We start from the raw sequence: 144,179 nt of genomic DNA, 5'->3' as shown, positions 1-144,179 counted from the left end.
CACAACAACTGAAATCCCTCGCATGGCTGTTGTAACCAAACAATTTTCCACAAGTCTTTGCGTTTTTTGACATGCCGCACTGCATGCTGGGTACCCAAGGGTGCTGACGCTGATTATCTAGCTGTGCTCCGACTGCGTGATATGAGTATTAGTTTTTGGTCAGCTTTGGGACAAAGGTTAAGAAACAGTTGACATTTCAAGGTGAAATTGCATGAAATTGCTCATGGTATTTCATAATGATGTCTGCCTGTTTAACTAAACAAGTAATCAAAATTATGACAGGCCAAAAGACTGTGCCTGGATTTGAACCTGTGACCTTGTAGGACACCGTTTCAACCCATTGAGCTACCCTCAAGGATGAGAATAAGTGGTCAGTTACTGTACAAAAAAAGGAAGCCGTTTCTCCTGTAGCACGGATTGTTCGATTCGGCCAAAGTTTAAACGGCTGTAATTCAATGATCTTTTGACATATCAAGGTGAAATTGCGAATGGTACTTCAGAACGATGTCATCCTGTTTAACTAAACAGATATTCAAATTTAAGACATGCTCAAACACTGTGGCTGGATTCGAACATACGACCTTATACTTTGAAGGTCACCGTCCCAGCCCATTGAGCTATTCTCAGTGTTGAATATTGTCATGTTCAGTTACTGTATGAAAAAGTAAGCTTTTTCTCCTTTGGTAAACGTTGTTAGATTCAGCCAAGGTTGAAACAGCTCTAATTCAATCATATTTTGACTTACCAAGGTGAAATTGTTAATGGTACTTCAGAGTGATGTCACCCTGAACCCTATTAGGTTTGAAAAACCATCATTCAAAATGACATTTGATTTAGTGACACAAACATATTGCAATGTGGACATTTACATAAGTACACCCCTTTCAGCCATTTTGTATTTGATTCAACTGTCTTAAGTAATATTTTTAGATACATCAATGATACATATCTGTTCAAAATTCCAAGTCAATTGGAACTTTGATTCAAGAGAATAGGAATTTTGAAGGTTTTCCCAAATTATCACTGTACAGGAAATACATCATGGTGGACCTTATGGGTCCTTGAGGCTTTTTTGTTCCCCATGAGAAATGACGCATGTTCACCAAGTTTCAGAAGAATTGGAGCAATGGGGTGGAAATGACATAACTTTGAAAATCGGACTTTAGGGCGTGGCCTGTGGCGCCCCCTACAGTCGAAAGTGTCCCATATTTGGTGTGGGGGTACCCACTCGGATGTAGTATCAATGTGCCAAATTAGAAAATTTATGACCAGGGACTTTTTGAGATATTGGGGCGCAAGGAGAAGAAAAATAATAATAAATATAGCTGCAAGCAGCGATGCGGGTTCCTCCGCAAAATGGCAAAATATTATAAACATGTAATGTATAATTAATCTATGGCATTGCATACCATATCATTGTTGTTGAAACGTTTTCCATATGCATATATAATTATAATATTTTGAAGACTGATCAAATTATTTCAAAGATTATAAATGTGACCATTCATTAAATCTAAGGTGGAATGAAACCACCGCGCTAGTGGTTGTTTTGATTTCATTCTGCGAGTTTAGAAGTACAACAAGTGAGAAAATGACTGTGGTAATTGTTAAACAATGTCAATGCTGTTGCTGTATTTGGCTGTTCATTGAGATTGGGGAACAAAAAGTTGTCCACAATCAAGATATGTAAATTTCCTATAAAAACAAGACATGGGGATGACCTGGTTTAGCCTGGCTGCCAGCCCAACTTCTCCCCGCCCACAAAAGAATTTGGTCGGGTAGTTGGGTCTGGAGGGTCTCGTATTGGGAACAACTACATAAAACCAGGATCTGGACGGACCAATGAAATGGCCAGGGCAGGCTTTATACGATGATGGACAGATGATCAACAGTAACGTAATCAACAACGTCACGAAAGAGTCCTTGGGTTGAATTCGTTTTCAACAAACAACATATTACGTTGCTCTGATTGGTTGTAGGTCTATCCAATTGAGTGAAGAGGCATTTGTTTTACGAGTTCGGTTGAAACAGGCCCCGTAGTCACAGCCCAACGGAGAGTTTTCAGACTCATATTCTGACTAGAATTATGAGTATGACAACGTCAGGCTAGACCTGGTTGCTGCTGTAAACAATATATTACTCATAGTGCTTAGATTAGGTTGTTTGGGGTGCCATAACTCAACATAAGTCATGGAAGAGATTTTCAAATCATGCCGAGCATCAGTGGCTGTGTGTCCTAGCTTAGGTCACTGAAATAATTTGCGCAACAGGCAAGGGGTCCACCTCAATAATCAATATACTTCATTAGAGCTAACTCAGTTGTGAATCTAACACTACCATGTGTAGCTAGCTACTGTGGTGAACCTGGCTTGTGTTGCAGTGGTTTACACAGTCTCGCTAAACAGATGTGTTGTGATGGGCTCAAATAAACACGCATTGCTATGTTTTACAACCGGAGGATTTATCGGGAGACTAGAAACCGTTTGGTCAGAATAAAAAATTAAAAACTATGCCTCTGACTGGTATTGAACCTTGATTACCAGCACAACATCTCAGCCAATTGAGCCATTCCCAGGCATGGAATACACAAAGTTCAATAACTGGATAATTAAAAAAAGCTGTTTCTCCAATGGCGAGCATTGTCAGATTTGGTCCAAGTTCAAACAGCTGTAATTCAGTCATATTTTGACATATCAAGGTGAAACTTTGCATGGTACTTCAGAGGAATGTCACCTTAAAGCTTATTAGGTTTGAACCATCCTTCAAAAATACATTTGATTTAGTGACACAAACATATTGAGGCAATGAGGACATTTACATAAATACACCCATTTCAGCCACCCATTTCACTTGATTCAATTGCCTTAAGTAACGTTTTTAAATACGTCAATGATACATATCTGTACCAAATTTCAAGTCAATTTCACCTTTGGTTCAAGAGAAGAGGAATTTTGAAGGTTTTCCCAAATTATCACAGTACAGGAAAATCCATCATGGCGGACCTTATGGGTCCTTGAGGCTTTTTTGTTCCTCATGAAAAATGAGGCATGCACGCCAAGTTTCAGAAGAATTGGAGCAATGGGGTGGAAATACCATCACTTTGAAAATCGGACTTTTGGGGGCGTGGCCTGTGGCGCCCCTTATGGTCCGATGTGGCCCATATTTAGTGTGGGGGTACCCACTTGGATGTAGTATCAATGTGCCAAATTAGAAAATTTATGACCAGGGACTTTTTGAGATATTGGGGCGCAAGGAGAAGAAAAATAATAATAAGAAGAATACCAATAATAACAATAGGTTCCCTCCTACCGGAGGAACCTAATAAGAATACCAACAATAACAATAGGTTCCCTCCTACCGGAGGAACCTAATAATAAGAATACCAACAATAACAATAGGTTCCCTCCTACCGGAGGAACCTAATAATAAGAATACCAACAATAACAATAGGTTCCCTACTACCGGAGGAACCTAATAATAAGAATACCAACAATAACAATAGGTTCCCTCCTACCGGAGGAACCTAATAATAAATATAGCTGCAGGCAGCAATGGCGGGTTCCTCCTCAGCATTGCAAACCATTACAAAATTGACATGACACAGACATGTATTTCATACACAAACACAACATTTCAAGACAATTGGATCAATGGCTGATTTGAAGTCATTTTTTGAAATTCTTCACAAATTGTCACTGTAGAGAAATATCCATGCTGCCGACATTATGGGTTCTTGAGACTTCTTTGTTCCCCATTGGCAATAAGGCATGCATACCAACTTTTAGACATTTTGGACTGACAGGGTTAAAATGCCACCCTTTTGAAAGTGACAACTTTGAAGCGTGTTCTGTCAGGCCACCAGAAGGCCTCCTCTGGTCAGGCCCATCATGCAGAGATCCATTCTTTAAAAGCTTTGATTACAACAATAACTTTATGAAAGTCAGAATACACTTTAGTAAAGGACATGTGTAGTTTATGTACTACTACTGCTTGCTCTGCCCACACACTTTCCCCATCCATGCTGTTTCCCTCTTTCCCAGTGCAGGTGGTGCGGTGGCCGCATGAGGTTTAGGTGTAGTCCAAAAGTTGCCTCCCACAATCAAAACATATTAACCGCAACATTGTTTTCAAACTTTCTCAAAGATGGCTTGAAAACCACAGATATTGACTCTCTTCTTGAGTAGATCTCTTTCCAGAATCTCAGTCAATCCAGAATCAAGATTAGCCTCATAGGCAATTGGTCTGGTCTAGGGCACAGCCCACGTTCAGCTCCTTGCAAGTATAGCCTGTGATAGTAAAATGGCCGACTCTCTGTTCCCATTAAACTACACAGCATGCACACTCAAGGTGACCAACAAGATTGGTTCGGGAATCGAACTGGCAACGTTCTGATTACAAGCCCGCTTCCCTAACCGCTCAGCCACCTGACTCCCAGTTAGAGGAAAGTGTTCCTCGCAGGAAAATTAGAGATAGGTTAAACCCAATTGAATTCTACATTTACATTTAGTCATTTAGCAGACACTCTTATCCAGAGCGACTTACAGCAAGTACAGGTACGTTCCCCCGAGGCAAGTAGGGTGAAGTGCCTTGCCCAAGGACACAACGTCAGTTGGCATGACCGGGAATCGAACTGGCAACCTTCGGATTACTAGCCCGATTCCCTCACCGCTCAGCCACCTGACTCCCTTCTAATCCTATGACAACAGCGAGTTTTCACAGCAGTACAGATTTACAAAGGAGTCTGTCATATACCTGAATGGGAAGGTTGGACCAGCAATCAAGCATGGAAGTGAGAGGAATTTTGCTGTGCCACTGCTTCTCCAGCTCCTAGTAGCTTTGCGATTTTATGCTACAGGGTGTTTTCAGATGGTTGATGAGGATCTTTTCGGAGTTCATAAATCCACAGTCTGCAGAATTGTCAGCAGAGTGTCCAAGGCAATTGCAAGTTTAAAGGCTCAGTACATTCACTTTGAACCAAGGAGAGAGACAACAGCTGGATTTTATGGGAGAGCAGGTTTTCCAGGAGGAATTGGGACTATCGACTGCACCCACATTCCCATTACCAACCCAGGTGGTGGGAATGGGGAACTGTTTCGGAATCGAAAGGGCTACTGCTCAATTAATGTCCAAGTTGTGTGTGATGACCAGGCCCAGATCACACACGTTGTTGCAAGATGGCCAGGATCCACACATGACAGACGAATCTTTGACAACGGTCAACTTTGTGCACTGCTGGAGAGGGGAGATCCGTGGACACCTAGTGGGGGACAATGGCTATGCATTTCGCCCATACCTGATGACTCCACTTTTGAACCCTCAGACCCAGGCAGAAAGAAACTACAACTACTCTCACATTCAAACAAGAGGGGTAATAGAGAGAGTGTTTGGGGTGTGGAAGCGGAGATTTCCATGTATACAGTTGGGACTCCGCACAAAATTGGACACTACCCTGACCATCATTGTTGCAGTAGCTGTTTTGTACAACTTTGGGAAGAGAGTAGGAGATGATCTACCCGAGGAGGATGAGCACCCACTTGAGGATGATATGGAAGATGCTCAAGTGCAGAATGCTGCAAATAAATACATTACACAATTTCAGTTTCAGAATTCATTCAAAAATCTTTCTATTTCTTGTGACTGGCTTAGATCCAGTAGCCTCTGCTTCAACAGGACATCTTTTTTAATTTTTGCATTTTATATGTCGAGCATGCATCTCTCCTTCTCTACTGTGAGAAGCTCCTGGTGAGAGCTAAGCTTAGGGTGCTTAGCAGGGGGCTTCACAGGTGATGCTGCTGCTTCGATGTTTCCATGAGGCTCCACTTGCTCCAGTACGATGATAGTGTCAGCTAGACAAAACAAAAAAACATAAAAAACATTAGGAGGCTACCTACAACTATGCACAATGCACTTTACTCTTGAGGTCTCTGACGTCCAATGACATAGGAAATAACTAATTTAATAAATTACCATAGGCTACTAAAGAGAACATGGAACTGTTATTTCTTTAGTATGATGTGCTATTCAATTAGAAAATTATTAACATCTGAGGTGTATGTACAGTAATACATAGGCTCTAACAAATGCTTTGGAGGCAAAATTATAGCCTATTTTCGTCATTTTTGTCACGTTATTGCTGCAACCAACGGCGTTGGAGTTCGTAGTTACTTGCTTACTTACTTATCATATCAATGATCTTCTTTGACAGAGGATCCGTAGCATTGATTGGTGGTCCTCCGCCGGTTTGAAATTGGCTACGCCTCTCTTCCGCCGCATCTTTTTTGGCTTTAGTCTTGAGGTTTTTCCAGCAGGCTTTAAGTTGCGCCCTGTCCCTCGTCTCTTTAATACCGGTAGAGCCATTGAAGCACTCAGCTAACCGGACCCAGTTCCGCTCCTTCTTTTCTAGAGTACTGCTGTCAGTCCTCTTGTCCTAAATTATTACCCCAAACTCCTCCATCAATTCAGTCAGCAACATCTTTTCAAATGTTGAAAAGTTTGACCCTCTTTGACGTGCCATAGCTAGCTAGCTGGCTATTTGTAACGTAGTTTATTATAGCCGCTGTAGTGGTAGCCTAGGCTATAAACGGTAACTAACGGTATCAGTAACGGCATTTATTCAAAAAGCTGCTATAGGAAAAAGAGCGCATGCATTCATTTAGGGCTATTTAGTTCCGTAGGCTATTTGTTAAACATACGTTGTGAATTTGTTTACATTTCGTCGGAATCCATCATGGCGGACATTGAACATAAACTAATCCTGTTTTAACCCTTGTTTAAACTAGTTTAACTAATCCAAGGTTAAAATTAAGATGTGCAACACATCTCTGATTAATTATAAACCAGTTTAAACATAGATTTACTAACCCTAGATTAACTCTAAACCACGATTAATTTAATCCATGTTGGTGCAACCCAGCCCCAGAGGTTTAAAAGGTTACCTTTGCCTAAACTGACATGCACCAACTCAGAGAACTGAGTTTCAACAGCCATTTACACATTTAGTCTCTATTTGTTACTCTACTCTTAAGGCATGTTTAACTTAATGTCTGCACCTCTCTGTCACCAACTGTCTCTGGAGTGGGGGCTGGGGGCTTCACAGGGTGTCTACAGGTATTAACAAGTTAAATGTAAGACCTTTTAATACCACTTCCAAATGAAATTAAAGACCAAACTTACGATGGAAATACAAGTTTAAGAACATTGACTAAATGTGTCTAATGTGGAAGGATAACACAAAAATGTAATTGCTGTCCTAAATTATACTTATTATTACACTAGGGTGGAAATGGTGGAGCAGAAACTAACAATTCCATGAATCCCATGGAAACAAAGGCAAATGTGTGAGATGTACTGATGTGGAGCACAAATGATCCAAGAAGCAGTACTTCTCGAGTGGTTTTTATTCAGATGAATAATCATTGGATTCAGGTCAAAAGTCTATCACTTGAACTAGTTTCATCACTTAAGACACAAAGTCGGCAGATTGGCATACTGGCACATGGAAAGGATTAAACATTTAGACTTTCATCAAAGTAATGCTGGCTTGTCCTTTTTCATCAATGTCCTCAAAAAAGCAGGCTGCAGAGCTACTGTGTCTGTGGGGTGACTGTCTCTGGAGGGCTGGCAGGCAGGGCCTGCAGGCAGGCAGGCAGGCCAGCTGGATGAAGCTGTCCTGGGGTCAGGGCTGAAGAGAAGCTGTCCAGCTAGAGAGGGGTAGTCCAGCAAGGGGTCTGTGTGGATCTCACCATCCTCGAGTCTGTTGCATCCTCTGTTGAACTCTGTTGAGCAGGCCTCTGCATGACCCTCCAGACCTGTCAAAGTGAAGAAAGGGTCCATGTCAGTTGTGAAAAATGAAGCTTTTCCCATCTACACTTGATACAGACTTCAGTTTTGACTGTGAAATGCTATGTCATTACTTGAACTTGAATCCAAATGTGTTGACCTCATGGAGACCCATGCAGTCATGTGTAATGCATTATTTTAGCGTTAGCGATAAATTCGATTTGCTTTATATCAATCATTTTTAGAGGTATGAAGTTGCCTTTGCACATGGTAACATGTTGTAGTGTCTTCCACGTGACATACCAAGTTTGGTGTTGATATCTCAAAGATTTGCTTAGATTTGACCAAACGTCCTGTTTGGTTGCTTTGTTGCAGATTTTGATTGGCTCTACCGGACAAACGGTTTTGAAAATCAGAAATCCCTACGATAACTTTTGTGAGGCTCAGTCTGGACATCATCTATGGGAATTTTGAAGATAATTCGACCAAAAATGTAGGAGGAGTAGCGAAAAAACGTGTTTCCTTAATCTTTATTGTACAGAAAAATCCAATATGGCGGCCGTTATAGCTTCCAGAGGCTTTTTTGTTCCTCATTAGAAATAAGGCATATGTAATGTATTTCAGAATTTTGGGATTTATGGCCTGCAAATGGCATCAATTTGAAAATTGACATATTGGGGCGTGGCCTGTAGCGCCACCTATTGTCTCACATGGCCCATGTTTGGTATGGTAGTTAGTAATGGTCTGCAGTTTCAACATGCCAAATTTCACAACTTTTTACGGTACTGGTCTAGGGGCTGCCATTGACTCCCATGGGTAAAACATAATAATAATAATAATACCACCAATAACAATAGGTTTCCTCCTACCGGAGGAACCCTAATAATACTAACAATAACAATAGGTGCCTCGCAGCTTCGCTGCTTGGCCCCTAACTAGAGAGGGTACAATTTCTGGGGAAATTGTAGGGTGTGCTTGCTTGCGTCGGTTGCACAGGGGTCCGTTTTTGAATGACATTTTTACAACTGATATTTCTGTATATGTTATATAAAAATGCATACTTATTATTTATAAAGATTACATAGATTTAAAAGCATATTTTTTTTGCTGCTCATTTACAACTGAAAATACGAGTGAAGTGTAGAATGAAATAGATGTCTTCTCATTTCCCCTGCAAGAGGCAGCCTCATCGTTGAATCAAAACGAATAAATTTGGCAGACCGGTGTAAAAATTGACCTAATCTCTATGACTTAAACGTCCTTTTAAGTTTTTCCCTTCTCGTGATATTTTCAAGCATTTAGCCTACTCATATTGCATTCATTCATGAATAAAGAACCCCCTTTGAAGATTATTCTATGACGTTACCGGCAGTAGAAGATTGAATCGCGATTCAAACAGTACCATCTGCTAACTGAAAATATGCCCCCCAAAACGTAAATAAGCTTGACATTTATTTAGTGGAAAATCGCTCATTCATAAAAAGCTCACTGGTAGCGACCATTGTCAGTAACAACGCAAAATGCGATATAGCCCTGTGTGGAGAAGCTGCCCCGGTAAATTGTACTACTACGGTACAGTACTAGACTACTGCTGTGTTCGTCTTGGTAGCGATTGCGTTGGTTGAATTGGATTTAACGTTCCGTTGTACGGTTTAGGCTGAAATTAATTATTTTCATGAACAGATTGACAATGTTTAGGCTGTGGCAATGAAGTTCAGGTTAGTAGTTAGATAGACTTTTGATTTAAGTAAGGAGAGTGCCGAACATGTTCTGTCGCTGTTTGACTTCCTAAACAGCTGTGTAGTGTAGATGTTTTTGTAGTGTGTCTCGCGTAAGCTACAGCGTTGCAGTGAGCTACACTGGTTTGAAACCACAGGTAATGGTAATTTCACCAACAAATCGTTTACTAATGTCAGAATAAATCCTACAACGAAAATGTATATGTGAGGAATGTTTATTTTAACGATTGAAAACAGATAAAGTTACATTATAGACCACTGTAGTATGTGTTGCCCGGGCAACACAGGCTAATGTCATGATGCTAATACTTCAGTGAAATAGTAGACTACTGTTTCCAAAAGTAGATGTACTTCCTTAATAATATCAGCTTATATTGTACATTACACATCACAATTGTGTGTCATATCACAAAGTAAAATGAGTAAATAGTTATCACCCTGGCCTCTTTTCTTGTGGCGTTTCTGCAGCTGCCTTGCAGTAAAGCTATAGTTAGCCTAGCTATCCCCCAAGTTAACAGATGCGAAACGAATGTTCTGCCAAAGGTAGTCACGCGTGTTTTTGTGACGTTAGTGACGCAGTGACGTTAGTAACGTCAGTGACTGTGGCTAGCAAATTAGCCACCGTTAGCTTCACTTTTCGCCACAAAAACTTAACTTAAGCCTAAACCATGCAACGGAACGTAAATTCCAATAGTAGCAACTCAATCGCTACCAAGACGAAACTTTTGACACCTACGTTGTCTATGTAGGCCAAATATTGACTGAGTTTTAGGGGGGCAAAAAGAAAAAAAAAACAAAGGTTGTGCCCTTGCCGAAGGCAAATATAACTGCAAGCAGCAATGGCGGATTCCTCCAAACATTGCAAACCACTGAAAAATGTATATTCTTTACAAATTGTCACTGTAAAATTCCATGCTGCAGACTTACCAATGGGATACCAAATCTGAAGTGCAATACCATCAAGATCCACAAGGGCTTTTATTTCAAGCCAAGGAGTGAAGGGAGGGGGCTTGGTGAGCCTACCCATTCCAGAAAGCCTTGTATCTTTGTGTATCAGGGCGTGGCCTGTAGCGTCACTTATGGGTGATATTGGGCCATTTGTGGTGTGTTAATTACTCTTGGCCTATACTATCAATGTTTCAGGATTTTGAGAACTTTTTACCATTGCATACAAAATCGGAAATGCAATACCACCAAGATCCACATGGGCCTTTGCTAAAGACCAAGCAATGAGTGGGGGCTTGGTCAGCCCACAATTGCCTGAAATGTTGTGTATGCGTCTCGCCAAGCTTGCGCGTGTGTCAAGGGAAAGGCTGAGTGTGTGAGAATGTGGAGCGCGCGCGCTGAGGGTCAGGGGAGACATTTCATTGGACATTTCCTTAACAATTAGCCAAGCATGCATTTTTCAAATATTCACCAAAATTCAACTTTTTATGTTACAGTCAACTTTTTCTGAGATTTGTGTACTAAACATTCTCAAGAGTGTTCATGAACTTGATTGAATCAGAGTTTTTTGACTGGCGGATGTGTAAAGCATTATTTTAGCTTTAGAAATAATTTAGATTTCCTTTATTTCAATCATTTTTTAATCATGGGAACATGATGTAGTGTCTTTCACGTGACACACCAAGTTTGGTGTTGATATTTCAAAGATTTGCTGAGATTTGATCCAACTTCCTGTTTGGTTGCTTTGTTGCAGAATTCAGTGAAGGTTGCTCTGACGATGATACCTGCCAATTCTGGGGAAGTTTGGACAAAAATTGTAGGAGAAGTAGCGAAACAACGTGTTTCCTAAATCTTTATTGTACAAAAAAATCCAATATGGCGGCCGTTATAGGTTATTGAGGGTTTTTTGTTCCTCATGAGAAATAAGGCATATCTAATGAATTTCAGAATTTTGGGACAAATGGGATGCGAATGGCATCACTTTGTAAATGGACAATTGGGGCTTGGCCGTAGCGCCACCTATGGATAATGGTGCGTCATTTGTGGTGTGGTAGTTACTCCTGGCCTATACTATCAATGTTTCAGGATTTTGAGAACTTTTTCTAAAATGCATTACCATCAAGATCCACAAGGGCCTTCACTTCAAGCCAAGGAATGAGTGGGGGCTTGGTCAGCCCACAATTGCCTGAAATGTTGTGTATGCGTCTCGCCAAGCCCGCGCGTGTGTCAAGGGAAAGGCTGAGTGTGTGAGAATGTGGAGCACACGCTCGCTGAAGAGCAGGGGAGACATTTCATTGGAAATTTCGTTAGCAATTAGCCAAGCATTCAATTTTCAAATATTCACCACAAATCGACTTTTCATGTTACAGTCAACTTTTCCTCAGATTTGTGTACTTAACATCCTCAAGAGTCTTCATATGAACTTGTGATTGAATCAAAGTATCAGTTTTTGACCGGCGGATGTGTAAAGCATTATTTTAGCGTTAGCGATAAATTCGATTTGCTTTATATCAACCATTTTTGGAGATATGAAATAGCCTTTGCACATTGTAACATGTTGTAGTGTCTTCCTTGTGACATACCAAGTTATGTGTTGATATCTCAAAGATTTGCTGAGATTTGACCAAACGTCCTGTTTGATTGCTTTGTTGCCGATTTTGATTGGCTGTACCTCCTTACGGAGGAATCCTACTAATAAAACTAACAATAACAATAGGTTTCCTCCTTACGGAGGAATCCTAATAAAACTAACAATAACAATAGGTTTCCTCCTTACGGAGGAATCCTAATAATAATACCACCAATAACAATAGGTTTCCTCCTACCGGAGGAACCCTAATAATACCACCAATAACAATAGGTTTCCTCCTACCGGAGGAACCCTAAATATAGCTGCAAGCAGCGATGCGGGTTCCTCCGCAAAATGGCAAAATATTATAAACATGTACACTGCAGAAGATCGAGAGTTGGACAACAAGGGAGCAAAACTACCTCTTGTTTGGCCAACAACAGGCTGAATGGGGATTTGAACTCATGAGCATACGGTTACAAGTCAGTCTCTCTATCCTCTCTGCTACACACCACCTGTTGAGATTGTATGAATAGAAAGGGCAGAGTATTAGCTTTGGTCAGCTTTTGGACAAAGGTTAAGAAATGGTTGACATTTCAAGGTGAAATTGCATGAAATTGTGCATGGTATTTCAGAATGATGTCATCCTGTTTAACTAAACAGATAATCAAAATTATGACAGGCCAAAAGATAATGGCTAGATTCGAACCGACAACCTTATACTTTGAAGGTCACCGTCCCAGCCCATTGAGCTATTCTCAGTGTTGAATATTATCATGTTCAGTTACTCTATGACAAAGTAATCTGTTTCTCCTGTGGTAAGCGTTGTTAGATTCAGCCAAGGTTGAAACAGCTTTAATTCAATCATATTTTGACATACCAAGGTGAAATTGTTTGTGGTACTTCAGAAAGACGTCATCCTGTTGAACTAAACAGATGATCAAAATTATGACAGGCCAAAAGACTAAGGCTGGATTCCAACCTTTGACCTTATACTTTCCAGGTCACCATCCCAGCCCATTGAACTATTCTCAGTGTTGAATATTGTCATGTTCAGTTACTGTATAAAAAAGTAAGCTGTTTCTCCTGTGGTGAGCGTTGTTAGATTCAAGTTGAAACTGCTTGAACATTTCCTATAAAAACGGGACAACGGGATGACTGGGTTGCTGCTGTAAAGAATAACTTTCTCATCGTTTTTTTAAACAGGTTGTTTGGAGTGCCATAACTTGTCATGGAAGGGAATTTTAAATCATGCCTAGCATCAGTGGGAATGTGTCCTGGTTTAGGTTACTGAAATGAATTTGTGCAACAGGCAAGGGATCCACCTGAACAATCAATTTACTTCATTAGAGATAACCATTAGAGTTATCTCTACCATGCTAAGACTACAAGTAGCTAGCTACTGTGGTGAACCTGGCTTGTTTTGCAGTGGTTTACAGTCTCGCTAAACAGATGATCAGAGTGTTGTGATGGGCTTAAATAAACAAGCATTGCTATGTTTTTACAACCGGAGGATTGATCGAAAGACTAGAAACCGTTTTGTCAGAATAAAAAATTAAAAACTATGCCTCTGACTGGTTTTGAACGCTTTGCTTACCAGCACAACATCTCAGCCAATTGATCCATTCCCAGACATGGATGGCACAAAACTGGATAATAAAAAAAGCTGTTTCTCCAATGGCGAGCATTGTCAGATTTGGTCCAAGTTCAAACAGCTGTAATTCAGTCATATTTCGACATATCAAAGTGAAACTTTGCATGGTACTTCAGGGGCATCTCACCTTAAAGCATATTAAGTTTGAACCATCCTTCAAAAATACATTTGATTTAGTGACACAAACATAGAGGCAATGTGTACATTTACATAAATACACCCCTTTCAGCCATTTTGTATTTGATTCAATCTCAAGTCAATTAGAGCTTTGGTTCAAGAGAAGAGGAATTTTTAAGGTTTTCCAAAATTATCACTGTACAGGAAAATCCATCATGGCGGCCCTTATGGGTCCTTGAGGCTTTTTTGTACCTCATGAAAAATGAGGCATGCACACCAAGATTCAGGAGAATTGGAGCAATGGGGTGGGAATGCCATCACTTTGAAAATTGGACTTTTGGGCGTGGCCTGTGGCGCCCCCTATGGTCTGATGTGGCCCATATTTGGTGTGGGGGTACCCACTTGGATGTAGTATCAATGTGCCAAATTAAAAAAATTATAACCAGGGACTTTTTGAGATATTGAGGCGCAAGGAGAAGAAAAATAATAATAATAATAAGAATACCAACAATAACAATAGGTTCTCTCCTACCGGAGGAACCCTAATAATAATAAAACTAACGAATACAATAGGTTCCCTCCTATCGGAGGAACCCTAATTATTTAGCAATGCTTGAGAGCTGAAAACATACTTTTTAAAGTTGGAGGACCTTCCCACTGTCTATGGTAGGTTGTGTGAATGCAGTCAAGATGGTGACACTGCCCAGACTTCTATCCTTTTTTCAAAACCTTGGATCCAGTTGTATTGCCATTTGTTTGGGGCTATAAAGGGCACCATATTTCTAAACTACATGTATGGAGGTCCCAATGAAGGTCTCTGGGCGGATTAGGCTTGCCAAACTTTCAGCATTATTATTGGGGTGCAAACTGCAGAGCCTTAAAATATTGGAAAAAATCCCACCCGATGGGGCCTGAAGGTTAGCCTGGCTCTGCCCTCCTACGTACTTCCGCTCAATTTTGATTTAGCTTCTGTACTAGGTCTGGCCATGAGGTAAGTAAGTCAGATGTCTCAGGTTAATTTTCTACCGGCCAATCAGCGAACAGAGGGAGTGGCTGAGAACAATGACGTTGATGTTATGCGCTAGTTTGTGTTGTAGTTTACATTTAGTCATTTAGCAGACGCTCTTATACAGAGCGTCTAGTTCCGTAATGGCGGCGTCTAGTTCCGTAATGGCGGCGGAGAAAGATGCGAGCGAAGCCATTTGGTCCGTTGTGGCAACGCTGCTGAATATCTATAAGCTAAAGCCAGAGCAAGAACAAGTTTTGCTGAGTTTTGTTGGTGGCCATGATGTTGTGGCCCTCCTCCCCACGGGGTTTGGGAACAATTTGATTTTCCAGCTACGGCAGCTAGCTCTGTTAAAGAAGTGGTGAAGGAATTTGTGAAAGCTAGCGATTGGTTATGGCAGATCAGAGTGGCTCTGGGCAGATCCAATAGTTTTAAACTTCAACAGAGTACCCACCTACAAGGAAGTCAACACTTGTCAATGGAGCGAGGCCAGACCCTCTGTACAAATGAAATGTACGAGAGTACCACTCTCTCTGCTTTTTGCAGCGCCTGTGCCACCTACAAACTTAATACAAAGCAGCTCTCTTAAAATATGGAGTCAGGTCAGGAAAGCATTCAAGTTGCAATCTACCGCATTATCCTCTCCTATCTCTTACGCCTTTAAGCCATCACTTCAGGACTCCACATTCTCAGTCTGGTCCAGTAAAGGAATGGTCTCTATGAGAGACTTGTATGTGAATGGTAAATTTGTCACATTTTCTCATCTGACAGAGACATTTGACCATGGGCGTCGCCACAATATAACCAGGGGGGGTCACGTCCCCCCCACTTAAAAAAAAGGTCGTTTGGACCCCCCCACATTTGCTATCAAAATATTAGTGCATGACGACAGGTCTACTAATCCAGCGTTCTTTCCATTGCTTCACAATCAAATCCGTTCCACTTTAACAGTAGGGGAAATACCCATAGCAATAGAAATCCATTCCGCGTTTTCCTGGTTCCTACACAAACAGACTCATCAGGCACGCAGATTCATATACTCTTTGATCGAAGCAGCTAGCACTCCAGAACATATCAATTAGCACTAACCTGCTCCAGAGCAGGCTAACGTAAGTGTAGCTGGATAAGCTTGCCACACCCCCAGAAAATAACATGGCAGCTCCCTTTTTGAGAGACCCAGTTGACCAAGGAGCTATAATTTAGTTCGATTAGCTTTCCATACCAATAGAGTTCTTCGCGATTGCCAAGATCCTTTATTTCATACGGATGAGTTCTTGTTTGAGCGATATCGATTCAGCCGACATGGACTCATTTATTTGCAAGACCTTCTCGGGCCGTACATTGCAAATATCACACGCCGCAGCAAGCTTTATGCTTTATTATGAGCTTATGCTGCTGTATGTGAATATGTTTTACGAAATGTCTTATCTGTTGTGCCTGTGCTTTTTATATGTTTCACTGTGGGAGAGTGGGAAACGTCATATCGATTCCTTTTTATGTCTTGACATGTGAATAATTGACAATAAAGCTACTTGAAACTTTAACTGTGCTTCAGACTGCATAGCCTTTGCGTCAGGTAGGCTATAGGCTACATGTTTATACAGTATAGGCGATGCAGAAAACATTGGCAAAGCCGCAGCATGCGTTGCTGTAAGAAAAGTGTACTTGGCGCTTAACCAGCTGATGAATCAATTCATCGTATTCCCTGGCCATGTCCCAGTCAATGACATCAAAGAGGGATTTACACATATGCCTACATGCATATACACATATATAGTACATGATATAAGCGCAGTAGCTTACATATATCCTCAGGGTGCTTTGGCCACTGAAGGGAAAATTTGGGCAACCCTGACTTACTTTTCTCTTCCGACAAAAAAACTTTTGTCGGCAACTCAAGTGAATGTGCATCAGGGCTGAGAGACGAGCATGTTACAGACGAGATCTGTACTTGGTTTTTATTATGTTTAGATGTGAGAAACCCCTCTCACAAGCTGCACTGCTTAAAGGCAGTGTAAGAGACAGCTTAACCACCTTGTTGATGTTGGAGTAAGCATCTGGGTTACTTGTATTTACTATTTAGACCAAGTCATACACAGAAGAGGACCCCAGGCGTTTTCCTGCCTGCTTTAAGCGCATCCATTCTGTCACAGTGGTGTCTTTGTCAAGTTGCAAGATGGCCTCATATTTCTTGAGAATGCTGCAAACTGTTGTGTTTCCAAAACTGTGGAGGTCTTGCATTTCCCGAGGCCATGTTGAGGGATCAAATACTAAGAAATGATCACATGACTTGAGGGAGTTATATCTGACTTCAAACTCTTCAATTAACCCCCTGAGTAAGTTTGTCTTGTCTCTGTCAGCATTCGCATTAGAAACAGTGTGTGCCCTGTGGCCTTCCCCATCAAGCAGAAGTGTAAACTGTCCAATGGCCACCATGAGTTCGTCCTTACATTCTCCAATGGTCAGCTTTTCCTTCTGAAACCTAATGGATGTGGTCTTCAAAATGTTGCCAATGTCAAGCATGTTTGACAGAAAGCACTGAAAACGCTCTGTGCAGATATGCTGCAAGTCACTGTTATCACTTGTAGCCAGTTGCATTTTAATGGCTGGCAATAGTCTTGATATTTTTAGCAGTGTTTCATGCCTCCATGCAGACCATCTTATGTTATGAAACTTTCCCAGTTTCACAAAGGAGATCCCATTTTCTTCACACAGCTTCTTCAGTGCAGCAGTTTTTTTTGCTCCACCTTTCTGTAAATAAAACTGCAGCAGCTTGACCACAGAGCCATTAAATGTCTCACAGTAAGGAACGTTGCGATCAGCTGATTTTGCGCAATTCTCCAGTGTGTGTGCGGTGCACAGAATGTGCACAAGGGAGTCTCCAACCGCAGCAAGTCGCCGGAGTTTTGGCAAAACGCCGTTGTAGATTCCGACGTTGACAGCAGCCCCGTCTGTGCATACAGCGACCAACTTTTTTGTCCAGTCATCTAGGCCTGTGTCATGGAAAAGTCTCACAAGTCCGTCTGTTATGGCCTGCGCGGTTCGGTCAGCACCCAATTCAATCAGTCCAATAAAGTCCGAGGTAAACTCTCCGTTGCTGGACACAGAAACGATGTAAACGATTTCCTGTTCAGTTTTTGTGATGTCCTCAGATCCATCAAAAAGCAGCCCCCAAAATTCAGCAGACTGCAACTTGGCTCGTAACTCCCCGTTAATGGTGTGAGCGATGCTCTGCATGATCCGTGTGCCACCTTCGCGTGAATGATATGCACCTCCGACATTTACTCCTAGCCGCTTCAGTAAAGGAATATCTTCAGAATAGGAAGACATGGGGCGTGCGTGTTTTGCTTTATGGAAGGCGAGGAGAAAAATATTAGACAGAGCTTGTCGCTGTTCTTCATTCAGCTTGTCTCGCCATCTGGCAAGTGGGCGACTGGAGATTTCTTCTCGGCTCGCTTGTTTATTAGCAATGGCTTGTGCCACGTTCATGTGCTCTTTGCTCTTATCGTGTTTCTCAAATAAAGGATGGTTGAAATTCTTTGAGCCTTTAAAAAACGCACCTGTTTTGTCAGCTAGTTGTGGATTTGATCGGCAAATCTTGCACCACATTTCAGTGCGCTCATCATTAGCATCAAGCCACTGCACATCTTGGAGCCACTTTTCCGAAAAAAGTCTTTTCTTCGGCTCTGGCTCCAGTTGGCGTTTCTTAGTAGGTGGTGAAACACCGAAGAAGCTACTTAATGTTTGTTGTTTTTTGGACATTTCTGACAGTAGTTGTCGACAAGCAATATGTCATGTGTAAGTTTAGTTGACAAGATCGAGATCGAGTAGGCCTACGCAAAGGCGCGTAGTAATACAAGTGGCATTACGCATTCCTGATTTGTGTCGCGCATGCGTACCTGCGTACCAGTTATGTGCACCCCTGCTTATGAGACATTCTCCGACTATAATAGCATTAAGTCACAAAGATCCTTCTGCAAACATTATGATTATAGCTAGTGAAGGATTCAAAATCTTTGTGTCTATTCCAATATGTAATGATGGTATTCTATGACACAAATCTGTGTTCTAGAAAGAGTGGTCTGGAGTCGCAGAGGTCCGATAATATCAGCTTTAATGCAGCAAGTACAGAGCTCTGGGGTTGTCTACGTTTCCCTACCCGCAACAGAGTTTGGGCTGGTTCACGAAGTCCAACTGGCTATCTGTCCCTCCCCAGCATATATTTATAGAGTGCAATTAAAACAGAAAGATGAAAAGAGGGTTGAGCTTGTTCTCTCTTGCATCAGGGAGTTGTTCTTGCCTACGCGTCCCACCTGCTCGGGTGCCATCTCCACCCGGTTTCAAGGTTGTTTCTGAAAATGAAGAGATAGAGAAACAAAGAACAGCCTGCTTCCCACACCCAGTGTGAGACCCAATGTTTAAGCCTTAGCACACTTCTAAGTTCATAAGACAGAACTTTAATAAGCACAATGCATAACTTTACTAAGCACAATATATTCTTCAGAATCAGAATCAGAATCAGAAAGGGATTTATTCGCCATGAAAGTTTGCACAGACAAGGAATTTGCTTTGGCAGGAAGGTGCATACAATAAACATATACCTAAAATTTAAATATGTGGACTAACTATACTAAGGGTACATAAACTCTTTACTAGCCTAGCTAGCTATTTACGTACAACTAGCACTAGGCAATACCATACTTTATTTACCCATTACAAGTGGAACAGCATTTGTTGATTTCTTAATCTAGGTCTGAAATATGTTGTGCTTTTGGCCGTGTTCAGACCTAGGCGTCTGTTTCTTGTAGAATGCGATGACAAGGATGCTTTTTTCCAAGTAACTAGTCTAGCTCTACAAAAAAAAATACCATATATCATCTTAAAGCTTATACCCTCAGGATGTTATCTAATCTGAGACAAGAGACACGTCCTTCTCTCCATATTCGTATGCTGCCCATGCATAATAAATTGGGTATTGGTAAATAGAGTATATATGGCTGATACCTTTTTGGGCTGTGCCATTTAGGTAAACTGATTCAAGCCCCTAAACCATGTATTTTCTGAAAGCATCTCAGAAATCTTCATATGAACAATCTACATTGAGCTTATTTCAATTATCAATATGAAAGAATGCTTAATGCATACATGTCTCCTGATATAGGTGGTTGAGATTGAGAGTGAGGCAGAGGCAGGGGCAGTGGAGACAGCTCTGTTGCTGAGGTTAGTGCTGAAAGGTGACAGGCAGTTAAGGAAGATGTCCCATTGCTTATTGGGAAGTTTAGTTTTCAAAATCCCCGTTAATGGTGTGAGCGATGCTCTGCATGATCCGTGTGCCACCTTCGCGTGAATGATATGCACCTCCGACATTTACTCCTAGCCGCTTCAGTAAAGGAATATCTTCAGAATAGGAAGACATGGGGCGTGCGTGTTTTGCTTTATGGAAGGCGAGGAGAAAAATATTAGACAGAGCTTGTCGCTGTTCTTCATTCAGCTTGTCTCGCCATCTGGCAAGTGGGCGACTGGAGATTTCTTCTCGGCTCGCTTGTTTATTAGCAATGGCTTGTGCCACGTTCATGTGCTCTTTGCTCTTATCGTGTTTCTCAAATAAAGGATGGTTGAAATTCTTTGAGCCTTTAAAAAACGCACCTGTTTTGTCAGCTAGTTGTGGATTTGATCGGCAAATCTTGCACCACATTTCAGTGCGCTCATCATTAGCATCAAGCCACTGCACATCTTGGAGCCACTTTTCCGAAAAAAGTCTTTTCTTCGGCTCTGGCTCCAGTTGGCGTTTCTTAGTAGGTGGTGAAACACCGAAGAAGCTACTTAATGTTTGTTGTTTTTTGGACATTTCTGACAGTAGTTGTCGACAAGCAATATGTCATGTGTAAGTTTAGTTGACAAGATCGAGATCGAGTAGGCCTACGCAAAGGCGCGTAGTAATACAAGTGGCATTACGCATTCCTGATTTGTGTCGCGCATGCGTACCTGCGTACCAGTTATGTGCACCCCTGCTTATGAGACATTCTCCGACTATAATAGCATTAAGTCACAAAGATCCTTCTGCAAACATTATGATTATAGCTAGTGAAGGATTCAAAATCTTTGTGTCTATTCCAATATGTAATGATGGTATTCTATGACACAAATCTGTGTTCTAGAAAGAGTGGTCTGGAGTCGCAGAGGTCCGATAATATCAGCTTTAATGCAGCAAGTACAGAGCTCTGGGGTTGTCTACGTTTCCCTACCCGCAACAGAGTTTGGGCTGGTTCACGAAGTCCAACTGGCTATCTGTCCCTCCCCAGCATATATTTATAGAGTGCAATTAAAACAGAAAGATGAAAAGAGGGTTGAGCTTGTTCTCTCTTGCATCAGGGAGTTGTTCTTGCCTACGCGTCCCACCTGCTCGGGTGCCATCTCCACCCGGTTTCAAGGTTGTTTCTGAAAATGAAGAGATAGAGAAACAAAGAACAGCCTGCTTCCCACACCCAGTGTGAGACCCAATGTTTAAGCCTTAGCACACTTCTAAGTTCATAAGACAGAACTTTAATAAGCACAATGCATAACTTTACTAAGCACAATATATTCTTCAGAATCAGAATCAGAATCAGAAAGGGATTTATTCGCCATGAAAGTTTGCACAGACAAGGAATTTGCTTTGGCAGGAAGGTGCATACAATAAACATATACCTAAAATTTAAATATGTGGACTAACTATACTAAGGGTACATAAACTCTTTACTAGCCTAGCTAGCTATTTACGTACAACTAGCACTAGGCAATACCATACTTTATTTACCCATTACAAGTGGAACAGCATTTGTTGATTTCTTAATCTAGGTCTGAAATATGTTGTGCTTTTGGCCGTGTTCAGACCTAGGCGTCTGTTTCTTGTAGAATGCGATGACAAGGATGCTTTTTTCCAAGTAACTAGTCTAGCTCTACAAAAAAAAATACCATATATCATCTTAAAGCTTATACCCTCAGGATGTTATCTAATCTGAGACAAGAGACACGTCCTTCTCTCCATATTCGTATGCTGCCCATGCATAATAAATTGGGTATTGGTAAATAGAGTATATATGGCTGATACCTTTTTGGGCTGTGCCATTTAGGTAAACTGATTCAAGCCCCTAAACCATGTATTTTCTGAAAGCATCTCAGAAATCTTCATATGAACAATCTACATTGAGCTTATTTCAATTATCAATATGAAAGAATGCTTAATGCATACATGTCTCCTGATATAGGTGGTTGAGATTGAGAGTGAGGCAGAGGCAGGGGCAGTGGAGACAGCTCTGTTGCTGAGGTTAGTGCTGAAAGGTGACAGGCAGTTAAGGAAGATGTCCCATTGCTTATTGGGAAGTTTAGTTTTCAAAATCTTTTAATGTCCAGTCCCTCAGTATATGTCTAACAACTATTGCACTATAAGGAATAATCTAGCATGCCTTAAGTTTACTGTGAAATTATGAAAATTAATAATGAAATGCATAGCCAATTTAATTCATTCCATCCATTTTCATTTCTAGGAACAAGAGACATTAGATAGGAGAGAGGGAAATATCACTCTCACTGTGAATGGGTCACAGTGAGAGTGACCCATTCTGTTGGAGATGCAAGAGAGGGGGATGTTGAGGGAGACGAGGGTGAGAGGAGCCAGTCTGAGAGAGACGAGGGTGAGAGGAGCCAGTCTGAGAGAGACGAGGGTGAGAGGAGCCAGTCTGAGAGAGACGAGGGTGAGAGGAGCCAGTCTGAGAGAGACGAGGGTGAGAGGAGCCAGTCTGAGAGAGATGACGGAGAGGATGTGTACCACAAGCCAAATCAGCCTGACCCAAGAGTCATTCCCCCCCAGCATCTGCTGAACAAGACTCTTACCTTTCAGGAAAAATGGTTTAAGGACTTTCCTTGGGTTCATTATGTGCCAAATGCAGGGGCGGTGTTTTGTTTCTATTGTAGAGAGGCATTCAAACGGCAGGTAAGCCCTCTTGCTAAATGCACTGATGTAGCCTTTGTGGTTTCTGGTTTTAAAAACTGGAAAAAAGCCATTGAGAAATTTCGAGCACATGAAAACAGTCACACACACAAAGTTTCTATCACAACACACACACACTTTCACAGAAGCATTGAAACGCAGTTATCATCAGTTAAGATGCAGCAGCAAAGAGAGGCCAGATCATGCTTGCTGAAAATCATTAAATCAGTCAGTTTCCTTGCTCGTCAGGGTCTAGCATTACGTGGACATGAGAGTGATGGTGGAAACGTGGTTCAGCTACTAAAGCTTAGAGCAGAGGATGATGAGGTGCTGAAGCGTTGGCTCAGTAAGCCCTGCAACCATTACACAAGCCCAGAAGTGCAGAACGAGATTGTAAATATTATGGGCAACTCCGTTGTGCGTAAAATGTCAAAGGAAATACACGAGGTGTCCCCACTCATGTACTCCATCATAATTGATGGGGTACAAGATTTGTCTGGGAGTGAACAAGAGGCCATATGCCTATGTTATGTAGATCATGATTTGCTACCTCATGAAGACTTTGTGGGCCTTTATCAAGTCTCCTCAACAACAGGGAAAGAGTTGGCTCGGATGGCAACTGATGTCCTCCTTCGATTGAACCTGCCCTTATCGTGCCTTCGCGGGCAGAGCTATGATGGGGCAGCAAATATGGCAGGTGGAGCTAAAGGCGTTCAGGCAGTCATAAAAGAAACAGCCTCTTGCTCTTTACGTTCATTGTGGTCCTCATTGCATTAATCTGGTGACTCAGATAGTCTGTAGCACAAGCACTATTGTGTCTGATGCGCTGGATTTAGTCCACAAACTTGGCACTCTGTACCATCTATCTGGAAAATATAAGACAATCTTTAAGGAGGTTGCCCAGTCAGAAGCAGGGAGTTTCAGAACTCTGAGACCCCTCTGCCCCACACGATGGCTCATGAGGGTGGTAGCCATCCAGGCAGTTGTAGATCAGTATGAAAACATTTAGGTCAGTCTTGAGGAAATGGCAGCTGGTTCCTCCGACACTTGCATAACTGCAAGAGGGCTTCTGGAGAGGTTTCAGAAGGGGCAGATTTTGCTTAGCCTTGTTATGGCCCTTGAAGTTCTTCAAGAACTTGAATGTCTCAACCGCTCCCTTCAGAGCAAGACAGTGAGTGTCTCAGGGATGCTGGCTGCGGTTGATTGTGTGAAAAACACAATTTGAGTAAAGAGATCTGATGAAACATTTCATCATATATATACCAGAGCGTGTGATATGATCCAGGAGTTGGACATTGAGGCTATCCAGACTCCTCGCATCCGGAGACCCCCAAAGCGCTTTGCAGGAAATGCACCTGCATTTAGACCTACTTCCCCTGAGAAGTTCTACAGAATAGAATTCTTCAAAATGGTGGATGCAGTTGAGGTCCAGTTGACGAAGCGCTTTGACCAGAGCAGCTTCCGTACACTAAATGAACTGGAAAAGGTTTTAATCACTGGAAAGGTGGAGGATGTTGTCAGTTCTTACCCAGAACTAGACCGGTATTCATTAGAGGTACAGCTGGCAATGTTTAACCCTTGTGTTACCTTCGGGTCATTCTGACCCATCAGTCATTGTGACCCACTGTCGTATTGCGACAACTTTACCGCATACAAAAACAAAGTGAAGCATTTTCTTTTAACCGTCGAGCTGTCTCAGACCCCCCACATTGCGAAGGTTAAAAGAAAATGCTATTTATTTGATTTTGTATTGGGTAAATACAACGATGGTTCGTTGTGAACCTTTGGGTCATGTGACCCGAAGGCAGCACAAGGGTTAAACTACAGTATCCCTGCAACACAGTAAGTGAAGTAGTAGATACCCTGAGAGCTATGCTGCCAGAGGTCCGTGGTTTATTCACACAAGTAGAAGTGTTAGTTAGGCTTCTTCTTGTTGTGCCATGTTCCTCAGCAGAAGCAGAAAGAAGTTTAAGTGCCTTGAGAAGGCTTAAGACGTGGCTCCGCTCTTCCATGACTCAACAGCGTTTGAACAATGTGGCTGTTTGCCACATCCACCAAGAAAAACTTGATCAAGTTGACATACGGGAGATTTGCCAGTCTTTTGTGTCTGCAAATGACAAAAGAGGTGCCACTTTCGGAGCCTTTGTATGATCTCAGCTAAATACTTTTGTTCTAATTATAAAAATCCAGCTGTAAGCATAATACAGAGAATAGGGTGTGGTAGAAGATATGTAAACAGAAAAACACTCACACAAACACCATCTTTTCACTCTGTGCCTCTCTATATCTCTCTAACACAAACACTATGCTCTATCTCACTCTCTAACAAAACACACACACACTATGTTCTCCCTACCTCTCTCTAACACACACACTATGCTCTCTATCTCACTCTCTCAAACACACACACACACTATGCTCTCTCTATCTCACTCTCAAAAACACACACACATTATGTTCTCCCTACCTCTCCCTCAGACACACACACACAGGCACACCATCCTCTCTCATGTGGTTGAAAATGGTTGGACAGAAAACTCATCAATAAATGTATAATGTGTATATCCTCCTTTTTTTTTGGGCTCTCGACGAAGGCGGTCGCATTTTTCTCTCCTCCCTGACCTTCCCTGCTTGGCTGTGTCTTGTGTCTTGTCTTGTCTCAAGATACTCTCTCATCATCACTCTCCGAAACTAGAAGCATGGAATTAATTAGCTGGTCTCTCAATGCTATTGACACCATCTTCTCGAAGAGAAGCTCGGGTTCGGGGGAACCCAACCGTCCGGACGGGACGTTCGCAGCTGGCTACACGATGGACGCGTGGGAGAATTGGCGTGTCGTGTGTCTAGCGGCGCTTTCCGTGGAGGACGTTGAAGACATCTTCATATTCGGAACCATGATTACAGGCTTTCTGCTGTTTGGAATAGGCGCTGGCTTTGTATATCGGAAAATTAAGGAAACGGCTGCAGCCATCAAAAGCCCCGTTAGGCTGCCCAATATGATTGATGCGGTGGGCAGAGTTGTTGGAGCTCAGACTGTGAACTTACAACGCAGCATTGATTACAACAGGGATAAGTTTGCGGCTCTGCAAAGGAAGATGAAGGACATGGAGACCTTCCTGAAGGGTGGACGTGAAAATTGAGTTGCGGCTACTCGTCAAAACAACTACCCCAATCTTATCCACTTTCGGCCCCGTAACCAACACAGGCCGTCGCTGGAAAACAACTCCCCTGGAGAGCACTGAAGCGAGACTATCTTGCTCGTCCCTTACCCCCCCCCCCCCCCTCGCCCCACCGACATCTGTGGCTTGGTCTCTGCCCGGGTCATGACCAAGGATGTCTCCTGGCCAACACAATCTGCATAGGGAGAATCGGACTGATTGTGGCCTAGGTCGAGGGCGCCAACCCAGACCTACTCACACATTAACTTTCACCTACTACAGATATCACCACCCCCCACCCCCATCCAACGCCTTCGCCTGCTTGTTTCCCCAGGGTGGCTGGCGGGTCTGTGTCCAGCGCCTACCATGGCTGCAGGTCCAGATGCTGCTTGTCTACCCCCCCCCACTCCCCGTTGCAAGTCACGTGTTTTTGTAAATGTTGTTGTGCTTATGTGCTGAGGTTTTTGTCTGTTCCCACACTGTACTCCTCTAGGAGCATTGTCTGGGTGTTGCCTTTTTCTCTCCTCCTCTCTCCTCATGTTATGCTCGTCCTGTCTACCCCATTGTCATGTTTGTGTATTAGAAACTGCAAGTGGCAGCTCGGATCTAAGATGGATTCGAGAGACCGCAGATAGTGCGGCTAGTTTGGTTTGTTAAACGTTTTAGATCAACACTTTTTTTTGATTTTATGTAAAGCACTTTGAGCTGCAATTCTTGTATGAAAAGTGCTATATAACTAAAGTCTTACTTACTTACTTACTTACTTACTCCTTTTAAGTCTTTTGCGCTCATTAAATGGAGAATAAAGTGCCAAAGTTGTCAGTGTCAGTCCTCTGTGTATTACACCAAAACATTATCCTGGCTATCACCAGACCAAGCTCAATCTTATTTAAGATTGCAGATCAAATGGGTTTACCCAGTCTACCAGAACATAATAGTAGCCAGTAATTGCAGACCATGCCGACTCCAAGGAAAAACAATGAAATAGATATTTTTTTATTAAAAAAAAAGAAGGTAAATACACCAGAATGCGGGAAATTGCATCTACATCTTTAAAAAAAAATTCTGGGGGAGAAACCCCCAGACTCGGCAAAATGTGTGTCCCCCACTTTCAAAATGCTGCTGACGCCCATGCATTTGACCTTTCAATATCAATTTCACTTAGATATTTACATTTAGCAGACACTCTTATCCAGAGCGACTTACAGTAAGTACAGGGACAATCCGCCCGAGGAAAGTAGTGTGAAGTCTCTTGCCCAAGGACACAACATCATTAGGCACGGCGGGGGATCGACCTTCTGATTAATAGCCCGATTCCCTAACCGCTCAGCCATCTGACCCCCTATATTTACAGCTGAGAAATTATGCATCCATCTCGCACTTTGATCTACTCACGGACATAAATGTAATATATCAACTACTTTCTGCCTCTTCCAATGCCCCTAATTAGATTTTCCATGTCCCATGTCTTTACTAGTCATCTTGAAGGGGTTATTGACTGTTTTTTGGGGGTATTTCACACTGTTCTTTAAGGTCTCCGAATAGGGTATGTAACATTGGTTGGGCTGAAAATGGCCCGGAAAAAACACTAGGTTTTCTCCTTTTATGATATGCTCATGAATAATGAGCATATCATATGAATGATATAGATGAGCTGCGCGCTGATTGGTTGGTTTACAACTAGTGAAGCTGAGCAAAGACGCAACACGGCCACTCACTGAAACAAGAAGGTGGAGACTTGAAATAATAACGTACAAATAAATCTATTGTGTTTACACAACACTGTTTTCAACAGATAGACTAAATAACATTTGAAATTATTGGGTGTGCTCAAGCCTTCGGCGAGAGCACAACCTTTGTTCTCTCACATATATATTATTATTATTATTTTTATTATTCTTTTTGCCCCCCTAAAACTCAGTCAATATTTGGCCTACATAGACAACGTAGGTGTCAAAAGTTTCGTCTTGGTAGCGATTGAGTTGCTTCTATTGGAATTTACGTTCCGTTGCATGGTTTAAGCTTATGTTAAGTTTTTGTGGCGAAAAGTGAAGCTAACGGTGGCTAATTTGCTAGCCACAGTCACTGACGTTACTAACGTCCCTGCGTCACTAACGTCACGAAAACACGCGTGACTACCTTTGCCAGAACATTCGTTTAGCATCTGTTAACTTGGGGGATAACTAGGCTAACTATAGCTTTACTGCAAGGCAGCTGCAGAAACGCCACAAGAAAAGAGGCCAGGGTGATAACTATTTACTCATTTTACTTTGTGATATGACACACAATTGTGATGTGTAATGTACAATATAAGCTGATATTATTAAGGAAGTACATCTACTTTCGGAAACAGTAGTCTACTATTTCACTGAAGTATTAGCATCATGACATTAGCCTGTGTTGCCCGGGCAACACATACTACAGTGGTCTATGATGTAGCGTTATCTGTTTTCAATCGTTAAAATAAACATTCCTCACATATACATTTTCGTTGTAGGATTTATTCTGACATTAGAAAATGATTTGTTGGTGAAATTACCATTACCTGTGGTTTCAAACCAGTGTAGCTCACTGCAACGCTGTAGCTTACGCAAGACACACTACTGTACAAAAACATCTACACTAAACAGCTGTTTAGGAAGTCAAACGGCGACAGAACGTTGTTCGGTACTCCCCTTACTCAAATCAAAAGTCTATCTAACTACTAACCTGAACTTCATTGCCACAGCCTAAACGTTGTCAATCTGTTCATGAAAATAATTAATTTCAGCTTAAACCGTACAACGGAACGTTAAATCCAATTCAACCAACGCAATCGCTACCAAGACGAACACAGCAGTAGTCTAGTACTGTACTGTAGTAGTACAATTTACCGGGGCAGCTTCTCCACACAGGGCTATATCGCATTTTGCGTTGTTACTGACAATGATCGCTACCACTGAGCTTTTTATGAATGAGCGATTTTCCACTAAATAAATGTCAAGCTTATTTACGTTTTGGGGGGCATATTTTCAGTTAGCAGATGGTACTGTTTGAATCGCGATTCCATCTTCTACTGCCGGGTAACGTCGTAGAATAATCTTCAAAGGGGGTTCTTTATTAATGAATGAATGCAATGAGTAGGCTAAATGCCTGAAAATATCATGAGAAGGGAAAAACTTAAAATGACGTTTAAGTCATAGAGATTAGGTAAATTTTTACACCGGTCTGCCCAATTTATTCGTTTTGTTTCAACGATGAGGCTGCCTCTTGCAGGGGAAATGAGAAGACATCTATTTCATTCTACACTTCACTCGTATTTTCAGTTGTAAATGAGCAGCAAAAAAAAAATGCTTTTAAATCTATGTCATCTTTATAAATAATAAGTATGCATTTTTATATAAAATATACAGAAATATCAGTTGTAAAAATGTCATTCAAAAACGGACCCCTGTGCAACCGACGCAAGCACACCCTACAATTTCCCCAGAAATTGTACCCTCTCTAGTTACATTAGTTGTTTCCACTTCTGTTGTCGAAGCAAACAGGATCGACTTAGGTGGGTAACGTTAGCACTACAGCTTAGCAAACAATATCGTGATTCAACTCAGCTTCAGTTAGCTCTAGCTATCTTGCAGAAAAATATATCTGGACAAACATGCATCTTGAATTGGAGATTTACATGACAACACAGGTTATTTATTTGAATGAAACACAGTCAGGAACATGAAATAATGTTAGCCCCGTTGCCAATAAACTAAATCATCACACATTCTACCGATGCTAAATACAGGCAGGATACGTTAGCATTGCTAATAACTGTTAGCGACAACATCATACTACAGCTTGCGGTTGGGATGAACATAAGGTCTGAACAGCACCTCTTTTCAGCAACAGCTTCATAGCAAATCCTGCTTTACATTGTCCCAGGTTTTCAAAACTGTCCTCTGTGAAATAGTTCGAGCAAATGTGTAATTGAGGGTCAAACTGCACAGGGATCTTCTCATAGACATACATCACAGCCCGTCGAGTGTTTGGTTCCTTAGGAACCTGGAACACTGCATTTACCACCGTAGTCCATTTTTAATATGCTAGAAAAACGTTCTTCTTTGTAATTCTGTGGAAGTACACAGAGCAGCGCGCAACAAATTTTGGGGCGTGACCAAGGTAGGCCTACAGACCAGAGCCAAAAAAGGTGAAGCCACCGAACTGACTTCAGTCACTTTTTCAAAACCTACCGTTTTACAGGTACATTTTTTAATTGTGAGATTTGCATAGGAAAGATGTGTCAATGGAGGTTCACTGTATGTCCATTTTACCCACTGAACTGTCGTTATTCAACTGTGACAAGGTAAATTCGGTTCTGCAATCAATGACCCCTTTAACATATCTACGATTCCTGGGAAAAGGATTTATGTATTCAGACAACCAACGAGGACTGAATAGAGTTTATTAAGGTCATAAATACATGTTCTATTAACTCAAGGCCTATCTAAATTATCCGAGTATAATTATCATAGCTATATAGTTGTTAACAGTAGTCTAAAATTGCAAAACAAACCTAAATCCATAGGCTACATCTATATCCTCCATTTTCCCGACACAACCATGTTAAAAAGTTAGGCTACTGGGTAATGTATTGATTAATAGTAGGCTATTTATTTAAAACAATGTCAAAAAAGTAAATTTACATGTGTTTAGAGGGTGTCTGTTTTTTAATCAACGAAGTGAAGGTCTAAAAAAGGACCTCGACCTATGTAGCCTATCGTTCACGTCAATCATGGCATGTCGTTTCATTTTGATGAATCGGTGGATGAGGGAGATGTCATAGTACAAGTCTTAAAGGGAACGTTCGTTCTGGAAGAAGTCACGTGGCCGTGTGCATTGCTTTTGCAGTGGTGGATTGTATGATCCATGTTTTACCTCTCGGGCTGCTTAAGAATAGGGTGCACGCGTAATTAGCTTGACTACTTAAATCTGACTTGAATTAGTAGGACTGCGTGAGCTGAAATTGGCCTTTATGGAACCGCTTTAGCCCCGCTTGAATTGTTAAGCTAATTCAAGTCTGGTTTGGGACTTTAAGTCCAATTTATTTGAGCGGCCTTTATGGAACAGGCCCCAGACGCTACACGTACTTTGATTTTGGATACACACACTTCAGCACACATCTCTAGCAGACACAGACATTTTGATACATCCATTTCCTGGCAGGCTCATACCCTTTTTGTTTTGATCCATGTCGGTCTTTTTGGTCCATATGGGTATGTCCGTCTTTGTGTAGTGTGTCTTCGGTCCGTTGTTTTGTTACCTTGTTTGTTTGACTGTTTGGTCTGTTTGGCCGTTGTGTATACTATTTGTTTCCTCGTTTGTCCCAGGGAAAAGTTGAAAGCAACCCGGGAGTGTTTAGGCTAGGGGCCCCGGGACTTACATCACTGGTAGCTAACCCCTGTACTTATTTTAGGTAGTGAGCCTAGCAGGTACTGCAGGCTAGAAAGCTTAGGGGTCTTTTGAATCTTTAATTTCTTTGCTTTGGTTCTGCCTAGCCCCTTTTCCCATTTACCGTGTTTTGGTTTGTAATAAACCTAGTTCTGAACGGTACCCCCTTGTTTGTCTGCTTGGTCTCCCGCACCACCTCAACCACTATGTAGAGTGCCAACGTGTGGCGGCGCGTTACGGTGTCCTCCGTCAGAAGGGGAGTGCGTAACAGATGGGGGCTCGTCCGGGATCGTTTGATCCCTTACCCGCCACTCTAGGCGCTTGAGGTGTGGTTGTTTGTGGGTGTGCATTGCGGGATTCAGTTTCGGATTGTGTTTGTTGTTTGTGTGGGCGTAGTGCCGTGTTGGGTATGGCGGCTTCAGCCTTGTCCCGTTTCCTAGAGGCACCCGCTATTAACCCTTGTGCTGCCTTCGGGTCACATGACCCTAAGATTCATAACGAACCATCGTTGTGTTTACCTAATTTTACCCAATACAAAAAAATAAAAAGTATTTTAACCTTCTCAATGTGGGGGGTCTGAGACAGCCCAACGGTTAAAAGAAAATGCTTCACTTTGTTTTTGTATGCAATAAAGTTGTCGCAATACGACGGTGGGTCACAATGACTGATGCGTCAGAATGACCCGAAGATAACACAAGGGTTAAAGATTTGGTGGGGTTTCGGAAGGCGGAGTTACAGGCGATAGCTGTACACTTCCAGATCCCTGTTTCCAAACAAGCCCTTAGAACTGAGCTGTTACAAAAGGTCAGGGATGGTTTAGTGGACAGGGGAGTGATGTCCATAACAGAGGAGTAAGTAGGGGCTTCAGGAGGGGGGACAGGTGGACCACCTTCTGCATCGTCTGAGGACGGCAAAGAGAAAGGGGCTCCTCGTACTCCCTTCACTTTGCCCCGGTTCGACCCGTTGTCTTCTGAAGGCACGGCTAGGCTCAAGGTGAGGCTGGCCCGGCTGGAGATGAAGCTAAAAGAAAAAGAGAGCATTCGACAGAGAGAGTTAGAAATTAGGAGACTGGAGATAGATAAGGAGATAAGAATCCGACAACTGGAGATAGAGGCTGGCTCCCGTGTGACTCCGCCTCCTACCCAGCCTGAGGCTCGCTTTGAAGTGAGTAGGCATATTGCTGTAGTTCCTCCATTTAGGGAGTCGGAAGTCGATTCTTATTTCTCGGCTTTTGAGCGTGGCCACCGTGCTGCACTGGCCACCCGAAGTTTGGCCGCTTCTCTTACAGTGCAAATTGTCCGGGAAAGCCCAGGAAGTTGTTGCTGCTCTTTCCCTGGAAGACAGTCTACAATATGAGGTGGTTAAAGCCGCGGTTCTTAGAGCGTATGAGTTGGTTCCCGAAGCTTATAGGCAGCGCTTTAGGAACCACAAGAAGGCCGTGACTAAAACTTTTGTTGAGTTTGCATGAGACAAGGAGTCTCTGTTTGATTGCTGGTGTTCGGCCAGCAATGCTAAGGATTACGCAGGTATCCGTGAGTTAATGTTGTTAGAGGATTTTAGGAATACCCTCCCCGATTGTATTGTGGTCCATTTTCACGAACAGAAGGTGGCCACGTTGGCACAGGCCGCAGTGTTAGCAGACGAGTACACGTTGACACATAAGAGTGTATTCCCTGCACCCTGTTTTGAGAGTAGACAGAGTGTTTTCCCTGCACACCGTTTTGAGGGTAGACAGTTTGTGCCGTCAGTGCCTCGTCCGGCTCGCCCTTCCTCCAGCGGACCATCTCCTACGAAGGAGGTACGCGAGTGTTTCTATTGCCACCAGTATGGTCATCTGATCGCAAAGTGTCCGGTTTTGAGAAACAAAGACCGACATCCCATGCCTCTCGTCAGTAAGCCAAAAGGGGTTAACTTGGTTTGTTATGGTAAACCATTTACACCCCGTTTCTGTTAACTGGCTTGGTCTCCCTGACGGGGACACAAGCTGGTCACCGGCCCATACAGATCCTAAGAGACACTGGTGCGGCGCAATCAGTTATACTTACAGATCCGCTGCCTTGGTCTGCAGAGACGTATTGTGGTTCACATGTTATGCTGCAGGGTATTTAAATGGGGACAAAGTCGGTGCCCTTGCATTGGGTCCATTTGACGTCTGACTTGTGTCAGGGTGTTTCCGTGTTGGAGTCATGGACAGTCTGCCTGTAAGAGGGGTCGCGCTGCTGTTGGGAAATGACATAGCAGGTGGTGGAGTGACACCAGTATTAGAAGTGTTAGACAAACCAACCCCTGAGGCAGAAAAGGAGGACCTGTCGAAGACGTTTCCATATGTTTTCTCGGCTTGTGTGGTTACCCGAGCTCAGTCCCGAAGGCTCGGTGATGTAGTGAATCTGGCCGAGACCATTTTGGCCGAGATGTCGTAAAGGGTGAGGAGCCATGTGTCCTCCCTGAGTCGGCTGGTTTAAACCCGGCTGACCGAAGAGGGGACGCAGTAAGCCAGCCCAAGTTAGATGCGTTTCTTGTGTCGATCACCCCTGAGACAGTGATTGAACAGCAGAAAGACGATGTGACTCTTTGTAAATGCTTTGCTTCTGTTGTGTTGCTGGAAGAAGCGAGAGATGAGGAAACAGCCTACTTCTTGGAGAAGGGGGTTCTTATGAGAAGGTGTGCAGCACATACGCCAGACAGAGCTTGGAGCGCAGTATACCAGGTAGTAGTCCCTACACCGCTTCGGCAGCAGGTGTTGTCCCTGGCCCATGATCAGGATTGGTCAGGCCACCTAGGGATAACGAAAACGTATGATCGTCTCCTTCGGCATTTCTTTTGGCCGGGGATGAAATCCGACGTAGCTAAATATTGCAAAACCTGTCATACATGTCAGTTGATGGGGAAGCCTAACCAGACTATACCTTGGGCTCCTCTCCACCCCATACCTGTGATCGGGGAGCCATTTGAAAGAGTAATAGTAGATTGTGTCGGCCCATTGCCCAGAACTAGAGCTGGTAATCAGTTTTTATTAACTGTGATGTACAGTGCTACTAGATATCCAGAGGCTATTCCTCTTTGAAAGATCAATGCCAGGGCTGTAGTCAAAGCATTGATCAAGTTCTTTTCTACCTTTGGTCTACCCAAAGTGTTGCAAACAGACCAGGGAACAAACGTCCTATCTCAGTTCTTTGCAAAAGTGTTACAGACGTTGTCCATAACCCACAACATATCAAGTGCGTACCACCCGGAGAGCCAAGGTGCCTTGGAGCACTGGCACCAGACCCTCAAAGCGATGCTGCGCAAATATTGTGCGGATGCCCAGAAAGACTGGGACGAGGGTGTGCCACTAGTGCTGTTCGCCATACGCGAGACAGTGCAAGAATCCTTAGGGTTCAGTCCAGCAGAGCTTGTGTTTGGACACACGGTTCGTGGACCCTTGAAAGTCCTGAAGGAACAAATACTGGCTCCTAACACAGTAGGCTCTGCTAACAGAAGCATGGTAAACTACGTCAGCCAAATGCGTGACAGGCTGCATGATGCATGTGCGGTAGCCAAAGAGGCCCTGTCTGCCTCACAACAAAGAATGAAACACCGTTATGACATAAAAAGCGGCCGTGACTTGAATCTAGGGGATCAGGTCTTAGTCCTTTTGCCGATCCCTGGCTCTTCTCTGTCGGCACGTTTTTCTGGTCCCTACGTAATCGAGAGAAAGATTGGTGAGACAGACAATGTCGTTAAGACCCCAGACCGGAGACGTTCATCCCACGTTTGCCATGTGAACATGTTCAATACCTACCATGTTAGAGAGTCCCCTTTTAGAACCTCAGGTATGTCGGCCCACCCAGCTGTCGTGCCTATGGCTCACGTAGGGATTAATACAGAGCCTATAGCAGAGGATGAGCAGGAGGATGGGTTGGTGGTGCGTAACACTCTCCAGCAATGTGAACGTTTGTGTAACTCCCAGATGTTAAGGGCTCTCCACTCCCAGTTGGGGCATTTGGAGGTGGAGCAAACAAAGGACCTTATGGGTTTAATCACTGGTTTTCCCAGCCTGTTTGGGGATGTCCCTAACTGTACATCTGTTTTGGAGCATGACGTAAATGTGGGGAACGCTGCTCCGATCAAACGGCATCCCTACCGAGTGAACGCTGTGAAGAGAGCCACAATGAAAAATTAAGTTGGTTACCTGCTAGAACATCAGATGGCAAAACCTAGCATCAGTCCCTGGAGCTCCCCTTGTATTTTGATACCCAAACCTGACGGTTCCTTCAGGTTCTGTACGGATTATCATCGGGTAAATGCAGTCACAGTGCCCGACTCGTTTCCACTACCACGTATTGACCACTGCGTCAACACGATAGGTGCTGCAGCGTACGTCAGTAAACTTGACTACCCAACTGTACTGCGTACTTAGACGACTTAGTCATCCATTCCGCCGCGTGGTCTGACCATATCTCCACCTTAACAGACGTGTTTCAGAGATTGGAGAAAGCATCCTTGACCCTCAACTTGGCTAAATGTGACTTTGGCAGGGCTACAGTCACCTACTTAGGCAAAGAGGTTGGACGTGGACAGGTGCGGCCCGTGGCTGCCAAAGTGGAGGCTATCGTTGACTTTCTTGCCCCTATGACCCGTCGCCAACTACGCAGGTTTCTGGGGATGGTAGGTTACTACTGTACGTTTTGTCGTAACTTTTCCACTGTGGTAGCCGCTCTAACCAATCTGCTTAGCCCCAAGACACATTTTCAGTGGTCTCCCTGTTGTCTTTTTTTTTTTTTTTTTTAAGTGCGTAACACTTCATTACTCCAGGACTAAGCTTAATAAATTGTACCCCTCCTTTCCCCCACTGTTCATAACAAACATGATGTGTCTTGTTGTTGTGACATGAGAGCCTCACTACCCGTTTTAGTCATCTGCAGACATCTGTTTACCATGCTGCCATGGTAACACAAGCCAGGTCCTTTTCTGAGCGGTTCATGGACAGAACCTCCACTAACATAGCTGTGGTGTGTCATCCTAGGCTCTGACTGTCTGTAAACACTTTGATGCATGGGACAGAAGAAGGAGGAAGGATGAAGGGGGGTGGGGGACGTTCTGAGAAAGATGTGGTTACTTGAGAGAGGGGGGAAAGGTGGATGGGAAGAGAGAGCAAACAAAAGAGAGAGAGAGACTCATGTTTGAGTATTGCTAAAGAGTGCTCCTATTTATAGGGAAGGAATGTACACAGAGGCCTCTTGGAAAGAGATCATAACAACAACACCCTGTAACACGTCTACAAACACACAGCCCTGAATTCATCGACATAAAGCACCGACACCAAAGAGTGAAGGGTGAATTATGAATTATGCTGATTGCTGAGCCAAGAGACACCTTTGGAGCCATTGATAGCAGAAAGAAAAGGTAAGAAATACCATGCACTTCTGTATAGACGTACAGTATTTCTAATGATTTATTTGGTCTAATTGTTTCTTTAAAAAGCAAAATACATACATAATGTACATAATGTTCCGAAGACGAAGCTAGAAATGATCAATATTTGAAGCAGAGACAACTTCTGATCTCTTGAGTTAAAGAGACAACTGATGTTTTGTCGCTGTCATTGATGAAGAAGAAGATTCCTACATTCATCAAAAAAATGTGGCACACACAGAGACACATGCAGGGAGTGGCAACATGGAGCTGTACCTAATTCAGTTATTGTTACCACAACATCCTACTGTATGACTTTTTTTAATTACATTTTGTTAACGTAGCAGATGATTTATCCAGAGTGACGTACAAACAGTCAGTTATCTCAGACATGAACACTATTATTGGTTTGCCAACCAATCCATCTGACAACCATGATTTGATGTGTGCATCAAATCAGTGCATTGTCCAGTATGTGCTTTGTAAAATAAAAAAAGTACTGTTTTCTACTGTCTGTCACTTGAAGCAGGCTGCATTAGTTCCACTGTGTGTTGAAGACCAGGCTATACCCTACTAGCTTAGTTTATGCTTCTGCGGGTCTGGATTCTTAATGTCATGTGCGGAGCTCTGCATTTTTGAAACTTGAACTTGAAACTTTTTAGTTGTGCAGCCTTGTTGTGTAGATAGACAGAATATTTTTTGCACTAGGTGGTGCTGTTGAGCAAAATGGTGGTTTGCTTTGCAAACCTTTGGGGGTTTTGCCAGAAATCCCTACTCTGTGTAACCCCTCCCTCCGCCATCCAACCAATCATTGGGTGTGCTTTGCCTTCGGCAAGGGCACAACCTTTTGTTCTCTGTCATATATATAACTAGAGAGGGTACAATTTCTGGGGAAATTGTAGGGTGTGCTTGCTTGCGTCGTTTGCACAGGGGTCCGTTTTTACATTTTACAACTGATATTTCTGTATATTTTATATAAAAATGCATAGGGCCTACTTATTATTTATAAAGTTTACATAGATTTAAAAGCATATTTTTTTGCTGCTCATTTACAACTCAAAATACGAGTGAAGTGTAGAATGAAATATGATGTTTTCTTATTTCCCCTGCAAGAGGCAGCCTCATAGCTGAATCAAAACGAATAAATTTGGCAGACCGGTGTAAAAATTGACCTAATCTCTATGACAATGCAACGCAAAATGCGATATAGCGCTGTGTGGAGAAGCTGCCCCAGTAAATTGTACTACTAGGCCGCAAGGTGAACCACGAAAAGTCTTTTAGAAAATGATTCCCGCTCCACAGTCTGGAATCTACACAATCTTTAGCTCATAGAAAAGAACGAGTCGTGCTAAGCTACCCAAAAAAAGTTTGTCGCTGAAATTCCAGTCAATTATCGTTGCGTCTATGTTTTATGCAGAACTAGTTTCTTCAGAACGTAATAGGATTTTGGTGGCACGGTTCGACACGTGATCGTTCTACACCAATAAGGTAGCTGCTTTTTGTCAACATGGATGGATATGTTTGGCAAATAGAGGATGGGACCTTGCACGTAACAGAAATTCGGCCCCTGACAGTGTTTTGCATGTGATACACTGCGGCTGCAAAAGTGCCTGTGAGACAGGCAGATGTTCATGTTTTTCTGCAGGACTGTGTTGCACCGACTTATGTCGTTGTTGTAATTGTGCCAACACAAAAGAAACTGAGGAACTGGAAGACAACTGTCCTGACACTGACAGTGAGGACTGAGTGTCCTTAATCTGTTATTCCTTATTCTGTTTTGTACAGTTTTATATATCATATTTCATATTATTCATTACGATTGTTTTTATGGTTGATCAGTGTTTTCATTTGTGGAAGAATGAATGAATGAATGTTACAACAACGACATAAGTCTGTCTGTTTGTCTGTCCCCCCCCCCAGGTTAATGTAATAGCCTAGTTTAATAACTAATGTAATATTGCACATATTTTCGTACTATTTCCCCTAAAGCAATAAGTTTAGGCTACTTAGAGACCTTCCACTCATAAGTGTTCTAAATGGCATAAATGCTGCCAATTGACGTTTGACGTTGGCATGTACACTGTCTGCTTCATTTGAGCTTGATAGGCTAAGCATTCTGTAGCAAATAATAACAATAAACCCACAATTTATTAATTAAAACTACTGCATAGTTGCACCGAAAATACAAACGTATGCAAAGGCAGCAATCGCTATCGAATCAACAGACGTGCAATTTAGCTAGTAGGGGAATAATACAAACAACGAAGATCACCAGTTAACTTAATTTAAATTAGCAAGACTAATACAATAACAGGCTTAAATTAACTGACAAGTTAGCTATACGACTTCTCAAAGACGCGCAACTGTGGTGTGAAGCGCGTATCCATGCTATTCTCCGACATGCACTCTAACAATCACATAGACGTCCTAAAATTTTGTACAGCCCTATTTCTGATACCATGGTGGCAGAAATTTTGTCGTGGCGGGCCGCCACGGCAAAATAAACATAGAGGAAACAAATGTGCAAGGTCCCATCCTCTGTTTGACAACCATATCCATCCATGTTGACAAAAAGCAGCTACCTTATTGGTGTAGAAGGATCACGTGAACCGTGCCACAAAAATCCTATTACGCTCTGAAGAAACTAGTTCTGCATAAAACATAGACGCATCGACAATTGACTGGAATTTCAGCGACAAACATTTTTTTGGTAGCTTAGCAGGACTCGTTCTTTTTTATGAGCTAAAGATTGTGTAGATGCCAAACTGTGGAGCAGGTTGAAACGATAACAGGGTTCACCTTACAGCCTATACTACAGTACTAGACTACTGCTGTTTTCGTCTTGGTAGCGATTGCGTTGGTTGAATTCGATGTAACGTTCCGTTGTACGGTTTAGGCAGAAATTAATTATTTTCATGAACAGATTGACAAAGTTTAGGCTGTGGCAATGAAGTTCAGGTTAGTAGTCAGATAGTTTCACCTATTGAAAGACTTTTGATTTAAGGAAGGGGAGTGCCGAACATGTTCTGTTGCCGTTTGACTTCCTAAACAGCTGTGTAGGTGTTTTTGTAGTGTGTCTCGCGTAGGCTACAGCGTTGCAGTGAGCAACACTGGTTTGAAACCACAGGTAATGATAATTTCACCAACAAATCGTTTACTTGTAATGTAATGTCATAATAAATCCTACAACGAAAATGTATTTGTGAGGAATGTTTATTTTAACGATTGAAAACAGATGCATCATAGACCACTGTAGTATGTGTTGCCCGGGCAACAGAGGCTAATGTCATGCTAATGCTTCAGTGAAATAGTAGACTACCGTTTCCGAAAGTAGATGTGGGCTTACTTCCTTAATAATATCAGCTAATATTGTACATTACATTTCACAATTGTGTTTCACATCACAAAGTAAAATGAGTAAATAGTTATCACCCTGGCCTCTTTGCTTGTGGCGTTTCTGCAGCTGCCTTGCAGTAAAGCTATAGTTAGCCTAGCTATCCATAGATATATATATCTATGTAGCTATCCCCCAAGTTAACAGATGCAAAACGAATGTTCTGCTACAGGTAGTCACGCATGTTTTCGTGACGTAGTGACGTTAGTAACGTCAGTGACTGTGGCTAGCAAATTAGCCACCGTTAGCTTCACTTTTTGCCACAAAAACTTAACTTGAGCCTAAACCATGCAACGGAACGTAAATAAAAATACAAGCAACTCAATCGCTACCAAGACGAAACTTTTGACACCTAGGTTGTCTATGTAGGCCAAATATTGACGAAGATTTAGGGGGGCAAAAAGAAATAATAACTAGAGAGGGTACAATTTCTGGGGAAATTGTAGGGTGTGCTTGCTTGCGTCGGTTGCACAGGGGTCCGTTTTACAACTGATATTTCTGTGTATTTTATATAAAAATGCATACTTATTATTTATAAAGATTACATAGATTTAAAAGCATCTTTTTTTTGCTGCTCATTTACAACTCAAAATATGAGTGAAGTGTAGAATGAAATAGATATCTTCTCATTTCCCCTGCAAGAGGCAGCCTCATAGCTGAATCAAAACGAATAAATTTGGCAGACCGTTGTAAAAATTGACCTAATCTCTATGACTTAAACGTCCTTTTAAGTTTTTCCCTTCTCGTGATATTTTCAGGCATTTAGCCTACTCATATTGCATTCATTCATTAATAAAGAACCCCCTTTGAAGATTATTCTACGACGTTACCGGCAGTAGAAGATGGAATCGCGATTCAAACAGTACCATCTGCTAACTGAAAATATGCCCCCAAAAACGTAAATAAGCTTGACATTTATTTAGTGGAAAATCGCTCATTCATAAAAAGCTCACTGGTAGCGATCATTGTCAGTAACAACGCAAAATGCGATATAGCCCTGTGTGGAGAAGCTGCCCCGGTAAATTGTACTACTACAGTATAGTACTAGACTACTGCTGTGTTTGTCTTGGTAGTTGTACGGTTTAGGCTGAAATGTATTATTTTCATGAACAGATTGACAAAGTTTAGGCTGTGGCAATGAAGTTCAGGTTAGTAGTCAGATAGTTTCACCTATTGAAAGACTTTTGATTTAAGTAAGGGGAGTGCCGAACATGTTCTGTCGCCGTTTGACTTCCTAAACAGCTGTGTAGCTAGATGTTTTTGTAGTGTGTCTTTCGTAGGCTACAGCGTTGCAGTGAGCAACACTGGTTTGAAACCACAGGTAATGATAATTTCACCAACAAATCGTTTACTTGTAATGTAATGTCATAAATCCTACAACGAAAATGTATTTGTGAGGAATGTTCATTTTAACGATTGAAAACAGATGCATCATAGACCACTGTAGTATTTGTCACCTGGGCAACAGAGGCTAATGTCATGATGCTAATGATTCAGTGAAATAGTATACTACCGTTTCCGAAAGTAGATGTGGGCTTACTTCCTTAATAATATCAGCTAATATTGTACATTACATTTCACAATTGTGTTTCACATCACAAAGTGAAATGAGTAAATAGTTATCACCCTGGCCTCTTTGCTTGTGGCATTTCTGCAGCTGCCTTGCAGTAAAGCTATAGTTAGCCTAGCTATCCCCCAAGTTAACAGATGCAAAACGAATGTTCTGCTACAGGTAGTCACGCGTGTTTTAGTGACGTAGTGACGTTAGTAACGTCAGTGACTGTGGCTAGCAAATTAGCCACCATTAGCCACAAAAACTTAACTTGAGCCTAAACCATGCAACGGAGGGTAAATACAAATACATTACATTACATTTACATTTAGTCATTTAGCAGACGCTCTCATCCAGAGCGACTTACAGTAAGTACAGGGACATTCCCCCGAAGCAAGTAGGGTGAAGTGCCTTGCCCAAGGACACAACGTTATTTTGCACGGCCGGGAATCGAACTGGCAACCTTCAGATTACTAGCCTGATTCCCTAACTGCTCAGCCACCTGACTCCCAATACAAGCAACTCAATCGCTACCAATACGAAACTTTTGACACCTAGATTGTCTATGTAGTCCAAATATTGACTGAGACTTAGGGGGGCAAAAATAAATAATAATAATATATATATATGTGAGAGAACAAAGGTTGCGCCCTTGCCGAAGGCAAAGCACACCCAATAATAATATATATGTGAGAGAACAAAGGTTGTGCCCTTGCCGAAGGCAAACACACCCAATTAATATTATTATTGTTTCTCTTCACACCCCTAAGCCTTCGTCAATATTTGGACTACGCAGGGTTTAAGTAGAAATTAAGTTTTTGTGGCGAAAAGTAAAGCTAACGGTGGCTAACTTGCTAGCCACAGTCATTAGTTTAGCAGCTTGTTAACTTCTGGGAGATAGCTAGGCTAACTGCTTTACTGCAAGGCAGCTGCAGAAACGCAACAAGCAAAGAGGCCAGGGTGATAACTACTAGTATTTACTTATTTTACTTTGTGATATGAAACACAATTGTGAAGTATAATGTACAATATAAGCTGTTATACCATGGTCTGGGTGAATACTCGATTCTGATTGGCAGCAGGGCTGTCCATTATCGGGTGATAACGGACACCTACTATGTAATTGCAGCAAAATTGTATTTTCACCGTTCTAATTTTTTCCGCTGGTTACATAGTATGAGCCTGTACAAAGTGTCTGAATTAAGTAACCATAACAGCAGGGACCGAGTCAAAGCCTCCATTTACAATTTTGAAAGACTTTAAGAGGCTAACTTGTATTTACAACAATGAGTGACTTCAATATTTATTTTGTGTATGTGAATTTTTTTGTTGTTGAAAAATGTTACTTTTCTGAATGTAGTGTGTCAGTGTCACGTAACCGCTCATCTCACATCCCATTCGCTATTCACCTCGATAGTCAATCTACTGCAGACAGGCTCTGCGGTTGACATATGCTGGTGCACGTAGCCTATCCTGTATGGCTCTCTGCAGTGTCCGTGGACCCTACACAGACGCGTTTGACATTGTAGTATAAATTAAGCTTAGGAAGTACAATGTGATGGTACATGAATAGCAGGTCATGTGTGCCTACTCAGTAATGATCCATTAAATATGCAGTTGTCTCCAGGGTAATCAAAAGCCAGGGTTGAAGGTAGCACAGTTGGATGGTGGCATGAAACATCTGCTACTGTCAAGGAGGAAATTACTATCCCTGCGCTTAGCTGAAACTGAACAGGGATGTGTCCACTCAGATAAGCTACAATATACAGCTTCATCAGGAGCACCACCGAAAATACGTTTGATACATCTTATAATGCCCTGTGTTCTTCTGTCTATAGCATCATGGAGTTCCCAGTTCAGGAAGTCTTCCATTATAAGGACCAGGACCATTTCCCTCAGCTGCTCTTGCAGCTCAACAGTTTGAGACAGGAGAGGGTCTTCATTGACTTGCTCCTTTGTTCTGACAACCAGGAGATCCCCTGCCACCGCAACATACTAGTCTCAAGCAGTCCATACTTCAAGGCCATGTTCTGCAACAACTTCAGAGAGACCCAACAGAATAGAATCAACTTGAAGGGGGTCTCTGCCACCATCCTAAGCTCCATGGTGGACTATGTCTACACGGGCCAAATCACTATCACCATGGAGAACGTGCTGCCTTTGATGCAGTCAGCATCCATGCTGCAGTACGGCCACCTGTTTGAGGCCTGCTCCGTGTTCCTCCAGGGCCAGCTGAGCCCAGACAATTGCCTGAGCATGGTGCGTCTGTCTAAGATCCTCGATTGCACCAGCCTGAGGGAGAAGGCCAGGGAGATGGCCATGAGGAGCTTCTCTGATGTGGTGGAGTCGGAGGACCTGCGCGAGCTCTCGCTGCCGGAGCTGATGGGCTACCTGGAGGACGACGGCCTCTGTGCCGAGGAGGAGCAGGTGTTCGAGACACTCCTGGCTTGGATCCACCACGACCCCTTCTCACGACACGGAGCCATTCACGACCTCTTCAAGAAGGTGATGTATTGCTTCTCGTGTGTTGCAACCAGCAACTGCAAATTGGTTGACAACTGAGGCGTTAATTACTAACACGACTGATCTGATATCCAGGTTCGTCTTCGCTACATCCACCCCACTTACCTGTTCCAGTTCATCGCCAGCGACCCTCTCATTCAGTCCTCCAGCTTATGCACTGAGGTCATCGAGTCCGTCCGCCGCCTTCTGTTCTCCGTCAGCTCCCTGGTTGCTGGCGACCTGAATGCCCTGTGGGGAGCTCCACGTCGTTACGCCTGCTGTGAGACGCTGGTCCTGGTGGGAGGAAGGAAGAACAACGAGCAGACTTCCAGGGAAGCCATTCTCTATGACGAGCATACTCAGCAATGGCAGTGGCTGGCTAAGCTGCCTGTCCGCCTCTACAAGGCCTCCTATGTCAGCATCCATAGCATTTTATATGTGCTGGGAGGCCTGACCATAAACACACAACCCATCAAGGTCTGCACAACCGTATACACGCTCTCCCTCAAGACCAACTACTGGAGAGAGGCTGAGCCCTTGCTGGAGCCACGTTTCGCCCACCAGAGTGTTTCCTACCTACACTTCATCTTCGTCCTGGGGGGCATCTGTCCAGACAGGAAGGTGTGTGACTCAGTGCAGAGGTACAACAGCATGTTTAACCAATGGGAAGCCGTGGCGCCCATGCCTGAGGCTGTGCTCAACCCGGCTGTGGCCGCCCACAATCAGAGGATCTACATGTTTGGGGGAGAAGATGCCATGCAAAACCCTGTCAGGATGATACAGGTACTTCTAATGGCATTTGCAATGTTTTACAAAACTCTCGCCTGATATGGTCAATTTACTCTAGAATCTACTCCATAAACGATAATTAATCAGCGAGTCAACCAATCAATGCAGGGAAATTGCAGAGCAAATACAGTTTTTAATTTAAAATGCAATTAACGATGTGCCATGTAAAAAGTGTTTTTGTTTTCTCCAGGTGTACCATATTGCCAGAAATCTATGGTCTAATATCGAAACCAGAACAGTGAAGAATGTTTGTGCCCCTGCCACTGTTCTAAATGACAAAATCTACATTATTGGAGGTAAGTGGGATTAGGTGTACATTAGATTACGTGTTGGTGTGTTTGTGAATGTATGTGTTGGTGGTGAATGAGACTCTACTGAGCCAAAGAAAGACAACAAGGCATTGAACATCAGACTGTGGCTCAGCTACTAAACCAAATAAGCTCAACAAGACAATAGATTTTTCCTCATAACGTTGTCCTGTTGCAGGTTACACCAGGAGAATGATGGCCTACGACACCAAAGCCAACCGGTTCATCAAGTGTGCCAACCTGAAGGAGCGAAGGATGCACCACTCTGCTGCTGCCCTCAACAACAAGCTCTACGTGACAGGGGGACGCTACATTAATGGACAGGATGTTATCGAGGACTCTGACAGTTTCGAGAGCTATGACCCAAAGACAGACACATGGACCTCAAAAGGGACACTCCCCTACAAACTATTTGACCATGGCTCCCTGTCCATGATATCTATCTCTGACAAATCAAACCCTTCAAGGGTTTGATTTGCCTGTCAGACAGTCAGACAACACAGTGATAGCTAGCATTAGCTATCACATAAATCATTGCCTGTTATTTGAGAACGCCCGTTATTAATTAAACATTCCTCTTAATTTATGTTGATGACATTGCTGATCTTACAGTTAGCATTCATAGCTTACTTGATTATTAATTTAAAAATGAAATCCACTAAACAGAAATAGCACATGGATAGCATGAGCAGAAAATTGGTTATTACTGCATTGTTTGCTACCTGAGAAAACCTCTTTGTGTTGCCTCATAGATTTGGGGTGTTGTATTTATTCATTGATGTGATTTGGTATTTTTGTATGTATTTTCTGATTAATAAAAGCAAATTTCACCCCTAAGACTGTGATGGTAAGATATTGTAAGCCTTTCAACTCTAGCTATCACTGTGTGGCATAAATCATTGCCTGTTATCTGAGAACGCCCGTTATTAATTAAACATTCCTCTTAATTTATGTTGATGACATTGCTGATCTTACAGTTAGCATTCATAGCTTACTTGATTATTAATTTAAAAATGAAATCCACTAAACAGAAATAGCACATGGATAGCATGAGCAGAAAATTGGTTATTACTGCATTGTTTGCTACCTTAGCAAACCTCTTTGTGTTGCCTCATAGATTTGGGGTGTTGTATTTATTCATTGATGTGATTTGGTATTTTTGTATGTATTTTCTGATTAATAAAAGCAAATTTCACCCCTAAGACTGTGATGGTAAGATATTGTAAGCCTTTCAACTCTAGCTATCACTGTGTTGTCTGACAGGCTCTTTGCAGTCAAGTGACACAAGAGGAAACTTGAGAAGCACATAGATCTCACATCCGAAGGCGAACCACTCGTGCTATTCATGCCCAGATGGGTTTAAGTGATATTGCAAAAAATCTAAATATGTGGAAAATGTAATATGATAACAAAACTGTAAAACAAGTAGCAGATTATGTATTCATACAATACACATTATACATAAATGGTCCAGCCCTTTTTATTATCAGCCTAAACCAAAGATTTACAAGATACTTCCAGTATTATTATGAATGTATACTTAACTTTTTTCAATACTTTATACAGTTTTAACTATTGTGCTGACAATGCTCATTACTTTAGCTTAACTGAATTGAGTAGCTACATGTTGGCCAGATAACATTACACAACCCTGTAAACATGGCTTTCAAATCAAATGGAATTTGTTTAAGGGAAACGACAACGTGTCAGAGCACTAGTTATTAGTGAGAAGAGTTGATTTCTAGTTCTTTGGAACCCAGAACATACTCTACTAAAGTTTGCCCTTCTGAAATACTGTAGAAGGTGAAAGACGATGTTGTGTGTGTATTAGGGGTTACTGGAAATTATAGGTGATCCAATGTTATTTTGGGAAACAAACAAGGTATGAACATAACACCACATAAATCATGTGTCCCCACCAGTTGCTGCGCTGGCTGGCAGATGCACGAAGCGGTGAGCCTCATAACCTGAGCCTTGTTTCACAAGACAACCTGTGATAATTATGAAATTGGCCTAGGGACTGACAGCAACAGGTGTGTGTGTGTTAGTGGCTGTGCTATATGTGTGTGTGTGTGTATGTGTTTGTTTGTTTGTGTGTGTTTGTGTGTGTCTGTGTGTATGTGCACATGGGTGGGGACTACAGCTGCCTTCTGACAATCATAACAAAAACTCTAACATTATGACATCTGACAGCTATACTCAAAGTACTCTCACATAACTCTCTTTCTACACATGCACTTAATCAGAATACATGATTTATTTAAATTAGATTTAAAATAGAATCATTTCAAAGTATTGGTGCTCTAGTCCAATCTCATATATGTTTACGTTTATCTTGACTTTGTAAGTAGGTGTGTATGTGACCTTTGACCTTTAATTTTGAACCAGAATAATCCATTGGCTGTCCATATATGAGGCAGTTAGTAAGGCACCTGCTCTGGTACTCCAGTTATGTAGCATCTGGCTGATGAGGCACTGCTCATTTGCTCCGCAGTCAGATACCAGTGGAGCCACTTCAAAGCACTACTTGTAATACTTTCAATTAGGCTATGACGTCATAAACATCTGCAGTGAGACAACAACAACAAACAAACAGCATAAAATCAAAACTGTCTATATTTGACACTGTTTTGGCTGCTTTGTGTTAAAACTTGAATACGGTTGATCTACACTTGAAGACAGCACTGAGACACTCAGTGTAGAATCAATTTGGTGTTTATTACATGATGTTCTAGGATGATTTACATGCATTCAAAACATTTAGTATGATTATTTATCAGCTCAAAATCATATCTCCAATAACACAATGTGACTGTGGCAGGTCAATCAGATATTATAGTGTAGGAGATACTTTAATGAAGGATTTTGACATTCCACTCTCTTTTCCACATCCAGTGAGTAAACAGATACTAGCTAATTTCTTCATAACAAATGTAATACAATTTTTACATGTGGTAGGCCCACAGTCCACACAGGCCTCCTTATCAATTATACAGTACTGCCATATTTAAAGTTTCCACTGTGAAACTCTGCTCTCCTGCTAAATCCTCAGAAGAGTTTGGACTTTATTTTAAACCTCAATGATGCAATGATTCACTGGATTCTCAGAAACGAAGCCTTGACTGATATATATTTTTACTTAAGATTAGTTAGAAATAGATAGGAAATGCTTTACTTGGAGAACTGATCAAAAGACAGAATGAGCACTTTTAACTGAGTTAATGAATACGACAGACAATGTTTTCCCTCAAACGGCATAGGGTGATAATATTCCTTCACTGGACAGTTTTGCAATACTGAAGATGATAAACAAAGCCACGTGTTGATGGATAGTTTCCAAAGAGGGTGGGCCCAAAGTATTTCCGGATTCTTCGCTGTAGGATATAAGAACAGCTGCGTATGCTGAGCACCAGACGAAACGTTCAAGACAATAGAGCAAAGGGATACATATTAACAAAAAGCGGTCTGCGATACTGTCATATCTGTAGAATTTTCTCAAGACATTCAGCTGAAACATGCCTTTTCTTGGACAGGATTGGAGGTCGCCTGGACAGAGTTGGGTTAAAACAGGAGGAGGATGGAAAAAAACATCAAATGAAGAAAAAAACAACAACGTTTCAGACGAGAGGTCAGTGAAGAGAATAAAATGTAGTGTTTCACATACATTCACAGCGTCATCACATTAAGAAGCAACTCGACATCGAAAGTTTCATATAACCACAACCATCCAAGATGCTTTTATCATACTCCAGGAAATCGCTCTGCCGAGACTGCTATGGTGTATTTATTTTAAAACCAAAAGTTACCAAGGGTTTCCACAACAGCTGTGCGTTTTTGTGTGTGTGGAATTATCTGCCTGGAAATAATTGTGCTATTTATAGCAAAACAACAGTGACGCTAGTATTAACGGCCATATTTAACATACCGGTACACATAACAATCGATGTATACTTTTTTCCCCAATCAAGTTCAACATATTTCAATGTAATGTTGAACAAAACATATTTACAAAAGCTTTAGAGATGTTGAAAATTTAAACTTTTGGCTTCCTCCCCAGCTACTGCAAAGTAGAGAAGGAGTGCTTCAAGGAGAATGTGCTGTTGACCATTAGTTACGACATGGCAGCCAAGAAAAGAAAAAAGGATTTAATCAACAACAATTCCAAGGTTCCCTGTAAGTCTAGATGCATAACAATCATACAACACAATACAGCAGAACTTAAAAGTTTTTACTAGGGACCCAAATTAGCATAATATAAATATGGAAATTATAATATATGATCATTTTATAATGCATACAAATAATAAACTGTTATATGGAATATTCAATATGTTTTTCAATGCCTCACTTTAGATTTCCACAGAGAAAAATGGATCTATGTTCACAAAGGAAGCACCAAAGAGGTAAGACGATTTTCCTATATCATCTCTCTCAATGTTTTATCTCTCTGGCCTGTACCCTGGACTACGGGCAATGATGAACTAATTCCCAATTATCATATAGCGTCATGGATATTGTACGCTGGGAGAAGCCTTCAACCGCTTGGATTTCTGCAGCGCTATCAAAGACACCAGGCGATTTAATTACATTGTTCGGGTAAGTTCCCTCTTTTACCCAGTGTCAGGTGGCACATCCTCTGTGGGAGGGTGTAGTTAGCTTTATCAGTAAAACTGGGTGAGCAGAGGCAGCAGGAACAAGTTAAAGTACAGCCTCATGGTGGGTTGGCTTTTTGCAAGGCCCTTATCACCTCACTACAGACTAGAGGAGATGTTCTGTCTCTGATATTGGCGTGTGTGTTTGTGTGCGTGTCTGTGTTGCTGTGTTTGGTGGTTTGTTTATGTAAAGTTTCTAGAAACAGAATGCATCGGCTGTCCGAAGGTTTGTTCATTTAAGCTAAGTTGTTCACCTCTCCTTATGTAAGTTTGTAGCATCCCTTGTCAATACATTTCCATTATCATAAAGTTCTCTGTTGAATATATTATAGTTGATATTTACAGAAGTGTTTATGCAAACAGGCTTACAGTACATCAGTTGTATGCATTTTAAAGGTCACATATCCCAGTTAAATATTTCAAATCCAAACTTTTGACGTTGCCACCGATGTTACCACCGACGGAACTGTCCAGTCTCCCAACATGTACCTCCATGGGTACTCGTGCAGGATATATAGGGGGTACAGGCATAGACATACACCATTTAGAAGGCCATGAGGATGAGGAGTAAGGTCACTGACTAGGAGGTCTACACTCCGGTAGGTGTGATTGGAGTTTACCAGTTAGGCAGCCAGACAGTATTGGCCCCTCCTCATGCACCCTTGTTCACTCCCTCTCACTGATCTGATAGGGCTGGGTATCTGTTTGCCCAGCTACATGGGGATTGAGGGCCACCACAGCTCAGATATGCCCCAGTCAGATCTGTGGGAAGGGATGAAAGGTGACGGACATCTGTGCAGTGGGGTGAAATCACAGGCCCGGCCCTAATGAAACTGGACTTGAGTTTACTCAGTTTCTCTACACACCTCTACCCACTAGGCTCTCTACAACCCCCCCCCCCCTCTCTTACTGGATGTGCAATTTCTGTAGCTGGGTCTCTGTGGAAGACTGAGGCAGTGTTGTATCTCCATGCCTACATTGGGGCTGTTTCATTTGAAGAAGAACAGCAAGTTGGGGATGTCCATTTTTAGGACTGTTAAGATTCTCCTTGTGTCCAAACAAAGCACTTTGGAATACATCAGCTAACTCGGTATCCTTTACAAACCTTTAGCAACTTTGAGTATTTCTGCATCAAATGATTTCTCCACAAAGTACCCCATACAATGGTCATGGTTGAAGACTGGCTTTTTTTGTAGGAACAGGGCTGCAAATGCAGGGTGTCAGAGGTACAATGGCGACTGTAACAGTAGACCTAGGTCTGGATGCATTGAACCCAGATTACTTATCCCTGGCCTGATTGCGTAGTTGAGGTTCTTCTCAGTTACACTGATTAGGTTTTCACTGTCAGTCAGGGCAGACCACATACACCGTTACTGTGAGGACATGTTATAACCTCAGTGGAAAACTTGGTGTGGCGTCATACTGCAGAGTTGGCCTCTGCAGTGTACTATTGGAAAGTGCATTACATTAGCCAAGTGGAAGTATAGTGCTGGCTCGATGGCTAAAAGTAGACACGTCCCATGCCTGCTACTCCAGCTCAACACAGGCACAGGCTGGCAGACTATGCCACTTGATGGGATGAGAGGGGCTTAAAAGAGGGGGAGGGAGAGAGGGTGGTGAAGGTGTGGAAAGGGGGCAGAGACGGGTGGGCCGGGGGTTTTCCAAAGGGTGCTGACAATATTTTGTCACATGGTTGAGCAAAGTGGGGGTTGGGGTGGGGGCAGTGTTTCTCCATGATGTCACCAACTTTGTTGTTACATGCCATGCATGCTTTCTAGGGCCCTGGGGGCTCAGAGTTCAGACACCCATGCACACTAGAAAGCCGCCCCAAGCCCCTCATGTTATCTACTTTAGGTGTTATACAGTATGTATAGTACAAAAACTAACCTGAGACCTACCGGGATCTTACATAACATCTTTCTATTGGTTTCTTTGCGAATAACAAGCACATAAATGCATGTCTAGGCTGATGGTCCAATCAGGAATATTGTGCTTCCTACCCAGTGCATCTCCAGAGAGTTTTATCCAAATGGAGAAGTTCCAACCAGCTACATGGCCATCGTTGGAGGCCGCGATTTGTTTAGAATGGAGCCTAGAAGAGAGAAGCATAACAAGTGGTAACAAATGGTGGAACGGAAAGTCTCAGGGTCTGACTGCTTGATATTTATGTCTCTGTTTCTCTCTCCTAGCTGCTGGAGCTCATAGCCAAGTCCCAGCTCCCTTCCCTGAGTGGAGTAGCTCAGAAAAACTACATGAACATCCTGGAAAGAGTAGTGCAGAAAGGTACGCTTTCTCCATCTCTTTAAATTGCACTTGTCTCTCCTAGAAAAAGATTTTGCATCATACCGGCCATGCATGCAACAACTTTAAAGAGATGACTGTGGTAACAGATAATAGTTGTTGCATTGACAGAGAGGTTATTACTTGCGTAACAGTCCTTTTTTTAAATTGAGAACAACAGAACATTTTATTTGTTATTGCATTTTTCAAATAAAAGAAAAGTCAAATAGCCCCTGTCCCGTACTGTGTATAATCTGACTAAGGCTAGAAGGCTAGGACTTCAACAATTGTTCCATCTCTCCTCCCTCCAGTACTAGATGACCAACAGAACGTGCGTCCCATCAAGGAGCTGCTCCAGAGCCTTTACATGTCGCTTTGCAGCCTGGTCCAAGACATGGGGAAGTCTGTTCTGGTGGGAAACATCAACATCTGGGTCCACCGCATGGAGAACATCCTGCAGTGGCAGCAACAACTGGACAACATCCAAATCAACAGGGTGAGGACACTGGGGGTAGCTGGATCCATATTTAGCTCTGAAAAAATGACCACTGCACCTTTTTCTTTCATTTAAAAAAAGGTTGAGAAGGACAATTTTGAGTGAGGAATAGAAGGGTGAAATTGGCAGCGGCCTCTTAAATTTTACCCTTCAATTCTTCATTCAGAATTGTCCTTCTCAACTTTGAATTGGTGCAGTGGTCTCTCAATGTTTTTCCAGAACTGTATGTCATCAGTGGAGAGGTATTCTAATGAATCCATATGAAATCCATGATTTATGTTGGACTATATTGCTTCAGCTGGACAACATTCAGATCAATAAGAGGACGCAGATGTACCTTAACATGATGTAGGTTGCAGATGTGCAGATTGACTTCAAGATCAAAGGATAATTTAAAAAAAAACTGAAAGGCTCCCTGTGTGACAAAAATCAATAGATCTAAAAAATCTATTAAATGGAATAGAAGAAACACCCTACACCCATTAAAGCAGCTTCGTAGTTTTTTGTGACCCAGTGCATTTGTGTGTTGGCCCAGCCTGTGTCCTGTGGGATGAACTTGACTGACCTGCCCGCCAGCCTGCAGCTGAACATCATGCAGTGTCTGTCGGACGGACAGGACCTGGTGAGCCTGGGGCAGGTATGTCCAGACCTGGGAACCCTCACTGAAGACCGGCTTCTCTGGAAGAGTCTCTGCCAGTACCACTTCACAGACAGACAGGTATGCTGATAGTGAGAGACTTTGATTACACCATCTTAGGGCTGGGCGATAAATCGATAAAAAATATTATCGAAGTAATGACTTCCCTCAATAAAGATATCGTAACATTAATTCATTTTCAATAATGTCGATAGAGAATAATTAGAAACAGCAGTCCATTTAACTTCTGTGATGCAGCAGAGAAATGTTATACGCCCACTAAAATACACTGAGCACCTCGAGTGGAGTAGGTAATATTAACCGCGGAAAATAAGTCTTGTTGCCGAAAACAGTGGCAGCGATAGCCATGGCGAGGGAGCAACTTCCAATGAATAAATTATTGATAAAAAGGTTAGTCTTTTTCAGTTATTTGGAAGTGGTTTGGCTTTTTGAAATCCAACAAAGAGCAGAGCAATGTTCGGTGCAAATTGTGTCGTAAACAGGTGGCTACCAAGTCTGGTAATAGCCTACGACAAACCTTTTTTTACCACCTCAAGCAATATCACTCGTTGGAACATGCAGAAAGTGTGAGTTGCTACTACAGATCTGTGGTCTATCATCTTAATTATCGTTATCGAATGGAAATATAAATATCTATTGTGATCATTTTTTACCCATATCGCCCAGCCCTAAACCATCTCTTTCTCACACACACACACCCACACCCACCAAGTCGCTGGTATTCCTACTAGTCCTCAGCCACAGTTAACCACACAAAATGCACTCCCCCTGACACACACAAAAGCTCAATTCATGCATTAGAAACTATGTTCTGATTGAACAAACACCTCAGTCCTGGAGCTTAACTTAAATCGAGCAGCACTCATGACAAGCTAAACATAGCTGTTTTTGTGTGTGAGCTACCTTGAATGACTACCATGGTACCAATTTAATAGGTCAGCATCTCACCCAGCTAAGTGAAGACATGGGTCAGATTGTGATATACTTGTTCAAATTAAGCATTTCACAGGGGTCCATGTAAACCGGAGGGACTGGCTCATCCTTTACCAATCCTCTGTCAACCTTTACAGATCCGCAAGCGCCTGATCATGTCAGACAAGGGCGGTCTTGAGTGGAAAAAGATGTACTTCAAGCTGTGTAGATGCTACCCACACAGAGAGCAGTACAGTGACACCTTGCACTTCTGCACACACTGCCACATCCTCTTCTGGAAGGTACAGACCCCAATCAGTGTCTTGATTTGTTTCATCACCCTGACGTCTCTCCATGCCTTAATTTTTATGTTGATTACAAGCTCTTCCCCGTCTCCCTGGGTTAAAGGTATATTAAAAGTGCCCTACAATATGTGAGCCTTAACCACTGTTCCTCTCTGCCTGTCTCTCTTTTTCCTTCCATCTCTGTTTCCAGGATACAAATCATCCCTGCACAGCCAACAACCCAGAGAGTTGCACCATCTCTATCTCTCCCCAAGAGTTCATCAACCTCTTCAAGTTCTGAGACATGAACAGCGGAACCTGACTGATGGATTGTACATACTGTACATACTATATTATTGTTGATTTCTCAAAGGATTCCTGGACTGACAGACTGTGGGGAGTGGGACAGGGGATGTAATTAAGTACCTGCTCGAAGAGCGGAGCATTCTGGGGAGCTTTTCAGCAGGAAATGAAATTAATATCGTAGAGAGGGTGAAAATAGAGATACAACATGGTAGCAAAAGAAAACAAAGGTACTCTCAAGTTGATAGTAGGTTAAAGAGTGGTTCATGACTGTTTGATTTGTTATTAATTAGAAATGTTTTTGGGATACATTTTTGAATTTCTTGATGGAACATTAACTTGAAATTAAGCCAAAGGTATTTAATCAGTATTTCAAGAGTTGAGAATATAATTGTCGGGTGCTCTGAGAAACTTTGCAAAATGTCCTTTTGTTTTGTCATATAGGGACAAACAGGATTGTGTAGATATTGAATAGATTAAATAGGTGATAGGAGTTACCATTTTGATACTCATTTATAGGATGACCTATCTTTTCTTAATTTATTATTTTGCTTTTTCACTTTTATACGTTTTGATATCTAAAAAGATAGTGTATGAATGTGTTTACGTTTTCATAGCTGTAAGTAGTTACAACAGTATCACAGTATTACCAAAGATAGAATAGAAATACAAAATAATAATAGTGTGCCTTTTATATCATGACTGATGACAGTTAACTCAGTTAATTCAAGTTCAGAGACAAGATGGAACTTTAATAGCTTTAATAATTAAGATGTTTATTAAAGGCAACCTGCATGATAGTAACTTTTTCACCCACATTTTATTCTGTGTTCTCATGTTCATGGGTATGACAGCGAGGAACTAGATCTGAAATGGTGCAATTTTGACTCAAACCCTCCCGCTGCTTTCACGGTGAGAAGGCGAAGGACATGCTGTGCAATTGTTGTGTCATATCTGATAAATAAAACCTTTTAGAAAATACTATTCATGATGAAATTGCTCACCAAATCCCCAGTCCTTTACTGTAAATTCATATTTTAGATTAACTAAAATATGAAAAATAGCTGAGTAGCTATTTTATTAGGTACAGTACACCACCAAAAATGATGTCATCCAAGTATGAGAAATACTCCAAGACAAAAACAATTTAAAGACAAAAAAAAAAATTATTATGAAATTATGACAAAATAAATTATATTTCAAGTTCATATCTTAGAAATCTTTGAAAGAAAACCAGCAAATGATATGGTTTAGAACATGTTAATGCCTGCTTAATGCCCTTCCCTCCTGTCATGGCTGCGACACTTTAAAGTTTAGATTATGCATAGTGTGATTTACCTGACGTTTGCTTGCTCCTCAGTGTTAAAAACCCTCCACAAAAATATAAGCAGGATTGCATGTGGTAAATGTTAACTATTCCATCAGTTACTCCTATTAAACCAAGATAAGTAAAACTCAGGTTTACAGATGTCAGATCGTGAACATGCAGCCAACCAACCAACCACAGTTATGCTAAGTTGTGTCTGATGGCTCAATATTGTTGCCATGAAATGGTTTATCAAATAAACAATTGCAAAATAATTCAACATATTAACTGACTAGGAGTCATAACTTAATAGATACAAAGTGATTTTCTATAGTAACTGTTTCCACATAATAGTGGTAAATCATTTGAGGCAGCACATGGATTTCAAACTGCTGTATCTCATACTGCACCACCTTCATCGTCAGGGTTGGGGTCCTTCTCTGTGATGAAACTCTGGGATACACGTATGACCTTCAAAGCCATTTTGATATCTGTGGTGTTCCTTACTACAAAGCTGCAGGGTTACATAGCGGCTTCTTCCCTTTAAATTAGTCTTTAAAAGTTGTTTCCTATCTACTTATTTTACTATCTACACTCAAATGAACACAGCCTGTTATGTAGACCTGTCTGGTAACTCAAGCTCACATTCTGTTTCATTTAAAAGGGAAACAACATGAATGCAGGGGTCAGATGGCTGAGTGGTTATCGAATCATGCTATTAATCAGAAGGTTGCTGGTTTGATTCCTGGCAGTGAAAAATTACATTGTGTCCTTGGGCAAGGCACTTCACCCTACTTGCCTCGGGGGGAATGTCCCTGTACTTACTGTAAGTCGCTCTGGATAAGAGTGTCTGCTAAATGACTAAATGTACTTGACCAGGCTACATCTAAGGTGGTACATTCATATATACCCTCGTTTTTTCTAAGCTATTTACATGCAAACACGTATTTGGTGTGGAATGTCTCAATGAAAGCCTCTCTCTTGGTTCAACAAAAGGACAGAGTAGCACGTTTCTCATGATCAGGGAATGTCATGCTTCCAATGAGTGACCATACTTCAGAGACGCACCGTACCAAATGAGTTACGAAAAATAAAGATCAGTAATGGCTGTTGGTCTCTATAACACTGTTTCATCTTTTCAAAACACTGACTAGTGTTTGGTTACACATATTAACCGTTGCATGTACTGAAATCTGCTGTTTGGTGACTTGGTTGCAGATATTGGTTTTTGCATGATAACGCACAGAGTCCAGTACACATGTGGAGATAGAGACCCAGTTGTGCTGTACTCCAAGGCGGAGTTCAGAGCACATGGTCAAACTGAGTCCCAGCAAGTGGTTTGGTACAGTTGTCATCCATGATGTCTTGAGACCCTCTGAACAGGTGAGTGAAGATACCAAGTTGCTAGAAAGAGCTGTGGGTCTCTGATGGTGTTGTTGTCCTCATGGCAGCCTGATGTTTTAACAGATAAAACATGCGATTACTTTAAAACATGCGATTATTTTTTTGTGTGGTTGCAAACATGCAACCACACAAACATACACTGAAGCCCCCACACATGTAATCCAGTGCACAAACACACACAGCAGGAAGGATGAAATTATCTGCTGAAATGAAGGATAACAGGGGGTGCAAGATAAGGCAGCAAAGAAAGACTGAGGTAGTTACCAGAGTCAGTAGAGGTCACACATAGGTACGTTCTCCCTCTCAGAGTTCTTAATGATCCACTCAATAGCATCCCAACCCTACATTCACATGCAGAGAAGAAAAGGAGGACCGGAGAAATAGCAACTACTGTGTCATACATACACTATTAAGGGACAATTTCCCAAACACAGATCTTGCAAATCCAGACCTAACCCTGTAAGACCCCTTGCTGTAATATTACAACGTCACCTTTAGCTCTCCAAAAAACAAATTTTCCCCCCCAAAAATTGGGGAAAGACCACATTTTCATAGCCATTGGGTCGTACTGTATTGCCTTGCAATGCCATTGGATACTAAATGTGTATATAGATCTGGCTATAAGGCCATGAACTCATTCCACCAGCCAACTTTCCTGGAAGCGAATCTCCTTGTTTCATTTGACTGGATATATCATCATTGAAGTAAATTCCATGAAATATTTTTTGGGGTGATTTTTGGAATATGTAGTTCATGTAAATACTAAGTTATTGTGGAATTCATGCATCACATTTGATTTTCAGCTTGTTTTGTCTTTGTTGTAATTTTACAACGTTGGGTCAAAATGGTAGCTAAAATAGCAATTGCACCTTGCACTCTACATGGAGACATTACACTTCTCGAATGTGCAGATACAGGATAAATACTTACAAAAATATAATGTATTTGATGATTCACACTTTACAAATGGGTTATTTGTTATAATTTTCAGTTTAGACCAGAATTGAAGATTTCTAAATCAATGTTATTTCTATGTTGGCAGTGAAATATAATCAACAGTTTTTTTAAATCTGGACTTTGCTTGTTTGCCCAAATATCTTCTTGTTGCACAAGGCAAATACTGTTTGTGGAATGCTTTCGAGGATGGTTGTTCAGGGAAAAGTGTAAATGTTTTGGAATGTGGGGGTTGCATGTATGGTGCATTGTTCAGGGACAGGTGTGAATGTTCTGCAATATGGGGATGTAAGAGGTCTGAGGGGTTGTATCTTCCTTTTAGAATGTTAAGTAGATAGCACATTAGGCTAGCCAGACAGTATTGTGTGCCTTCAGTGGAATGTATTGCATGAATAAGATTCATTTGCATTGGAATTAGGTATACTTGAACATACTCTAACTATTATTTCCATTTCAGAATGACACCAGCAAGGAGAGTTTACTTCAGTGTGCATGATGTCATTGATGCTATCCAAAATGGAGAAAGTGATGTTGACATGGAATCAGGGAGGGAGTCAGGTGGCTGAGCGGTGAGGGAATCGGGCTAGTAATCCGAAGGTTGCCAGTTCGATTCCCGGTCATGCCAACTGACGTTGTGTCCTTGGGCAAGGCACTTCACCCTACTTGCCTCGGGGGAATGTCCCTGTACTTACTGTAAGTCGCTCTGGATAAGAGCGTCTGCTAAATGACTAAATGTAAATCAGACACCAGTGATTCGAGTGAGGAGGTGGTTGAAAATTTTGAGGAAGTGGAAAAAGAGAACCAGAGACCCACTGATTGTCCAACTAATGATGATGATGGTAAGGACATCGAGCAAACCAACACAAGCCAACCAAACCACAAAATATGTGCTGTCAAGAAGTATGACAACAAGGCAGTCACACTTGTGTCATCCTTTGCTGGCATTGATCCTGTGCAAAAGATTCAATGCTCGAACTAAAAAAATCCTACATTGAAGTTGAGAGAACTCATATCGTGGGTGCATACAACAAATACATGGGCGGTGTGGATTTGCTGGACTCGTTTGGAGCCAAATACAAGTTCCTCATGAAATTGCGCCGCTGATACAGTTACATCTTCTGGCACACTATTATCATTGCTGTGATCAACGCCTATCTCCTCTACAAACGGGACTGCAAGGCTCTCAATATTCCCAAGAAAAAGATGTTGAACAGGAGACTGTTTCAGGCGCAACTAGCTTCCTCTCTCATCCTGACAAACACAGCTGTCAACACACCAAGGAGAGGGCGGCCATCTTCAGTCAGTGGGAGTCCTTTGACGTCGATAACTGTGACACCTCAGACACCTGTGACTGCTCAGAAGACACCATCCTAAGGTAATGGGGGTCCACCAAATGGGGTTCCAGCCAAGAGGGCATGTGAACCACCAACGGATGTGCGCAGGGACATGGTCGCACATTTCCGGTGAAGACAACGAGAGGACACTGCAGACACTGCATAAAAGGATACTCTAATACGCTCTGCAGAAAGTGCAATCTCCGTCTCTGCTTTTCAGAGGAAAGGAACTGCTTTTGGGACTACCATTGAACGTGAACAATGGACCCCGGGGTCTTTGAAGTTTTCATTCTGTTTTTATAATATTTATCCAGTTTTTATTTTCTTAAATAAATTCAGATTAATCAAAATATGACTGTTGGGTGATTATTATTAATGAAATTTACTGTTATAGGGCTATGTAAGCAATTCACACTTCAAATTAACCATTAGTTGTTTTGTGTATTTGTTCTGACAGTTTGAGAGCAAATGCTGAAATTCTGCTCCCAACTAGGCCCAACGTTGCATTATTACGTTTCCCTAAAAACGTACAAAAACATATTTTTTAAATTCTTCATTATCTTCATCAGAAGACTATTGCAACATCATCTGACAAAAAAAAAAAAAAATTATGTTTGGGTCTTACAGGGCTAACACATAATGTGAGTTTCTGGTTTGTTACAGAGAAAAACCACACAGAGAAACACATTACATGACACAACATTGTAGGAAGCTACAAAATATCTGTGTTTCTATATCAACTTCATTCTTTGATAGAGACAAGACTCTACCGACAGTTTTCTCTTGAGTGGTGCAACCTATCTTCACGTAAGATGATCTCCCATATTCAAAAATAAGATCAGGATAAATGAATTTGTGTTGCATCCAATTTATTGTTGCATGTTCTAAAGAGAACATACTAAGAGAACATGCTCTCTGTGCAATATAAAGAAACGGTGTTCACTTTTCTTGCGTTGGCTGACATCCTCATGGCCATCATGCCCTCCAGATAGCTGCTTAGACTGACACCCTTCACTGTAATAATGGCCTCCTGGGTCAATATGGTTCTGCAGACAGAAAGACAGGTACAGTATTTAGTATGTGCGAGTGACAGGGAGATTGGTTAGTTATATGTGGTTTAAAAATATCTTATTTACACTTTCTGTTATATTTTTGTAACAAAGCCATACTTACACTTCAGGATTGTCTGGGTGAGGTCTGTAAACTAGTCTCTCATCAACAGAAACCAGATTTGTCAGAGTTATCTGAAAAAAAGGATTCATATTTGGATAGTACCTTTAAAACAATTAATGCATGAATATTGCAATGTATACTTCAAGTCAATTATAATACAAAGTTGCTATATAAAGCGGTCATTTGTGTCACTAACTCACATTAGTTGAGTAAAGCTCCATTTTTTTCCCCTCTGGGTCAACTATAGAATGTTCTTTCACATACGTGAGAGTCTGGCTGGTCCCCAGTATCTGTGGAGGAAATAAAGATGATGACTTAGAAGCATTCATGAACAGGAACACAGTGTATTCATTATAAACACAAGATACTAAGAAGTTATTAACGTAAATCCTATTGACCTCTCCCTACTTGTATCAATTTGAAACATTTAATTTAAAAATTCAGTGTACTATTTAGCTGCTTTCAAATATCAAAAGATGTGGGTTAGGGTTAGGCCCCCCCCCCACTCTCACATATATATTATATTTTTTATTTCTTTTCCCACCCCTAAGGATCCCTCAATATTTGGACTACATAGACAATGTCGGTGTCAAAAGGTTCGTCTTGGTAGCGATTGTGTTGCTTGTATTTTTATTTACGTTCCGTTGCACGGTTTAGGACCCTACAATGTTTTTGTGGCAAAAAGTGCCTTGTGTGCACCAAGGGACCTTAGTGCTAGCCTAACGTCACAACATCAGCACACGTTACACCGTGTCCTAACTGGATGCAAGCGTACGACTGTCGCGTAGCATCGGACGCTCTCTGTCCACACTGAATCCGTCAAATTCACTTCTGTACAAGTACATGTACAATAACCACGTTACTATGACTTCATGTGCTACAGAGCTTTCAACGCGAGTGACAAAAAATACATAAAAACAGGCGTCCGACAAAAAGTTCAGCGTCCAGTTAGAAAATGTAAACAGAGAACAAGGCAATCGAACCGCCCCGTCGCTCGCCGAAAGTTATCAGAACGTCGCAAGGGAACGTCCCCATTACGTCTTTTTGTAGGGTTCCCTAAAGGTCCTAGGGACGTCGCAGACAAATGTCACCGGGACGTCCATGTAACGTCCTCATAACATTTAGGGGACGTTCAGGGGACCTCCCCAGATTTGGTAGCAGAGGTTATGCTGGGGATTTTCACATACCAAATGCAGGATCAATTTCTCAACCTTAATTTATAGTCACATTTATGCATTTAATGGATATTTTTGGTAAACAAAGTATATAATGCATATTACCTAGTAAATTGTAGCCTATAGTGCAAAACTAAACTGAATGTGTTCAATTAAACTCAACAATTTAATTTAACTTCTTTATTTAAAATAAATCAACTTAAAGTATAACAGTCTGCTGCTAAGTATTGTGTATTGTAACTTATTATGTATATGCTTGAAAAAGAAAAAACACGATTTAAAGTGTAAACAAACACTTTATTAAAATGGATTTTAAAACCTGAATTAATTTTCTTATATTTTGATTGTGTCAACCCCTCCCCCTCCTCCACTTCGTCCTCGTCCTCCACCTCGTCCTCTACCAGTTTGTCCGGATCAACACCTGCAACAATTAGCTACAGTTAGACAACAGAGCAATTTGAACTGCTTTTACCTAGTGAGAATTATAATGTAATGCAATAGTATGTTAACATGAATGTTATCTTATTGACTCTTATAGCCTACTTAAATTTGGTAAATAACGCAATTTGCAATAACGGATTTCCATATTCTGCTTAATCAACATTTAATCAACTGTTGCATCAAAATTAACACAATCGAAACTAAATCGTTCGCATGGAAATAGCTGTTAAGGGGTGGTGGTGGTGGACCCAAGCGCACAACACAGACGATAAAAAATTGAGAGATGGTTCAGAGGGGTTTAATGTTGGGGTAAGTGCAGAGGGGAATGATGGTGACGGAAAACACAGGAAGGCAGGGTAGGCTGTGCAGGGTTTGGCTGGGAGGCAAGGTTGGTGATCCTGGAGGCACAGGCAAAAAACAAATTCATCACTAAATGGTTTCACACTAAAAATACTAGGTCTTACAATCTCTCTTTGTAACCGGGAGTATACTACCGAGGGTAGACAAAACTATTATCCGGCGATGAATGACGTGAAAACCAGGGTATTTTTTATTTTTATTTTTGCCCCCCTAAAACTCAGTCAATATTTGGCCTACATAGACAACGTAGGTGTCAAAGGTTTCGTCTTGGTAGCGATTGAGTTGCTTCTATTGGAATTTACGTTCCGTTGCATTGTTTAGGCTCAAGTTAAGTTTTTGTGGCGAAAAGTGAAGCTAACGGTGGCTAATTTGCTAGCCACAGTCACTGATGTTACTAACGTCACTACGTCACGAACGTACGCGTGACTACCTTTGGCAGAACATTCGTTTCGCATCTGTTAACTTGGGGGATAGCTAGGCTAACTATAGCTTTACTGCAAGGCAGCTGCAGAAACGCCACAAGCAAAGAGGCCAGGGTGATAACTATTTACTCATTTTACTTTGTGATATGACACACAATTGTGATGTGTAATGTACAGTATAAGCTGATATTATTAAGGAAGTACATCTACTTTCGGAAACAGTAGTCTACTATTTCACTGAAGTATTAGCATCATGACATTAGCCTGTGTTGCCCGGGCAACACATACTACAGTGGTCTATGATGTATCTGTTTTCAATCGTTAAAATAAACATTCCTCACATATACATTTTCGTTGTAGGATTTATTCTGACATTAGTAAACGATTTGTTGGTGAAATTACATTTACCTGTGGTTTCAAACCAATGTAGCTCACTGCAACGCTGTAGCTTACGCGAGACACACTACAAAAACATCTACACTACACAGCTGTTTAGGAAGTCAAACGGCGACAGAACATGTTCGGCACTCCCCTTACTTAAGTCAAAAGTCTATCTAACTACTAACCTGAACTTCATTGCCACAGCCTAAACGTTGTCAATCTGTTCATGAAAATAATTAATTTCAGCTTAAAACGTACAACGGAACGTTACATCCAATTCAACCAACACAATCGCTACCAAGACGAACAGTAGTCTAGTACTTTACCGTAGTAGTACAATTTACCGGGGCAGCTTCTCCACACAGGGCTATGTCGCATTTTGCGTTGTTACTGACAATGATCGCTACCAGTGAGCTTTTTATGAATGAGCGATTTTCCACTAAATAAATGTCAAGCTTATTTACGTTTGGGGGGGCATATTTTCAGTTAGCAGATGGTACTGTTTGAATCGCGATTCCATCTTCTACTGCCGGGTAACGTCGTAGAATAATCTCCAAAGGGGGTTCTTTATTAATGAATGAATGCAATGAGTAGGCTAAATGCCTGAAAATATCATGAGAAGGGAAAAACTTAAGATGACGTTTAAGTCATAGAGATTAGGTCAATTTTTATACCGGTCTGCCAAATTTATTCGTGTTGATTCAACGTTGAGGCTGCCTCTTGCAGGGGAAATGAGAAGACATCTATTTCATTCTACACTTCACTCGTATTTTCAGTTGTAAATGAGCAGCAAAAAAAAAAAATGCTTTTAAATGTATGTAATCTTTATAAATAATAAGTATTCATTTTTATATAAAATATACAGAAATATCAGTTGTAAAAATATCATTCAAAAACGGACCCCTGTGCAACCGACGCAAGCAAGCACACCCTACAATTTCCCCAGAAATTGTACCCTCTCTAGTTGTTGCTTGCTTTACTAGAGGTACACTCTTGCACTTTTGAGGTTCATGTTGTTTAATTTGTAACTTGTTTAACTACTTGCTCTTATGTTTCTTCCGATTGGCACTTGGTTGCTTATCACAATGAAAGCTCTCTCTTGGAAGTCGCTTTGGATAAAAGCGTCTGCTAAATGAATACATGTAAATGTATATACCTGGTTAGTTGATCTGCGGTGGGGAGCACGTTTCAGCGTAATCAAAATGGCCTCCTCCAACTTCTGGCAGTCCACATTGGAAAAGGAACAACTGCGAGCACCTAAACAAAAATATTCATATGACAGAAGTAGCCTAGTTGGAGAGCTCACTGTCTGCTGTCTCTAGTGTCCATTTTTACTGTTACAGCTCAGGGGAACATTTCATTTATATGCATCTGTATGTTTCACTCATTGAACAAATACATTCTAATTGGGTGTGCTTTGCCTTCGGCAAGGGCACAACCTTTGTTCTCTCACATATATATTATTGGGTGTGCTTTGCCTTCGGCAAGGGCACAACCTTTGTTCTCTCACATATATATTATTTATTATTGTTTATTTTCGCCCCCCTAAGGATCAGTCAATATTTGGACGACATACACAACGGCGGTGTCAAAAGGTTCGTCTTGTTAGCGATTGCGTTGGTTGTATTTTTATTTACGTTCCGTTGCATGGTTTAAGTAGAAATTGCGTTTTTGTGGTGAAAAGTGAAGCTAACGGTGGCTAATTTGCTAGCCACAGTCACTGACGTTACTAACGTCACTAACGTCACGAAAACACACGTGACTACCTTTGGCAGAACATTCGTTTCGCATCTGTTAACTTGGGGGATAGCTAGGCTAACTATAGCTTTACTGCAAGGCAGCTGCAGAAACGCCACAAGCAAAGAGGCCAGGGTGATAACTATTTACTCATTGGGTGTGCTCAAGCCTTCGGCGAGAGCACAACCTTTGTTCTCTCACATATATATTTATTTATTTATTGGGTGTGCTTTGCCTTCGGCAAGGGCACAACCTTTGTTCTCTCACATATATATTATTGGGTGTGCTTTGCCTTCGGCAAGGGCAAAACCTTTGTTCTCTCACATATATATTATTATTTCTTTTTTTATTTCTTTTTGCCCCCCTAAAACTCAGTCAATATTTGGCCTACATAGACAACGTAGGTGTCAAAAGTTTCGTCTTGGTAGCGATTGAGTTGCTTCTATTGGAATTTACGTTCCGTTGCATGGTTTAGGCTTAAGTTAAGTTTTTGTGGCGAAAAGTGAAGCTAACGGTGGCTAATTTGCTAGCCACAGTCACTGACGTTACTAACGTCACTGCGTCACTAACGTCACGAAAACACGCGTGACTACCTTTGGCAGAACATTCGTTCCGCATCTGTTAACTTGGGGGATAGCTAGGCTAACTATAGCTTTACTGCAAGGCATCTGCAGAAACGCCACAAGAAAAGAGGCCAGGGTGATAACTATTTACTCATTTTACTTTGTGTTATGACACACAATTGTGATGTGTAATGTACAATATAAGATGATATTATGAAGGAAGTACATCTACTTTCGGAAACAGTAGTCTACTATTTCACTGAAGTATTAGCATCATGACATTAGCCTGTGTTGCCCGGGCAACACATACTACAGTGGTCTATGATGTATCTGTTTTCAATCGTTAAAATAAACATTCCTCACATATACATTTTCGTTGTAGGATTTATTATGACATTAGATTACAAGTAAACGATTTGTGGGTGAAATTATCATTACCTGTGGTTTCAATCCAGTGTATCACTGCAACGCTGTAGCCTACGCGAGACACTACAAATCTACACAGCTGTTTAGGAAGTCAAACGGCGACAGAACATGTTCGGCACTCCCCTTACTTAAATCAAAAGTCTATCTAACTACTAACCTGAACTTCATTACCACAGCCTAAACTTTGTCAATCTGTTCATGAAAATAATTAATTTCAGCCTAAACCGTACAACGGAACGTTAAATCCAATTCAACCAACGCAATCGCTACCAAGACGAACACAGCAGTAGTGTACCGTAGTAGTACAATTTACCGGGGCAGCTTCTCCACACAGGGCTATATCACATTTTGCGTTGTTACTGACAATGATCGCTACCAGCGAGCTTTTTATGAATGAGCGATTTTCCACTAAATAAATGTCAAGCTTATTTACGTTTTGGGGGGCATATTTTCAGTTAGCAGATGGTACTGTTTGAATCGCGATTCCATCTTCTACCTGCCGGGTAACGTCATAGAATAATCTTCAAAGGGGGTTCTTTGTTAATGAATGTATGCAATGAGTAGGCTAAATGCTTGAAAATATCACGAGAAGGGAAAAACTTAAAAGGACGTTTAAGTCATAGAGATTAGGTCAATTTTTACACCGGTCTGCCAAATTTATTCGTTTTGATTCAACGATGAGGCTGCCTCTTGCAGGGGAAATGAGAAGACATCTATTTCATTCTACACTTCACTCGTATTTTCAGTTGTAAATGAGCAGCAAAAAAAAAAATGCTTTTAAATCTATGTAATCTTTATAAATAATAAGTATGCATTTTTATATAAAATATACAGAAATATCATTCAAAAACGGACCCCTGTGCAACCGACGCAAGCAAGCACACCCTACAATTTCCCCAGAAATTGTACCCTCTCTAGTTATTGGGTGTGCTTTGCCTTCGGCAAGGGCACAACCTTTGTTCTCTCACATATATATTATTATTTTTATTCTTTTTGCCCCCCTAAAACTCAGTCAATATTTGGCCTACATAGACAACGTAGGTGTCAAAAGTTTCGTCTTGGTAGCGATTGAGTTGCTTCTATTGGAATTTACGTTCCGTTGCATGGTTTGGGCTTCAGTTAAGTTTTTGTGGCGAAAAGTGAAGCTAACGGTGGCTAATTTGCTAGCCACAGTCACTGACGTTACTAACGTCACTACGTCACTAACGTCACGAAAACACGCATGACTACCTTTGGCAGAACATTCGTTTCGCATCTGTTAACCTGGGGGATAGCTAGGCTAACTATAGCTTTACTGCAAGGCAGCTGCAGAAACGCCACAAGCAAAGAGGCCAGGGTGATAACTATTTACTCATTTTACTTTGTGATATGACACAATTGTCATGTGTAATGTACAGTATAAGCTGATATTATTAAGGAAGTACATCTACTTTCGGAAACAGTAGTCTACTATTTCACTGAAGTATTAGCATCATGACATTAGCCTGTGTTGCCCGGGCAACACATACTACAGTGGTCTATGATGTAGCGTTATCTGTTTTCAATCGTTAAAATAAACATTCCTCACATATACATTTTCGTTGTAGGATTTATTCTGACATTAGTAAACGATTTGTTGGTGAAATTACCATTACCTGTGGTTTCAAACCAGTGTAGCTCACTGCAACGCTGTAGCTTACGTGAGACACACTACAAAAACATCTACACTACACAGCTGTTTAGGAAGTCAAAAGGCGACAGAACATGTTCGGCACTCCCCTTACTTAAATCAAAAGTCTATCTAACTACTAACCTGAACTTCATTGCCACTGCCTAAACGTTGTCAATCTGTTCATGAAAATAATTAATTTCAGTTTAAACCGTACAGCGGAACGTTAAATCCAATTCAACCAACGCAATCGCTACCAAGACGAACACAGCAGTAGTCTAGTACTGTACCGTAGTAGTACAATTTACCGGGGCAGCTTCTCCACACAGGGCTATATCACATTTTGCGTTGTTACTGACAATGATCGCTACCAGTGAGCTTTTTATGAATGAGCGATTTTCCACTAAATAAATGTCAAGCTTATTTACGTTTTTGGGGGCATATTTTCAGTTAGCAGATGGTACTGTTTGAATCGCGATTCTATCTTCTGCCGGTAAAGTCGTAGAATAATCTTCAAAGGGGGTTCTTTATTAATGAATGAATGCAATATGAGTAGGCTAAATGCCTGAAAATATCACGAGAAGGGACAACTTAAAAGGACGTTTAAGTCATAGAGATTAGGTCCATTTTTACACCGGTCTGCCAAATGTATTCGTTTTGATTCAACTATGAGGCTGCCTCTTGCAGGGGAAATGATAATAACAAATTATTCTGTGCTGTGTCGAACTTAAAACTCGTTTTCAGGTCTTTAAGCCCCATTGTACCGAATTTTGTTTCAGTTCCACCAGAGTTCCACTGGGAGTGATCGCGGTTGAGTGCAAAGTGAATAGGAGTCTATGGAGCTAAACATTTAAATTTATGCATTTAGCAGACACTTTTATCCAAAGCAATTTCCATGAGAGAGCTTTACAAAAGTGCATAGGTCACTGATCATAACAACGAGATAGCCCCAACATTGCGAGCAACCAAAACATGAAGCATACATTGTGAAAAACCAAATAAGTGCCAAAGGGAAGAACCATTAGAGCATGCAGTTAAACAAGTTACAATTGAACAACATGAAACTCCCCACAAGAGTGTACCTGTAGAAAAAACAATCAACAGTAAAATATTTCACAGCGAGTACAAGAATTTGAAACCGTTACAACTAACCAACAAGAGCAACAAGTCTCTCAATAAGAGTCATTGTGATCCTGGAGGAAACTAACATCAGGTCCAGCCAAGCATTCCTAAGTGCCGTTGTACTCCCGGAACAAGTGTGTCTTGAGCCTTTTCTTGAAGGTGGGGAGACAGTCAGTGTCCCTGATGGAGGTGGGGAGTCAATTCCACTATTGGGGTGCCAGACAGGAGAAGAGCTTGTGTTGGGACTGGGCGCTCTTGAGCGGTGGGACCACCAGACGGTTGTCAGAAGAAGACCGCAGGTGGCGGGTGGGGGTGTAAGGCTGGAGGAGAGACTTGATGTAGTCGGGTGCAGTCCTGTTCACCGCTCGGAAGGTCAGTACCAGAGTCTTGAATCTGATACGGGCCGTGATGGGAAGCCAGTGGAGGGAGATGAGGAGCGGGATAACATGGGAGCGTCTGGGTAAATTGAAGACCAGACGGGCCGCTGTGTTCTGAATCCTCTGGAGAGGGCGGGTTGCGCATGCTGGGAGACCGGCGAGCAGCGAGTTGCAGTAGTCCAACTTTGAGAGGACAAGTGCTTGGACTAGCAGCTGTGTGGAATGCTCAGACAGGTATCTCATGATCTTCCAGATGTTTTAGAGGGTGAATCTACTTGACCGGGAGACCGCAGCAATGTGGGCTGTGAGGGAGAGCTGGTCATCCATGGTCACCCCGAGGTTCCTGGCAGAGGATGACGGTGTCACCGTCGCAGATCCCAGGGTGATTGAGAGATCTTGGGAGATGGAGGGTTTGGCCGGGATGATGAGGAGTTCTGTTTTGTTCAGCTGGAGGTGGTGCTCGGTCATCCAGGCGGAGATGTCTGTGAGACAGGCCTCGATCCTAGCTGAGATCCCCGGATCGGTCGAGGGGAACGACAGGTACAGCTGCGTGTCGTCAGCGTAGCAGTGGTAGGAGAAGCCATGGGAGGTGATGATTGGTCCAAGCGAGGTGGTGTACAGGGAGAAGAGGAGGGGTCCAAGGACGGAGCACTGTGGGACACCAGTGGAGAGCTGACGTGTGCCTGACACTTTGCCTCCCCAGGAGACCTGGTAAGATCTTCCCGACAGGTAGGATGAGATCCACTGAAGTGCAGTGCCAGTGATGCCCATCTCAGAGTCTAAATTGGTCTCTTTCACCTGATTGTCGTTGAGAAATCTCAGATTTGATTGTAGTTTTTGCATGTTCAACATGAATTACAGGTCGACAGTTGAATGAACGAGTACTGTATACCACCACAATGGATTTGAAATGAAACAATCAAGATGTGCTTTAAGTGCAGACTTTCAGCTTTAATTTCAGGGTATTTACATCCAAATCAGGTGAACGGTGTAGGAATTACAAAACATTTTATATGTGGCCCCCCCCTTTTTAAGGGACCAAAAAAAATAATTGGACAAACTAACATAATCATAAATCTAATTGTCTTTTTTAATACTTGGTTGCAAATCCTTTGCAGTCAATGACAGCCTGAAGTCTGGAACCCATAAACATCACCAGACGCTGGGTTTCGTCCTACTGCTTTTGTCAGCAGTCACATCATCGATAAATACAAGGGAACCAGTTCCATTGGCAGCCGTACATGCCCACGCCATAACACTACCTCCACCATGCTTCACTGATGAGGTGGTAGGCTTTGGATCATGATCATTGTTTTGATTTTTCAGCCTAACGATGGCTTGCTTCACTGATGGTGACAGCTCTTTGGACTTCATATTGAGAGTTGACAGCAACAGATTCCAAACACAAATACCATACTTGAAATGAACTCTAGACCTTTTATCTGCTCCTTGTCAATGAAATAACAAACTCCCTTTATGAGGGAATAACATACACCTGGCCATGGAACAGCTGAGCAGCCAATTGTCCAATTACTTTTGGTCCCTTAAAAAGGGGGGGGCCACATATAAAATGTATTGTAATTCCTACACCGTTCACCTGATTTGGATGTAAATACCTTGAAATTAAAGCTGAAAGTCTGCACTTAAAGCACATCTTTATTGTTTCATTTCAAATCCATTGTGGTGGTATACAGAGCCAAAATGATGAAAATGGTGTCAATGTCCAAATATTTATGGACCTAACTGTATGTACAGAAGCAAAAATAAAATTGAGCGGAAGTACGTAGGAGGGCAGAGCCAGGCTAGTACTTGAGGACCAGGGTTGAGAACCACTGGTCTAGTAGTTGGCTAGCTAGCTCATAGTACAATTTACCAGGGTCAGCTTCTCCACGCAACTGCGACTAAATGGTTGCATTTTGCATTGTTACGCTTCCAGTAAACGTTTTTTGAATTACCCGTTTTCCCCCAAATAAATGTCAAGCTTATTTACGATTTTGGGGGAATATTTTCAGTCAGCAGATGGTACTGTTTGAATCGCGATTCCATCTGAGATACTGCCGGTGACAACGTTGTTAGAACAAGCTTGTTTCAAAGGGGGTTCTTTATTAATAAATGAATGCAATATGAGTAGGTTAAATGCTTTAAATGATCACTAGAAGGGAAAAACTTAAGGGACGTTTAAGTCATAGAGTTTGGCCCATTTTCTTTTACAACGGATTGCCCAATTTCTTCGTTTTGATGCAACTTTTCAACTGAGGCTGCTATCCTATATCACCATTCCCTCTTGCAGGGGAAATGAGATGACATGAATTTATGCAATCTTCATAAATAATAAGTATGCATTTTTATATAAAATATACAAAAATATCAGTTGTAAAAATGTCAGTTAAAAAACGGACCCTCCTGCAACAGACGCAAGCACACCCCACAATTTCCCCAGAAATTGTACCCTCTTTAGTTAAATGTTGTAATGCGTGTGTTGCAATTCAGAGTGTAAAACAGACAGAGACCAAGGTCTGTTCCGTAGATCAGAGTTTAGAACAGTACTGTGGACCAGGGAAAATCAAAGTGGAGATTCCTGTTCCGTGTAGTTCATAGGTGTGGGTTTAGGGGCGGACAGAATGAACATGTCTCTACCAATATCATGCACAAGATGCACAATGCCTCACACAGAACAGAACTATGCCCAGAGGTCAGATTGTATTACAGGACTGGAGGTTGGACTGATCTGTCGGTAGATCTAACAACTCTGTCAGAGGGCTGTTGTCTGAGACTGTCTAACCGGGATAGTCCACAGGGACAAATCTCAAACAGGACAGGTCTGCCTATAGAATAAGGTTCTAACCGTTCTCACAATCCCTGGGATGCCCCACTCTGTGCTGAGTAGCCTGTGGCTATGCAGACGTCCCTCCGGATCCAGCTTCCTGTCCAGTACGTCAACGCCCACCACACTGGGGTTCATGGGATTGGGGTATTTCCTCATCGCCGCCTTGATCACTGTCTCCCATGGATAGCTGATAGTGGACAGATCATGCAAGAGAATGAGCAATCAGAGAATGTCTAATATGGTGTCTAATGTCTAATAATTAGGGCTGGGCAATAAAAAAATATATCGATTTATCGAATTAATGACTTCCCTCAATAAAGATATCGTAACATTAATTAATTTTCAATAATATCGATAATGTCGATAGAGAATAATTAGGAACTAGTGGTGTCGTTCGTGAACGATTCGTTCATTTTGAACGTATCCTTACAAGGACTCGGGAGTAACGAGTCCTCTCAGAGTTTCGTTCATTTTCTCGTGGCCGTGCATCGGGACTGTTGCATAGGCTCGTCCAAGTAAACATAAATGATTCGTTCATTTCCCGACTCGGTCTTCGGGTACGAGTATTTGGATCATTTTTCACGTGACCTGCATAGGCTCTGTAGTGGTAGCTAGAGGAAACGCTAGAGGGAACGATTCGTTCATTTCCCGACTCGATCTTCCTACGAGTCTTTGGATTCATTTCTCCCGAGCAGGTTTAAGCTTACGGACCTGTTGCTATGACAGCAAGTCCAGGATGAGCTTCGAAGAACCGAACAATCCAAGATAATGACAAATCGTCAACAATCAAATCCAGCTAACTGAGTTAGCGACGTACGGAGAACGGGCCCCTGGACTTGCTGTCATAGCAACAGGTCCGTAAATTTAAACCTGCTCGGGAGCAGGTTTATTTTATGTAAACACGATTAGATTGAGGCTTTACAAGCTGAGGTGATACAGGAAGTCTGTCACAGACATGTCTTGTCCGTTTTTACTACGGGAACCTGTTGCAGAAGGTGCAAGAATAATTAGCAGAATTTAACATGAAACCTAATTAATTGCTCATTGCGTGATAGATAGGCTCCTTAAGCACAGCGCGATACAGTATGCTAGCCTATACTTTTTGAGAGGATAGCCTATCTTTTTTTGTGAGGGTGTCATTTACATAATACATTTGTTGAAACCACATCATATGACATTAAAGATGATAAATGAAAATATGAAAGTATGAAAAAAAACATAGGCCTAGCTTACTGTAATAAGCGATAAAACGCGTGGTCACTCCTCTACATTTAATTTGGTCTGCTACTTTTTGCCAGCCCTCTTTCTTGGATTTTGCAGACTTTGAGGTGTTCCCTGGCGTTCTGATAAAATCTTCAAATTCGGAGTAACCTTCGAGCAAGCTGTTGCTCTGTTGGCTCTGTTGTATGGAAGCAAATCGTTACCAAAATTCTAATGCATTTCCAGAAATGCATTTGCATTTTAAGAATGTGGCTGCATTATTTGACTCATAAATGAAATTAGTAATCAATCATCCTATTTGCATTTTAATTTTCTTCTTCAAGAGTGCTCAATCTTTCACTTAATTAAAATGAAAAAGAAATAGACATTTGAGATTTAAGTTTCAAAACATGCCCCAGCAAATAGATACAAAAATTCAATTTGAAATGTAAAATTTGAAAATTAAAATGCATTTCCAGAAATGCATTTTCATTTTAAGAACGTGGCTGCAAAATCGTGACCACAATTCAAATTCAAATGCATTTCCAGAAATGCATTTTCATTTTCAAGAACGTGGCTGCAAAATCGTGACCAAAATTCAAATGCATTTCCAGAAATGCATTTTCATTTTAAGAACGTGGCTGCAAAATCGTGACCACAATTCAAATTCAAAAGCATTTCCAGAAATGCATTTTCATTTTAAGAACGTGGCTGCAAAATCGTGACCACAATTCAAATTCAAATGCATTTGCAGAAATGCAAAATGAACGAAAAAGCATTCTGAGCGGCGCAGCAGAGTGACGTCAGTGCTCTTCTTCAGCTCCCTGCTGACCGAGCTACCCATCTTGTTCGGTAGGGGGCGGTGTGCACATCTGCATTGCATTACATTGCAAATGTGCCGTGAAATTGATTGAATTGCCGGGTCTTTAGAGGACGCATCACAGACTGAGCAACTTGATGTCAAACAATGACTAAAACAGTGGCAGAGCTACTATTAATGTGTAAATCTGTGACGGCAGAGTATGCAGCCAAGCTCTCTATGACTTGTTCTACTCGGTCACGGGCATCAGACTCAGATATATTATTAGATTCTACCTGCTCAGCTAATTCTAACAGTGTTTGCACAATTTGAGGGAGCGCCATGATCTGTGATGCCTCCTCTAAAGCAGCGGTCCCCAACCTTTTTTGCGCCACGGACCACCTTCATGTAATTGGCTGCAAGGTGAACCACGAAAAGTCTTTTAGAAAATGATTCCCACTCCACAGTCTGGCATCTACACAATCTTTAGCTCATAAAAAAGAACGATTCGTGCCAAGCTACCAAAAAAAAGTTTGTTGCTGAAATTCCAGTCGATTATCGTTGCGTCTATGTTTTATGCAGAACTAGTTTCTTCAGAGCGTAATAGGATTTTGGTGGCACGGTTCGACACGTGATCGTTCTACACCAATAAGGTAGCTGCTTTTTGTCAACATGGATGGATATGTTTGGCAAATAGAGGATGGGACCTTGCACGTAACAGAAATTCGGCCCCTGACAGTGTGTTGCATGTGATACACTGCGGCTGCAAAAGTGCGTGTGAGACAGGCAGATGTTCATGTTTTTCTGCAGGACTGTGTTGCACAGACTTACAGTTAGGTCCATAAGTATTTGGACATTGACACAATTTTCATCATTTTGGCTCTGTATACCACCACAATGGATTTGAAATGAAACAATAAAGATGTGCTTTAAGTGCAGACTTTCAGCTTTAATTTCAAGGTATTTACATCCAAATCAGGTGAACGGTGTAGGAATTACAATACATTTTATATGTGGCCCCCCCCTTTTTAAGGGACCAAAAGTAATTGGACAATTGGCTGCTCAGCTGTTCCATGGCCAGGTGTATGTTATTCCCTCATAAAGGGAGTTCGTTATTTCATTGACAAGGAGCAGATAAAAGGTCTAGAGTTCATTTCAAGTATGATATTTGTGTTTGGAATCTGTTGCTGTCAACTCTCAATATGAAGTCCAAAGAGCTGTCACCATCAGTGAAGCAAGCCATCGTTAGGCTGAAAAATCAAAACAAACCTATCAGAGAGATAGCAAAAACATTAGGTGTGGCCAAATCAACTGTTTGGTACATTCTTAAAAAGAAAGAACGCACTGGTGAGCTCAGCAACACCAAAAGACCCGGAAGACCACGGAAAACAACTGTGGTGGATGACAGAATAATTCTTTCCCTGGTGAAGAAAAACCCCTTCACAACAGTTGGCCAGATCAAGAACACTCTCCAGGGGCCCGTTCTCTGTACGTCGCTTATTACATCCGAGATCAAATGACACATCCAAGATGACATCATCTTGCTTATCATGATCTGGCTAATTCGGTTCTTCGAACACACTTGTTGTTTATGATTAGTATAGCTGGATTGAGTTATACGTTGGTCTAAAAGGGGGTATGTATCGATAGTAGAAACCTTGATCAGCAACGCTGCTATTGGCTGCTCACATAAGTCTATGGCTGCTCACCGTGGCCAAAATGAGTGCCCTGTTTTTTCCGCAACAGAGCCAACAGAGCAACAGCTTGCTCGAAGGTTACTCCGAATTTGAAGATTTTATCAGAACGCCAGGGAACACCTCAAAGTCTGCAAAATCCAAGAAAGAGGGCTGGCAAAAAGTAGCAGACCAAATTAAATGTAGAGGGGTGACGCGTTTTATCGCTTATTATAGTAAGCTATAGGCCTATGTTTTTATTATTTTCATACTTTCATATTTTCATTTATCATCTTTAATGTCATATGATGTGGTTTCAACAAATGTATTATGTAAATGACACCCTCACAAAAAAACGATAGGCTATCCTCTCAAAAAGTATAGGCTAGCATATCGCGCTGTGCTTAAGGAGCCTCACGCAATGAGCAATTAATTCGGGTTCATGTTAAATTCTGCTAATTATTCTTGCATCTTCTGCAACAGGTTCCTGTAGTAAAAACGGACAAGACATGTCTGTGACAGACTTCCTGTATCACCTCTGCTTGTAAAGCCTCAATCTAATCGTGTTTACATAAAATAAACCTGCTCCCGAGCAGGTTTAAGTTTACGGACCTGTTGCTATGACAGCAAGTCCAGGATGAGCTTCGAAGAACCGAACAATCCAAGATAATGACAAATCGTCAACAATCAAATCGACGTACGGAGAACGGGCCCCAGGAGGTAGGCGTATCTGTGTCAAAGTCAACAATTAAGAGAAGACTTCACCAGAGTAAATACAGAGGGTTCACCACAAGATGTAAACCATTGGTGAGTCTCAAAAACAGGAAGACCAGATTAGAGTTTGCCAAAAAACATCTAAAAGAGCCTGTACAGTTCTGGAACAACATCCTATGGACAGATGAGACCAAGATCAACTTGTACCAGAATGATGGGAAGAGAAGAGTATGAAGAAGGGAAGGAACTGCTCATGATCCAAAGCCTACCACCTCATCAGTGAAGCATGGTGGAGGTAGTGTTATGGCGTGGGCATGTACGGCTGCCAATGGAACTGGTTCCCTTGTATTTATCGATGATGTGACTGCTGACAAAAGCAGTAGGATGAATTCTGAAGTGTTTCGGGCAATATTATCTGCTCAGATTCAGCCAAATGCTTCAGAACTCATAGGACGGCGCTTCACAGTGCAGATGGACAATGACCCGACGCATACTGCGAAAGCAACCAAAGAGTTTTTTAAGGCAAAGAAGTGGAATGTTCTGCAATGGCCAAGTCAATCACCTGACCTAAATCCAATTGAGAATGCATTTCACTTGCTAAAGACAAAACTGAAGGGAAAATGCCCCAAGAACAAGCAGGAACTGAAGACAGTTGCAGTAGAGGCCTGGCAGAGCATCACCAGGGACGAAACCCAGCGTCTGGTGATGTCTATGGCTTCCAGACTTCAGGCTGTCATTGACTGCAAAGGATTTGCAACCAAGTATTAAAAGTGACAATTAGATTTATGATTATGTTAGTTTGTCCAATTATTTTTGGTCCCTTAAAAAGGGGGGGGCCACATATAAAATGTTTTGTAATTCCTACACCGTTCACCTGATTTGGATGTAAATACCCTGAAATTAAATCTGAAAGTCTGCACTTAAAGCACATCTTGATTGTTTCATTTCAAATCCATTGTGGTGGTATACAGAGCCAAAATGATGAAAATTGTGTCAATGTCCAAATACTTATGGACCTAACTGTATGTCGTTGTTGTAATTGTGCCAACACAAAAGAAACTGAGGAACTGGAAGATAACTGTCCTGACACTGACAGTGAGGACTGAGTGTCCTTAATCTGTTATTCCTTATTCTGTTTTGTACAGTTTTATATATCATATTTCATGTTTTTCATTACGATTGTTTTTATGGGTGATCAGTGTTTTCATTTGTGAATGAATAAATGAATGTTACAACAACGACATAAGTCCCCCCCCCCCCCCCCCCAGGTTAATGTAATAGCCTAGTTTAATAACTAATGTAATATTGCACATATTTTCGTACTATTTCCCCTAAAGCAATAAGGTTAGGTTACTTAGAGACCTTCCACTCATAAAGTATGTTCTAAATGGCATAAATGCTGCCAATTATTAATTGACGTATTAATAATTGACGTTGGTCAGTAGCCTAGCCTATCGATTAAGGTACTCGAAAGCATGTACACTGTCTGCTTCATTTAAGCTTGATAGGCTAAGCATTCTGTAGCAAATAATAACAATAAACACCCACTATTTATTAATTAAAACTACTTCTGCATAGTAATGCACCGAAAATACAAACGTAAGCAAAGGCAGCAATCGCTATCGAATCAACAGACATGTGCAATTTAGCTAGCAGGGGAATAATACAAACAACGAAGATCACCAGTTAACTTAATTTAAATTAGCAAGAATATAGAGTTGCTAATTTAGCTATACGACTTCTCAAAGACGCACAATCTCACCTGCTGTGTGAAGCGCGTATCCATGCTATTCTCCGACATGCACTCTAACAATCACATAGACGTCCTAAAATTTGAAACGATAACCCTGTTATCGTTTGAAAATATGTCTTATAGGCCATAAGACATATTTTCACGGACCGGCAGGGACGGACTGGGAGGAAAGATAGGCCCTGGACAGCTGCGCTGCTAATCAGTGGTGGAAGAAGTACTGAAGTTTAGTACTTAAGTAAAAGTACAAGTACCCAGGAAAATAAAAGTAAAAGTACTACATCAACAATAATACTTAAGTAAAAGTAAAAAGTACTTTTAAATTTACTTTAAGTATTAAAAGTAAAAGTACTCACGCAAATGGGTTGTCTCTCCATGTCTAGGGCTGTACCATTTTGATAAAGAAGGCAGATATAGCTACTGGTAATACTTATGCCTCTACAGAAGTCACTAATAGTAATAATTATAAGCAACAACATTTGTTTATTGGAAAGGTTGGTGTACTTATTGTGCTTTACCCTCTGTAATACTTCTCACACTCTATCTTACAATTCTGCGGATGACAAGTTATCTACCAGGGATTATCTGAAGTTAATACCATTAAGCCAAACCAATGAAGACAACATGTTATATCTTTAAATATTTAATTTTATTACAAAAGTGTAAAAAACTGAAACATGGAACATGAAAAACAAGTGTAAAACTGGTCAGAACAAGGCAGATCTTAGAACGAGAAATTTAAATTAAGGACCTGAAATGAAAATTTGACCATTGGTCAGGCAGCCAAAGGTTAGTGCAAAAAAAATGGCCATAATAAGAACATGGCAGTATAAGTGCCATTCAAAGCCCTTTCATCAACTTTGCATTAACAGAACCTTTTGTTCAATTTCAACAATAGTTGATTTTCAAAAAATGTTGACCCTATTCTGCCTCTTTTTGTAGAAAAAATATGCCGTGCTGTACTAAAGAGCCGTTCACATGCCGCAGAGGCAGGCAACGGCGTGTTCAGTTTAAGGGGCAAATTGGCAACTGTGGGCACTGCCTTTAGGGTGTCCATGGAGGTAGCCGAGTTTGCCAGGTAGGCATCCAGTTGTTTCGTGGTTTCCTGGACGTTTCCCTTCATAAGGCCAAAGAAGTCCTCCTCCTCTGACCCGGAATTGCTAACTGGTGATGGGACCGGATCCTCCTCCATGTTTCTCTTGATGTAGTCCATGCCTACACAGAACAACCCAAACACAGAATAAAGGAAACATTATTTTAAGAGTACTGTTTGTCTTTATAACCATCATGATAATCGTGATAACTATGGCTGTGGTATTTTTTCTCCTAGTGACTATAACATATTTTTGGATCAACTGTCTGGAACAGGGTAGGTCCTTTGCCAGGCTTCCTTTCCAATTGAACACTTGCCAATTTAATAACCTTTTAAATGACTTACCCAGCTTCAGCAAGTCCTCATCGCTTGTCCACGATGTCTGAAACTTCGGAAGTAAAATTGCTGCAGCAATGAGCTCAGGGTCAGCAAGCATGTCTCCAAACCATCGCTGTATTCCTTCTTGAAGGGCAGTAATCAGTGGCTGGCAGAACTTGGATGATGTTCTGAGGCGGTCAAGCTTCACAGTTAGGAGGGTTATAGTGGGCACCAGCCATCCCATGTGAACATCCACCTCTCCCTGCAATATGTTTAGTGCCTTTGAGATTGGGTTCATGGTTGATGCATATTCTGTCAAGAAAGAAAGTTCTGCAGGGCTGAACCTGTAATACACAATATCAGAATATGCAGAATGTCATTGAGATATATGAGAAATATTTCACATACCTAGATATACACAGTGTTATTAAACAAGTGAATATTCAGCTATTCTGGGCGGATGAGTTGCAGCTTGCACTCCTTTTCAACTACCTCTGCAGCAGTAGATGAGCGGGCAGTCTTGTTCCAGAGAGCTGAGCACTTGGCAAATGCTGCGCGGGAGATCTTCCTGTAGCCATCCTTTGACTCTGCTTTTTTGGCATCCACTGTTGATATCAGATTCAGCAGATGACAGGCACAACGGTGATGCTTTGGTAGTTGGTATTCAGAGCACTCATCTTCTTCTTCCATTAAGCTTCCACTTCAACGCCTCTGTCTCCACCTCCAGATCTTCATCATCCTTCTCACTGTCATTCCCATTTTCCCTCTCCTCTTCAGTTGTACTTCCCTCTTCACCAGCATAAACCCTGAAGGCCTTTATAAAATTTGAGGCATTGTCAGTCGTGGTCCTCACAATCTTATCCCGAATGTTGTACTCGGTGTGGATGTCATTAAGGGCCCCGGCTAGTACATTGAATGTATGTGCTCCTTTAAGCCTTTTGCAAGCCAGAGCAACAGAACATCGCTCTAAGCCATCAGGCTCGATCCAGTGGGCAGTGACTCCGATGAAGCTCTGTCTATGAGCTGTACAACAGTCTGTGGTTGTTGCGATGTATTTGATGTTTTCCATCGCATTTGTCACTCTGGCTTTCATTTGCTTTGTGTTATTTTCCATTCTGTCCCTCAAGGTTGTACGTGACATCCCTCTGTAACTTGGCAGAATATGCTGCATTAAAGCAATGAAGCCAGGCTGCTCTACTACAACAAAAGGGTGCAAACCTTGGACAACCGAGTTCAGTACAGCCAGATATGTGCTCTTCTGAGAGGCTTTGATGTCCTCAAGTTTCAACTGCTTACTTGTTGAAGGACCCTCACCAGCAGGCAATGTCCCCTTCCTTTTGGTTGAGTTTGCTGTCAGGTCATTGTAATTCCCAAGAAGTGTTCTGTGCTTTCTCTATAAAAATAGTAACAATAACAATAATATACTGTTAATCTTCATCATAATTTATTTAACCTGTAACTCAAATTCTCACAACCTAATTAAAAACATTTGCAGGGACAAGACTAATTTAATAGCACCATATAAGCAAAGTTCATTAACACTTATCTAACAACCTAGAAAGACAAGGGCCGATGTTACGTGGTGTCTTGTGATCACCATCTCTAGTGAAAGACCAGCCACTGACCACGAGACAGGCGGTAAGCACCACTGTACCAAGCAGACCATGACGTCGAGCTAGCACGCTAGCTTGACATAGCTAACCTACCAGCTTTATCTTACCACTACGTTAAATAAATAGTAAAGGTACAATCATGTTATTTTGATGCTATTACTGTATGTCAACATGCATTTCGCTAGATAACAGTATAATATCATGTCAGTAACCGAATTAAATATATATATTCATTTTCAAAAAGTCAGGGACATTAACTTAGCATAGCAAGAACTCTGCTTACCTCGATATCCTTCTTTAAATGCTTACCTCGATATGCTTCTTTAAATTCAAAGGCGAATTCTTGAATGCTAGCAACTCCTTTTTTTGAGGTAGACAGGAAAGGCATTGAAATATCCACGAGTCATTCTTGGGGCCTTTGAAATCGAACATGTTTTTTAAATAGGGCCAAGGGTGGCTCATATCCGAGGGCTCAGATGAGGCTGACTCTGGATCCATGTTGAATAGGCAGTTACTAACTGCCAGTTAGTCAGGCTGTTACGGCTAGTGCTGCTGCCAAATGCACACTCTGCTGTCATTGGAGCTGATAGAGCCACCTGATTGGTTTAAACTTCCAAAACAGCAACGCAATCCATATTTTTGTGTAGCCAACATTTTGGCGAAACTGTGTTCATAAAATGTAACGAGTAACAACACATATTGTAGAAATGTAGAGTAAAAGTATAGATAATAGCTGCAAAATGTAACGGAGTAAAAGTAAAAAGTATGCACTATTATTTTTACTAAAGTAAAGTACAGATACTTAAAAATCTACTTAAGTAATGTAACGAAGTAAAAATACTTCGTTACATTCCACCACTGCTGCTAATGCATGCACATTCTGGGTTTGATGTGATCCTAGTTAGTGACTTCCACACCTAATGCGAGTGCGCGGAGCGCTAGAGAAAAATAGTTTAGCTGATTTGAGCGAAAAATAGTTTTTGGAGTTTTATGTCTAATAAACAGCCGTTTTTTCAATTGACAAAACCATGTCTAGTGAATGTGATGTATTTTTGTCTCTTAATTTTTCAGCCCCATCTTTAAGTTTCTTAGCCTGGTTTTCCATCGTTATATTGTTACTAGCTAGCTTTTGATGTGTCAGTCCCACTGTTGTGTGTGACTATAAGCTAGGACAGTGACACCCGAAGTGCGTTCCTTATATACAGTTTAGGCCTATTCCATATTTTTTTCCATTTGAATTTTGGTCACGATTTTGCAGCCACGTTCTTGAAAATGAAAATGCATTTCTGGAAATGCATTTGAATTTGAATTGTGGTCACGATTTTGCAGCCACGTTCTTAAAATGAAAATGCATTTCTGGAAATGCATTTTAATTTTCAAATTTTACATTTCAAATTGAATTTTGGTATCTATTTGCTGGGGCATGTTTTGAAAATTAAATCTCAAATGTCTATTTCTTTTTCATTTTAATTAAGTGAAAGATTGAGCACTCTTGAAGAAGAAAATTAAAATGCAAATAGGATGATTGATTACTAATTTAATTTATGAGTCAAATAATGCAGCCACATTCTTAAAATGAATTTTGGTAACGATTTGCTTCCATACTGTTGCGGAAAAAACAGGGCGCTCATTTTGGCCACAGTGAGCAGCCATAGACTTATGTGAGCAGCCAATAGCAGCGTTGCTGATCAAGGTTTTTACTATCGATACATACCCCCTTTTAGACCAACGTATAACTCAATCCAGCTATACTAATCATAAACAACAAGTGTGTTCGAAGAACCGAATTAGCCAGATCATGATAAGCAAGATGATGTCATCTTGGATGTGTCATTTGATCTCGGATGTAATAAGCGACGTACGGAGAACGGGCCCCAGCAGAGCAATGTTAGGTGCAAATTGTGTAGTAAACAAACAGGTGGCTACCAAGTCTGGTAATACGACAAACCTTTTTTACCACCTGAAGCAAAATCACTCGTTGGAACATGCAGAAAGTGTGAGTTTGCGCCAAGGTATTGATAAAAAGCAAGGTTTTAAAAAGCTTAAGTTACTTGACCCCAGGTACGTGCTCTCTGGCCGCAAACATTTCTCTCACACCGCGCTGCCTAAACTTTATGTCGAGTGTAGAGAAAAAGTTGAGGAAGAGACTTATTTTGATACTACTACGGATCTGTGGTCTATCGTCTTAATTATCGTTATCGAATGGAAATATAAATATCTATATAGATATTTTTTTAGCCATATCGCCCAGCCCTACTAATAATGTATAATATCCGTAAACAGGCTCTGGAGCAATTGTCATATCTGGATATTATTAGGATGTAATTAATCAATAGACAATGGCAAAAGATAATTTGGCTAGCGTCGTTGAGAGCCTAGAGGGAAATGTAACATTGTACCATTCGTCTCTGGCTCTCCTCTCAGGCTCAGTGGCAGTTGTTATCATACAATGCATCATCACAAAAAAAGAAGAGACATTCAGTAGGCTAAATGTATCACGTTTTACTTTTACTCGTGTTGTAAAAATATGCAATAGAAAATTCGCTTCATAAAAGAGACTGTCCGTGTCGTGTCCATCGTGCATGTCAAGCGTCCCCGCTAAAATGAATCGTGGCCTTCAACTAAATAACAATATTATAATTATTATTTAAAACAACAGTACAAGAAACCGTTCTTCTGATAGCATTTATGAGGCTGTTTTGAATACACTGTAAAAACGATGCTGATCTAACTAAGTGCACATCGCAGCTAACCTGAAAACATGTTCCGTGCTCCAGATCTTCATCTTGAATATACAGTAGGCATATACTGTCGATCGTTCAATAATGTAGCATCCAAAAGATCTTTCACTTTAACATCGCGTTTACTGATAGGAAAGGCTTTTACACAGTAGCCTATTGCGCGACGGAGTAGCCTAAATCAATGGAAAATATATCAATCGACCATCCGAGGGATTGCGGTCTTGTATCCAAATGTGTTCCCGCATATCAATTCTACGTAAGACTGCGCAAAATATCTATACAGCACAATGGGCTATGGAGATATAGAGTATACGCCATCGGCAGGGTGCAAGGTATGGAACACTAACATTTCTAGTACAAATGCCGGTAACAGCGTAGTATCCTTGCTGCATCCGTCGACTTCAGTGCGCATGCGTACACTCACCACATATCCAGCCATCCATCAAGTGGCTCAAGCACCATAGGACGCAGTGAAGAGGGTTGCGCGGTCCCTCTGTAATGGATTTATGAAATCGTGGGATATAAAATTGGTAATCTGGTTGAGTCCACAAAGTTGCGTAATAACGCAGTTCTATATACTTCACAATACTCAACACTAAGGAATATTTCATCCGGCTGACCTTGCACCGAATGTCATTATAAAAGGATTGTTATCTGCGGACACGGTAAGATGAACAGCATCTTCATTCAATGAAAGTAGGTTTGGCTATTAGTACGCAAAAGTCTTTCCAGTCTAACTTTTATTTCTGTTATGTGAATTTGCTTGATTGTTTAATTTCGAAGCCTTAATTTCAAGTATATGCTCCATTCTAATAGGATCGAATGGTTTATCATCGAGGCATAAGGGCCAGATGAGCAATGCTATGTTGCAAAATGTAAATCAGTCACCATCAAAGTAGGCCTATATGAAATAAATGTGACGAAAATAATAAATGAAATTATGATTTTTATTTGTTATGCATCCTCTTTATCATAATTACGCGGAAGGCTTTATTCATCGAATATTATCCAGCGCTTGCTATGGCAGATGCTGGTGCATCGCTTATCGTGTGAAAGCAGAGGACGCGTCATTTTTTAGGATGATTAAATCACGTTGTATTATGCGTTGGAGGGTTTATGCGTCTGTCTGGTACCTAATATACAATGACCTGTTATGATGTAAAGTTGAAAAAGCCCTGTACCTCTGAATGACGGTTACTGTTTCATCAGCTTTGGCCAAAAACCTGCTGACACATGCTCCTTCTCTTCATGTGTAGCGTACAAGGACCTTTCGGGGGCTCCGCGGATCCCTCCTTGTCTGTTGGCCTATATTTAAAGGCTATTGTCAAGCATCTGGCCTAATACAGAATGCTCAATACATTTTATCCAGTATTTTCCATATCCCAGTAATGCCATTAATTGGTAAATGAATTAATTACATAATATAGGCCTAACAGTTGATTTAATGGTTAGGGTTAGGCAGACATTATTCACACAATACACAACCCTACCCCTCATCTAAACTACATTCAAATTAAATATTTAAAATGTACCTCAGCCATGGAGAAAAACGGTTACAGAGAAAATAAGACATTTAATTTACTTGGCTGTCATCTGCATTTGACTGACTTCCCTTATAATATCTGTCTGCAGGATACTGGCCACAAACATGGAGATTGTCACACATCTCATAAATGACACCATTGAATTCTACAAATGGGGCCTAACCATAGCAGGTGAGATTTGTCAGAAGGATGTGTCTGTGTGTGTTTTTGCATGCTTGCATACATGCATGAAATTGAATCAGAAAGACTTAGAAATAGAAGTGAAAAACAGAGTTCCTAATGTGGACATGTTCTATGTTCAACAGACAAACGAGTGGAAAAATGGCCGCTTATGGACTCTCCTCTGCCCACACTGGCAATCAGTTCATCCTATCTGCTCTTCCTATGGTTGGGGCCCAAATATATGAGGAACCGTGAGCCTTTCCAGCTCAAGAAGACCCTCATTGCCTACAACTTCAGCATGGTCTTCTTTAACTTCTTCATCTGTAAAGAGGTAGGCTTATCATTGTCCTCAAGGCACACAAAATAAGCATCTCAGTTCCACCTCTTGTCCATGTATCTTTTTCAAAAGGTTTAATCAAGGTTGATTAGTCCAATACATTTGTTATTCACACAAACTCTCTTTTTTGAAGCTAAGCCCAGTGTGCTTAAAAAAATGACCAGGTTTTGAACCTTGAGAGACCATAGTATCGTCTATTAAACTGTAGCTTCAGCAATATCCCTGCAAAATAAGCGTCCATTCAGAAAGACGTTTGTTTCATCATGAGGTAGTTTATGTTTATCCTAATGTTTCCGCTTGCAGTTTATATCAGTTGTGATTGTGTTCTATTTGCAGCTCTTCATGGCAGCACGGGCAGCCAGCTACAGTTACATCTGTCAGCCAGTAAACTACTCCGACGACCCCAACGAAGTCAGGGTGAGTATTTGTAAAAGAGGTTGTTTGGTGACTATGTCTGTTTCACTGAAATAAATACAGATGATGTATCTCTTACACTTCATGAATGGTAGTTTAAGAACTGAGTGAGATCATGTTGTCAGTGCCCAGTGCCTTTAACTGTAATTGGTTGAGGCAGTCTTGGAGCCAGGCTGACCAAAATGTTAACCTGGATTGGATAATAACAGGGTCATTCAAGCCAGCTGGTCCAATCAGAGGCTGCGAGGATGTCATTAAAAACTAGTTCCTTTGGAAAAGACATGGAGAAACATGATCAGACGCTATTTGTCTGAACCAACCCTGTTGTGAGATGGGGGTGGGGTGGGGTGGTGGTGGGGTGTGGGGTGGTCATTTTCTCTTCACTTCATGACGTTAACCCCCGACACATCGTCTGTTTTGAATGAAGGCTAAGAGGTGAGAGATCATGTTAATTGACTTTCCAGACATTTAAGATGTACTGTAACCCCAAATCAACAGCTCTCAAGAAGCAGATTTAGATTTTCTTTTTTTTTGGTAGAATTTACTGAACAGGTTCTCAAATACTCCAAAGTACCAACATATTTCTTTACGGTTCAGTTTTGGTATCAAATCACAGATTTTCATCAATATGGACGAACATAGAGGCTAGAATGTTGAAGGTTTTGTCAACGTTTCCCGTACCTCTTAACTTTTGCTCTTTCTTTCTTGAAACAGATAGCAGCGGCGCTGTGGTGGTACTTTGTGTCTAAGGGGGTGGAGTACCTGGACACAGTGTTCTTCATCCTCAGAAAGAAGTTCAACCAGGTCAGCTTCCTACATGTTTACCATCACTGCACCATGTTTACCCTCTGGTGGATTGGTATCAAGTGGGTTGCAGGAGGGCAGTGTGAGTACATCACTTTTTTTAATCTTTTCCTGTGAGGGTTTACTGTACCGTTAATGGTATGACACCTAGAGAACACTGGAATTCAAAACAAAACATATTAAACATTTTTTTTATGGGATTGGATATTAAAAATGCCAATAAAATGTGTCCCTACTGTACATGTTTATAAAGCTAAATGATTTAACAATAATTTAATTTCATTAAATGTCATTTTTACTCCATCTTCTCTGCTTATATTATCGTCTTTGTTGCTCCTATAGCATTCTTTGGGGCACACATGAATGCCGCAATCCATGTGCTGATGTACCTGTATTACGGTCTTGCCTCGTGTGGGCCGAAGATCCAGAAGTTTCTGTGGTGGAAGAAGTACCTCACCATTATCCAGATGGTATGAGATCTGTTGTTTGCAGAATCTTACTGAGTCGGATACGTTCACAAACCTCCAACCTGCTATAAATGCTTAGTTGTTTTTTTTATCAACACAATGATGCCTGTAATGTTTACACAAACCCTGCTGAAGTTCATAATTCATGAGTCACGCAGAATAACTGCTGGTAATTACAGCATTACTGTAAAATAGCATACGTTTCTGATACTGGGTTCCAATTATTGACTGCAATTTTCACTGTATTATTTTCTGCCAAGTAATGCGTGTATGTGTGCTTCAGATCCAATTCCATGTAACTATTGGACACACGGCCCTGTCTCTCTACATGGACTGTGACTTCCCCCACTGGATGCATTACGCCCTCATCTGCTATGCCGTCACCTTTATCGTCCTCTTTGGAAACTTCTACTACCAGACCTACCGCCGGATGCCTCGTCGCGACCGTGACAGCTCCAAAGCTGCCAAGGCCCTTGCTAATGGGACCGTTAACGGGGTGAGCAAGGTGGCCAATGTAGCGCAAATGGCAGGCAAGGTGGATGAGAAGCTGGAGAAACAAGAGAACGGGAGGAGGAAGAGGAAAGGGAGGGCCAAGCGTGACTAGAGAGATGAGAGAGAGAGAGAGAGAGAGAGAGAGAGAGAGAGAGAGAGAGAGAGAGAGAGAGAGAGAGAGAGAGAGAGAGAGAGAGAGAGAGAGAGAGAGAGAGAGAGAGAGAGAGAGAGAGATTGTGGTTAATGCAGGCTGGCTCTGACTGGTCTGGCTGTTAAGAGAGCTGGGGAGTATGGGACCCTGTAGTGTGTTGGGAGTTGAAGAAACATGGATGTTGCTGTGTGTGTGAGAGATGTCTGTGTTATCTGTTTCAAACTGATCATAACATGATCAGTGTACAGCTATTACAGTTACTCTCTGGTATGGGAAACATGGTTCCTGTCTGTGCAGTGGTACTTTGCAGACCGGAATGTATTTTTTATTTTTATGTCTTATAACACTTTGGGTGTGTTTATTGAGATTGTTTTATGTGCAAGACATCAAACTGAATAAGCTCTACAATGGAAAACCATGTCAGATAAACTAAATTAAGCACACCGAATATTGCTGAAAGGAAACTTAATTTGAACTTCAGATGAGAACTGCTGTGGAGAAAGGAACACCACAGCCACACATACAGTTATGACAGTTTGTCTTTGGGCTTTATGTGACATGTGTCAATGTCGTATGTCTTTTTAACAGAAAATGTCTCACAATAATGTGGATGATTTTTTGTCCTTGGTCAGGTTTTCGTCCATGTTACATTTTGCCTATTCTATGCGATGCCATGAACTGAGAAACAGAGAGAGAGAGAGAGAGAGAGAGAGATGGAGACAGGGAGAGTGGACAGATAAGAGAGAAGGAGAGCAGAAACATGTCCGTCAGTCACCCTGTGAAAATACTGGATAAATAATACAGTTGTATTTGAAAATGTCTGTGACCAGTTATTTTCTAATTACTCCGTAATGAAGTCAATCACGCTGAAGACTTTACCTCTTTCTATTAAACCAAAACAATTACTTCTTAAACAAACTTCTCAAACTCTTCTAAAATTAATCTGTGAAAGATTATATTGGAATAGAACATCATAGAATATGATCTCTTTTCTGAGCTAAATATTTTTACATCGTTTCTATCTTCCTTGAGACGTGTCCCTGTCACTGATGAGCAGTGACAATCAGTGATGTTAAGGCTTTGTTTCTGGAAGTTTCAACAAATTTACGTTATCCAATAAAGTGTTATCAAACAAATATATATAGAGTTTTTTTCCATGTACCTTAATTTTGGGACATGAAGGTACAATTGCAAGTGAAAGCTTCCGTGGAATAGCAATGTATCCATAGCTACAACAGAGAATGGTTATGCTCAACCCATAAAGAGTACAGAACAGCTGAACAGTACTCTTCTGCATATCAATCAATTATCTATCAGACAATGTCATGGAATGTTATTGGATTTATTTTGTATTTTGGTTGTTTAACTGTAAATAAATACTATAAGTGTTAGTTTATGTGTGATGTCCTTCAACATTCTTATTTTTTATTTGACTTGAGAATTGTACATACCGGATAATAAATGCTGTGAATATGATATGACATTTTGTACATTGGGCATTTGGGAAAGCATGCTTGTCTTATGGAGACAGCACATTTCTCTGTAAAACATCTTTTTTAGATGATCATAACTTCTTCAGACTCCAATAACAAATTAAAACCAATGCCTGTCCCTTTGTCATTGTGTTGACTCTTTTACACACATATGATGTGATGGTAACTAAGACAGTTTAATGTAATGTGTATCATTGTATTTTTTTTAGTTAGATAGGAGCTCACAGCTCCTCCCAATCTTCAAATCCCAGTTGCATCACATATACAGATCCCCATCCATAGATGACCATATGAGTCTCCTGCTTCTCTATGACACTTGTGTGTTTCAGCTTGCATCTCATCCTCTATCCTCCTCCCTACCCCCTCTCCTGCTCTCCTTTGAGCTATCCAGGAAGCTCTCTGGTTTTGTTTTGGATGATTGATAAAAGGGTCCAGAGGCTAAATGTAAAGACAAAGAACACAAACCATCTATACTATTTTGCAGCTGGTCATTGCTATACTTCTAGTAAACACTTGATGGCATGATGGTCACGTGTTATTCTCCATTTCAAATACATGTAGAGCTTTATTTTATTTTAAAATACCTGATATTCGCAGTTTTTAAATAGTTATTGTTTCACATTTTATAACTCCAGTCAATCAGACTAACTCTTACAATAATATGAGTCTATTACAAGATACAATTGATAATCAGCATAACAAATCTATAATTTAGGGCTACGAGATGTTTTCTGTGGTCTAGAGATGGCATCACTCTTTCTCCACCCACTCTTTCATTTCTCTGGCCAGCTTTCACCAATCAGGAGCCTTCTTCTTATCCCTCTCTCCATCCCTCCGATTAGTGCAGACAAAGGTTTCCATGGTAACCGTACACAGCTGCTGTGAGTCTAATGAGGCTCGGCGCCTCCCTGCACCAAGATCAGCTGGCCTCCACGGGGGCAAGAGAAAGAGTGTGTGTGTGTATGTTTGTACACTTGTGTATGAGGATCTGTGTATGTGTGCTTGTGCGTGGTCACACAGAAGAGTTAATGAGTGGGTGTATTCTTATGGTAGAGGAGGGTATAAAATGCTATCTGTTTTAATTTTTTTGATCTAAAGAAACACATTCCTAATCCAATACAAAAGAGAATAAATAACATGCTCCCATTGTTTATTTACAAATGTTTGATACTGTAATTTTCAAAAGACACAAATTGGTATCTGGAGAGATTCTTTTGCTCTTTGGAACACGTGTGTGAAGAATAAGCTTTTCTGACTGAGATATTCAACCCTTGTGTGCTGTTGGGTGTGATAACCAGTACAAATGTTTGCTAAAGGTGATGCAGTTAATTTTTTTTTAAGAAATAAATTTGAGACTCATAAGTCTTAGCTCAAAATCTATGACTAACATGTAAAACTATAGAGAATACAATTTCTGGGGAAATTGTGGGGTGTGCTTGCGTTGGTTGCAGAAGGGTCAGTTTTTTAACCGACATTTTTACAACTGATATTTCTGTATATTTTATATAAAAAGTAATACTTATTATTTATGAAGATTGCATAGATTTAAAAACATACATTTGTTGCTGCTCATTTACAACTCAAAATAGAGTGAAGTGTAGAATGAAACGGTTGTCATCTCATTTCCCCTGCAAGAGGGAATGGTGGAACCAGAACCGAACAGTACCATCTGCTGACTGAAAATATGCCCCCAAAAACGTAAATAAGCTTGACATGTATTTAGGGGAAAATATCTAATTCAAAAAAAGTTTACCGGAAGCGAAACAACGCAAAATGCGACCATTTGGTCGCAGTCTAGAGCCCTGCGTGAAGAAGCTGACCCTGGTAAAAACTATGACCTAGCTAGCTAACTACTAGGTTAGACTACTGCTGTGTGGGAATCACAGAAGCTAACCAGTCAAAGGGCGTACAAAAATACAGGGTGTCGATATCACAGCCTGGAAACATACCTAGCTACATATTTGGCACCTCCATTGTGTGTGTGAGCCCAGAGGCCTGGTCCATAAAGTGAGTTTACCGAATAAGCCAGGCTTATGTCAGTTAGTCGGATTCATTTCTAGTTCATTCGGTTCCATAAAGCCAGCTCAACGTAGTTCGAACTCGTTACTATGGCATCTTATGCTTCGAAATTAGCCTGGTCCGGGGCAGGCTAACTGTCAGGCTTAGCCCATGTTGTTGCTTAACCAGAAGTTCCTGTAACACTGACCCAACGGGAAAACAATGATTTACCACGGACATTCTCATTTTCTCATTCTCCCTCAGTTTAATATGTAGGCTACATTTATTGAAAATCAACGTAAATACATTTAGCCTAATGATGAACAATGATGAACAATGATTTCAGAATTATACAAACCTCCATAGCCTACGTTAAATGTATGGCTACATGGAAGTTTGTGATTTCAAATGTTTAGGCATCAGGCATATAGGCCTATATCTCAATCCAAATTATCCCAGTATAATTATAATAGCTACATACAGTTAGGTCCATAAGTACTTGGACATTGACACAATTTTCATCATTTTACCACCACAATGGATTTGAAATGAAACAATCAAGATGTGCTTTAAGTGCAGACTTTCAGCTTTAATTTCAGGGTATTTACATCCAAATCAGGTGAATGGTGTAGGAATTACAACACATTTTATATGTGCCCCCCCCCCCCCCTTTTTAAGGGACCAAAAATAATTGGACAAACTAACATAATCATAAATCTAATTGTCACTTTTAATACTTGGTTGCAAATCCTTTGCAGTCAATGACAGCCTGAAGTCTGGAACCCATAGACATCACCAGACGCTGGGTTTCGTCCCTGGTGATGCTCTGCCAGGCCTCTACTGCAACTGTCTTCAGTTCCTGCTTATTATTATTTGGGGCATTTTCCCTTCAGTTTTGTCTTTAGCAAGTGAAATGCATGCTCAATTGGATTTAGGTCAGGTGATTGACTTGGCCATTGCAGAACATTCCACTTCTTTGCCTTAAAAAACTCTTTGGTTGCTTTCGCAGTATGCTTCGGGTCATTGTCCATCTGCACTGTGAAGCGCCGTCCTATGAGTTCTGAAGCATTTGGCTGAATCTGAGCAGATAATATTGCCCGAAACACTTCAGAATTCATCCTACTGCTTTTGTCAGCAGTCACATCATCGATAAATACAAGGGAACCAGTTCCATTGGCAGCCGTACATGCCCACGCCATAACAGTACCTCCACCATGCTTCACTGATGAGGTGGTATGCTTTGGATCATGAGCAGTTCCTTCCCTTCTCCATACTCTTCTCTTCCCATCATTCTGGTACAAGTTGATCTTGGTCTCATCTGTCCATAGGATGTTGTTCCAGAACTGTACAGGCTCTTTTAGATGTTTTTTGGCAAACTCTAATCTGGTCTTCCTGTTTTTGAGACTCACCAATGGTTTACATCTTGTGGTGAACCCTCTGTATTTACTCTGGTGAAGTCTTCTCTTAATTGTTGACTTTGACACAGATACGCCTACCTCCTGGAGAGTGTTCTTGATCTGGCCAACTGTTGTGAAGGGGCTTTTCTTCACCAGGGAAAGAATTCTTCTGTCATCCACCACAGTTGTTTTCCGTGGTCTTCCGGGTCTTTTGGTGTTGCTGAGCTCACCAGTGCGTTCTTTCTTTTTAAGAATGTACCAAACAGTTGATTTGGCCACACCTAATGTTTTTGCTATCTCTCTGATAGGTTTGTTTTGATTTTTCAGCCTAACGATGGCTTGCTTCACTGATGGTGACAGATCTTTGGACTTCATATTGAGAGTTGACAGCAACAGATTCCAAACACAAATACCATACTTGAAATGAACTCTAGACCTTTTATCTGCTCCTTGTCAATGAAATAACGAACTCCCTTTATGAGGGAATAACATACACCTGGCCATGGAACAGCTGAGCAGCCAATTGTCCAATTACTTTTGGTCCCTTAAAAAGGGGGGGGCCACATATAAAATGTTTTGTAATTCCTACACCGTTCACCTGATTTGGATGTAAATACCCTGAAATTACAGCTGAAAGTCTGCACTTAAAGCACATCTTGATTGTATCATTTCAAATCCATTGTGGTGGTATACAGAGCCAAAATGATGAAAATTGTGTCAATGTCCAAATACTTATGGACCTAACTGTAATTGTTAACAGTAGCCTACAATTGCAAAACTAACCTAAATCCATACATCTATCCTTCATTTTCCCGACAAAAAAAAACATGTTAAAAAGTTAGGCTACTGGATAATGTATTGATGAGGCTATTTATAAAACAATGTCAAAAAAGTCAATTTAATGTGTTTAGAGGGTGTCTACACAAATATTCAAATCTCTACGCTTTCAGGTCTGTTGAGTAATTTGCAATCATGACTGCAGAATAAAAGTTCCTTGAGCCTCTGTTTTGTTTGGTGAACAATGGAGAACTTTGAAGAGATCGACAACCAGAGAAGGAGGTGGGTGAGAGTGAGAGGAGGAAGAGGAGGACAAGAAGTAGGGGGACAAGGGGGAGGAGAAGTAGCAGGTAGAGGAGTAGGAGGACAGAGAGGAGGAAGAGGAGGAGGAAGAGGACAAGGATAAAGAGGAGGACAAGGAGGAGGAGAAGGACAAGGAGGAGGAAGAGGAGGACAAGGAGAAGAAGAAGGAGGAGGAGAAAGGAGAACGGTCGTCTCTAATGATATTCGGGCTACTGTGGTAGACCATGTGCTCAACCATGGTTTGAGCATGAGGGAGGCTGGCCAGAGGGTCCAACCAAATCTCAGCCGCTTCACAGTTGCTGCCATCATTAGAACCTTCAGGATGGAGAACAGGTACGAAATCTATTAGCCTTGTGTACTGTAATACTGCATATCAATAGAATACAGTGTGCTCACAGTTTTTGTATTTTGCAGGACTGAAAGAGAACTACACCTGGAGGAAGAACACCCACTTTCACAGCCGAACAGGAGACTGAAATTGTAAATATAGTTTGTGAGAACAACTCTATCACACTCCGAGAAATACAAACTAGGATCCTGGCTGACAATGCTACATTCAGGAACGTCCAGACCGTCAGCCTCTCGACATTGGACCGTATTCTTGCCGCAGGAATGCCATGCGGATGAAACAGGTGTACAGGGTCCCATTCAACCGGAACACAGACTGCATCAAGGAGTGTGGATGAGACAGGAACCGGAGGCATGATGCCTAATTCATTTTTGTGAACGGGGGTGGGGGAGGTTGAGCAGGCTGGTGTACAGTACTGTACTGTTCTCTGTGAATACTCTGTGTTGCTGCATATTTGTGTGCTATTTTATGTTTGACTATGAAAAAAAGTAGACCTACACTGAGACATTTTACAAAAGGTGAAATGGCTCATTCTCCAGAGTCATTGTCATTCATATGGTGTGTTCCATTTCTATAATTCTGTTTTCAATTTTGCACTTCAGTGTGCTGTAACAGCTTGGTAGTGTGCAGACAAATGCTTAGTTGTGTGTACTCAATGAATGGTATGTGTGTGTCATTTGAAAATATGGCTGTGTGTACCAAATGAAAATATGGCTGTGTGTACCAAATGAAAACACAAGTTCCATTTTGTGACAGTTACAGTTTTTCTCGATTGGTTACACACATTTACTGAAAGCATGCCTCATACTCTCAGAACTCAACACACAAATCAAAAAACACACACACAATGGGCAAAACCCCTCACTTCTCCTGCTAAATGAAACTTTACATTCAAAACAATGTTATTTCTTCTCAAAATGGTATTTTGTTTTCAAATGACACACAGAAACCATCATATGAATACACATTTATAAGAACCAGTTGAACACTGATGTGCTCAATGTAAAACACTATGATGAATGGAAAACACTTCTTTTCCATTCATCATACTGATTTAGGCTTTTTTTTGGTTCAGTGTTACACTTATTACAGACAGTACATACTTACAGTTTTTCTCGATTGGTTACACACATTTTCTGAATGCATACCTCATACTCTCATAACTCTACACACAAATCAAAAAACACACACACAATGGGCAAAACCCCTCACTTCTCCTGCAAAATTAAACTTAACACTCAAAACAATGTTATTTAATCTCAAAATGGTATTTTGTTTTCAAATGACAAACACAAACCATCATATGAATAGACATTTATAAGAACCATTTGAACACTGATGTGCTCAATGGAAAACACTGATGAATGGAAAACACTTCTTCATTCATCATAGTGAGTTAGGCCTTTTTTTGTTCAGTGTTACACTTACTACAGACAGTACATACATAAGTGTGTTGTAAAATATTTGAGAATATTGTTTTTATACTCAGAACACACAAATACACGGTAATAAATATGTACCCAAAAAACAATGTACACAGTGTACATCCCAACCAACACAAAGTTGTACATACAGTGGTCTACATACAAAACAACAGAAGAATTTACTGTATGCACTTACATTATTATAATTTTTCTTTGTATTTGCCGTAATGTTATGGCGTTATTTTCAAGGACCATGTTCATGATTTCAGTTTCCTGTTTAGGAGACAGAAGACGTTCCCGACCACCTTGTGTTGGTAATCTTTCAGTTCTGCCAAACAAATAGTAAAATACTGTAAATACTGTGTAGGAATAAAAAGTAGGGATACATTTCCCAAATACTTGAAACATATTTTATTTTTACAGTCCTACAGAACAGTCCACAGGCAATACCGTGCTACTGTACTCATTGAGTACTGTATTGATATGCAGTAGGCCTACTGTAATTTTCTAGTGAGAATAGATTTCTTGCCTATTCTCATTTCGGAAAGTCTGGATGATGGATGCTACTGTGTACCCGCTTAAATTTGGCTGTACTCTTTGCCCAGACTCCCTCATTGTTAGACCATGGTTGACCACATGGTCAACCAAAGTGGCTCGGATCTCATCAAAGATTACGGTCTAATGTTGTAAGTTCTGAAGCTGACAAAGAGTGAAATTATGAACTCTATGAAAGTCAAAACCGGTTTGCCCTTAACAAAGCTTGGGAATTCAGCAAGAACTGTTTCCTTGCGGCACAAACTTAACACAAAACAAATGTTTATTGCCAAGCAAAATTGATTTCAGTTTATCAATAAAAACAAGTCACAGTCAAACAAGTCACAGCGCGTTCGGTCCAAATTCTCTCAGACTCATCCTGGCCCTTGAGACACACGCAAGCTTGACGAGACGCCACACATCCTTTCTGGAAAGGGTGGGCTGACTTTGGTTTTTACCGAAGGCCCTTGTGGATTTTGGTGTTATTGCATTTCCGATTCACAGTGGTAAAAAGTTGTCCAATTTCCAAAACATTGAAAGTATAGGCCATGAGTAACTACCACACCACAAATGGCCCACCATTGCCCATATGTGGCGCTACAGGCCACGCCCCAATGTGTAGGACACATATGCTACTTTGAGACCACAATAGCTATGGAAATAAGAGTGAATGCAATTAGGAGGGTGGCTTTGTCCACATACAATTTTTTGTTTATAATATGAATATAAATGTGTACAGAACAATTAGTTCCAATCAAGAAGGTCTACTTTCATCGGACAAGAGGCATTCCATGAGTGCTGACATTTGATGGCCTCAGACAACATGAGTCTGCCACTGGGCCTCATGAAAAGGCTCTTGTCTTGATTTGCAATTCAGCGAGGGCAGGTTCTAGACCAGGGGTACTCAGTTAGAAACTCAAAAGGTCCACTCACCAAATTTCCATTCAGTCCAGTGTCCGGAACAGTGATGGATTATTTTTATGGCCCTTACCTCAGAGTTCCTGGGTAATTTTGTTCAAAGTGTCTATGCTTTGTGTCATAGTGACGTTTCACTATGCTCTTCCACTTTTGACAAGGGCAACCGTCTCATCACAGATTAAACACATTGGTTTTGTGCTCCCCACCAGCAACACAAATGCATACTTGTCAGTCCATTCTGTCGGAAATTTGCATGATTTTTGCTAAGGAAGAAACAGGTAGGCTACTGTTAGCAAATCGATTAGCCTGCGTTGTTGCGAGTAACACACACAACCTGCGTGACCCACAGAGGTTGCGGCCAACGTTGAGTGAGTTTTCATGGTGATTACTATTACAGCTCCTGATTGGATCTTTTGATTGGACACAGAAGAAAGAAACCACATCTAATGGGAAATGTAGGCGTGAAATTACGCACCAATGAAAACTCGCTTGGATCATGACTAAATTAGAATGTTGATTTTGGCATCGGTCCAAATTGTATTGCGTCTGGGTCCGGATCCGGACTGCGGTCCGCCTATTGAGTAGGCTACCCCCGTTCTAGACCATGGGGGTCCAAGCTGGGGCCATTTTTTCTGTTGGCATACATACAACGTGATAATTGATATGTTGTCAACCAATCACAACATCAGGATGAGTATACGCACTTTGAAGTCACGTTTGAGAGAAGCAGGGTTGTACAGGCGTCTTAATAGCACTTGAGGCCCCTCTGCTATGGACTTAAATTTCATTTAAGTCAACAACAAATAAACAATTGGAGATAAAAAATAAATAATGGAATCGTTTATCAACATTAACATTTAATCTACATTTTTGACTCATCAAAGTAGCCACCTTTTGCAGATATAACAGCCGAACACACTCGTTGCATTCTTTCTCCAATGGAAATCAAATGTTGTTTGGAAAGTTCTGACATAGCCTGGAGGTATGTTTTGGGTCATTATCTTGCTGTAGGATGAACCCCTGACCAACTTGGCGTATACCAGAGGGTATTGCATGGCGCTGCAAAATGCTGTGGTAGCTGTTTTGGTTCAGGATGCCACTCACTCAGTGGAAGTCGCCGACTCTGGATCCAGCAAAAGAGCCCCAGACCATCACGCTTCCTCCTCCATGTTTGACAGTTGGTGTCACACACCGAGGAACCATTCTTTTGCCTACTCGACGGCGAACAAAAACCCTGCGTGATGAACCAAAACTTTCACATTTTGATTCATCGGTCCATAAGACCTTCTTCCAGTCTTCAGTAGTCCACATGCGGTGCTTCTTGGCCCATGCAAGCCTCTTTTTTCATTTTGCCATCTTAGCAATGGTTTTCTTACTGCCACTCGACCTGTCAAACCTGCAACTCGAAGTCTTCTCTTCACAGTTGAAACTGAGACTTTCTTACTTTGACCAGTGTTAAGCTGTGCTTGAAGCTGTTGTCCTGTGAGCCGCATATCACGTAAGCTGTTGACTCTCAGAAACTTGTCTTCTGATTCTGTTGTGGCTTTGGGTCTGCCAGACCTCTTCCTGTCAGAGTTTTCTGCCAGTTTCCAAGTGCCTTTTGATGGTGTAGGAAACTGTACTCACTGACACCTAGGCTTTCTTTGCAATTTCTCTAAAGGAAAGACCTACACTTTTAAGGGTTATAATGGTCTGTCTGTCTTCCTTTGTTAATTGCCTTTTTCTTGCCATTATGAGAGCAATATACTACTCCCTGCAGTACAATACTGTCCAAATAATGCTTAAGAGGGTGTAGTAACACGGTCTGTTCCAACACTGCTTTTATACAGAGGGTTTGTAAGTAAGTTGGGACACCTGTAGGAATTGTTAGCATCAACATACAAGGCTTAAAGATCCTGTAAAGTGCAATTGAAAATGAGTTTTAAGTTCATCACACCACAGAAGAATGTGTTGTTAACTACCCATAAAAATTTCTAATGAAAAAAAACACAGACAAGTATGTTAAATTACGCTTTGAAATCGTGAGAAAATCAGCAGTCTTCTCTGCTTGAGACTGGGGGGGCGTGTCGCCTGAAAGAGCTGAAGCTCCGCCCCCTCACTGGAAGGCGCCGTCTGTCTCAAGTACCTAAGACCCAGATAATTTATTTGTTCAATGAGTGAAACATACAGACAGAGGACCTCTTATACAAATGAGCTACAGGGTTTTATACCGTTTCACCGGGTGAGAGGAGGAGCCATGCAGTGATCTGACGTAGATCGGTCAAAGTGAAGTAGATCGTCATTTTTTGGCCCCGCCTATACAAAACCTGAGCTGAAAACGTAAGAGAAACTGTTCTACGGTCTAACTCCACATTTCAATGCAACAAAGTTTTCGCGCTTTGCACTTGCTTTCAGGAACTAATTTCACACGTATATAATGTACTGAGAAGCAAATCATGGAATTTGCTTTACAGGATCTTTAATTTACTTACATTGCTGCAGAACCGCTGTAAGTTGTTAACCCATTACTTGTTCCTTGAAAAAGCCATTTTTGTATAAGTCTGAAATGTACATTATTTTTCAGTTTTTGGGCACCTAAACTATATTTTTCAACCTCTGGCAGTTTACTGCTTACCTTTGTACCATTTCAGGTTTTCACTGGACTTGAACTGCTTAAATTTCAATAAAAACTGGAAAAAATGGGGGTGTTCTAAAACTTGACCGGTAGTGTATTTATTGCCATCTTTTTTTAATTTCAGGGTTTAATTCATTGTCCTACTTTTGACACTGTTTATTTATTTATGTATTTATCTATTATTTACCTATATATTTATTTAATTAATTTAGACTAAAACAGCATTCCATAGGATTCGACATTTAACAGACATAAATTTCATAAAACTCAAACAACCATAACACAGTACATATGGTGTACAGCAGTCAGATTTGGCGAAATTGCTAGCTTGGATATTATCTTTACATATACATTGTCAGCTATATAATCATATTGTAGCGTCAGTGCCCTTGGGTACCCAGCATGCAGTGAAGCATGCCTAAAAAGGAAAGAGTTGTGGAAAATACTTTGGTTAGAAAAGCCATGTGAGGGATTTCAGTTGTTGTGTTCGTTCAGTTAAATGTGTGTAGTGTTATTGTTTGTTAGTTAAGATAATCCTGTTTATCACCCTGATTGTGCATGTTGTGTAGTTTAATGGCATCAGAAAGTCTGACTATGAGATGGTGCTTTAACACCGCTCTACTATCACCAGTTTCACTCGGGAGCAGCTGAATCTGTGATATGACCTATCCACCTAGGGAATCAGGTGGCTGAGCGGTTAGGGAATCAGGGGTGCGTTTCCCGAAAGCGTCGTAAGCCTAAGTTGATCGTAGAATCCATCGTAGGATGAATCTTAGTTTTACGGGCCGTTCCTAAAGACATCGTAGCTAATGTGTCTCTTGAAAATTCGAAACTCTTGAAAGTGCATAGATTAGCCTACTTCTTACGAGCATGTTTGGGAAACGCACTTAAGAAATATTGATGGTTTCGTTTTTTGCTCGATCGTTGCTACGATCCATTGTTATCGGGAAACGCAGCCCAGGCTAGTAATCAGAAGGTTGCCGGTTTGTTTCCCGGCCGTGCGAAATGAAGTTGTGTCCTTGGGCAAGGCAATTCACCCTACTTGCCTCGGGGAGAATGTCCCTGTACTTACTGTAAGTCACTCTGGATAAGAGCGTCTGCTAAATGACTACATAAAAAATGTATCCCAGTTGCCCTCATGACTTGTCAAATTTGCATTGACTGATATTCTACGAGATGAACTCAGGAAGAGATTCAATGACCGTGGATATAAAGCTAAATCAGGGATCTTTGAAAACAGTGCCATGGGTGAAAATGTACAATGTATGTATTTGGGCTACTTCTAAACCTTATGCGGCAGCTGCATTTCTGCCTTGGGGTGAGCTGTGCTGGGTGAGAAGGAAATAGCACGGATGGGGAAAGTGTGTGGGGAGAGCGGGCAGTAAGAGTTCATTACCTGCACACAATTCCTTTAGTATTGTGTTTCCTCACTTTCATAAAGTAATTGTTGCTCTGTGTCTCTGTTCGGTGGTGATAGGAAGTGGCATGATTAAATAATTTGTTCTATTGAACCAATGAAACGTGAGAATAGCAGAAAACATGGAAAATATTAATACACCAGTCATTTTTACATTGTAACTATAGAGGCATCTATTGGATAAATGTAGTAACTCAATCCACAAATATTGGGCTAGTTTTCAGGCATTTTGGGCTGGTTTTGAGCACTTGTTGGGCTCGAAATCTTTGCCGGCCTGGCAACCCTGAACTCAGGTTTGATGACATTCCCAGTCCTGAGTCAAAACTTTGAAAGAATGGTTCAGGCAGGAGGACTCAGTAGTGTTGTTTACTTCATACTTTTATTTCACACGATACAATACATTATTGTAATACTTGAATTTGGCATATGGTTGTGCTCGCAGCGGCTCCCTGCCACACCCAACTGAGAAAACGTCTCCTGAGACACCGTCTCGACATCCAGGCAGAGAGCAGCGAACGCATTCCCCTTGGAAAAGAAGAACACAGACAAAGGGAGGAGGCCCGGGAGGCGTAGGCCGCAGGAAGACTGAGAGCATCTGTGTCGCACTAGCAATGCAAGTGCCGGGATCCCTGCTATATACCCCACCCTATTATTCATCAAATGCCCAACCAGAGAAGAGAACACTCTGGATCACTGCTACACTACAGTCAGTAGAGCCTACCATGCCGTCCCTCGTGCAGCACTGGGTCACTCTGACCATACCATGGTCCATCTGATTCCTGCATACAGGCAGAAATTAAAGCTCTGTAAACCTGTTGTGAGGACATCAAAAACAGTGGACCAGTGAGGCTATGGAGGATCTGCGGGCGTGCTTGGACTGTACTGACTGGGATATGTTCACGACTGCTACGAATAGTCTGGATGAACTCACAGAGGCTGTGACATCATACATCAGCTTCTGTGAGGACTGCTGTATTCCAACACGCACCAGGGTGAACTTCAACAACGACAAGCCCTGGTTCTCAGCAGAGCTCAGAAGGTTGAGGTCAGAGAAGGAGGAAGCATTTCGGAGTGGGGATAGAGACATATTCAAGGAGTCGAAGAACAGGTTTAGCAAGGCGGTGAGAGAGGCTAAACGACTGTACTCAGAGAGACTGAAGCGTCAGTTCTCTGCTAACGACTCTGCTTCTGTCTGGAGAGGGCTCAGGCAGATCACCAACTACAAGCCCAGAGCCCCCCACTCCACTAATGACTCCCGCCTGGCCAACGACCTGAATGAGTTCTACTGTAGATTTGAAAGACAATTGGACTGTCCTGAACTACCCCTTCCCACCCACGGGGCCTCCTCCCTCACCCCCTCTACAGTGACAACTCTCTCCATTCAGGAGGGTGAAGTTAACAGACTTTTCAAGAGGCAGAACCCCCGCAAAGCAGCTGGGCCGGACTCTCTCCTGCCACCCTCAAGCACTGCGCTGACCAGCTGTCTCCGGTGTTTACCTACATCTTTAACACCTCCCTGGAGACATGCCATGTGCCAGCCTGTCTCAAGTCCTCCACCATCATCCCTGTGCCCAAAAAGCCAAGGCCAACAGGACTCAATGACTATAGACCCGTCACCCTGACCTCTGTGGTAATGAAGTCTTTTGGGCGCCTTGTGCTGGCACACCTCAAAGCCATCACAGACCCTTTCCTGGACCCACTGCAGTTTGCCTACAGAGCCAACAGATCTGTGGATGACGCCGTTAACATGGCCCTCCACTTCACCCTACAGCACCTGGAGCCAGATTCCTGTTTGTGGACTTCAGCTCTGCCTTCAACACCATCATCCCTGCCCTGCTTCAGGACAAGCTCTCCCAGCTGAACGTGCCCGACTCCACCTGCAGGTGGATCACAGACTTCCTGTCTGACAGGAAGCAGTGCGTTAAGCTGGGAACACAAGTCTCTGACTCCCAGTCCATCAGCACCGGATCTCCTCATGGGTGCGTCCTGAGGAGTTCACTTTCAAAAGGGTGGCATTTTGACCCCATCAGGCCAAGATGTCTGAAAGTTGGTAATCATGCCTTATTGCTCATGGGGAACAAAAGTCTCAAGAACTCAATGTCGACAGCATGGATTTTTCTCAGTGACAATTTGTGAAGAATTAAAAAAACAAACATAAAATCAGCCATTGCTCTAATTGTCTTGAGATGTTGTGTACATGTATGAAATACATGTCTGTGTCAAGTCAATTTTGAAATGGTTTGCAATGTTGAGGAGGAACCCGCCATTGCTGCCTGCAGCTATATTTATATTTCAATTTATTTCAATAAATCATTGTGTATCATTTTTACTTGCGTAGTAATCTATCCCCTCACGTTATTTGATCCGCTCACTTAGAACAAATTCATTCCTTCGGAAGATTATTACATAGATCCTAGGTTTCCCAGATGTCCTAACTCAATATCAGGGTGGTGCCCCCTCTAACTAAATAACTGATTATAGATCAAGTATATTTATTGTTAAACGAGCAAACCCCGCTGCAACCGACGCAAGCACACCTCCCAATTTCCCCAGAAATTGTACCCTCTCTGGTTTTAATACATCATTTAAAAATTAAACAAACTTTTACATTATTCCCACGTTTTATTTCTAGACCCTTTCTCTGGTTTGTTCCAAAAAATGCCTTAGTTGAGCTAATCTTAAATTATTTTTTCATGTCAACTGTATGACTTTGGTAATCTTTTCATATATTTTCACGTCCCTCGTGGTAATTGAGTTTGTGTAACAGTATTGCATTGTGTGAGATGTCAAATATAGAGCACTGTTACCACTGTGGCTAATTTATGTTCGAAAACATAAATTGTTTAACTTAAACCAAGTGTCTGAGAGTTAAATACTTCACATATACTTTATCAAAATCAAGCTCAAACATTTTCACATACAAGTGCAGCAGGCTCTTCTTTTGGGCTTCATAAAAATGAGACTTTTTAATATGTTTATTAACACTGTAGTAATATAATGAGCAATGGACCCAGACTCGCACGAAAGGTAGGACAATATTTTAACATCAATGCTACATGGTGATTAAATTATTGAAAAAAAGGCAAGCCCTGGCTCAAACCAACCTGGGGTGCGTTTCCCGAAAGCGTTGTAAGCCTAACGCTGCGTTCACACTGCAGCGTTTTTTAACGCTCTGCATCGCTTGCCTTCCCACAGTACACCACGCTCGGGGCGTGTTAGACAAGTTAATACAGAGTTGTAGTTCTCTAAGGTCACTGTTGTAGTCATGGCCAAGCGTGCAGATTTGGGTTCATGTACTCACAATATCGGATATAAGGAGTCAAGTGGCTGACCGGTTAGGGAATCGGCCTAGTAATCTGAAGGTTGCCAGTTCGATTCCCAGCCGTGTCAAATGATGTTGTGTCCTTGGGCAAGGCACTTCACCCTACTTGCCTCGGGGGGAATGTCCCTGTACTTACTGTAAGTCGCTCTGGAAAAGAGCGTCAGCTAAATGACTAAATGTAAATATCGATCAAAATACCACTTTTACACAACATTTATGTAAGTGCAAGATTTTACTAGTGCAAGATTACAGTAGAATACATGTTACGCCACCGGTCACTCAACCAGTCGTTTGGAGGCTGGGCTAGCAGTGGCACAGAACAGTCACGTAATGTGACGAGACTGAATTTAAAAGTAGGCCATAAAAACACACTAGGAACAATGACGACATCGGCAACCATGCACCATGCATTATTAGTTTAATGTAATCTTTAAATTCAGGCTCGTCACATTAGTAACTTTGTTCTGAACAGAACTGGGTGTGCAGACACATACGAAAAGTTTCTCCTCCATCTTGAAATTGTGAAACCTAGAAATATTTATCATGACCAACGGTTGCTACATTACAAGAAACAAGAAACCAATCCGATTGGCCAACGCTAGCGTTTTCACGCTCCTCATTTACATAAAGTTGAGAAAATCAAACTTGCAACGCTCTGCTCCGCTCCGCTCGCCTTCCCACAATGCCCTACGCGAGCGCCTGGTTTCATTGAAAATGAATTGGAAGCCGACGCCGCGCGCCGCCCGCTCCGCTGCAGTGTGAACGCACTGTTAGTTGATCGTAGAATCCATCGTAGGACGAATCTTAGTTTTACGGGCCGTTCCTAAAGACATCGTAGCAAAAGTGTCTCTTGAAAATTCGTAACTCTTGAAAGTGCATAGATTAGCCTACTTCTTACGAGCATGTTTGAGAAACGCACGTAAGAAATATCGATGGTTTCGTTTTTTGCTCGATCGTTGCTACGATCCATCGTTATCGGGAAACGCAGCCCTGGATGACCAAGAGATCCACTACAAGGATATTAACAAAGACTAATTGTTCTGTTTTTGGACAAGCAAAGCTGAAGAGTTGGTCAATCTCATGGCTGTCCCTGCCAAGATGAAGGCAGAAAAAGCAGCCACGCTTGCTGTAGCGAGGAACACTTTACTTCTCAACTCAGGACCTAGAAGAGCGAGTGGGAGCAGGAGGAGAAAGGCAGAAGAAAGTGCTGGGCACAAGCCAAGGTAGTTTATTCATATCCAGGTGGATGTGTTACCATGTGTTTATCAGAAGACATCTGTCAGACATCTGCCAGGAAGGAGGACAGTTGCTTTGGCCCCAAGCTTTGCCAGAAAAGACCCAGGAATACAGAGAGGGATGTAAACACCTCCCCTAACCACCCTCGTCACTATACCTTCCTTATAACCCCAAATCTCCAAAACTCAATTTTCTTTTACCACAAGCCATTATAACCTTCATTTTAACATGTTTACCTTGTAATTGATTTCATTCATTTGCAATGTTATTCAATATCTAATTCATTTGACGGACTTTGACCATTCTTGATCTGTTTGAACCCATAGACTCAAATAACTGCAATTCCAGCATATTTGGTTAATATCAATACACTGTTCAGTGTACTCTCTTCCTTTAGACCTAGGGGAATAGTTTTAGTTGTTTGTACAATAATGAAACCCCCTACAAATGTGTGTGTCTACGAACTGGACATACTCATTTAGTTGTAGTGCCCGACTCAGGGAATCATTTAAAGCAATGTTATAAAACTCCCTCTAAATATGTCATGTCTTTTAGAGTGGAAATGTTCAAACCACTGAACACGCTCATAGGCTTGACCTGGAGTTTCTAATGAATTATGAAAAGCAGCATTTAGTTATTGTGCTGCACAGACATGGAATGAACAACAGGACAGCCTCAGTCTTGAGTCATCAATTTCCTTTAATAGTTTTTGCATACAATTGCACTTGTTTGTCAGTTACATGAAGGGAAACTGCATTTTAGATACATTTTATTAAAGATTCTTTGTCGCTATGGTGCCAAATGGTAGTAATTCATACAGTACAGTCAAGGTCTAAGGTATTGGCAATGACACTGACACTGCCACCAACACCCTGTGACACTGCCACCAACACCCTGTTATCCAAACCTGCACTTTTGTAAAGCTCTCTCATGGAAGTCGCTTAAACTTAAAGTCGGATAAAAGTGTCTGCTAAATTTACATTTACATTTACATTTATTCATTTAGCAGACGCTTTTATCCAAAGCGACTTCCAAGAGAGAGCTTTACAAAGTGCATAGGTCACTGATCATAACAACAAGATAGCCAAAAAACATCGCGAGTAGCCAAAACATGAAGCACACATTGTGAACAACCAAAGTAAGTGCCAAAGGGAAGAACCATAAGAGCATGTAGTTAAACAAGTCACAACCAAACAACATGAACAGCTATAAGTGCAAGTGTACCTGTGAAAAAAAAAAAAATCAGTTACCACTAACCACAAGAGCAACAAGTCTCTAAGCAAGAGTCATTGTGATCCTTGAGGAAACTAACATCGGGTCAAGCGAACCGTTCCTAAGTACCGTTGTACTCCCGGAACAAGTGCGTCTTGAGCCTTTTCTTGAAGGTGGAGAGACAGTCAGTGTCTCTGATGGAGGTGGGGAGTTGATTCCACCACTGGGGGGCCAGACAGGAGAAGAGCTTGTGTTGGGACCGGGCGGTCTTGAGCGGTGGGACCACCAGGCGGTTGTCTGAAGAAGACCTTAGGTGACGGGTGGGGGTGTAAGGCTGCAGGAGAGACTTGATGTAGACGGGTGCAGTCCCGTTCACTGCTCGGAAGGTCAATACCAGGGTCTTGAATCTGATACGGGCCATGATAGGTAGCCAGTGGAGAGAGATGAGGAGCGGGGTAACATGGGAGCGTCTGGGTAGATTGTAGACCAGGTGGGCCGCCGCGTTCTGAATCCTCTGAAGAGGGCGGGTTGCACATGCTGGGAGACCAGCGAGCAGAGAGTTGCAATAGTCCAACTTGGAGAGGACGAGTGCTTGGACTAGCAGCTGGGTGGAGTGCTCAGACAGGTATCTCCTGATCTTCCGGATGTTGTAGAGGGTGAATCTACACGACCGGGAGACCGCAGCAATGTGGGCCGTGAGGGAGAGCTCGTCGTCCATGGTAACCCCAAGGTTCCTGGCAGAGGATGAAGGGGTCACCGTCGCAGATCCCAGGGTGATTGAGAGATCGTGGGAGATGGAGGGTTTAGCCGGGATGATGAGGAGTTCTGTTTTGGCGAGGTTCAGCTGGAGGTGGTGCTCGGTCATCCAGGCGGAGATGTCTGTGAGGCAGGCCTCAATCCTAGCTGAGATCCCCGGATCGGTCGGGGGGAACGACAGGTACAGCTGCGTGTCGTCAGCGTAGCAGTGGTAGGTGGTGCTAAATGCATAAATGTAAATGTAAATGTAAGAACGGTCCATCCTTCGGGCAGCTGAGAGTAGATGGCACAAGTCCAAAGACGGTCTGGACCTCGATAAGTATCACTCCCTCCTCAAATCCTTCTCTGCCCGCATAACTGATGCTAAAACCAACTACTTCCTGAACAAAATTAACTCTGACTCAAACCCTCACAAACTTTTCTATACCTTCTCCACCCTTCTTAACCCACCTCCCCCACCCTCCCCCTCCACCCTGAGAGCAGACAACTTCTCCTCCTTCTTTGAGAAAAACGTTGCTGACATTGGCCGCGTTTCCCAGATTCGTTAAGAGCTTCTTAGCGCTAAGAGCTTCTAAGGAGCGCTTCAAAAGAGCGCTCCTAAGAAGCTCTCTACGCGGCCATTAGCAGTCGGTTCCCTAAACCCACCTTTCCTACCCACTCACCCTCTATGACTGACCCAACTAAATGTCTAAACTCTTTCTCTCCCCTGTCCGAGGCAGAGATCTCTGACCTCATTCTCTCTCATCGCCCCACCTCCTGACCCCTTGATCCAGTCCCCTCCCCTCTCTTTCAAACCATCTCTCCCTCCATCATAACTTTTCTTCTCCATGTCCTTAACGCTTCTCTTACTTCCGGCACTTTCCCCTCTGCCTTCAAACAGGCCAGAGTTAGCCCTCTACTCAAATAACCTTCCCTTAACCCAGCCATCCTCCAGAACTACAGACCAGTATCACTGCTACCCTTCTTTTCAAAATCTACCCTTCTTTTCTCTATCCAGCCGGACCATTCAAATATGGGTCGAAAAAGACCCATAAGACCCGCCTTAATATCTTTGCCGTCCAATCACCGATTTTATTTCTGAAAACTGCCAGATACTCATGACAAGTTAAGCTCAAAGTACATATCATTGGTTAAGGGGTTACTGGGAGGGGAAAATAAATGTATCGTCTGCAACGGCAGCCATTGTTTTTCGAGGCGGAGCCAGAGCGGAGACCATGGGAGATTGCCTACAGTGTTAGATTTACAGCTTCGAATTGAAATCTGAGACGATATTCTGAGTAAAGACAAGTTTATTAATATGTGTTGTCAATATTGTCAATTAAAAGTCTAAACTTTTTACTTACGAAGAATTTGTTTGTGGGAGTGATGCGAGTTCTTTCCAGAAAAAAACTCGCTTTCTGCCGTGTCCGGCAGGACAGGCAGTAATGACGTTAGTAGCACTGTTTAGCCTCGATTTGAGCAGATTTCTAAAAAACTTAGAAAAACAACATTAACTAGCTAGATTATATACACTGTAAGCTAAATGTACATGCCTTGTTTGGCCAATTCGGTCGATTGTGGAAGAAACTCCAACGTTTTTTAGTTATCGAGAGGAGTATCCAGCCATAGCGCTAGCTACTTTTGGGGCAGAGAAATGTAGGTTTCCCCCATGTTTCCACGTGTTTCCATGTAGTCACTAGAATGGTCATAACTTTTAATCAAAATATGATATTTCTAATCTGTCTTCTGTTCCACATTGCCCACAGATGTGTGGATATTCCACCTGCTCAAAGTTTTCCTCCATCTTGTAATTAAAGTGGTTAAAAATGAAGTTGTCTGATGAGGTATGGTGGATGGAGAAGTTTTTGTAAAAAATGGCTGCCTGAAATCACCTTGATAAAATATGATTTGCCTTAATCATATATTTATTCACATCATAAAAATCCCCTAGTTCTGTTCTTCAATATGGTGTCAACAGTTAAGGTGTATGATTTAATATGAAAATTCATAAAATGTGCATATTAATATGAATATCATATTTCAACAGCATATGGAATGTTTGGAATGTTGGCTTAGGCAGCAAAAGGACCAACTGTCAAACTTTCTCTCTCAGAACAACCTGCTCGACCCCAACCAATCAGGCTTCAAGACTGGCCACTCCACAGAAACCGCCGCCCTGTCAGTCACCACTGCCCTCCAGTCTGCCAGAGCGGCTTCGAGGTCATCCTTCTGCTGGAACTTTCTGCAGCATTTGATACGGTTAACCATAAAATCCTGCTCGCCAGACTCTCTGAGATGGGCATCACTGGCACTGCACTCCAGTGGATCTCATCCTACCTGTCGGGAAGATCCTACCAGGTCTCCTGGGGAGGCAAACTGTCAGGCCTTCGCCAGCTCTCCACTGGTGTCCCACAGGGCTCCGTCCTTGGATCCCTCCTCTTCTCTCTGTACACCACCTCACTTGGACCAATCATCACCTCCCATGGCTTCTCCTATCACTGCTACGCTGACGACACGCAGCTGTACCTGACGTTCCCCCCGACCAATCCGGGGATCTCAGCTAGGATTGAGGCCTGCCTCACAGACATCTCTGCTTGGATGACCGAGCACCACCTCCAGCTGAACCTCGCCAAAACAGAACTCCTCATCATCCCGGCTAAACCCTCCATCTCCCACGATCTCTCAATCACCCTGGGATCTGCGACGGTGACCCCTTCATCCTCTGCCAGGAACCTCGCATGGATGACAAGCTTTCCCTCACAGCCCACATTGCTGCGGTCTCCCGGTCAAGTAGATTCACCCTCTAAAACATCCGGAAGATCACGAGATACCTGTCTGAGCATTCCACCCAGCTGCTAGTCCAAGCACTTGTCCTCTCAAAGTTGGACTACTGCAACTCGCTGTTCGCCGGTCTCCCAGCATGCGCAACCCGCCCTCTCCAGAGGATTCAGAACGCAGCGGCCCCTCTGGTCTTCAATCTACCCAGATGCTCCCATGTTATCCTGCTCTTCATCTCCCTCCACTGGCTTCCCATCACGGCCCGTATCAGATTCAAGACTCTAGTACTGACCTTCCGAGCGGTGAACAGGACTGCACCCGACTACATCAAGTCTATGCTCCAGCCTTACACCCCCACCCGCCACCTACGGTCTTCTTCTGACAACCGTCTGGTGGTCCCACCGCTCAAGAGCGCCCGGTCCCAACACAAGCTCTTCTCCTGTCTGGCCCCCCAATGGTGGAATCAACTCCCCACCTCCATCAGAGACACTGACTGTCTCCCCACCTTCAAAAAAAGGCTCAAGGCGCACTTGTTCCGGGAGTACAACGGCACTTAAGAATGTTTGTCTGGACCTGATGTTTCCTCCAGGATCACAATGACTCTTATTGAAAGAATTGTTGCTCTTTTTGGTTAGTTGTAACTGACTTAAAACTATTGTACTTGGTGTGTAATATATTTTGTTGCTTGATTTATTCCGCAGGTACACCCTTGCACCTTTTCGAGGTTCATGTTGTTTAATTGTATCTTGTTTAACTACATGCTCCTATGGTTCTTCCCTTTGGGACTTATTTAGTTTTCACAATGTATGCTTCATGTTTTGGTTACCCGCAATGTTTGGGGCTATCTCGTTGTTATGATCAGTGACCTATGCACTTTTGTAAAGCTCCCTTTTGGAAGTCGCTTTGGATAAAAGCATCTGCTAAATGCATACATGTAAATGACATACATTTTGTGTTTGCAAAGTTTGCTGCTTCAGTTGTTGTGTTGTTGATTCATGTTGTTACTCGATTATTGTGCAGTGATCAGATGGATTTTAAATAAAAGCTTCATGGCACAAAAAAAATCATTATCACAAAAACCTAAATTATTCTGTATTTGGGCCCTCCCTTAAAAAGATCAGTTAACAAAATGTCATCAGCACATGGGAAAGTGTTAATGGGTTCTTGTCAGGTGAAATCCCTATAATTCTGATTGGATTATAAGAGTCGGTTGATTACTATAAGGCCAATTAAAACCTTTAAAACGTATGAAATGCATATTATTGTTTTCGAGTATACCATAGAAAGGCCCGCAGAGTGCTGAAATCTGTGTTCTTGTAGAAAAAGCACGAAACTGGTCTCAATGCTCTTTTTGCGGTTGTCTTGCGTTTGGCTTTGCACATCGTTCTAAGATTTTGACTGACACTGTGACCATGTAGAGTCAGGTATGTTTTTGTAGCCTGACCCATGTAGCAATTGAAAAATCGATCTCTATCTGTCTTATACTGTTCGGGGTGTGTGCCGTGGGTGGTATGGACCCGCCCCTCCTCACGTCATGCATGCATTTTGAAACAGTATCCGCTGTTGGTGATCGGAAGCTCCTTGTCATCACGGCCGCCTGGACCAGACAAGAGGTAAGAATGTGTTTGAAAATGTAATTGTAGTCATCCATTTACAAATGTAAGTGCCCTAAAGGGCATATGCGTCCACAGCTGTGTGGTAACAAAGACATTGTTTGAATGTGTATACTTTATTTCATCATCATAAAGGCCTGCACTGATGCTCTTTTTCGTTGTTGGGACAACTCTTATTGTCAGTAGTTGCAGAATATGTCTTATGATAGGTATCTTTTCGCCATTATGGATTAATTGTTCACATTTGTCTTTCCTCTATTGTTCTTGAATATTCCCCTACATCTATCGCTGGTCGCTGCAGAGTTGAATCCATCCAAAGATGCTTCCTATAAAGTCACTTCATAGCTTAAAGGACAAACGAGCATTGTCTAGAATCTTGACCCTATAATTTGGTAGAGAGCGAGCTTCGTGTGGCTGGTCTCTTCCCCATTTTTTGTGCTATTCCATAGTCCTTCGGAGTAATGTCATCGAATGTGTCGGACAGCACGGTTGACATTACTTGCTCGAAGGTGACTCAATACTGAAACACTTTCTCCGGGAATCGTTGGACAATTCGAATTCTCTAGACTGTGAGAAATGTTTCTTTCCGAAATGGTTTATTACGGGATGTTTGGATATTGGCACACAAAACGGATGGCACGTGCACGCGCAGCTCATTGAATTGGATGGTAAGATTTACGAGGATGCTGTTATACCGCGTGCTGTCAGAGTGACATTCAAATGAGAAATTAGCTACTGAGCAGCACCCAGCCCAGCACTGCATAAACCATTCACGACGGATTATTGATTGTAATCTTGGCGTGCATTTTGCCCATAGCCTACAGCTGTTTCCTCCATAGATGCCGCTCTAAATAGCTTTTCAGCAGCCTGCCCTTGAGTACCCAACTTGCCCAGCAACAAGAGAGTAAACATTATCTGACTTCGAAGTTTCATTTAATATTTTTATATTGTTTTTCAGTTGCTTCATGGAAAAAAAGTAGGCCTATGTGGGTACACTGAACGTCCGTGGATGATACCATGAACCCGGCCGCAAGCGGCGCTGCCGACGCGGCACAGCAGCGGCAGGCGGACAATAGCAACAGAAAGCAACAGAGAGCCTCTTCTCCGGCTGGAGGGAAAGAGACAGGATCTAAATGGACACAGAAAAGCAACACTCAGGCTAAATCGATCACGTCAAAACAAAGCGGTAGAAGAAGCAGCCGTGGTCAGTCGCCCATTTCAACCGCTACCAGCAAAGAAAGGCAGTCATTCAAAGGCGCGGCTGCTGTCCAGGCTACTGGTACTGAAAGCCCTACACAGATCAGGGCCGTGACAAGTGAGTCAGCCGAAGAGCGCACTAATATTCCCGAAGATACACGTTGCACTGACTTATTGTCTCCAACTAGGGGAGAGCCGACCCGTGTTGTCTCTGACCAGCCTTGTTCATCGAAATCGCCCAAATTAAAAAGCAAAAACCCGAGAGGAGACTGTGCTTCCAACGGCCAAAATAAAAGCTCCAAGAGCACCGTGGGCTGTGGGCCTGGGTTTTGGAAAGAGGGGTGCTTACAGTCTGAATTGATACAGTTCCATCTGAACAAGAGTTTGGGGGAAAAGGTTGGGAAGATGCAGACAAAGACGTCTCCGGCCTCCGAACCGGAATTGTCCCCCGAGGCAGCTATTCATGAACCAGTGCCTCCCCTGCCCGACCAGAGATTGCAAGATGAAATAGAGAAACTAGAGGATGAAAACGAAGAGTTGAAGGTAAACTCAAATGCCTGTGTTTGTGTTTAGCCACGGTATATCGTGTCTTAAATCGATAATATTAACCAATAATCGCTATCATTTATAGAATGAAATACAGGAAATGCGCGCAGAGATGGATGAAATGCGAGACTCATTCTATGAAGAAGACGCTTGCCAACTGCAGGACATGCGTCGCGAGTTGGAAAGGGCCAATAAGAATTGCAGGATTCTTCAGTACCGTCTGAGGAAAGCGGAGAGGAAGAGGCTCCGCTTTGCCGAAACTGGTGAGGTGGACGGGGAACTGCTAAGGAGCTTGGAACAAGACCTGAAGGTATGGTGCTCAAATGTTTGTTCAAGATTAACATGGCAGTATAGGGTGTGGTGCTAGATCAATAGCTGATGTTTTGTTGTTGCGACTCCCAGTGTACTGCATTGTCTTGCATTGCCTCACATTGTTTTCTATTCTATTTTTTATCTAGGTGGCAAAAGATGTCTCAGTGAGGCTGCACCATGAACTGGAAAGTGTGGAGGAAAGACGGACAAAGACAGAGGAGGAGAATGAGAACCTGAGACAGCAGTTTATACAAGTGGAGGTGACCAAGCAAGCTCTGCAGAACGAACTGGAGAAGGCAAAGGAGGTACGACTGAATGTGCATGTGTCTGTGTGCGTGCATGCATGTCTTGGTGACATAACTTCCCCTTCCTTGAACTTGAAAAAGAGAATTGAACCTTCTTTTCTGTGTAGCTGTCACTGAAAAGAAGAGGGAACAAGGACGTGCAGAGATCAGAGAAAAGGGTTCCGCAGACACCCATAGAAGTGAGGTTATGCATTGCGTACATTAAAAAACACATTTGAATTACCACGAATATCAATGAATCCGGGTTCATTTTCATAGTTCTTGAAAAAATGTCTAACCCTTCACAGGAGGAAAATGAGGACCTGAAATGCCAACTGGCCTTCATCAAGGAAGAGGCAGTCTTGATGAGAAAGAAGATGGCCAAGATCGACAAGGAGAAGGACCGCCTGGAGGTCGAGCTTCAAAAGTATCGCTCCTTCTACGGAGATTTGGACAGCCCCCTGCCCAAGGGTGAGGCGGGGGGACCACCAACCACACGTGAATCAGAGCTCAAGCTCCGCCTGCGTCTGGTGGAGGAGGAGGCCAACATTCTGGGGAGGAAGATCGTTGAGCTAGAGGTGGTTGATTACTGATTGATTTAAGAAAACACACAACATTCAGTGACGGCACACATGGAAATGACTCATCAAGTGACAGACTCATTTTGGCCTCTGCCTCTCGCCATAGGTGGAGAACCGTGGTCTGAAGGCAGAACTAGAGGACATGCGTGAGGATAGCCTGGCAGCATGCGGCGGGTCGAGGTACCACAGCTCCAAGCTGCAGGGCGAAGCTCTGTCAGAGCTCCGGCAGCAGCTGCAGCTAGTGGAGGACGAAGCAGAGCTGCTACGCAGGTAGGACTGGAAAACCATAACATCACACAGGACAGAGCCTGTTTTTCCTCAACCTGGGTGCAATTGCCCCAATTATGAAGCTCATTGGTTTGGTTAAAATATGACCCACTGAAACCCATTAATTAGATATGTAAACACACACACCTAAACACATTGATTAGGTAAACCAGATCTAATTTTACAAGGTGTTTTATCGGTATCCATAGTACATTTTCCCTCATGTCCTACAGGAACTTAGCTGACGTGGAAGAGGAAAACAAGAAGGTAACGAGTGAGCTCAACAAACTCAAGTACAAGGAGGGCTCTCGCCATGGAGCAGGAGGGGCTGGGGGGGGAGGAGGAGCAGATGCTGCCAAGATGGAGATCCTCCAGGAGGAGCTGAAGGCAGCCAGGCTGCAGATTAATGAGCTGAGCGGCAAGGTGATGCAGCTGCAGTATGAGAACCGCGTGCTGCTGTCCAACTTGCAGCGTTACGACCTGGCCTCGCACCTCGCCCTGCACTCCAGCCCTCGGGACAGCGACGCTGAAAGTGACGGGGGTCGCGACGACGGCTCCTCGTCGCCTCGCCTTCTTCCGCCACACCGAAAGCGCGAGGGTCCTATTGGAGGGGAAAGCGACTCGGACGAGGTGAGGAACATGCGTTGCCTGACACCGACTCGTTCCCTCTACTCCCCAGACACCCGTTTTTTATCCCGGAGCCTGAAAGACAGGCAGCAGATGATTGACATCCGCATTGAGGCGGAGAGACTGAGCCGAACCATAGACAGGCTCATAGCTGACACCAGCACCATCATCGCTGAGGCCAGGGTCTATGTGTCCAATGGGGAGCTGTTTGAGGAGGATGAGGGGAGTCGTATTCGGGAGCACGAATTGTTGTACCGCATCAACGCCCAAATGAAGGCCTTCCGGAAGGAGCTACAGGGATTAATTGACCGGCTGGAGGTCCCCAAGCCTGAGGGCAAGACAGATGAGGAACCTCTATCTGTGAGTAGGAGGGAGACCCTCCTCATACTGTTAGTATAAGGACAGAAACAAATATGGAAGCCAGCCAGTCAGACAAAAACATGTATGCACATGCTCACTCACTCTTTCACTCACTTACTTACTCATTCAAGCACTTCTAAAGCTGTCCCACCCACTTTTGAAAACGAACCCACATCCCCACTTTTAGTGGTTTTATTCAAATGATCTAGACATTTAAAGCTGGGTTAGGCAAGTTTTGCGAAGCTTGCTATTTTTGCTTCTGTTTCACAAGATTCAAACCTAAATATCTCACCCCCTCCCTTCAAAGCCACTCCCACAAAACTACAGTAACGCACATTAAGTGCAGGGGTAGAGTGCGTGCAGGTAGGTAGACAGACAGGTAGCCCGTCCAATCATTAGTCAGGGTACGGCCTAATGATTTGTAGTGTTTATTACAGTCTTGCGACACCCATAGATGTCAGATTGATTTCATTTTACCGTTAAACCTTTATATGTATTGGTTGCTATCAAGATGTGGAGTCAGGTGGCAGAGCGGTTAGGGAAGCGGGCTTGTAATCAGAAGGTTGCCAGTTCGATTCCCGGCCGTGCCAGATGACGTTGTGTCCTTGGGCAAGGCACTTCACCCTACTTGCCTCGGGGGAATGTCCCTGTACTTACTGTAAGTCGCTCTGGACAAGAGCGTCTGCTAAATGTAAATGTTTATTTAGGCAAATATGACAAAAAGTGAATCTCAAACACACTAGATATCATGCCTTTAAGATCAGGAATGAAAATATGGTTCATGTTTCTGTTATTATTTCTGTTCACTAACAGCCTTCTTCTGCTCACTCCCTGTACAATTCCATTTTTTTACATTTGCGATCCTAACACATCCTTCTTTAATCCAACCCAACCAGATGTTTCAACCTATCATTTTACTGATCCTTATACTTGTCCTATTTTCATCACTTTCTTATGCCACCATTTTTAAGTTGGTGTTTCTTTTCACCCTTTTCTTTGTTCTGTAAAAGTACACCTGCCCATATTACATCTGTTACACCTTTATTTGTCTTTACTTTTTTTTTTTTTTTACATACACAAGGTCACACTAGGTACAGGAGGCTCTTTCTTCATTTATCATGATCCAACTCAGACGCTCTCAACCAATACTGGGGACATGTCACATCAAAGAGACACATCAGTGTATATGAGGTGAGTAGAGGACTACTGAATGTCTCTGTACTGTATTTGGAATCCTTGCTACAGTACTAAACATCTGTTATTATACTAAAACTCCAGGTTGGATGTTCCTGGATGTGTATCTTCATACAAACAAATCTGATTTAAGTTAAAAGTTCTGTTAAAAGTTATATTATCAGTTGATGTTGTACGTTTTATGGGTACTAAAGGTCAGGCAGGCCCCGTCGCAAGTATAAATATACTTTGTGACTATAGTAACACCAGTATGCTGTAGTCTAGTCACCTGTCTTGAAAAAAGAAGTAAAACATTTAAAAAGCAAATGTTGCAAGCTAATGAGCTGAACAATGTAAATGTAAAAATGACTAAATGTAACATATCTTCTCAAAGTGAGATGCTGTCTGCTCCATTTGTCCTCTTTGTTTTCACCTCTTGAATTTAAATTAAGGGGAGACATCATGTCACCTTCTGACAAACTCGAGGTATCCCAGTCTTTTCACTCATGGTATCATTGCTGCCTGCTTAAAGCTGTAGATTTTGTCAATTGATCTCACTTTATATATTGTATTCTGAGTCCTTCTCATAGACTACCAACAATGACTGAAGCCACACAGGAATGGCTTTGTGACAGCAGTCTTAACTACTTACCGAGAGTATCGCTCGGTCGATACGTTGAAGCCTCAGTTTGATATCGGCATGACTGAACCGTCGAGGTTACTAAGTTGTTTATTATATGGCATTTTTAGCTCTTTTCATTTAAAAAATGCTACTGAGCAACCAAACCTAGCAATCTGACTAGCGCGTGTCGTTTTTCTCTCTTTTCACACTTTTCTGCTCTTTTAGAAAGTTAATAATTTCCTCGTCGCTGTTGATGTCTTCATTGTCATCTGGATAGTAAAACTCCTCTATATCGCTCATTTTGAAGATGACATCAGAGGGCAATAAGTATCCGTGTCAGACCGCAGATGACGTCAGAGGGCAATAAGTATCCGGTCTTACAACAATTGGAAGCCAGGAGTAGACTGGGTGTGTGGGATTGTTTATATAACTATTCGGATTGCTCCAGAAATGCGGGCGGGACCGGTCATTTACTCTCATTCCACCGCTGGATAATACGTCATATATTATGACCAGCTCTGAGGGGGAGATGTGTGCGTGCGGAGATTTGCAGCTGTCGCGCAAGTAGGCTACTGTTTGGGCATTATTAAAATGACATGTACCTCGAAAAGTTTAATTTTTGTGCGATTTCATTTGCGCGCAAGACTACAACATAACATCGCCTAAGAAAACAGCCTTTGGAAAACAACTCGTTTGGTTGTCAGTCAAACTCATCTTTTGGCACGAACAGGTAAGACATTACTGCCTAGAAGACCTAACCAAGTGCCATAGTTTTAGGGTAGCCTGTTTGTCAGTAAAGTAATGTCAACAAGGTTGTTTACTAAGAACATCCAATCCATGTTGTTCTTGATGGAGGATAGTCTTCAGTCAACATGTTGTGACATTAATGGGCAAAAGCTAGCCCTGACGTCAAAGTTCTGACAAAAACGTGATGGGTATTGCACGTAAACGTAATGAGTGCCACCGTCACACTGGACTCCTATGTGGTTAGCCACAAATCAAAGACAAGCGATATATTGCAGCTTCTGACAGTACTGATACGTGATTAATTAGCCTGTTCAAGTTCTGCGCCAACCTTTCTCCGTTTCTACCAGCTGGTTATTGAAGGAAAATATATACATGGTTACAGGGGTAAAAATACTCTGCAGCCCTTACATTAGTGGGTCATGTATATTTTTGGCAATGACTCTGTCTACGACGGAGTCGTTACTGGGTGCCCCTGACTACACAAGCAGCGAAATAGTTCCTAAGAATCCAGAAGTTTATGGTTACGTAATGAAAACGCGTCTACGATTTGACATGCAAAGACGCTTGGAGACATCTGTAGGTGAGGGAATGTACAGTGAGACCTCCGCAGACTGTCTCACACCAGAATGACAGCTTGACCTTGTCAAGCAACGTGTGGTGACATGGAGCGGACAAAATGCGCCTAGTGGCTGCTGCGCGAACGAAGCGGTGGTGGCTGCCGTAGAGAACAGGCGACAAGGGAAATGTCCGGGGTTGGTTAATTAACGGCTGCGGCTACATACCGGTCACCAGTAGGCTGTCATTTTGTGTTTGCTTGTTACTGGTTGAGAAATGTGGAATGCTTTCGGAAATGGGTCAGGGTTGCACGGGGGTGGTGGTGGTGGTGGTGGTGGCGGTTACGTGCCAGCTCAGGGTTGGGAATTCGTTCCGTGCTCGAGGCTGGGCAGAGAGAGTGGCAGGGGGAAAAGTTGCAGTCCGCTTAGAAGGTTCTCATCTCCCCCCACCGTCGGCCAGTTCTTCGACCAGCTTCAACCGGGGGTTGGAACATCACTTGAGGATGCTCGAGCGCAAGTTCGGAGGCCTGAACCCCAGACTCATGACACTCGCATAATTTTTTTTTTTGAAGACTTAAAAAAACGCCACGGACAGGACAAGGAGGAATGGATGCGAGAGAAGGAAATACTTTTAAGACAAGTTGCTGATATACAAGTAAATAAAGTTAGCTGAGGACTAAAAAGGAAATTGCTCTCCAGCTGACAGTAGGATTTGACTCTATCATGTAAAGGTGTCTTCATTTTCGTTTTGCAGGGTGGGGAGAACAGAAGGCTTTTGTTAGACCTGAAATCGGTTTTGGAAGAGGTACAGGGGGAAGTAAAGAGAGAGGAGGAGAAGAGGAGCGAGCTACAACTGCAGTACACAAGGGACAGATGCGCATGGGACTTAGAGAGAGCAGAGCTGAAATGCCGAATTGCACAGGTACAATAACAACAACCATTAACGTCATGATAGGCATTCCTATGTAATATAGGTATTTGAGTGACTGTGCTTGTGTGTTCATACTTTAGTGAGATTCAGTGAGCTAGACATCAGCTTACTGAGCTAATGCAGTTTACCAAGTAGGCCTACCTGGGTTAGGATACCATGCATGTTGAATAGGCAGTCATTTTTTCTTTCTCCAACAACTCTCCCCTGCCAGCACTCAGACTCTCAGATTATATGTCTGAGGCCCAAGATGCGTAAATGTGGTGAGTAGGTTTGGGGGTCACACTTATCACTCAGGTATTGAGGCGATAAGTCTTCCTGGCACCCCTTCAAGCTCCCACTAAGATAAAAGCTCTACACCCAAAACGAGAAAAGCTTAGTGTGTCCCCCTAGCCAGATCCACAGTTCACCATTCACCAGTTTCTGCTCTCTGGATGAGCTATTGTGAACAGCTGCAAGTCAACAATAGGCTAAATGTTTCTTCAAAGGAAGAAAGAATTGCTTAGGGTTTTTTTCCACTGTGGAAAACAGTGGAACAACCAAGACAGAATCAGATTGAGCAGGCAGTGTGCTGGTGAGTGTGTTTATCTGGCCAGTCAGAAGGGAAAGCTGCCGTCTTAATGCCCCTCTGACTTTTATGCCACCATGCCAATGTGACTGCCAGGGAGTTGTGTTTGTGTGTGTATGTGTACTGTGACTGTGTGTGTGTATGTTTGGACAGTACAATATGCACCTGCATATAAATCCTTGTCCATTCACACTGTGTAAACTACATCCTCTAGCATGTGATATTTCATACTTGTCTTGCCCAAGTAACCAGTATTTGGTTTACTGTGTAAGATAAAAAACAGTTTTTTGACTTTTCTATGAGTCCAAGTCAAGTGAGCAACTTTTCTCTTGAATTCAAATGTTGTCCCCTTTAGTTTCGAGCTAGTGGGTATACACTAGAGTATGATTACATAAACAGAGAGGGAATGTTGGTTTGGCCTTCTGTAGAGCTATGCTGGGAGGAGTGAGCTCCATTGTAAAAACTGTTTTCTCCCTTCACCACATCCTGCCACAGTCTAGTTCAAACATAAGCTGCTCCTCCAAGCCCCCGGGCCCTTCCATCAGGCATCCAGTGACGGATATTTGCAGACATATTTTGCGCATACTTCTGATTTACTAAGACAGAAGCATCTCCCCCCTTCCAGTTACTCTCTTTCCCCACCCTGAGGAATGTGACATTGTAAGTCTTTGGCTGTGTGTCACCTATTTATAATGGGACACACCATGGGGACACAGTCCCCTTTCTGTGTCTGTCTTCAGTATGTAGTTAGTGTGTATGTGTGTGTGTGTGTGTGTGGGGTTAATGTATAAGTATGTTAAGAGAAGAGTCAGTCTGCCTTCCTCAGGCTATTTCTGTGCACTTCTCTGTTTTTGCACTCCTTCTTTGTATGTTTATGTTATGGTTTGAAATAGACTGTGGACAGTTCCAGTCATCCTTCCTCTGCAATTGTGGAAAGAGTTCAAAGCACTGGGACACAGACAGAACTGCTCTGTTCTGTCTCCATACTTCATGGCCCTTGGCCGCTTGCAGAAATAGCTTCTTGACAGAGAGAGAGCTTTATGGTGGAGGTTAGGCTATGTTGCTAACATGTCCCAACTGCAGCATAAAAAGATGCATTGTCCTGGGCTAATTCAAATTCAAAGCTGCATATTTCATTATTTGACTCCAGCAGAAAAAGCAAATGTCCTCCAACTTTAACCTCAACCCCTCATAGCAGATTTAAGGCCTGGTTGATCTAAGCACAAGAAAATTACAACAAATGTCTTAACCATATTGAAATATTACATATTTACATATTACATTGAGACATGTTAAGGTCATTCTTATCTAATTTAACTACTTCTCTTGTATCCTCCCCTGTCATGGACACAGGAAGTAGGTGATGACAGGTTCTGGTGTGATATCCTGGGGAAGCGAGAAATTGTCCATAATCCTCAGTGAACTCCACAGGATGTTTTAAGTCTCTTGTTTCTCTCGCCTCCTCTCATGTCTTTCTTTCTTTCCCCTTGTCCCTCTGGTCCCTCACTTCCACCATCGCTCTCTTCTTGCCACACCTTAATTATCATTCTCTTGCTTCCCTGATGTCATTCTGACCCCCTCCCTCCCTCCCTCCCCCCCCAGCTGGAAGCTAGAGGAAGTGCAAGTGGGCTTGTCGTGGTTGGGGGTGTGGGTGCGGAGGTGGTGCAAGGAGGTGGGGTGGGGCCCAGTGAGATGCTGCAGAGGGACAGGGAGGAGCAGCGACAGCTGCTTGCCGACACCCACACGGCCGCCATGGACCTACGTTGTCGCCTGGATCTCAATGAGCATGGCTGGCTCAAGGAGCGCTCCGAGCTGTTGGAGCGCTTCGACACTGAGAGGAGGGAGTGGGAGAGCCAGCTCAGAGACATGCAGACCAAGATAGAGGAGGTGAGATGAGAGCCGACCTGAGTCAAATACTGTACTATGCAACAGTAGCTTGTAAACTTTCTGATCAGTTACACCCAGAGAGCTAAACTAGTATAGATGACCTCTCCACTCCTATATTGTTTTCCCAAACTGATCTCACACTTTGACAAAGTCTAATATTATTACAATTAAGATTTTGGCCAACTGCATCCTGAATTTTGGGTTTCGGCCTAGAATTTTCATTTTGGTGCATCACTAATAATGCCACCAGTATAGTTATGTGTTTGTCTACATGTCAATAGAATGTTTAGTAGATGTGGTCATTCACACATCACACATGATGTTTTTCATCTCATCAGCTTAGCAAATAAATGAAAACACGTCCATAAATGTGAAACATTGTTTGGCCACATGTCCTCCGGAACAGTGGACAGCGAGCTTACAGATTAGCAATAGATGTACAAAAATGTGAATTCTTTAAATAGTATACTGTTTATAATTCTAAATACTTCCGCATTGGAAACTAAAAATGCAAGACAGTAAACAGTGGTATGTGGTGCTAAACATGCCTGCAGATCGTGCCATCCGGTGCCTATTTTTTGCACAAGACCTGCACACATCAAAGAGATGCTACCCCATCCATAGCTTCAAGCTATTTCTGTCAGAACATGTGTCCTGTACCTTCAGGGCAAGGCTGTATTTCAGACCTGTTGCATGTCACGTGCTCTCATCAGAGTGTTGCTAATTCATTGTTTGTAATTCAACTGTGTGTTATGAAAGATGAGTGAGAGGTTTTTGGTAGGTAGCTGGTGGACATAATGCTGCTTTTCCCGCAAAATAATGAGCTGCCTGGATGCAAAATCTGAAAGGAGAATAACCAACAATTCAACCCATGTCTGTAGGACCCATTGTATGTCATTGGCTTTGTGTCACGGCTCAGTTCCCAGTCCTCACCTGTTAAGATATTTAAAAATAGGCAAGGAGGTGGAGGGTCACAAGGAAAGGTGGAGCAGATGAGATGCGAGGGAAAGGGAAAGTGTAAGAATGGAGGCTGGGAGAGTTGGGTAGACGGGGAGAAGAGGTAGAGGAGGGGTAGAAAGTCTGGCCTTTAATTGGAGAATGGGAAAGGTCACTGAAATCTCATTAACTATTTGTTTACCAATGCATTTATGTGAACTAAAACATTTGTCAAGATGCATACAACGAGCCAAGGGGAAAACCCAGTAATGGTTGGGTCCTTTACGTTTAAGTAAAGGATGTCTCCTTTCCTCCTCTCTTTCGTAGCTGTACAAGGAGGTGAGATCAAGGAGAGAAAGAGGAGGGAACGTTCAAGACGTTGGTCAGAGTTTCAGTTTGCATTCCAGATGTACGGGGTCCAGCTTGCTCAGTGAACCCTCGGTCTCAAACCCCCCCAGCAGCAGCTGTCAGTCTGAAACCCCCCAACGCACCAACCATAGCAGCAGCAACTCTAGCAACAATCATGGATCGGCTGGTCGCTATGGAAAAAGCATGACAAATTCCATTGCCAACTGTGTCGTCAGGAGCAGCCAGGTGGAACGGTTGGATGAACTAGGCGGAGTCCTGCAGGCGGAGGAGGAGGAGTCTGTTGGGATACAGGAAGTTGACACTTCAGAGCTGGAGGCCATCTTGAAAGGAGTGATGGGACAGGGGCCTGAGAGGGACATCATGGATAAAGATAATGTCAGAGTCCAGGCACCTTTCAGCAGAAGCCATAGCAAGGACTCTAGCTACAGCAGCGGGAAAAAAAGGAACACAACTGCTCTCAACGCTGTAAGTCAACTGCTAAAAAACTCAATCTTACCAAGTATACTTTCTTGTCCTTTCTTGTCTTCTAATTTCTTGTCCAAATATCTAATTACACTGAAAATAAGACACAATCATCTAACGAGTAACATTTCAGTGAGATTTAGGGATTTGTTTTTTGACATTGCATGTTGAATATAAGTGATAGTCTGGAAAACGTCTTGTTTTGAGTCATACCTCAGATGAAACAAGCTTTTATTTTAGCTTATTTTAGCACAACCATTGTTCTCTCACATATATATTATAATTATTTCTTTTTGCCCCCCTAAGCATCAGTCAATATTTGGGCTACATAGACAAAGTCGCTGTCAAAAGTTTTGTCTTGGTAGCGATTGAGTTTCTTGTATTTTTATTTACGTTCTGTTGCACGGTTTAGGCTGAAATTAATTATTTGTGGCAAAAAGTGCCTTTTGTCAACAAAGGGTACTCAGTGCTAGCCTACGTCATAACGTCAGCACACGTTAGCGACGACACATGGATACAACGTGCATAGATGTGCTGTTGCACAGCGAGTATCGTGCCGTGGTGTACTAGCAGCACATGTAGCACACCCTACAATTTCCCCAGAAATTGTACCCTCTCAGTGTTTCCGCTAGGATTTATTTTAGCAGTGGGAGCAGGCCTGTCCGAACCCCCACTGCATCCGAAAAACTGTTTTACGGATGAAACGGAACGGTCTGCTTAATCTGATCTTGACATATTGGCTAAACATACTGTAGCTAATAATACAATAAACCCGCTATTAATTACCTTATCTTAATGCCGTGTAACTACTTCAGCATAATAAGGCACCTAACAGGGTTTTTCCTGGGTCAAAATGGGTCTTCGGTGCTCCCCCCCAAAAAAAAGGGTATATATATTCTTTTTTTTCTTCTTCTTTCTAATCAATGTATTTATTCCCAGGTGTTTTGCATCCCCCCCCCCCCCCAAAACAACACCTATATTTCGGAACAGGTTAATGTAATAGTCTAATGTAATATTGCACTTATTTTCGTCCTATTTCCCCTAAAGCAATAAAGTTTGGCTACTTAAAGACACCTTACACTCATGAAGTATGTTCTAAATGGCATAAATGCTGCCAATTAATAATTGACGTAACAAATTATTGTAAATGGTCAGTAGCCTAGCCTATCGATTAAGGTAGGCCACTCTGAAGCATGTACACTGCCTGCTTCATTTGATCTTGATAGGCTAAGTATTCTGTAGCAAATAATAACAATAAACCCACTTTTTATTCATTAAAACTACTTCAGCATAATAATGCACTTAAAATATAAACCTGAGCAAGGGCAGCAATCGAATCAACAGACAATTTAGCTAGCAGGGGAAGAATACAAACAACGAAAATCACCAGTTAACTTGATTTACATTTGCAAGAACTATAGACTTATACAATAACAGGCTTAAAATATAGCTGCAAGCAGCAATGGCGGATTCCTCCAAAACATTGCGAACCATTGAAAAATGTATATTCTTCACAAATTGTCACTGTATAGAAACATCCATGCTGTAGACTTACCAATGGGATACCAAATCTGAAATGCAATACCATCAAGATCCACAAGGGCTTTTATTTCAAGCCAAGGAGTGAAGGGAGGGGGCTTGGTGAGCATACCCATTCCAGAAAGCCTTGTATCTTTGTGTATCAGGGCGTGGCTTGTAGCGTCACTTATGGGTGATATTGGGCCATTTGTGGTGTGGTAGTTACTCTTGACCTATACTAGAACTTTTACCATTGCATACAAAATCGGAAATGCAATACCACCAAGATCCACATGGGCCTTTGCTAAAGACCAAGCAATGAGTGGGGGCTTGGTCAGCCCACAATTGCCTGAAATGTTGTGTATGCGTCTCGCCAAGCTTGCGCGTGTGTCAAGGGAAAGGCTGAGTGTGTGAGAATGTGGAGCGCGCGCGCTGAGGGTCAGGGGAGACATTTCATTGGACATTTCCTTAACAATTAGCCAAGCATGCATTTTTCAAATATTCACCAAAATTCAACTTTTTATGTTACAGTCAACTTTTTCTGAGATTTGTGTACTAAACATTCTCAAGAGTCTTTATGAACATGTGATTGAATCAGAGTTTTTTGACTGGCGGATGTGTAAAGCATTATTTTAGCGTTAGAAATAAATTAGATTTCCTTTATTTCAATCATTTTTTAAGATATTAACTTGCCTTCTCACATGGGAACATGATGCAGTGTCTTTCACATGACACACCAAGTTTGGTGGTGATATTTCAAAGATTTGCTGAGATTTGATCCAACTTCCTGTTTGGTTGCTTTGTTGACGATTTTGATTGGCTGTACCGGACAAACGGTTTTGAAATTCAAAAATCTGTTGAAGAATTCAGTGAGGGTTGCTCTGACGATGATACCTGCCAATTCTGGGGAAGATTGGACAAAAATTGTAGGAGAAGTAGCAAACAAACGTGTTTCCTAAATCTTTATTGTACAAAAAAATCCAATATGGCGGCCGTTATAGGTTATTGAGGCTTTTTTGTTCCTCATGAGAAATAAGGCATATCTAATGAATTTCAGAATTTTGGGACAAATGGGATGCGAATGGCATCACTTTGTAAATGGAAAATTGGGGCTTGGCCGTAGCGCCACCTATGGATAATGGTGCGTCATTTGTGGTGTGGTAGTTACTCCTGGCCTATACTATCAATGTTTCAGGATTTTGAGAACTTTTTCTAAAATGCATTAACATCAAGATCCACAAGGGCCTTCACTTCAAGCCAAGGAATGAGTGGGGGCTTGGTCAGCCCACAATTTCCTGAAATGTTGTGTATGCGTCTCGCCAAGCCCGCGCGTGTGTCAACGGGAAAGGCTGAGTGTGTGAGAATGTGGAGCACGCGCGCGCTGAAGAGCAGGGGAGACATTTCATTGGAAATTTCGTTTCGCAATTAGCCAAGCATGCATGTTTAAAATATTCACCACAAATCGACTTTTCATGTTACAGTCAACTTTTCCTCAGATTTGTGTACTAAACATTCTCAAGAGTCTTCATATGAACTTGTGATTGAATCAAAGTATCAGTTTTTGACCGGTGGATGTGTAAAGCATTATTTTAGCGATAAATTGGATTTGCTTTATATCAACCATTTTTGAAGATATGAAATAGCCTTTGCAAATGGTAACATGTTGTAGTGTCTTCCTTGTGACATACCAAGTTACGTGTTGATATCTCAAAGATTTGCTGAGATTTGACCCAACTTACTGTTTGGTTTCTTTTATTGCTGATTTTGATTGGCTGTGCCGGACAAACGGTTTATAAAATCAAAATGCCATGGGATAACTTTTGTGAGGCTTGGTCTGAAGCTCATCTCTGGTCATTTTGAAGAAGATATGACAAAAATTGTAGGAGGAGTAGGCTTTCAAAGGTTTTTGATACAACCGGAAATAGCGGAAAATCTATATAACCGGAAATTGACGTCATTGAACTCGTCTTGATCCAGGGAATCCTATGGTACCTCATTTTTGAAAATCAGGCATACGGTTCAAAGTTGCGTGAGTAAACACAAGTCCAACTTTGACCCATTGGTGGCGCTAGAGTGGTTTAATGGGATACATGAAACTTGGTGTAGGTATAGAAGGAACTGTCCTTAATGTGTGTGCCAAATTTCACAAAAAGTTATCCAAGGGTTCTAGGGGCTGCCATTGACACCCATGGTACTAGAATAATAATAATAAAACTAACAATAACAATAGGTTTCCTCCTTACGGAGGAATCCTAACTAACAATAACAATAGGTTTCCTCCTTAAAACGTATTTGTGTGTATATATATATATACATTACATTTACATTTAGTCATTTAGCAGACGCTCTTATCCAGAGCGACTTACAGTAAGTACAGGGACATTCCCCCAAGGCAAGTAGGGTGAAGTGCCTTGCCCAAGGACACAACGTCAGTTGGCATGACCGGGAATCGAACTGGCAACCTTCGGATTACTAGCCCGACTCCCTCACCGCTCAGCCTTCTGACTCCCTGTATAAATATATATATATATTTACGTTTTAACGTTGTGTTCACATTTATTTATACTTACATTTATTTATTTATCCTTACATTTATTTATTTATCCTTACATTTATCCACGGTGTAACTTGCTGCAGCAAAATAAATCCGTCGTCTGCGTCACCAAGTCAGGGGGTGGGTTTAAGCCTCTGATTGGTGAATGAACAGTATTACACACCAGGCAAGCTCAACCAGTCGATCAAGCTCTCTTCGATCTAGAGGGATCTTCTATTGCCTCACTCTGCAGCTGCTAGGGGTGTGCGATACTGCAAAATGTGGTATGTGGGATACCAAGGAGTAAATACATGGCCATACGGCGCCCCTGCCAATACCAATATTGCTGATTTGCAATATTACTTTTTACTTAGAAAAGCAGTTTATCTACTTTCGTGTCGAGGGCGCAATGCCTCATAAGTTATGAAGTGAATGCAACATCAATATGAAAATTTGAATTAAAATTTAAAATTAGAATTTTCATGATCATTTAATGATTTTTCCTTTAATTACTTGTTCATTATTATGATCATAATAAAACACAGGACAAAGAGTTTTGGCAAAAATACCGTTAGTGTGTGCCGCTGAGTCGTGTTACTGCACATACACGCCGGAAACAACTCACAGCCTAGCAGGGGAGGGGCAAAGTGAGCCTGAGCGAAGTTAGATGGTGTTTGCACAAGTTACAACCACTATGATGTAAAGGGAATTGTGTACTGAATGTAGAGAACAGAAATTGAAACTTAAGTATCGATCTTATCACGCTAGTATCAATCAATCGGCTACTGATACCAACGTTGGTATCGATACTATCGGTCTTGAGATCGATTCGCACCCCTATGCTGTACCATCTCACCGAGGATCGTGAACACATTTTCATTGATGTCTGTGTCAGTCAGGGCTGATATCATTGCTATAATTTCAGCGAAGCTCTCAATATGATGTAGAAAATAGAAGTGAATTGCCAGTTGCCTGCATCTCTTCAGCTACCGACAAAACTTCGACCACTGTAGCATGCAATATTTCATTCATTGAATCCGCACTAGGTGCTGCCATCTTGAATGAGTCAAAAGCAGTCGATTCAAGTTGAACCACCAATCAGAGGCTTTAACCCGCCCCCTGACTTGGTGATGGCGGATGACGGATTTATTTTGCTGCAGCAAGTTACACCGTGGATAAATGTAAGGATAAATACATGTAAGGATAAATAAATAAATGTAAGTATAATAAATAAATGTGAACACATTAAAACGTAAATATATATATATATGTAGCGCCCCTTGAGCCTCGTTTTTGGGCTTAACTTACGTTAACAAAATACTGGTTGGGGCGCCCTGAGTTCCTTTTACTATACTTACTATTTATAATAAAATAGGTCCTTTACTTTAACAAAAATACACGTTGTTTAATATAAGCATATCACTCGGTAGTAAACATCAGTACACCAAGGTTATTATCTGCCTACCACAGTCACTTGAAAATAAAGAGAAATAAAAGTCTGTCGATTGTTGCCGAATGTTGCTAATGTGCGTTGGGCCACGCCGTGCAATCTCCCTCGGTCGATGGGCAACTCGTGGCGCACCAGCCACCTCGTGGCTTGAAGAGTAAAAGTTTGGTGAGTAGCTCAGTGTCCAGAAGAACAAAAAAGGCTCCTTGAATTGGACTGTCCGTCGAATTCGATTCCTTTCCCGTCCCAAGTCCAGTATGCACGTGCAACCTGCTGCTGAGTTATCTGACCGACAGCCCGCACATTACAGGTTACAGTCATTCAAAGGTCCCCTAATTGGCAACTCAATACTGAAACTCTGGACCCACTCTCCACCATCTTCTCCCCTCTTCTTCCGTTCCTTCCCATACATATACCTCGACAGGTCAAAGGTCAAATAAAACTTATGAGCCAATAAGCTCACAGACATTCTAATGTAAATATGAACAATCTGTTTAAACATTATTATATAAAATATATGAAACTTAACAGCATATTTATCTGAACAGAAATAATAGACAATAGAAATAATAAACAAATGCAATATGAAATAAAATACTAGCAAGGGGCTACATATATACACACAAATACATGTAACATTTATATATTTAGTGTCTCATTTAATTAGTAATTTATATATTTTGTATGTCAATTAGGCATTTCATTATATAATTAGTCATTTATTTAAGATTTGTGTTGTATAATTATTTATTTATCCAAGTATTTATTTATTTAGTTTTGGCCCCTATAATCCTCCATAAGTATGGGGCGTGTTTCAACCGAACCTGGAAAAAAATGCCTCTTCACTCAATTGGATAGACCTACAACCAATCAGAGCAACGTAGTATGTTGTTTGTTGAAAACAAATTCAACCCAAGCGCTATTTGGTGATGTGGTTGATTACGTTACTGTTGATCATCTGTCCATCATCGTATAAAGCCCGCCCTGACAATTTGATTGGTCCGAACAGCTCTTGTTCGGACATAATTTTTCCCCAACCGAGCGACCCCAGACCCAACTTCCTGACCACATATTTTTGTGGGCGGGCTAAGTTTGGCTGGCACCCAGGCTACAATATCTTCGTTTGATCCAACTTTTCAACTGAGGATGCTTATCACTATTCCCTCTTGCAGGGGAAATGAGAAGACTTCAGAAGATGAGAAATTTCATTCTACACTTCACTTTTTGTATTTTGAATTGTAAATGAGCAGCAACAAATGTATGCTTTTAAATTTCATAAATAATAAGTATGCATTTTTATATAAAATATACAGAAATATCAGTTGTAAAAATTACAGTTAATAAACTGACCCATCTGCAACCGACGCAAGCAAGCACACCCTACAATTCCCCCAGAAATTGTACACTCTCTAGTTATTATTGGGTGCGCTTGCCTTCGGCAAGGGCACAACCTTTGTTCTCTCACATATATATTTCTTTATTTATTATTATTGTTTATTTTCGCACCCCTAAGGATCCCTCAATATTTGGACTACATAGACAACGTCGGTGTCAAAAGGTTCGTCTTGGTAGCAATTGCGTTGGTTGTATTTTTATTTACGTTCCGTTGCACAGTTTAAGTATAAATTAAGTTTTTGTGGCGAAAAGTGAAGCTAACGGTGGCTAACTTGCCACAGTCAATGACGCTACTTACGTCACTAACGTGCACTAATGTGCATGATAGAGACTTTTGCACAGCAAGTATCGTATCGTGCCGTGGTGTACTAGCAGCATCATACATTTAAGCAATTCAAGACTTGCACGTACAGTAAGTAATGTCACATTAAATAATGTATTTAAACTCAAGCTTGTGTGGTGCGTCGCTGTCTTCAATGCCACAGGCTAAACTTTATGTCAAAAGGCACATTCAGTGAATGATTCCAGCAAACGTATTAATTAGCCATTTCCCCCTAAATAAATATCAAGCTTATTTACGTGTTTGGGGGCATATTTTCAGTTAGCAGATGGTACTGTTTGAATCGCGATTCCATCTGAAAAATACTGCTGGTGACAACGTCGTTAGAATAGCTTGTTTCAAAGGGGGTTTGGCTTGTTTCATAATAAACGGACTCATCTGCAACCGACGCAAAAAAGCACACCCTACAATTTCCCCAGAAATTGTACCCTCTCTAGTTGTCATAAGGTTTGTAAGGTGCTGTTATTTGTTATGTAAGATGGCTCATCTTGTTTCAAGAAAAACACTTACTTGATGTAAGAAAATAAATCGTCTTTATTGAAAAATATATATTTAAAGGCTTAAATTTTTTATATTATTTTAAGAAATCTTTAATTTTGTTTGTGGCATATTTTCCAGTGTTGACTGTATCTTCACTACTACCCTTCATCCTCTCTTCCGTTCCCCTACTTGTCTTGCACTGTCACTCAATATTCTTTCAACTCTTCTTTCCTCCTCTGCCCTCGTCGTGTCTTTCTTTTGTCTGAATCAATTTCATCATCCTTGGCTTTACCCAAGATCTAAAGCCAGATCTATCAATCTTATCTTTCATTAATACCCATCTGCCTCTCTCTCTCTGTCTAGGCTTTGAAGGAGATAGCTCGGGTCAGTGAGGAGCTGTGTAGCTACCAGGATGAGATCAGGAGGAAGGCTAAAGATAAGAGGTGAAGTCCTCGGTCCTCAGTATTTCCTCCCTAACCAGACAATATAAGGGACTAGTTGACCATCAAGCTAACTTTAGGAACTTATTTTCTCTGCAGAGTTCAATGTTAATGAAGTCCATATCATGTAATCGTTGTATAAAAGAAAGAAAACATTTGGGGAGGTATGATATATCACAAATATACCATGGGTTGTGTGGCATTTGACGGCACAAACCACGTTGGTATATTTGTGATATACCACACCCTCTGGTGGATAATTGCTTCAGTCCAGCTACTTTTTTTTAGCTACTTATCTCCCTCACACTAGGGTCAATACTGAGTTCCCGTACCTCTTGGAAGATGGTCAAAAGGGTGGGGACAAAGATAGTACCAGACTAGAGAGGGATGAGATGACCTTTGACCTCAACCAGCTCTACGCAGATCTTCGGGTCCTGGAGGAGCAGAACTGGATCACCTGGTCGGCCAATACAAAGGACTCCTGGTCTTCCAGTAGCAAGAAACAAAAAACAAACACCACACATCCCGAGCAAGAGAAGGTGGCTCCACCGATCCCCCCTCGCCTCACTTCCTGGTACCTCAGCAACCCCACTCCCCCAGAGCCAGAAGTACAGACCCAAGAATCCCTTGCTCTCAGAAAGTGCCATAGCCCCTGTGTGGTGGTGGACAGGAAGTCAAACAGTCCATCCATTGTGAGGAAGTTTGAGGCAATGCTGCAGGAGAATGAGGGCAAAGTCCTGACAGAGGTGGGTGTAGCCTCCTGCTCTGTGCCCACCAACTCTAACTGCAACTCGGGCTGCTGCCATAACCGCTGGTCCTGCGATGGCAGCCGGTTTGGCAGCAGCAAGTCGTCCACTTACGTGCCTGTTCAGAAGAGCCTATCTGAGATGAACATCCTGACCGTGGGGAGGGACAACCGATTAGACCATAGACTTTCTGATAGCCCTATGAGCTCAGAAACACAGAGGCTGGTCATGGGTGAAAATTCCCCATACTTTTTGGATCTACCTTCCCCAAATCTCCCCATTGTCTGCTCTAACACCCAGGGATCCCGGAGGAACATTACCCTTGAGCAGAAGACGGCTGAGTTCAACCGAACTCTGTTTCAGGCTGAGATGGGCCTGGGTATCGATGTGGAAGATTTGACCCCAGCAGGTGTCTCTGTGGGCTGTGAACCAGTTTGTCCAACTGTAGGTGATGAGGTCACTCCCCGGGGTGCCATAGTTGACCTTCAACCACAGAGAACAGAGGTCAAACACCAGAGAGGCAAGCCTGACATGCTCAGTGTCCAGAGTCCAGGGCACGCCCTGTCCAGCACACCATCTCACTATCCTGAGGTCAAACTTAGGAGACCCTCCCTCGACTCAAGACGTCAAGAGGGCGAAGTGATGGAAGTCACCTTTGACAGTTCAACATCTAACGTAGTCTCACATGACTCAAACGTTGTAATGTCAAACATCCCGTCCCGGATAACACGACATAGAGAAACAGAACCTGTCAACCTCAAGGCATATTGTGTGAGTGCCAGTCCAAAACAGAACAAGGCTCAACACGGAGAGAGGCCTCACCAGGCTAATGCAGGCAGCACAGCCCAACCCCCTCCAGACACCCTGCCTACGCAGGCTGGACATAGAGCCCAGGCAGATACCTCCAGACCCGGTCGTCGGATCCTTAATGACCACCCATGGAAGCCCCTGACTCTGGCTGCCTACCCACGGCCCCCAGATTCGAGGTCAAACTATGGAGCTGTAGAGAAGATTCTGAAAAGCTATGAAAGTGCTGCCTGGGCCCAGCAGTACCAGCAGAGGCAGCCCAGCCTCATTCAGGGGCCCCAACCTGGATTTAGCCAGGGAGAAGGTGACCGCATAGAGCTGATGGCTATCCTAGAGATGGACCACATGTCTCTTAACCCTGCCCCTAGAAAAACACAGACACGCTCTCACATCCACACACCCCTCACCCAGACGACCAACCACAGAGAGACCCTTTCTGTGCAGGTCAGTACAATCTACCAGTCAAATAGATGCAACCATGTGTGCATGCACACACTCTCACCATCTTAGCTCATATATGCCATTATTTTGAAAGGTTCAGAGTGTTTCCTACAAAATGTCTTTAAATTCAAGAAAAAAAGTGCACCTCGCATTCATTCTATTCTGAAATACTTTAAAACTGCCCTTGGCAGAGGACAGCACCACAGGGAATGTTGTTTATTTCTGGTATGTGCAGAAAGAGGCCAAAGCCTTGTGCAATGTGAGCTATTTGATTTTTAAAGCCAGTAACAAAGAATTAGTGGCTTAAAGTTAACTTGGAAGTTTGTCCAAACCCCCAAATCCAAAACCTTTAATCTTGGGGCTGCGTTGGCAAAGCTTTCTGGCCTTTGTGTTGCAATTTCATTGCATAAAATATTTTGCAGCTGACTCAGAGCTCCAAGCAGACCACAGGTCTAAAGATTAAGCTGCTTTAATGTCATGCAAATGTTCCTGACATCCTGGGAATAGTTACCAGGCCAATTTGATTGGGCATGGGACCAGGAGCTACAGTATCTCTCTACTTTGACTGCAGATATTCGTCCACTTTGCCAGGAAGGTTGTGGTTTACAGTAAATAAAGAATGAGCCGGAGGAGCGCTAGAAACACAAAAGTCAAGTGCTCTGGTGTAATTAAATACAGCGCTATTCTCACTGAATGCGCTTGGTTGTTTATCTTTTGGTCGATAACCTAAATCTTTCTGGTATGAACCCCGAATCAAAATCAGAATCAGAATGGGATTTATTTGCCATGAAAGTTTGCACAGACCAACAGATGAGTGCACATTACTATTGTTGGTTTATAAGTTCTTTATGAATGCTCTGTGTAACTGGATTCTTACTTTACAGGAGAGCCAAGAAACGTCCTCATCAGAGTCTGTCCAGAAGACCTTCTCCAGGCCAGCTCGGCCCGCCAACCGCCGCCTCCCCTCTCGCTGGGCTAGCCACTCCCCATCACCCTCCTCCTCTCCTTCTCCCTCCACCACTCCCGTCACACAGTCCACATTCTCTGCCCAGAAACACACCTTCTCCTACTCGGCATATCACACAGAAACAGTCATCATTTAACTGCAGGATGACTAGCCTGTGTCTAAACCAGTAGGATGCCTTCTAATAACTCAGAGACAACTTCTGATTCCCTTTTCTCCTCTGTGTAAATACTTGCTCCAAGACTGTTAATCCTACCCAACTTGGAAGTGCTTTAGCTGTGAATGAGTTCAGGACTCCTCTTTAAAATGTATTGCTGCATTAGGTTGAGTTAAAATTGCTGATTCCAGCTGTAGGTTATCTGGGTCTAGCTGCAAGAACTGTACCTGTGTGACTTCATCTTTAAATTAGTTTTACATGCGTAAACAGTGTTGCAAAATAATGAACAAGCAGTAATTCTTACCAACAGTAGAAAACATGTATGTCCCTTTTTATAAATATCAACCAAAAAGTCGGTGTCTACTTCTCTACGTGTATGACATTATTTTCAGAGTATATTTTGCGCTCTATCGCCGCATAGTTTTATGTCGATGGCTTAATTTGTAATTTACTGCTCTTAGGGGCCGTACAGCATTCAAGCATACCTACATATCTGAACAATGTATGAAATGAACAAGGCAATTTGATACTTTTATTCACTTCAAGTATATGGTTATCTAATGGATAATACAGTCTGTGGAATGAATGTGGTAAAGAAAGTTGTGAAACATCATGAAAGGGATGCCTTTGCTTTTCTTTTTGTGTAATAAATGTAAGAACATGTTTGATATTCCTTTCTTACAAATTCTGAAGTGTCCTCATGTTGCTAGAGATCCTGTAGTCATTTGAGGAAGTCATGCTGGAAGTCTGTTGAGTGCCTAAAAGTCCCAACACTAAGGGTTATCTCATCTTGCTCCAAGGGCATCCAAGGAACTTAAGCATTTACGTTACTCTGAATCAGAATCAGAATCAGAAAGGGATTTATTCGCCATGAAAGTTTGCACAGACAAGGAATTTGCTTTGGCAGGAAGGTGCATACAATAAACATATACCTCAAATTTAAATATGTGGACTAACTATACTAAGGGTACATAAACTAGCAGTACTAAGTGGGATAAATATAAGTTGCCGTGAATTACAATATAAAAATACAAAAATACAAATATTACAAAAAATACAAATGTACAAGGTACCATGTTGTGGTGCAGTGCAAAAGCAGAGTGTTTTAAGCAATAAGTCATTTGAGTCAGTGTGGTCCCTTGGCCTTGTTGAAGAGGCCAACAGTGCACCTAACGACCGAGGCAGCCATCATCGGCGCCATCTTGGATCTCATCTGACCCCAATGCTACACAAGTCAGTCAATTACCTGTAGGTTGACACTTACTGCAACATGTCTGTGATCTCTTCCTGTATCTTTTGAGTGATCACCACAGAGATGGGCCTTGTCACAGCTAAGGGGATGGTTCATCACTTTGACGTCAGACTGGGAGGGTCTGATTTCATTGACAACCCCCAATCATGCTCTCTCATACACACACACGTCAGGTACAGAAAGTTATTGAAGACACAAGACCCTCCATCAAACCTCTCCTGCCTGCCTGTCGTCGGTCCTTCTGTAGAGAAAAGATAACCCATATATTTTTTGTACTTCTGGAAGTAAATTCGCTGTCCACTTTATAAGTGTCCAGTCTATACTGTGCAGAATCCTTGCCTAATCCTTTGACCGTACAACACCTACCCCTGTCAGAAATCTTGCACCCCTCCAATGACTGAAATAGCAGGTGCAACGACAATGTTTTGGTGCCAGAAATCCTACCCCGTGCTGATATAAATAACGTTATCCGGTATTAAAGTCCACGGCCTGCTTTGCGCCCTCCTTTCCTGTTTATATCTCTGTTGGCTAGGAGAGAAATGCTTTAATGCTGGCTAATACCCAAGTCTGGATGCTGAGCCCCAAACATGTAACATGCAGCAGCCACCAGAACCCGATTCAGTAGCGGTCCTAGCACATTTGGCACCCTGCGGCTGATTTATCACCAGCACCCCCTGGTGGGGGGGGGCCGGCGTGCATCGGATATATGAAGTTGCGCGGTTTGCGCTCTCTGCTGGTAGTGCGGGAGTGTTAATTAATTAGGAATTAATTACAATATACTAACTCGGCTGTGAGAAGCAGGATCTATAAATGATTGTAAACACAAAACAGTTGTGTGGCAAGTACTTTACTGAGAGGGAAATAGAAGTTGAATTCTGGTAGGAGGGACCTCTGGCTGTGAGCAGACCCTTTTTATCTAAATGTGTACAATAATGTAGCTATACTCATTTACCAGACGATTCTATTACAATTGGCATATAGTGCATTTAGTAAGTAGCCTATAATAGCAAGTACAACGTAATCAAGAATCAGAAGTGAATAGTTCTACTAAAAGTGACAAATGAATACAAAGAAGCCCAGGGTGCTCGCTTTAAAGTGTCAAACAGTTGAGAAACAGTTCTGTCAGTGCATGACGTCACAACTGAATTTGACTTGAACATTCTGAACCATTGAAACCCATTCATTTTTTTTAGCACTTCTTTAGAACTTTAATACCTTAAAAACTTTAAAAGTTATCAATGAGAAAAGTAATAGCACACTAGAGAAGTTCAGACTTTATCAAATGAAGTTTGAACGGTGTTTCTAGCTTAAACGGTGTGAAAGGAGTAGGCGACGGAAAAAAGTGGGATGAAAATTTAAAAAAATAACTAGAGAGGGTACAATTTCTGGGGAAATTGTAGGGTGTGCTTGCTTGCGTCGGTTGCACAGGGGTCCGTTTTTGAATGACATTTTTACAACTGATTTATGTATATTTTATATGAAAATGCATACTTATTATTTATAAAGATTAAATAGAATTAAAGGCATTTTGCTGCTCATTTACAACTGAAAATACGAGTGAAGTGTAGAATGAAATAGATGTCTTCTCATTTCCCCTGCAAGAGGCAGCCTCATCGTTACATTTATTTATTTACATTTATTCATTTAGCAGACGCTTTTATCCAAAGCGACTTCCAAGAGAGAGCTTTACAAAGTGCATAGGTCACTGATCATAACAACAAGATAGCCAAAAAAACATCGCGAGTAGCCAAAACATGAAGCACACATTGTGAACAACCAAAGTAAGTGCCAAAGGGAAGAACCATAAGAGCATGTAGTTAAACAAGTCACAACCAAACAACATGAACAGCTATAAGTGCAAGTGTACCTGTGGGAAAAAGCAAGCAACAGTAATAAAACAATATATCACAGCGAGAACCAAAAATTTAAATCAGTTACCACTAACCACAAGAGCAACAAGTCTCTAAGCAAGAGTCATTGTGATCCTTGAGGAAACTAACATCGGGTCAAGCGAACCGTTCCTAAGTACCGTTGTACTCCCGGAACAAGTGCGTCTTGAGCCTTTTCTTGAAGGTGGAGAGACAGTCAGTGTCTCTGATGGAGGTGGGGAGTTGATTCCACCACTGGGGGGCCAGACAGGGGAAGAGCTTGTGTTGGGACCGGGCGGTCTTGAGCGGTGGGACCACCAGGCGGTTGTCTGAAGAAGACCGTAGGTGGCGGGTGGGGGTGTAAGGCTGCAGGAGAGACTTGATGTAGACGGGTGCAGTCCCGTTCACTGCTCGGAAGGTCAATACCAGGGTCTTGAATCTGATACGGGCCATGATAGGTAGCCAGTGGAGAGAGATGAGGAGCGGGGTAACATGGGAGCGTCTGGGTAGATTGTAGACCAGGCGGGCCGCCGCGTTCTGAATCCTCTGAAGAGGGCGGGTTGCACATGCTGGGAGACCAGCGAGCAGAGAGTTGCAATAGTCCAACTTGGAGAGGACGAGTGCTTGGACTAGCAGCTGGGTGGAGTGCTCAGACAGGTATCTCCTGATCTTCCGGATGTTGTAGAGGGTGAATCTACACGACCGGGAGACCGCAGCAATGTGGGCCGTGAGGGAGAGCTCGTCGTCCATGGTAACCCCAAGGTTCCTTGCAGAGGATGAAGGGGTCACCGTCGCAGATCCCAGGGTGATTGAGAGATCGTGGGAGATGGAGGGTTTAGCCGGGATGATGAGAAGTTCTGTTTTGGCGAGGTTCAGCTGGAGGTGGTGCTCGGTCATCCAGGCGGAGATGTCTGTGAGGCAGGCCTCAATCCTAGCTGAGATCCCCGGATCGGTCGGGGGGAACGACAGGTACAGCTGCGTGTCGTCAGCGTAGCAGTGGTAGGAGAAGCCATGGGAGGTGATGATTGGTCCAAGTGAGGTGGTGTACAGAGAGAAGAGAAGGGGTCCAAGGACGGAGCCCTGTGGGACACCAGTGGAGAGCTGGCGAGGGCCCGACAGTTTGCCTCCCCAGGAAACCTGGTAGGATCTTCCCGACAGGTAGGATGAGATCCACTGGAGTGCAGTGCCAGTGATGCCCATCTCAGAAAGTCTGGCGAGCAGGATCTGGTGGTTAACCGTATCAAACGCTGCAGAAAGGTCCAGCAGAATGATAACGGATGACCTGGAAGCCGCTCTGGCAGACTGGAGGGCAGTGGTGACTGAAAGGAGGGCAGTCTCTGTGGAGTGGCCAGTCTTGAAGCCCGATTGGTTGGGGTCAAGCAGGTTGTTCTGAGAGAGAAAGTTAGACAGTTGGTTAGATACAGCACGTTCAATTGTTTTTGAAAGGAAGGGTAACAGTGATACCGGTCTGTAGTTCTGGAGAACGGCAGGGTTAAGGGAGGGTTTTTTGAGTAGAGGGGTAACTCTAGCCTGTTTGAAGGCAGAGGGGAAGGTGCCAGAGGTGAGAGAGGAGTTTAGGACATGGAGAAGAAAAGTTATGATGGAGGGGGAGATGGTTTGAAAGAGAGGGGAGGGTATAGGATCAAGGGGACAGGAGGTGGGGCGATGAGAGAGAATGAGGTCAGAGATCTCTGCCTCAGACAGGGGAGAAAAAGAGTTTAGACATTTAGTTGGGTCAGTCATGGAGGGTGAGAGGGTAGGAAAGGTGGGTTTAGGGAACCGACTGCTAATGTCGGCGACTTTTTTCTCAAAGAAGGAGGAGAAGTCGTCTGCTGTCAGGGTGGAGGGAGGGGGTGGGGGAGGTGGGTTAAGAAGGGTGGAGAAGGTAGAGAAAAGTTTGTGGGGGTTTGAAGCAGAGTTAATTTTGTTCAGAAAGTAGAGGGTTTTAGCACCAGTTATGTGAGAAGAGAAGGATTTGAGGAGGGAGTGATACTTATCAAGGTCCAGACCGCCTTTGGACTTGCGCCATCTCCTCTCGGCCGCCCGAAGGGTGGACCGTTCTTCACGAATAACATCCGTAAGCCACGGGCAGGAGGGAAAAGATCGTGCAGGCCTCGTTGAATCAAAACGAATAAATTTGGCAGACCGGTGTAAAAATGGACCTAATCTCTATGACTTAAACGTCATTTTAAGTTTTTCCCTTCTCGTGATATTTTCAGGCATGTAGCCTACTCATTGCATTCATTCATTAATAAAGAACCCCCTTTGAAGATTATTCTACGACGTTACCCGGCAGTAGAAGATGGAATCGCGATTCAGACAGTCCCATCTGCTAACTGAAAATATGCCCCCCAAAACGTAAATAAGCTTGACATTTATTTAGTGGAAAATCGCTCATTCATAAAAAGCTCACTGGTAGCGATCATTGTCAGTAACAACGCAAAATGCGATATAGCCGTGTGTGGAGAAGCTGCCCCGGTAAATTCTACTACTACAGTACAGTACTAGACTACTGCTGTGTTCGTCTTGGTAGCGATTGCGTTGGTTGAATTCGATTTAACGTTCCGTTGTACGGTTTAGGCTGAAATTAATTATTTTCATGAACAGATTGACAAAGTTTAGGCTGTGGCAATGAAGTTCAGGTTAGTAGTCAGATTGTTTCAACTATTGAAAGACTTTTGAGTAAGGGGAGTGCCGAACATGTTCTGTAGCCGTTTGACTTGAACAGCTGAGGAGTTTTTGTTAGCTACTCACACTATTGTCTCGGGTAGGCTACAGCGTTGCAGTGAGCTACACTGGTTTGAAACCACAGGTAATGGTAATTTCACCAACAAATCGTTTACTAATGTCAGAATAAATCATACAACGAAAATGTATATGTGAGGAATGTTTATTTTAACGATTGAAAACAGATACATCATAGACCACTGTAGTATGTGTTGCCCGGGCAACACAGGCTAATGTCATGATGCTAATACTTCAGTGAAATAGTAGACTACTGTTTCCGAAAGTAGATGTACTTCCTTAATAATATCAGCTTATATTGTACATTACACATCACAATTGTGTGTCATATCACAAAGTAAAATGAGTAAATAGTTATCACCCTGGCCTCTTTGCTTGTGGCGTTCCTGCAGCTGCCTTGCAGTAAAGCTATAGTTAGCCTAGCTATCCCCCAAGTTAACAGATGTGAAACGAATGTTCTGCTACAGGTAGTCACGCGTGTTTTCGTGACGTTAGTGACGTAGTGACGTTAGTAACGTCAGTGACTGTGGCTAGCAAATTAGCCACCGTTAGCTTCACTTTTCACCACAAAAACGCAATTTCTACTGAAACCATGCAACGGAACGTAAATAAAAATACAACCAACGCAATCGCTACCAAGACGAACCTTTTGACACCGCCGTTGTGTATGTAGTCCAAATATTGACTGATCCTTAGGGGGGCGAAAATAAATAAATAAATATATATGTGAGAGAACAAAGGTTGTGCTCTCGCCGAAGGCTTGAGCACACCCAATAAATAAATATATATGTGAGAGAACAAAGGTTGTGCTCTCGCCGAAGGCTTGAGCACACCCAATAATATAATAAAACCACAGATGGAAGACTGCCGACATCCGGCAATAACAATGAAATGCAAAGGCTAGTATTAGACATTCTCTGTTAGTATGCTCCAGAGTAGACGGGCTCTGTATGCTTCCTGGGCTATACATCATGTTTCCTGGGGACTAGCTTCAGAGTAACACACTAACAACCACATGAACCATTCCATGGTCAAACAGTTAAGGTTGGTAGCTTGCTAACTAAACATGTATCAATTTCAGTCACAATTTGTCTGTTTTTAATATTGACCATTGCATATAAAAAAGTTTGTTATACATTATATAATATGTAGGCCTAGCTGTGCGTTTTGCGTTAAATCCGCTGTAAACGTGTTTGCTAGGGAGTTAATTATTTCAAACAGTTCTGACTAATCGAAGGGAACGACAATGAACGACACTAGACATTAGTTTACTAGCTTACAGCTCGTGTGTCAACTTGAAATACAACGAATGCATCTGACTGAATTCTAATAACGTGTTACCCATAGATATATATGAAGACTACGTCTTATGGCGGAGTCTAGAACGTCCGCACATGGCGGCCATCTTGCTACTCGCTCACCCATAACATTGTGTTGATGCTACATGTACTTTTTAAATGACCATAACTTGCTCAATTTTCAACACAGTTACCCATAGATAGACCCATAGACGTTCGACTCCGTTGTCCGGCAACGCGGACGAGACATCTACCCTTTATATATATCTATGGTGTTATCTATGTAAGCTGTAAGGAGGAGTTCCATTTTGAGTGTAAAAAAACAACAACAAAGAAGACGTTGTAGTGTGCACAGTCCAGTGCTTCTTGTTCCATTTTTTTGGACATCTCTTGGGCAATATGCAATTAGA

The 144,179-nt window shown here is 42.1% G+C and overlaps 7 protein-coding genes across 7 annotated transcripts in view; 6 read left to right on the top strand and 1 right to left on the bottom strand.

Annotated features, from left to right (window-relative positions):
• The first annotated feature begins 36,603 nt into the window (after positions 1-36,603).
• klhl38b (kelch-like family member 38b) lies at positions 36,604-46,757 on the top strand. The gene is made up of 5 exons (XM_067237909.1): positions 36,604-36,737; positions 43,531-44,197; positions 44,291-44,977; positions 45,174-45,279; positions 45,470-46,757. The coding sequence occupies exons 1-5, from the start codon at positions 36,682-36,684 to the stop codon at positions 45,763-45,765; spliced, it is 1,812 nt and encodes a 603-aa protein (XP_067094010.1). The 5' UTR covers positions 36,604-36,681; the 3' UTR covers positions 45,766-46,757.
• A 1,945-nt stretch (positions 46,758-48,702) lies between these two features.
• fbxo32 (F-box protein 32) lies at positions 48,703-55,676 on the top strand. The gene is made up of 9 exons (XM_067237747.1): positions 48,703-48,919; positions 49,349-49,464; positions 49,645-49,694; positions 49,795-49,887; positions 52,133-52,226; positions 52,535-52,719; positions 53,255-53,437; positions 54,448-54,591; positions 54,785-55,676. The coding sequence occupies exons 1-9, from the start codon at positions 48,807-48,809 to the stop codon at positions 54,872-54,874; spliced, it is 1,068 nt and encodes a 355-aa protein (XP_067093848.1). The 5' UTR covers positions 48,703-48,806; the 3' UTR covers positions 54,875-55,676.
• A 1,920-nt stretch (positions 55,677-57,596) lies between these two features.
• Positions 57,597-84,694, bottom strand: prelid3a (PRELI domain containing 3A). The gene is made up of 7 exons (XM_067237913.1): positions 84,440-84,694; positions 72,545-72,713; positions 61,248-61,337; positions 61,048-61,118; positions 60,818-60,920; positions 57,851-57,927; positions 57,597-57,634 (listed from the first exon to the last, which is right to left on the bottom strand). Exons 1-6 carry the CDS (start codon positions 84,469-84,471, stop codon positions 57,856-57,858), a joined length of 537 nt encoding a protein of 178 aa, XP_067094014.1. The 5' UTR covers positions 84,472-84,694; the 3' UTR covers positions 57,597-57,634; positions 57,851-57,855.
• Positions 84,695-84,908: 214 nt separating this feature from the next.
• On the top strand, positions 84,909-88,759 carry elovl4a (ELOVL fatty acid elongase 4a). The gene is made up of 7 exons (XM_067237911.1): positions 84,909-85,092; positions 86,060-86,142; positions 86,277-86,464; positions 86,807-86,887; positions 87,599-87,770; positions 88,031-88,158; positions 88,439-88,759. The coding sequence occupies exons 2-7, from the start codon at positions 86,076-86,078 to the stop codon at positions 88,757-88,759; spliced, it is 957 nt and encodes a 318-aa protein (XP_067094012.1). The 5' UTR covers positions 84,909-85,092; positions 86,060-86,075.
• A 25,987-nt stretch (positions 88,760-114,746) lies between these two features.
• On the top strand, positions 114,747-118,099 carry LOC136944229 (microtubule cross-linking factor 3). Its single transcript, XM_067237910.1, has 7 exons — positions 114,747-114,971; positions 115,120-115,278; positions 115,386-115,457; positions 115,566-115,835; positions 115,945-116,108; positions 116,339-117,097; positions 117,985-118,099. Exons 1-7 carry the CDS (start codon positions 114,762-114,764, stop codon positions 118,097-118,099), a joined length of 1,749 nt encoding a protein of 582 aa, XP_067094011.1. The 5' UTR covers positions 114,747-114,761.
• A 2,366-nt stretch (positions 118,100-120,465) lies between these two features.
• On the top strand, positions 120,466-137,269 carry mtcl3a (MTCL family member 3a). The gene is made up of 7 exons (XM_067237468.1): positions 120,466-120,843; positions 120,943-121,110; positions 123,287-123,571; positions 124,835-125,341; positions 133,415-133,494; positions 133,802-135,488; positions 136,370-137,269. The coding sequence occupies exons 1-7, from the start codon at positions 120,466-120,468 to the stop codon at positions 136,586-136,588; spliced, it is 3,324 nt and encodes a 1,107-aa protein (XP_067093569.1). The 3' UTR covers positions 136,589-137,269.
• Positions 137,270-143,439: 6,170 nt separating this feature from the next.
• The window catches only part of echdc1 (enoyl CoA hydratase domain containing 1), a 2,952-nt gene continuing 2,212 nt past the window's right edge, over positions 143,440-144,179 (top strand). The window contains exon 1 of the mRNA XM_067238877.1: positions 143,440-143,515. Within this exon, the coding sequence (XP_067094978.1) occupies positions 143,487-143,515 (29 nt within the window). The 5' untranslated portion in view covers positions 143,440-143,486. The remainder of the gene's footprint in view (positions 143,516-144,179) is intronic.

Source organism: Osmerus mordax, chromosome 6 (genome assembly GCF_038355195.1).
Source record: "Osmerus mordax isolate fOsmMor3 chromosome 6, fOsmMor3.pri, whole genome shotgun sequence".
Taxonomy (NCBI): Eukaryota; Metazoa; Chordata; class Actinopteri; order Osmeriformes; family Osmeridae; genus Osmerus; species Osmerus mordax.
The sequence above is the reverse complement of the archived record's forward strand: the minus strand, read 5'-3'. Positions and strand labels throughout refer to the sequence as shown.

Bases quoted from the DNA above. Each gene is read 5' to 3' on its own strand.
- klhl38b (XM_067237909.1), top strand. From the start codon at position 36,682: ATGCTGATTGCTGAGCCAAGAGACACCTTTGGAGCCATTGATAGCAGA. The intron at 44,978-45,173 runs GTACTTCTAATG...TGTTTTCTCCAG, and splicing joins ACCCTGTCAGGATGATACAG to GTGTACCATATTGCCAGAAA. The intron at 45,280-45,469 runs GTAAGTGGGATT...GTCCTGTTGCAG, and splicing joins CAAAATCTACATTATTGGAG to GTTACACCAGGAGAATGATG.
- fbxo32 (XM_067237747.1), top strand. From the start codon at position 48,807: ATGCCTTTTCTTGGACAGGATTGGAGGTCGCCTGGACAGAGTTGGGTT. The intron at 49,465-49,644 runs GTAAGTCTAGAT...GCCTCACTTTAG, and splicing joins CAACAATTCCAAGGTTCCCT to ATTTCCACAGAGAAAAATGG. The intron at 49,888-52,132 runs GTAAGTTCCCTC...TCTCTCTCCTAG, and splicing joins GATTTAATTACATTGTTCGG to CTGCTGGAGCTCATAGCCAA.
- prelid3a (XM_067237913.1), bottom strand. From the start codon at position 84,471: ATGAAGATCTGGAGCACGGAACATGTTTTCAG. The intron at 72,714-84,439 runs GTTAGCTGCGAT...GTCCACTATCAG, and splicing joins AGCACGGAACATGTTTTCAG to CTATCCATGGGAGACAGTGA. The intron at 61,338-72,544 runs GTTAGAACCTTA...TTTCCTCCACAG, and splicing joins TCCCAGGGATTGTGAGAACG to ATACTGGGGACCAGCCAGAC.
- elovl4a (XM_067237911.1), top strand. From the start codon at position 86,076: ATGGAGATTGTCACACATCTCATAAATGACACCATTGAATTCTACAAA. The intron at 86,143-86,276 runs GTGAGATTTGTC...TATGTTCAACAG, and splicing joins ATGGGGCCTAACCATAGCAG to ACAAACGAGTGGAAAAATGG. The intron at 86,888-87,598 runs GTGAGTATTTGT...TTCTTGAAACAG, and splicing joins ACGACCCCAACGAAGTCAGG to ATAGCAGCGGCGCTGTGGTG.
- LOC136944229 (XM_067237910.1), top strand. From the start codon at position 114,762: ATGCGCGCAGAGATGGATGAAATGCGAGACTCATTCTATGAAGAAGAC. The intron at 114,972-115,119 runs GTATGGTGCTCA...TTTTTTATCTAG, and splicing joins GCTTGGAACAAGACCTGAAG to GTGGCAAAAGATGTCTCAGT. The intron at 115,458-115,565 runs GTGAGGTTATGC...AACCCTTCACAG, and splicing joins TTCCGCAGACACCCATAGAA to GAGGAAAATGAGGACCTGAA.
- mtcl3a (XM_067237468.1), top strand. From the start codon at position 120,466: ATGTGGAATGCTTTCGGAAATGGGTCAGGGTTGCACGGGGGTGGTGGT. The intron at 120,844-120,942 runs GTAAATAAAGTT...TTCGTTTTGCAG, and splicing joins GACAAGTTGCTGATATACAA to GGTGGGGAGAACAGAAGGCT. The intron at 121,111-123,286 runs GTACAATAACAA...CTCCCCCCCCAG, and splicing joins TGAAATGCCGAATTGCACAG to CTGGAAGCTAGAGGAAGTGC.